Consider the following 144,179-nt stretch of genomic DNA (forward strand, 5'->3'; position numbering starts at 1 on the left):
CTCCAACAGAGTTTCCATTTTGTTGACAAGGTTAATAATATCTGTGGAGAAAGACGATCCCTCTAGACCAATGAGTGGGTCCATGAACTAAAGTGACAATTAACTAGACATCTTCCTAGGTTGTAATTGAAAAGAAGAATGAAGGAGATGGCCTACCTCATTCTGATGCTATTATGATCTCCTTTGTTGAGGTCCTTGAACCGCCCGTGTCATGAATTTATTCCTACTTCTCTTAGTGTTTGTGTACGTTCTCAAGTGATCAAGAGACAACAAAGCATGTCAAAACCAATAGAAAATCAAATAACAACCTACTTAACTTATCAAGGAATGTCAAGCTAAATAATACATGAACATGGATATTTTGGGAAGATGAACTGACAGTTGTATATTATTAGAAAATAAAGGGAAGCTTACAACCAAAGACTTGATGTTGAAAGGCTCTCCTTGAGTGGTAATCCAAGTCCAAGCCAAGAAATCTCCAAGGACTCCTTCTCCAAGTCTAATGATTATCCTCTAGGCACAAGCTTAGCATAAGGGTGCAAATAGACATAGACCAACCATTTGGGAATGGGAGAGGATGAATTTATATGCTGGGAAACGAAATTAGGAATTCTCCAAAGATAGGATTAGGCACTCATATCATGGATTGTTTTGGAGAATTTGCTATCTATAGATAATACCAATTCCCTAGATAAGTAACCATATCTAGAAAAACAGTTTAAAGAACTTTAGCCTTTTCCTATAAGAAATATATAGGACAAAGAAGATGAGAAGACCTACTTGTAGTTACGCTTTCCTCTTGTCTCCTTTGTATCGATCCTGTTGCTTCTTCCCATACTTAACATGCTTGAGAAGTACCTGCAAAAATAAACAAAAGACAAAGAACTGATCAAAGCAAAAGATCTATTGAATACAAGTGAATGGAATCAGATACATTTCACACATATAAGCCTCATATAATAATACAAACATATGGGAAAAATGTTCAAATACTTTACTGAATAGAAGAAGGAATTACAACCATTGTGTCTGATTCAAAGTCATTCCTCCATCTTGGATCCCATCCACATCACATAAAAATCATGACAAACTTGTAGCATAACAATACTTACTTCAAAGCCAATTCTCATAGCAACATTATCTCCTTACAATTCAACATAGTCCAACCCCTGATCACTTAGATGAGTTTTCAATTTATAGGAGGATGAAGGAGGGTATGTCACAAATGGGGGTATTGAATGACATTCCATACTTAGAATTAGTTTCATCGAGGAAGGGATGAGAGGATAGGATTCATCTTAACTCATTCCTCATCCATTTTCGAGATCATAGTAGTTGATAAGTGAGGGAAACTTCTAGATGACTCTAAAAGATAAGAATATTCCCCAAACCCTATGTGAATTTCATTCAATCTCACTCAGTGTAGGTGAAAGAGAGCCTAAGTGCTCTATAGAGCACCCTAGTATGGACTCAACTGCTCTGCAGTGCACCCTTACATGGGCCTACCTGCACTGGTCCCTCTAGAGGTCATTTTAGGATGTCTTCAAGTCATGAAACTATCTAGGAAGGAGGCATTCAAAAGGGTGACCTGTTTAGTGCATGTAGCAACTAATATTAGGGGTTGATGAGCCCTAAAACACTGATCTGGATGATGGGACTGATGTTCCCAAATGGATCTTGATGAGCCCCAAAAATGGACAATTATTTGGGCTCATTCAACCTCCTAATTTGACTTAATCCACCATTCTCATTAGTTTATTGCATGTTTTTTATTATATTTATGTTAATAGAGTGAATTTGGTTAGTCATTATGCCAACAAGTCTAATGGGTGCTTTGTGTAGCCTTTTTGGTCAACTTGGAGACAAAATTGAAGGTCTTAATGAGCACTTGGCAGCCAAATTCGTGGGAGAACAAGCTAGAGGATTTGTAGGAAGGTGTCCCCTTCATTTATGGGCCCTTACCTCGAATTCTCCACCATCAGCTCGGAGTTCAAGGGCCACCGAATCAATCAACACAAAGGCAACCAAGCAAGTCAAGTAGGACTGCTGTTAACTCCAAGTTTTGGGCAGCTGAGTCCCTAAAGTTTAGGAGCACTGTTGGGTCCTCAATTTGTATAATTAAGAAGGCTTAGGGCCTCATTTTGGTTAGCCAGGGTAGCCAGTGGATGTTAGCTAGTTAGCCAGTAGATAGTAGCTAGTAGTTAGTCATTTCATAGTCTTGTTGTAGTCATTTTGTAATTCGATTTGTATGCAATAGATTAGCTTTGCTTTCAGCTCATTCTCAAGCTCTCCTTGTGGACAGTTTTGATGTAACTCTTCATTCTTGATTAATAAAGATGAATTCATCTTTGCACCAGCTCTAAATCTCTCTTGGGAGGCTGTAGCTCTTGGGGTTGGGCCCATCACAAGCACCCAGTACCTCCCCTGTTTATCTTTATGTGTGTTTGCTGCGTTCTTAAAATAAAACCTGCTCTTTAGATCTTGCTTTGTTATTTTGGTTGTTTTTGTTGGTTAAAGTAGATTTTTATGTTTGGAATCGATTGGTAGGAGTTTGTCATACATTTAGATCTTCCAGAATGTTCTTACTCACGTGATGTACATGGTTCTCTTTCCAAACGAGGCTGCTGTTTATTCATTTCATTGACAGTTAGATTAAGTTAGCTAGGACTTAGTTTGTTTGCAAGAATTCATTGATTCGGTTGAATGTGCATTGTGCAGGGCATCTCTATCACTCACTCACATGGTCAAGCTTCATCAGAGCCATCTGATTCATCCCATATCTAGGCTTCTCGCTTCACACCCATCCTCTTGCCCATATAACCCTACCTTCTTCTCCATTGTTGTCTCAACTACCTTAAAGCCAAATCATCCTTCCACATATCATCTCACCACTCCATCCATCAGTTCCTGGGTCACTTCAGACCCCCATCCTACCTCCATAACCATCCATGCATCTTCCATCAATCACCCATCCTCAAAAGCCCCATTTCGAAACATCCTGTAGAAGAACTTCAGAACTTCCTGTAGAAACCCCTGCAGACTTCTTGTAGAAGTTCATAAGCACGGTTGCATGGCATCCAGACTTTGTGAAACTCTCAGAAAGAATGTTAGGGATCCCTTAGACCCTCTCCAAGTCTTCCCATCCTTTTTCAAGCATTTCTCCTCCTTGATCCACCCCTACGCAGTGAAAATCCAATTAAAAGCACATGCATGATAATCCTAATAACTTAAACAAAAATACAAAAATATGTTTTCTTCAGATAGTGATAACTTAGACACATTCATTTTACCTTCTTAGAAGTAATGGCATCTCTTTCGGTAGTTTGCATGCTCTCCTTTGCATCGGTAGGACTAGCTAGTAGAATTAGGGTTTGCTAGGGTTTGTGTTTCTTTATGGCTTTCAGTTTCTTTCCGCAACTAGATTAGCTTCCTTTGAGTTAGATTTCATCCATCAGTTAAAAATCTTCTTCTAAGAGCTCATAGAAGTTGGCTTGAGCCCCTAGCGGACTTGTGCTAGCTGACCAAGTGACAGCTGCGGCAAGAGCTAGTACTTGTGCATACAGCACCGTCGCTTCCAAGTTTGTTACGAACTACCGGGTTGATAAAAATAGAGAAGGAAGCTCCAGGAGTTGTAGCATTATTGCTACAATACTGGAGCCCACCATCTTTTTTGCGCCGTTGCCGGGGAAGCGTAAGAGTATTGGTGATTACTGCTTTTCTTCTATTTTCCACTACAATCTTCTGCTAAGTAGTTTATTTCATTTCCATTATGCAACTTCGTTTATGCAAAAGTAGATTAGCATTTCCCTTTTTCATAGATTAGCATTTCAATTCCGCAATTTCATTTCTGCAAGTCTAGATTAGCATTTCAATTCTGCAAGCGTAGACTAGCATTTCATTCCTGCAATTTCATTTGAGCAAAATAGATTAGTCCTTTCCTACTTTCATTTCAATTCCGCATTTTCATTTTAGCAAGATAGTTAGTTGCAGTTCAATCTATTTCAGTTTTGCAGGTAGAAGTAGAAAAAATAAAAAAATCAACCAAAAAGATTTCATTTCATGCCTTGTAGGAGTAGAGATAAGTTAGAAAAAATGATTGCACAATACCCCCACTGCTTCACACAGCCAACATTCTCTCTTCTTCGATGGCTGTGATTAAAGAACCCTTAGGTGGATAACAAGACATATTTGAAGAACCTCGAGGGAAGAAGAAGAAGAAACCATTCCTCTGGAGCAAATGGCTACAAGCAAAAATGTTGGGAGAAACACCTTGTCCCAACACGAATTTCCAAATCAGCTGGAAGATTTCAAGAGTGATATGAGGCAGTTTCTTGCCATGCAACTGGATAATTTGCGGATCCAAAAGAAGCAAGAAGAAGCCAAGAGGGATTTGGCCATTTTTTGTCCTAGGTGCACTAGAAAGCATCCTAGGAACGAATGTCCAATGCACTCTCTAGAAGTGTGTTTCATCTGTGAAGAATACCATCCTACGAATCAGTGCCCTTCCTTGCCTGGACTTAAAGTTGCATATCAAAGAGTTAAAGGAGCCACTGAATCACTCTATTATATGAACCAAAGGAGGCCACATGAACCTAGATCTTACCAGCAGGAACTGCAAGGGACACCTGAGACCTATTATGACCCCTACCAAGCCACTTTCATGCCTTCTTGGGGTCCCCCTACTCATCCTTCCTGGTTCACACCTCCTACTTGTTCCTTCACAGATCCATATTATGCCCAACCAGTTGCTCATTCATTTCACTCTTATGCTCAGCCACAGCCTCAGTGGAATGCACCTTATCAGGAGTGGAGGCCCCAGTACAACTCTCATCCTGCTCATTTTCCTCCACCACCTTCTCATCCACAACCATCGCCTCCTCCTCCACCAAGGCAACCCCAAATGCCTACCCAACCACAATTCCATCCATCTCCATATCAATTTCACACCTCCACTCAACTACCCGTACCATTTCCAAAGCCATACAATGGAGTAGCTCAACCCAATTGCAAATCTGAGGCACAACATGTGCAAATGACTCCTCTTGAGCTCAATGATGTTCACCAAAGCTCAGGAAGAGAGTTGCAAAACAGAGATTATATTAACAACGTTGAAGGACCAAAGGAAAAAGAAGATTCAAAAGAGGAGATCAAAGAACCATGGGCTGCACTTGATGAAGAGAAGACATCAGAAGCAGAGATAAAGAGAGATCCCTCATTGTTACGATCAAATATTCCATGGATTCAAGAGAAAGATCAGCAAAAAGAGGAAGATGAGAAAGTCATGTTAGAGGGTGACATGAAACATGATCCAGATCAGCAAAAGAACCAAGGATATCAAAGCTATATTGAGATATGGTTTCAGAAGGTGACTAAGTTGTAGCGGTACTCTCTTCCTCAGCTATGTTTGATCCCTTCAAAGTCAAATCGTTTTGTCTCTAAAATATGGATACCTGTCAAAGCATGCATTTCGAGCCTTCACATCATCTTGTCTCTAATCTCGATGTGCACATGGCTCCATTGGAAGTATTCTTATACTTGAGAATGAGTTTGTTTTTCAAGTAGGGTAGGGTAGGAAAAAAAAAAAAGAAAAAAGAGAAAAAGAAAAAGAAAAAATGAAAAAAGAGGAAAATAGAAATCTAAGGTGAAAACCTCCTTGGAGGCGCCTTAGATTGGCTCATTGATTGGAAACCTCCATGAGGCGGTCAATGGGTTGGAAAAAAAGAGAAAAGAGAATAAGATCTCTGGGTGAAAACCTCCCTTGGAGGCGCCCAGGGCAGGCAATTAGGGTGAAAACCTCCATGAGGCGCCCTAGTTGTTTTTCAAAAAAAAAACAAAAGAGAAAAAGGAAAAGAAAAATAAAGCTAATCTCCATTGAATAATTTCATGTTGCAGCAATGACATTGCAGGTTGCAAGAAGGACGTTTCATGACAAGAGGAGAACTCAAATCAAGGTTAAAGGAATCTTTCTTGTGCCTTCTACAGGAAGCTCTGTATTTCTACAGGAAACATCCTATAGAACCTTTGGACGAACCAAATTCAAGTCTAAAATGGAATCTGATGGTGGCAATCTGTTGATTAGGCTTGCAAGCACTTATGTGGCCATCCCTTGCCTTTCTCCATCATTTTTTCCACCTCATTGTGCTTCTCATTGTGCTTCTACAAGAGCTTCCTGTAGAAATTGTGGGAAACTAGACATGGATTTCGAAAAGTGGTTTGGCGAACATGGTAGCTTCCTCAAGGGTTCAGAAGTCCTCATGCAATCTTCCAACTCCTCCTCCATCATCTCCATACCTGCATCACAGCCCAAGCTCAATTTTCCCTTCCATGCAAACACTTGCAAAATGCCTTGAAGAAAAAAACACATGGAACAAAATTTGTTTTTGCCATAACTTGAAAACCATGCATCCATTTGACAAACCGTTTTATGGGGAATTGTAGAAGGGTGATGGCAACATGCTTGAGTAGTTTCAGCCAATTCCGGTGCATGGTTTCCAAGAAATCAGCCTCCATCACCATCAGCCATTTTTGCATTTTCTCCATAACCATGCATCAGTTTCAAAACCTGTTTCATGGGGATATGCATATGAGTGATGGTAACCTACCCAAGCAGTTTCAGCCGATTCCGATGCACTGTTTCCGAGAAATCGATCTCTGAAATCTTCAGCCATTTTCCATTTTTCTCGAAATCCATGCATCCATTTATCACGATTTTGCTATGGGAGATGCACCATCATGATAGAAACATGCTCAACAAGTTTCAGATCAATCTGCTTTACCGTTTGGGAGAAATGGTGAAAACAAGTTCTGGTTCTGTGACATTGCAGCAGCAGCAGCTTGAAGGTGCAGATTTGAACGTGGAAACAAATGAATGTAGCTTAGATCTGGTTAGAGGACACATGCACAAGGAAAAGCAATCAAAAATCATCAGCCAAGCCCTCATGCAACCAACGGATCCAAGCATGCAACAACAGAACATGAGCATGCAGCAGCAAAAAGCTTCACAAGCAGCCGTTCGACTTCCAGGTACGTGACTGAAACTAATTCCTCTGATTGCATGAATGTAATTTAGAAACTGCATGAGCAATGAGATGGTCAGGATTAAGAAAAAATTGGTGGCCAGCTAACTGGCCACCCGCATCTAGTTCAACAGCGCTCGGTGGGTGAGTAAGACACGTGCGCTCAGCCATCTCAGGAGGAAATTGGGAAACAAGTAATGGTGACTGTTTGACCTACAACGTGATTGATGGAGTGATCATAGGTAGGAAACGTGATGATTCGTGACAACACTTCTGTCTGCATGGCCAACACATGTTCTTGCTAGCTCACCACAAATCACGCAACAACTAAAGAAGGCTCGGCTGAAATTCACGAACTGCTGTTCATCTGCACTTGCCACATCGTCAACTAAAGTTTGCACAAAATGATTAACTAGTCATCCTCCACCAGTTTCTCTACCTGTCTTCTAGATTCTGATGTGTATTAGGCTCGCTCAGAAGTGCAGGGCGCTCTACAGGCATTTCTACAGGAAGTCGTCTACAGGAAAGGCAGAAAACAGCCCTGCAGAAAGAAAACACGGGATTTTTAGAAAATTTCAAGCTCAAAACGAGGTATGCTCGAGAAAACTCCTCTATGCATGGTATGTTTTGAAAAGGTGGTGAATTGGACAGCATCAGATTGTGGAATCAGAGAAAAATTTGCCAGTGAATTGGAAGAAAAACATTTGCCTATGTATTGCACTGGGTTTCCCAGTCATTTCTGCATCAAGATTCTCATCCATGTTTCCTGTTTTTAAAATTCTCTTGTAGGGAAGATGTATGCAACTGTGGGGGCCAGCCTGTGTATGAAAAATTTTAAATTTTCATATCTGTATGTGTGCTGAGAAGAAAACTTGATCTCTGTACTCTGTCTATGAAAACAAAATTCTTCTTTTCAAAAGCAGAGAGTCAAATTCAGTACAAAAGCAGTTTAAAACAAATGGAAATATTGCAATTTGATGTTGTAAGGAGAAGCCCATGGAAAATTCCTTGTTTGGTTTCAGAAAAAGGTGAAAATTCAGCTATCCCTCTGTTTTCAGTTCTACCTACTTTCTCACCTGAGCATTTTTTTTTTTAGAAAAAAAAAAAAACACTCAACACCACATGGAGGACAAGCAAAAGGAATTTAGAGAAACAATAGCCAAGGGAAGAGACACAGCCTGATGTTGAAATGAGGATAAAGCAGCACCAAGAGAGGAAGTCTCAGGCAGCAGCTGAAATATTAATACTCAAACAACAGTTGTAGGAGAGAGAAGCCCAGATGGCCTGCACAGCCAGCTAGGCAATAGAAGCCCTGCAATGGAGACAACCAACTAGATCCTATGCATTGTATCTTAAAGACCAACAAGCCCTCACCTATGATATCAGTCCTTCTAATAGCGAGGAAGAAGAGCAGAAAGGGGAAGAAGAGAAAGCTGCCGCAATCGGAAAGTATTGTCATGTTAGGAACAAAAATTTGAATTAAAGTTAACAAATGGAAAAACAGTGATTTTGCATGAAGTGAATCTACCATGAAACAAACTGGAAAGTTCTGGTGTTGTTCTGGTTAGATTTGTTTATTTCAATACTTTCCAAGGGGTTCACAAGGTCTTTTGCAATAGCCAGATTATTCCATGTGAAATAATTCTTAAAGGTGTGATTCGGTATGAAGTTTTGCTCTACTCCTGGTTATACAGCAGCTTGAAACAAAACTTGGGAATTCTCATTTTTGGCCTGTTTTGAAGCAATTTCAGATTGAAGGGAAATGCTGATTCATGCAGTGATATGTGAGCAAGTCATATTTTCTCTGCCCTTGATCTATCTTATGTTCTGTTCTGCTTCTGTTATCAATTCTTAGCAGAGTTCAAGTCCAAGATTAAGAATGCCATTTGATTCAGTTAAAGGCCTGGAAACACGTTTTCCCATCCAGCTTTGGCATGCAATATCTATTCTCGGGCAGTTCATTGTACTTGTGTGCTTTTATAATACATTAGACTTGCCATTTGTGTTGGATTCGTCAGCTTTCAGGCAGCAACACAGTTCAAGGAGAAGGCACCCCCAGCCAAGCAAGAAAAATCAGAGAAAATTGGTTCTACAGGAAGTTAGCAGACTGTTTCTACAGGAAGACAGAGGATTGTTTCTACAGGAAGCCAGCAAACTGTTTCTACAGGAAGTTTGAAAAGAGGGAAGCCAAAGGAGAAATCGGCCGAGATTTTAGCCAAGGAGGCCACCAGGGCCATCAAAGATGAGGAGAGAGATTGGTTGCTCAGAGGATGAGCAACACTTTCAGTAGGGGGGTGATGATGAGCCCCAAAAATGGACAATTATTTGGGCTCATTCAACCTCCTAATTTGACTTAATCCACCATTCTCATTAGTTTATTGCATGTTTTTGATTATATTTATGTTAATAGAGTGAATTTGGTTAGTCATTATGCCAACAAGTCTAATCGGTGCTTTGTGTAGCCTTTTTGGTCAACTTGGAGACAAAATTGCAGGTCTTAATGAGCACTTGGCAGCCAAATTCGTGGGAGAACAAGCTAGAGGATTTGTAGGAAGGTGTCCCCTTCATTTATGGGACCTTACCTCGAATTCTCCACCATTAGCTCGGAGTTCAAGGGCCACCGAATCAATCAGCACAAGGGCAGCCAAGCAAGTCAAGTAGGACTGCTGTTAACTCCAAGTTTTGGGCAGCCGAGTCCCTAAAGTTTAGGAGGACTGTTGGGTCCTCAATTTGTATAAATAAGAAGGCTTAGGGCCTCATTTTGGTTAGCCAGGGTAGCCAGTGGATGTTAGCTAGTTAGGCAGTAGATAGTAGCTAGTAGTTAGTCATTTCATAGTCTTGTTGTAGTCATTTTGTAATTCGATTTGTATGCAATAGATTAGCTTTGCTTTCAGCTCATTCTCAAGCTCTCCTTGTGGACAGTTTTGATGTAACTCTTCATTCTTGATTAATAAAGATGAATTCAGCTTTGCACCAGCTCTAAATCTCTCTTGGGAGGCTGTAGCTCTTGGGGTTGGGCCCATCTCAAGCGCCCAGTACCTCCCCTGTTTATCTTTATGTGTGTTTGCTGCGTTCTTAAAATAAAATCTTCTTTTTAGATCTTGCTTTGTTATTTTGGTTGTTTTTGTTGGTTAAAGTAGCTTTTTATGTTTGGGAATCAATTGGTAGGATTTTTTCACACATTTAGATCTTTCAGAATGTTCTTGCTCACGTGATGTACATGGTTCTCTTTCCAAACGAGGCTGTTGTTTATTCATTTCATTGACAATTAGATTAAGTTAGCTAGGACCTAGTTTGTTTGCAAGAATTCATTGATTCGGTTGAATGTGAATTGTGTAGGGCATCTCTGTCACTCACACACATGGTCAAGCTTCATCAGAGCCATCTGATTCATCCCATATCTAGGCTTCTCGCTTCACACCCATCCTCTTGCCCACGTAACCCTACCTTCTTCTCCATTGTTGTCTCAACTACCTTAAAGCCAAATCAGCCTTCCACATATCATCTCACCACTCCATCCATCAGTTCCTGGGTCACTTCAGACCCCCATCCTACCTCCACAACCATCCATGCATCTTCCATCAATCACCCATCCTCAAAAGTCCCATTTCGAAACATCTTGTAGAAGAACTTCAGAACTTCCTGTAGAAACCCCTGCAGACTTCCTGTAGAAGTTCATAAACACGGTTGCATGGCATCCAGACTTTGTGAAACTCTCAGAAAGAATGTTAGGGATCCCTTAGACCCTCTCCGAGTCTTCCCAACCTTTTCCAAGCATTTCTCCTCCTTGATCCACCCCTGCACAGTTAAAATCCAGTTAAAATCACATGCATGATAATCCTAATAACTTAAACAAAAATACAAAAAGATGTTTTCTTCAGATAGTGATAACTTAGACACATGCATTTTACCTTCTTAGAAGTAATGGCATCTCTTTCGGTAGTTTGCATGCTCTCCTTTGCATCGGTAGGACTAGCTGGTAGAATTAGGGTTTGCTAGGGTTTGTGTTTCTTTATGGCTTTCAGTTTCTTTCCGCAAGTAGATTAGCTTCCTTTGAGTTAGCTTTCGTCCATCAGTTAAAAAGCTTCTTCTAAGAGCTCATAGAAGTTGGCTTGAGCCCCTAGCGGACTTGTGCCAGCTGACCAAGTGACAGCTGCGGCAAGAGCTAGTACTTGTGCATACAACACCGTCGCTTCCAAGTTTGTTACGAACTATCGGGTTGATAAAATTAGAGAAGGAAGCTCCAGGAGTTGTAGCATTATTGCTACAATACTGGAGCCCACCAGATCTGCAATAGTTTCCCCCTAAATCATGAAGTCAAAAAATGTAAATGTCGAATGAAATGATTTACGACGTGAAGAGGAGGTTTTGAAGTGGAAGGTGACCTGCATCAATTACAATACATATATCATGATATTTTGATTTTTACATGAATTTTTGAGGGAAGGCATACCCATTCTCAGCACATAAACATTCGTTACACGTACGTAGATAGTCGTCTACAAATATAGACCCACGATCAGAATGACCATCAATGTAAAGCCATTGTACATATGATTTAGTACTCCAGAAATCGCAGCCCGGATGAATCGTTCACTCAAGTACGAGTCTAACCATGTGAATATATGATCTGAAGTAGAACATGGGAAGGCACCATCTGATTACCAACCAATGATGTAAATTGTTAACAGACACAGGAGAAATCACCCATAACGATAATGATCTTCAAGGTACTATAGCACATTATGCATGGTGTGAATGGATTATTTGATGTCGAACACCACACAAATTCTTTTTGTCGAAGGCCATTGATGTAAACCTATTGTCGGAAGCGAGAAACCTGCCATTGATGTATGCAAGCCTCAAGGTACTTTCTAAGTCAACTTATTAGATAATGTGCTAATATCGCAAAGAAGCGACTCATCGCAAGGAGGTCTTGATGTATCTCACATTAACGACACGAAATGAGTGTAGTGATTTTGGAGACGGAATTTGACTAACGACATAAGGTTCAGGAATGGCGGTCATGAAAATGAAGGTTTATGAGTATTGCAAAGGTTGAATTTTAATTGAATGACTTCTATTAAACATATTGGCGATAGTGAATGAAGTATCGGCATTGACCTAAAACCAAAGTAATAGATGGTGTGATAGACCATAGGTATGATAACCATCAAGCATATAACCCAACCCAAATAGTCTGAATGAATTGGCAACATTGACCCAAAATCAAAAGTGATGGATGGTGTGATAGACCATAGGTATGATAACTGTCAAGCAGATAACCCAACTCAAATAGTAACATAGATGAAGTGAAAGTGTCATGTTCAAGAGTGACCTGCTACCATAAAGTGGTTTACCCCTTTTTCCCATTTTCCCAGTCATTTGTGACTAGTACCTCTTTATTTTTTATCAAGCTTAAGGAGGATAACATTTTCTTGTTGTATAATTCCACGCTTTGGGTGAATCCATCGCTATGTGATGTTTTAATGAGTCTAGCGAGGGTGAAACTCGGTCTTGTATAGATGGACAAGTTTGTCGCTATTTTATGTTTTAACGAGTTTAATGACAAAGATAACTTGGTCCTTTTCATGTTTAGAGAACTTGAAAAGGGACAAAAAGAAAACTCCACAAGTTCTTTTTTGTTGATTTGTCTCTTAAGCTCGAAAAAGGATAAAAGAATACGATAGAGAACCTATTGACCATGTTCGGTCAACGTATTCCTTTTTCGTAGTTAATCTATCTTAGCCCGAAAAAAGGTTAAACTTATACTGAGTAGATGTCATTTCCAATCCATTAACGAGCTAAAAAGGACAAGTGCTCGACAATCTTTTCATATTTCGAGAGTCTGAAAAGATCTTAAAGAGGACTCCACTTTGAGGAATGAGTGGTATCTAGGGTAGGAACTAGTTCTAGTGATGTTGGAGCTTCTCAAAACATGGTGATTTATGTGAAGAGTCTGGCTAATAAGACCACTCATTGCAACTGTTCCTCAAAAAGATTAAAACAACCAAGTGAAAGCCTATGATCGGGCAAGAAAATAGTGATGATGGAAGGAGAAAAACCAACGCTCATCTGATGGAACAGGTTGGTAGAATGGCAATCACGACGGTTAAAATGGAGATGCTTTCATTTTTACACAAGCTTGAACCATAGGGAACTATGCTTGGATTCAGTTTCATGTTTACACAAGCTTGAAATGACAAACTATGCTTGGATTCAGTTTCATTTTTACACAAGCTTGAAACAAAGAACTATGCTCCAGATCGGTTTACATGCCCCTGGTATGATGAAAGGTAGAGTCTCCTATAACTAGATGGAAGTCGCTACGGTGAAGAAATATGGTTATCCAACACCTTTTTAGCTTCGTCCAGATAGGGACAAAGGTGAATGGGGTGATTCCATTCACGTAGCCTACACGAAAAATTAATCTTACCATTAGGTGCATGCCCCCCAAGCTTCATTGCATTCACCTAAGAAAACTACTTGTGGTTATTAGGTGGATGGAATGAATGTTCATTTACGATATCAAGTGAAATACTCAATTGGTATTTTACGAGATCTAATCAAAGACTCAAATTGGAACTTTGCTCTAGGGGACCTTGTTTCAGTTTTTAGTGAGCTTGACACAAGACAAGGTACTCTCCTAAGATTCCTTGTTTCATTTTTTAACGAGCTTGACACAAGACAAGGAACTATGCTCATGGAGGTAATTAGGTTCACATAGTAAAAGAACTATCCTCATACCCTTTGTTTCATTTTCTAACAAGGTTGACACAAGACCAGGAACTAACCTCATATCCTTGGTTTCATTTTTTAACGAGGTTGACACAAGACCAGGAACTATCCTCATATCCTTGGTTTCATTTTTTAACGAGGTTGACACAAGACCAGGACCTATCCTCATATTCCTTATTTCATGACCCATAAGAGGTCATTACTTCCAAGAGATTATCATTAGATGGGAGAACAATGCTCTAGAAGAAACTTGTAGAAAGGAGTCCATTACAGAGATCTAGTTCCAATGCCCCCAGTACATAATGTATAACATCACTGAATTGATCATTAGTTGATGTAGGCATGGAAAGGGTTGCGACATAATTAACCCATGGTGGGGATGATACCACTGGTACAAAAGGACCATTTAAGGAATATGGTTGACTGGAAGCCATATTTGGACCAGGAAATGAAAGTTGGTCAGTAGTGACAATTTTTCCTTCATGTAGGAAACAAATCACTCGAAAGAGTGTTGAAACAATATCTCCCATGTCATAAACATAGTCACACCCAAGAAGTAAATTGTAATCTAAAGGGCCTGGGAATACCATCACATTCAGATAAATGATTTGTCCTCCCAAAGAAATAGGCAACTGAGGAAGGATCCTTAATGGTTGACTAGTTCCTCTATTAAAATCCAACAAATTCTAGGTAACTGGCACAAGTGGCGGTGAACCGAGTGCTTTCCAAGCAGTGGAGGAAAGGATACTCACAGATGAACCTTCATCTATAATAGTGCCTGATACAATCATATTACAAACCTGTACTATGATCTGGAAAGGCACATAAGAAGGAAGATGGAATCCTGCGAGTCGATTCCAATCAAAGGAAGCGACCAGACTACTTGGAGGGGGTACCCTAAGAATGGGAGAATTATCCCCTTGAGTTACGAGAGCAAGAGGATTTTCCACCTATCTTGATGGAACAGGAGGGTTTCCTCCAAACTCATTGGAATTTGAAGAAACGAAAAGAACTTGGGTGGTATCATATTCACTCTCTACGAGAAAGGTTCGATTAACTGAAGGTGAAATTGGGTCAACTGTTTCCTTGACCTGTTGATGTGGGTCAGGTATAGACTCATAGGATTCACTTTCAGAGAGAGTGGGTTTGATCGATGGTTGACTTTGGTCAGTCAATTCATCAATTAATGAATGATTAAGGGAGAGTCTCCTATAACCATATGGAAGTCATTGGGGAGAATTAGGACAGTTATCCAACACTTTTTTGGCTTCATCTAGATAGGGACAAAGGTGAATGGGGTAATTCCCTTCACATAACCTACAAGGAAACTTAATTGTACCCTTCTTTCCATGAAATTTACTACCACTAGTTGATGGTGTGTCACCAGCATGATCTCCAGAAGTTGATAACATAGGACGATGTGAACGAGAAGACAATTCTTCTAAGATTTGAGGAATATCAGGACAATTTCGAAGAATATCGTCTCCCACACAAAGTTTGCATGGATATCGAAATTTGTGAGGCTTGACGAATGATTTCTCCTCAGATATTGCACTCGAAGCAATGGTTGCTTGGTTTCCCCTCTAGTGAATTTGCTTCTTCTTCTTCTTCTTCTTCTCCCATTTCTTCTTCTTCTTAGCCACCTGGTTACTAGTAGCAATACTTTCACTAGGCGAAGAGGAAGAAGGGGAGGAAGAAACAACCGAGGAAAAAGGGAAAGGGTTAACTTTAGGATCAACTAGAGGTTGATTTTTTTCAGTTGGAGGTGTACTCGATTACGAAGAAATCACAACATTTTGAACCAAGGAGGTTGAAAACAACCATACTAGCAATCCAATGGTAAATCCCGAAAGGGACAATGTAGCCATACATGGAGTGCCAATATTTCTGAAAGGAGGAAAAGGACTAGGATTTCCATCAAAAGGAATTCCTTGATTAGTGGACTTCGGATTTGTCGCCATATGTTTCAACCTAAGATCAAGTAAGGAGTCAGCATGGAGGGTGTTATCCGCAGCCAATTAACTTTATTTAATCAAAGTAACATAACAAAACAAAATAAGAATAATCTAGGCAAAAGGCTTAACAAGCAACAATGAACTGCAGAATATCTCCCAACGAACTGAGAAGTATGGGCAGGCCGACTTGGTTCCCATATACTTTACCTACTGTAACACCCCCCTATATACCCAAAGGTACGCAGATGAGCTATGACATACTCACGTACGTGGAATGAGATATCACACTCGGGATGTATTGTAGACAAGTTAGCGACAACTGTTATGTTTTATGACACCGGAACATGTCTTTAGCCTAGAGCTCTAAATGTTTTTTCGTTAAGTTACAATACTCCTTTGGGTTAATTCAGATAAATTTTAAGTTGATCTGCTTTAGAATTTTCCTTTCAAGGTTCACCACATGATGTATGTTTGAAATTCCTTGTTAAACTTACATGGATAGGAAAACAATAAGAAAGATAAATCAGTGAGTACAATTTTTATTAACAAAAGATGTACATTTATAGTACAATAGGTGACTCTTGGGATTCAGATCCCAAGGTCTCTTGGACTGCTTTGTCCATTCAACTTCCACGCTAACCCTTTAGGATTAGGTGTCCAACATTCCCCCCCTTAATCCGAAGGGTTATGTATGAGTCCAAGAAGAGAGCTGTAATACAAAATGTGCAAAAAATGCATGGCAGCACTAGGCTGAATGTGCTCTATGAAATGTTGGTAAAAAAGGGCGGTGGTTTAAGGATGACCACCAACACTGGAACGCTTAGTGCAGTTCCCGGAACTCTTCCAAAACTGGCAAGAAACTGAAGTTTTCTGCTAGAGGAAGTGATCCTATTGTTTTAAAGAGGGAAACCTTCAACCATAAAAGGGAGGTCTCACCCCGCATAAAAGGTAAAACTTCAACCTGAAAAGGGAAGTCTCAACCTGTGATGGTTTAAGGATAACCAACAACTCTGAAGGCATGTTCAGGCATCTTGTCTCTGGCTACAACTCTGAAACTGGTGTGGCAGGTTGTGGCTCAGGCTCGCTTGATGTGGCTTTGAAGCTTGTAGATGACCATCATTTCCCCCCTGTCAGATACAAGGTGAGAAGATGGAGAAAACTCAACTGCAAGATTGTTCAATACTCTGGAACAAGTTCTAACATGTGTTTGGAATATCTTCTTGGCTGTTGATGCCCATTGCCAAGAAGCGATCCATCCAAGATGAATCTTTGTTCTTGCAGGACGTTTGTTTCTGAAGCATCTGTGTGAAGAATGGCTGGTTTTATGACAGTGCTTACATGGATGAAGATCAAAACAGTGATCTTTCAAATGGCCAACTCGATCACAGTGTTGGCATTTCACGATCTGTTGTTGTTGCTGTTGTTGCTGCTGTGGAAGAGAGGCAGAGTCTGGAACAGCTGAAGCTGAACTGTCATGAGGAGCAGTTGAACTGTCATAAATGAATCCAGCACTCTGAAACTGAATGGGTTTCGCATAGTCTGGAATATGAAAGGACAAGTCCTTGTCATATCCAAGACCAGTTCTGTGCTTGTTGTGGACAAGCTGTTCCCAAGGTCTGATGATGGGCTTGGGAAGTGCAGACTGAACCTCTGCATCTGCATGTAACTTTGCTGCTTTATTGGGTACTGAATCTGAATGAACTTGAACAATATTGACTTGCTGTTTATGGGAGTCTGCTTCATTGTTCTGAACAGAAACAGGTTCAGAATGATGACTCCACTGCTGTAATTCTTCCTGCTGCAGTTGTGATTCAAGCTGCAAAAACTCTATCTTTTCTTGTGCATTTTGTAAACATGTCTGAATTTCTGAGAGAGATTCTTTGCTGATTTGTAATGTGTCATCAACAGTAGATAATATCAAAGTTTTAATGAACTGTAATACTTCACTGGTTCTGACCATTTTTCCTTTAATGTCTGATTTACACCTTTTAAAAACTGATCATAACTATGAACAAATGTATAAGCAGTATCCACTCACAATACTATGTCAAGAATCTTTTCGTTATCGCTGAAAATGCATTGCTAGAGTAATCCTGTTTGAGGCAGCCGCTGAAATTCCATTTTGCAGTAGAATACTTTGAAAACAATGCTACGGTACACGAGATTTTGTCTAATAGTGCCCTACAGTGACCATCATTTAAAAAACAGCGCTCATTCAAAATTAAAACAGTGCATTCAATATATATATCACTGTATGCTACCAATATATATATCACCGTATATATCACTTTAAAACAGTTCAAATTCGATATCAGGTAGCTTGTCTAGTTTTATGGCGCCCACTTACATCCATCCATTAAATTCAACCTCAAATCAAAGAGGCTTCTTTATCAATAATAACTGAATCGGGTAAATAGTGTAGGGTGCATAGACTATTCCTTACTGACACAATTCCCTAGGAGGAGACGCATCAAACTCCTCAAACAATTATCAACAACTACCCACGACAGTAGCTGCCAAAGTTTTTACAAAATTTTCTTCTTCGGCCAAAAAAGGCGAACGATAAACCAGACCATCACTATAAGTCTCAAACACTTGAGAGCTGGCCTATTCACTTCTTTATCTCAATATGTGTGTAGAGTAATCCTGTTTTATAGAATACAGAGAAGAATACAGAGATAATAAATAGCATCATACTGAGAAGCAAAATTCAAAACTTCCCATGTTAACAAATGGTGATCTCACCCAAGAGCACAGAAATTCGAGGCCCCATCAAGGCGGTCCTCAAATCTTAGACCCAGGTATGCCATGCTCTAACTCAAACTGCTCATAAACATTGTTGTGCAAGCCTGCTACGGAAAACACCTATACGTTTGATTTCATGGGAAAAGACTGCACTCTTGTGGAAACTGCACACCATGCGCTGTAACTGTCACTCGTTTCTAAGGAAAATATATTGCTTGTTGGTCTTCAATCAATCTGGGTGTGTTCCAGCAAGATGATATTAATGGCCTCCTTTGATAGCAGTAGCAGCAAACTTCAATCTTCAGCCCAAATATCTGTGCACAGCAATCCTACCAACGGCAAGGGAACTCAGCCTCTTATAAATGATGGCTGTAGTAGCTTACACAGCCCACAATACCCCAACTTGGCTCATATGTAACAGCAGTTTGGTTCTTTTCTTTTCGCAGATATACTTAGCCACGAATGAGGAGATTTTTAGCGTTTGTTTGTAGGTAAAACTCAGTCCTAAAGTGACTGCAGTCGGTCCTATATGGAAAATGGATACTCAGCCACCCTAACAGAGAAAACTCAGCCCCTTGTAAGATATTAGCTCTCAGCTCTGAAATAAGATAAACTCGACCCCTTTAAGCAGTTAACTCGACTAGCAACTCACAGGAACTCAGCCTCTTCCTTGACAGTGAAACTCAGTCAACAATGTAAGCAAACTCAGCCAACAAAGCAATAGATGAGTCGGCCCTCTTCTTTGATGGTGAACTTGGTCCCCTTTGTGGCTCTGATTGTGAACTTCAACCAGCAACAAATGAGGAACTTCGACGTCCACAGAAATGTCTCAGATTTGGCTCTTCTCCATAAAGATATTCAGCTGATGAATTTTTCACACTCCACAATTTAAAGATCTTACGGTCCAGCCTCTGCGCCGTGGGGTCTCTCCGCGACAAAATTGAAGTGCTCGAAGAAAGAAGCGCTTCAAGGCTGCTTTGAAATACCAGAAGGGCAAACTATAATGCAAGGCAACAGGCAAACCTCCATGGAGCCAGTAATTTCAAGAGGTGGCTGCATTATTTCATATTGGAACAACAAAGTCACACCCACCAATTGCGTTCAAACGTATGAAACGTATGACTGTCACTTGAATGTCAGAGAATGCAGATGCGTTATGCGTTATGGACAGAGGTGGTGCATAAACGTATGAAACGTATGACTCACTTGAATGTCAGAGAATGCAGATGCGTTATGCGTTATGGACAGACGTGGTGCATAAACGTATGAAACGTATGACTCACTTGAATGTCAGAGAATGCAGATGCGTTATGTCTCGCCCCCAGGTTTCATTCAATGTCAGTACCTTATTGAAAACTGTCGTTTTTCCTCTTAGTCTCTCAAGATTTTCGAAATTCTAGGCCTAGTTGAAGGAATGCCAATCGCTGTTTTCGAGGCCATCTGCGTCATTATTCTGCCTGCAAGACACATGCTCAACCCTACATCTTTGAAATATTCCTTGGAGTTGAAATATGGCGTTATAATACCTTTCAAGCCTCTGATCCCTCCTTAAAACTACACAGAGAATCAATGCTTCTTCATCGCATGATATTTACACATTATTCACAGCGTTTCTCTTCATATTTTTCCTCTCATGCTCCGACACCAATTGCCCAATTCATTAATGGCGACGGCAACGACTGTTTCACCGCCAAGAAGTACTACTTCCCCTATGCTTGACCCATCTCCCGATCCAAATCCCAATTCGCCGTCTTCAACAGAGACTGCCAGTGAAAAATCCTCATTGCTCTACGTATCATTCAACCAGGACTTCGATTGCTTTGCCTGTGGCACTGAGCAAGGTTTCCAGGTCTATAACTGCGATTCGTTCAGAGAAACCTTTAGAAGAGACTTCAACAATGGTGGTATTGGGGTTGTGGAGATGTTATTCCGATGTAATATTTTGGCCCTCGTGGGCGGGGGTTCGAATCCCCAGTACCCTCCCAATAAGGCCATGATCTGGGATGATCATCAGAGCCGCTGTATTGGGGAATTATCGTTCAGGTCTGAGGTTCGAGCCGTGAAGCTGAGACGGGATCGGATTGTGGTGGTGTCAGAGCAATATAGGTGGTATCCGAGTAGAGTAGGGCATTACAACACGGAAGCACAGAAGTGTTTTGAAATGCTTATGACAGGGAGCAAGTCAAGTGGATACCAAATTTGCAGAAGTTTCAGAGGACGGTGGGCTGAGAGAGGACCATGGTATATCCTTCAGACTTGATTACCCAAGGGGACTGGACAGTCCAACATGCACCATCGATTTGGCCGATTCCAAGGGATTTAAAATAGTGATTCAACAACAACCACAAAACATATGAAATTCACTGGCAGAATTTTGACTACCGTAAATTTAAACTCATTGGATTCACCAGCACAACATTCAATTCAAGATTTGTAACATGTTTTCTAGGCATACCACGACCATCAAGGTTTTAGGGCAGAGATGCATTCAAACGTTTTGTATTCCCATAAAGTACTCTCATAATTCAAGCTCAACCAACAATATGATTGCACCCAGAATTCACAATCCACATAACATTAATGGTCAAAGGATAGGTTTGGTGACTAAAACACAACAAAAAAGGCCACAAGAAAACAGTGACTCAAATATGAGCAGCCCAGGAGATCGCCTGCTCTGATACCATGTTAAACTTACATGGATAGGAAAACAATAAGAAAGATAAATCAGTGAGTACAATTTTTATTAACAAAAGATGTACATTTATAGTACAATAGGTGACTCTTGGGATTCAGATCCCAAGGTCTCTTGGACTGCTTTGTCCATTCAACTTCCACGCTAACCCTTTAGGATTAGGTGTCCAACATTCCTAAAATTAAACTAATATGATAAGAATTCTTCTCATTCAATTGAACAATGAAAACCTTAGCTAGTAGCGATAGAGGAATCAGATCTTCGACAAAGAGAAAAGAGCACATATAATGCAATTTACCTAGATATTCCTTTCAAGCATCCAAAAACTACAATATGAATGATGCAAGTCTTTCTTTTCGATTCCCTTAATGTTATGATCAACAAAAAAGGAAACTAATGCACATACGATCAATCAATCTTTTTGCAAGAACAAAGAATTTATGACACTTTATTTCAAACAAGGATTAATCAACTATATTCTAAATTTGACTATGGATGATAATGACAAAGAAAACATTTTAAGAAACATTAATCAATCAAGTCAAAGTAGGGCTAGCAAAGGAGATAGAAACTTATTTTCTCAGACATGACATTCATTGATCAATCAGCAAGAAAACAGACAGAGAAAATTTGGCAAAAATTCATTTCAAAGGTAGGAAACTAACCCTAGGAGGATCAACACAACCCTAAATAGGAGACAGTGGACTTTAGAGCATTCTCCCTAAGCTAAGGGTACTCTACAGCGCACTATGTACCTCACAAGCCTGCATTGGTGATAGTGAGACATTTCAAAAGGAAAGTTGACACATTGTTGACCAAACTTTCATTGGAAAAGAGTTGAAATACAATCAATGAACACAATTAGGGTCTACAATAGTGTCCTAGGACGTGGATAAGCTACTAGGAAGGATGATATTCCCTAATATGGTCACCAATTTGTTTTGGAGAATTTGTTATCTACGGATAAATACTAATTCGCTAGATAATTAGCCATATCTAGAACAACAATTTAAATCACTTTAGCCTTTTCCTATAAGTAATAGATAAGACAAAGAAGATGATAAGACCTACTTGTAGTTCCGATTTCCTCTTGTCTCCTTTGTATCGATCCTATTTCTCCTTCCCATACTTAACACGCTTGAGAAGTACCTGCAAACATCAACATAAGACATAGAACCGATCAAAGCAAAAGATCTATTGAATACAAGTGAATGGAATCATATACATTTCACACATATAAGAATCATATAATAATACAAACATATGGGAAAAAGGTTCAAATACTTTATTGAATAGAAGAAGGAATTAAAATCATTGTGTCTAATTCAAAGTCATTCCTTCAGCTTGGATCCCATCCACATCACATTAAAAGCATGAAAAACTTGTAGCATAACAATACTTGCTTCAAAGCCAACTCTCATAGCAACATTATCTCCTTAGAATTCAACATAGTCCAACCCTTGATCACTTAGATGAGTTTTCAATTTATAGGAGGATTAAGGAGGTTATGTCATAAATGGGCGTATTGAATGGCCTTCCATACTTAGAATCAGTTCCATGGAGGAAGGAATGAGAGGATAGGATGCATCTTAACTCATTCCTCATCCATTTTAGAGCTGATAGGAGTTGATAAGTGTGGGTAACTTCTAGATGACTCCAAAATATGAGAATATTCCGCAAACCCTATGTGAATTTCGCTAAAACTCACCTAGCATAGGTCAAAGAGGGCCTAAGTGCTCTACAAAGAACCTTGGTATTGACTCAACTGCTTTGCAACGCACCCTTACATGGGCCTACCTGCACTAGTCCCTCTAGAGGTCATTTCAGGATGTCTTCAAGTCATGAAACTGTTTGGGAAGGAGGCATTCAAAAGGGTGACTTGTTTAGCGCATATAGCAACTGAAATTAATGTTTTATGAGCCCTAAAACACTGATCTGGATGATGGGAGTGATGTGCCCAAATGAATCTATAACTGTTGCCCCCTAAAGCATGAAGTTGAAAAATTTAAATGTCGAATGAAATGCTTTACGATGTGATGAGGAGGTTTCGAAGTGGAAGGTGACTTGGATCAATTACAATACATATATCATGATATTTTTATTTTTACATGAATTGCAAAGGGAAGTGATACCCATGCTCAACATATAAACTTTCATTACATGTACATAGATAGTCATCTGTAGATATAGACCCATGATTAGAATAACCATCAATGTAAAGCCATTGTACATGTGATTTTGTACTCCTGAAATCGCAGCCCAAATGGATGAAACTAGATTCGAGGTCTTCTATCCCATTCAATCGTTCGCTCAAGTACGAGTTTAACCATGTGAATATATGATCTGAAGTCGAACATGGGATGACACCGTCTGATTACCAGCCAATGATGTAAACTATTAACATATGCGAGAGAAATGATCGATAATGATAATGGTCCACAAGGTACTGTAGTACATTTTGCATGGTGTGAATGGATGATTTGATGTCAAAAACCACACAAAGTCTTTCGGTTGAAGGCCATTGATGTAAACCTATCGCCGGAAGCGAGAAACCTGCCATTGATGTATGCAAGCCTCAAGGTAGTAGAAGGGTGTTTCTAAGTCAACTTCTTGGATAATGTGATGATGTCGACAAGAAGCGAATCATCACAAGGGGGCCTTGATGTATCCCACATCAACGACACGAAATAAGTGTAGTGATTTTGGAGATGGAATTTGACTAACGACACAAGGTTTAGGAATGGCAGTCATGAAAATGAAAGTTTATGAGCATTGCAAAGGATGAATTTTAACTGAATGACTTCTCTTGAACATATCAACGACACTAAATGAATTGGCAGCATTGACCCAAAACCAATGTAATGGATGGTGTGATAGACCATAGGTATGATAACCATCAAGCAAATAACCCAACCCAAAGAGTCTAAATGAATTGGTAGCATTGACCCAAAATCAAAAATGATGGATGGTGTGATAGACCATAGGTATGATAAACATAAAGCAGATAACGCAAGCCAAATAGTCACACAGATGAAGTGAAAGTGTCATGTTCAAGAGTGACCTGCTATCATAAAGTGGTTTATCCATTTTTCCCATTTTCCCCAGTCATTTTTTACCACTACCTCTTTCTTTTTTATCAAGATTGTGGAGGATAACATATTCTTGTTTTATAATTCCACCTTTTTGGTGAATCCATCACTATGTGATGTTTTAACGAGTCTAGTGAAGGTGAAACTCGGTCTTGTCTAGATGGACAAGTTTGTCACTATTTGATGTTTTAACGGGTTTAACGACAAATATAACTTGGTCTTTTTCATGTTTAGAGAGTTTGAAAAGGGACAAAAAGAAAACTCCACAAGTTCTTTTTCATTGATTTTTCTCTCAAGCTCGAAAAAGGGTTAAAATTATACTGAGTAGATGCCATTTCCAATCTATTAACGAGCTGAAAAGGAAAGCACTCGAAAATCTTTGGATATTTTGGGAGTCTGAAAAGAGCTTAAAGAGGACTCCACTTTGAGGAAAGAGTGGTGTCTAGTGTAGCATCTAGTTCCGTTGATGTTGGAACTTCTCAAAACATGTTGATTTATGTGAAGAAGCTAGCTAATAAGACCACTCGTTGCAACTGTTCCTCAAAAAGGGTAAAACAACCAAGTGAAAGTGTATGATCAGCCAAGCAGATAGTGATGATGGAAGGAGAAAAATGAAGGATCATCTGATGGAAGAGGCTAATAGAATGGGAATCACGAGGGTTAAAATGGATATGGGTTCATTTTTACACAAGCTTGAACCATAGGGAACTATGCTTGGATTTAGTTTCATGTTTACACAAGCTTTAAACAACAAACTATGCTTGGATTCAGTTTCATTTTTACACAAGATTGAAATGAATAACTATTCTTGAGATTTGTTTACATGCCCCCAGCATGATGAAAGGGAGAGTCTCCTGTATGCAGATGGAAGTCGCTGTGGTGGAGCAGGATGGTTATCCAACACCTTTTTGGCTTTGTCCAAATAGGGACAAAGGTGAATGGGATGATTCCATTCACATAACCTACAAGGAATCTCAATCTCATCCAGTGCAGGAGAAAGAGGGCCTAAGTGCTCCACAGAGCACCCTGGTATGGACTCAACTGCTCTACAACGCACCCTTACATGGGCCTACCTGCGCTAGTCCCTCTAGAGGTCATTTTAGGATGCCTTCAGGTCATAAAAGTGTCTGGGAAGGAGGCATTCAAAAGGGTGACTTGTTTACGGCATGTAGTAACTAAAATTACAGTTTAATGAGCCCTAAAACACTGATCTGGATGATGGGAGTGATGTGCCCAAATAAATATGTAACAAGGAGGTAGCTCATAGGGATAAGACAAGAGGCCAAGTTTGGAGAATTCGACCTCATCTATGCAGAACAACCTCCAGCTCACCACTCTGGAAACTTCTAGATCACGAAGTGTCTCATCTTCTTTCAGAAAATTACCTTTTTGGGGTCATTGCGGGTATGCAAGCGAACAAAGAAATGCCATTGCTGTACAAGTATAGTGCAATAAGTGACCATCGTTGTTTTAAGAGTTGTAAGAGCGATGATACTCATTTTAGGGTTTTAAGAGCTATTTCTTCACAGAAATCTCAAGGAATTTTCCAATCAAAGTCTTAGGATAGATCTGAGCTATATACATGGATGAGTATATTGTATAATGGTCATGTTTTGGGTACTTCAAGGTATGTCACAGGGAAGTGCAGGAGGTGTGAGAAAATACTGTGTAACAACGATCCATAACCCAACGGACTGTGTTAACCTAGGGATGAATGATTTGGATTTCCTAAAAGGCTTCATTGCTAGACTTTCATGATCTTTCAAAGGCTAAAACACGAGTTAATTCATTGACACTCAGTCATTCACTTGATGTTGACTCTAAAAAGCTGGAAAGATTCACCTCCAACTAGACTTTGGGAAATTTCCTATCCTAACAGAAGCAAACAAAGAAGGAAAGAGGAATAAAGTAGAGGCAACATCTAGCTCTTTCCCAAAGGGAACGTTTTGAGAAATTAGCAATAGCTTAGCCTCGCATCGCTTATATATTGGAGGATATACCATACTAATATGGATCATATTTTGTGTATTTTTATGTGGTCGAGACGTTGTTGAGAGAGAGAGAGGAGATAGGATCCAAGGGAAGACTTGTTACAACAATCATGGTTTTAATCATTCTTCTCAACACTGATAATACAAATCTGTTACTATTCCTTCTATGCCATGATATTGATACCTTCTTTCTATACATGTTGATCCAATGGTGAGACTAATGGTTTATGACTGATGTATGTTATCTAAATGTGTTGTTATATGTTGATATATTTAATTTTTGAAGTTATATATGTTGTGAATATCACTTTGTGTCCTTCTTATGTGTAGGTCCTGATCTCAACGCTGACCGAGGATCCTTTCTCCATCTCAATAGAAACTTCAACAGATTTGTGCTAAGGATAAGTAGGTAACTCCTCACCATTGCTTTTTAAATTCTTAGTTAACATTGTTATGTTTACATGTATCTTGCTTGAATTGTTGTAGGTCCCTTGATTTCCTCTGTCTTAGGTTCCGGGAAACGTGACAAAGTTTTCTAGCTACTACGCATGCACTAATCCTTACAAGAACAACAAGAAGAAGTTTTCCTTTATGTAAATAGTTGAAGATAATTTTGAAGAATATATGTGTGATATTTTGTGCTTCTTGTGTTGATTCTTGTGATAATGATGTAAATTTTTTTTGAAGTATGTATTGGTGTCCTAGTATTCTTTACTAATGAAGGAAAATTTTAAAATTACTACAATATTGATTCACCCCCTCTCAATATTTTCCTAGTTTCTAAAATCAAGCAATAAGATTCTCGATATTTCAACTAATTTTCCAATATTTTATTTACACTTCTTACTTCCTATTGTTGTCCATTTATGTCAATGATTGATACATTATTGCTATCATGAATTATTTCACTTTTTTCTTGTGAAGAAACTTGATTTGTTATAACTAAGAATGTAGAGACTTCTGCATTTTTCTCATTTTCATCATGAGTGTATCAGGATCCGCCAACCCTCTTTGGAACTTGAAAGTCTTCTCCTCCATACATGCTTTGTATCATGTGTAACATTTCCTTTACTATCTTGAAGTGCCTTACATTATTAGATTTAGGTTATGAAATCCCTTTTAAAATGACCCTCCTTGCTTTATCATAAAAATCATCCTCCCCTCCATACTCTAACGAAATAAAAATATTGACATCAAGATTCATTAATTACACTTCTAATCTCACCTTCCGTAGTGCATAATCAACTCCATGAACAAAAGGAACTCCATCTATTGTAAGCCTCTCTTGGTTGGCCATGATCTACCTTTCAATGGTCAAGCTACACTAGAATGAGTCAGGCTCTGATACCAATTATTGGTAATAAAATCACTATTGAGAGGGGATGGAGTGAATTAGTAGTGAGGATTTTTACACGATTACTACTCTTTTCGCTAATTCATTAAAAAATTAACTGTATCATCAATTAACCAACATCACATCATATAAAAAACAAATCTGAACATGTAAACAACATCAAATGACAACATAAGAATAAACACATGTTGATACTAAATATTTAGGTGGAAACCCTTCAGGGAGAAAACCCACCAAATTTCTTTCTTCCTTTTATTATGCTGTGAATCAATAACAACAACTCCAATTACTTCACATTCCTAAGAAACCATTCACAGGAAGCACCGACTACCCATCTTGTTTTGTTGGAACACACTAGAAGGAAGCACCAACTCCCTTAAGTTTTTTTGCTAGAACCAACCAATAGGAAGCCCCAATTCCCTGATTTAGTAAGCCACCACTTGTTGAAGGCACCGACCTCCATGAACACTATTAACCACCCCTTTCATTCATTTTCATACTAGGTCCAATCTACAACATAAAATCTAAGATACACCAACCTCTATGTTTCACAAACGCACTCAACAACACATGCTCACTAAAAAACCCTTGCAACATTATGCATAGAAAAATAAAAATACAAACATTATCCTCTTAGTTATACATGGCATAATAGTAACAAACATAATTTTCCAACAATGATAGATACTAAGACTCATGACAAAACATCATAGCTAGAAATGTGATTTATAATCAACAAAACAAAAATTAGAACTTGACAATAGCATAAGTAACTCTTTCAATTGTCCATAAATTAGTAGTCCTTTACTATGTTATCTACATCCCATAACATACTCAAACCTCTGAAACAATATAATACTACAAATCCAAAATAGTATCCGTTGTAAATATAACATCGTTAATAATATCTAAGCCATGTAACACACCCCTAAAAAGGTCGTGATCCTTTCAATCACAAACAACTCAATCATAGGCTCCATTACACAATGATGACCCATTCCACCACTAAAATGCACTAGTTGCAGGCTGATATCACACGTTCAATACTAGCTATATTAACACCCAATGCATTGTTCTAACCATACTCATCACACATTGGACTCACAAATAATTTCCAACTCCCACGATATGAGATTAAACAGACTATTGGATGGTTCAATGCACATCCATTTACTTTGTGAATCACTCAAGTAAACTCAACCCCTCAATACAAAACCAAAAAACCACATACATATGTGCATTTGATCACTAATATAACACCGTTGAACACTCTGCATGAAGCCACATGAACTAATAAATGTTAATGATGGGTGAATGCATGAATATGGGTTCCACTTTTGGGCCAAATGTGGTGATAAGATTTCAAAATTTTACTCTTTTATCGAATTCAAGCCCTCAAAATTCATATAAGAATTGTGAATTTTCATTTGGATTAAAAATACAATTTATGTAGAATTATTTTTTTGTCCTAATGATATTTTTTGCAAAAAAGCATAGTGTCATCTAATATGCCATTTATCCTTTAAATGCAATGCTTTCCCTTGAAAAAAATTCACATCTTAAGAGGTATGAAAAAATTCACATCTTAAGAGGTATGTGTTTGTGTAGCATAACTTACTCTAATCGTGTAATTAAAAAAAAAAATCTACATGAGCACGATCTACAAAGAGAGAACTGAATTTTTCATATTTAAAAAAAAAATATGCAAAATTATATTTTTTATTATTTTTTGAAACAGGGGAAGTAATATTTGAATTGCATTTTATAGACGCATGTGTTCACATAAGTTTTTTTTCAATTATTTAAATAAACTTAAAAACTAAGAGGACTTGTAAATAAAGATAGTGGTATTTTTTTAAATTTTTTGGTTCGGTGTATTTAGTGATATTGATTTTTTATTGATCCTCTTTAGAATTGTCCAAAAATATTTGAAGCATTATTCTTAAAAGAAATTAGATGAAAACTATGATATGAATTGGAAAATGTCAAACTCATATGCCATTGGATAGAGCATATGGCATTGGATAGAGCATTCCTTCATGAATCCAACAAGATCACCTCCACCAGGTAAGGAAATTTTTTCCCCTATGTCTGGTAGGGTACAAAATGGTGTTGTAGAGAAATCTATAGAAAGGGTGCTAAAACTGTGGTTTTTAGGTTCTGAGAAGGTTTATCTAGTCCTTAAATCTCTCCATTGAGCACTAAAATTATAAATTCAAATAGATTGATCAAAACGGTAGATTGAGCCATTTACGTTGTTAAACAAGGGCTCAGTAGAATCGTTATGTGAATTCCATAGATTTAGAATCAAGAAAGATCTAAAATTTAATCCATTCATAATTTAACCAAGTTGATATGATATTGTTTTACTAAAAATGAAAAGTGAGTCGGATCTAGGTTATGAATAACATTAGAAAATTTCCATAGATTGAGAATCAAGAAAGATCTAAAATTTAATCCATTAATAATTTTACCAAGTTGATATGATATTGTTTTACTAAAAATGAAAAGTGAGTAGGATCTACGTTATGAACAACATTAGAAACTTTTTATGTTATTGCACCGGGAGGCCCATTCTACATCCAATAAGGGGGCAATGTATAAGTATGTATGTCCATGCTCAAAATATACCTTATCCTAGACCTTGAATTTGAATGAATCATAAATTTATCTTCCATAATAAAATTTACCACATTAAAATTTCAAAATATGTAAAATGTTAAACATCTTTACTCTTTACTAAAGTCATATCATTCCTTAGATCAAAAGAAAAAAGTTAATTTAACACAAAGAATAAAAAATCCTTTAAGTTTTATATAAAATAACTCCAAAATCATTTACTATTTCTTTTAATTACATCTTTATATGATGAAGGAAAAACGATTTTATAGATATATTAAAGATTTTAAAAGCATAAAATATTTCTAGGTCAAAGTTGTAATAAAAATGTCATAATTGAAAACATTAATTTCATATAATTTTATTATAATTTAAAAAATACATATTATTTTTATTATGAAATCTAATATTAATATTAAAAATTTTAATATTTGTGGATTAATATAATATTAACTTTAATATAATATAAAATTTGTTATTATAATATATATTAGTATATTAGGATGTATATTAGCTGCAAGTATATATGGGAGGGAAGAACAAAGACATAGAGTGATATGGGTGGAGACATAGAGGGAGTGACAAAGGAGAGATAGAGATAAAGTGAGGGAGAGAGAAGAAGAATAAAGAAAGAGACAAGTGGAGAGAGAGAGGGAGAGAAGGGTAAGGGTGAGAGAGAGGGAGACAAAGATGGAGATAGGGAGAGGAGGAGTGTTGAAAGAGAGGGAGCCAGAGATCAAGTTGGAGGATAATAATATTTAGACAAATAATTTTTATTTATGTAAAAATTATTATTAATTACTAAGAATATTAAATTTCATTATTGTAATAATAATTATTAATACATAGCCCACGGGGCTTTCGACGGTGAATTGGTGCACTGTTAAGGCACTTCTTCTGATAGGTCACTCGTTCAAATCCACCTTGGGTACTTACCTACCCAAAAACAAAAAAAATTTATTAATACATTATTATTAATTGATATGAATATAGTAATATTAACATTGTTAAGTTTATTATAATAAATTTAAAATTATTATAATAAAAAATTGTTATCCATATTTAATATAAAGTAATTATTATTATTTTTAAGAAAATTGGTTGGTGTTTTCTAATTACATAGTGTATGTGATTGATATACCTTGGTATATTAATAACATTTATTAATGCAGTTATTTTAATTATATATATAGAGAAAAAAAATAACATTTCTACTTATCACATAAAATTATTAAAAATATTTATACAAATAAAAATGTAAAATTAATTGTCTGGGCTTCATAAAATTATTAAAAATAATTTTAAAAAATAATAATATCATATTGTTATTATTAGATAAATAAAAACTTTTAAAAAATTATTAAAAATAATAAAAAAAAAAAATATTGTTATTGCTGAGAATACTGCACAAATAAATTGTTAAAAAATATCTGCGGTGCATATCCAACAAAAAAAAATACTATAACAATTTACTAATTAGGTTCTCTAAAATCTTATACAAAATAATGCTATTTAAAATTCATTGTAAGAAAACGGATGTACACTCTCAGAGTACTTCTCATTACTTTCTATTATTTTTATTAATATTCTCAAGTTTATACTTTACTTTTTATTTTTTTTATACATATTTTTAAGTTTATAATTTAAGAAAAAAAAGTAGTGAGTAAAAAATGGAAATTTTCAGGTGCTTCTCATTACCTTTTATTCTGTTTATTCGTGTTTTAGGTTGATAGTTTTGAAAAAACAGTGAGTAAAAGTTTGTAAAATTTTTAAAAGAAATTGATAAATATAATTAATAAAAAATAAAGTAATGATTTCATATATGTGATAAAGATGATATAGATAATGATAATTTTAAACCAAGAATAAAATTATGTTACTAAAGTAGAACGAAAAATACTAATATCTATAGACACAGAACATATGCACAGCAGACAAAATTGCTAAAATTATTTACACAAATGAAAACATAAAAATAATTTTGTTGTGCCATTTTAGTATTACTCACACTCAGCTGATTTCTGCAGTACTCTGAAAATGTTGGAACAAAATTGTTCTCACATAAACCCCCACTCCGAGATACTTCTATGCTCTACCTATTATATAAAATTTTATCAATTTTTTATAAACATTTTTACAAAGATAACAATATTGTTACTCTTTTTCTGGATGCAAACATAGTTAAACCTCCACTCTCAGATAATTCTATGCTCTACCTTTTATATAAAATTTGCTCAAATTTCTATAAACATTTTTACAAAAGATACCAATATTGTTACTCTCTTTCTGGATGCAAAAACGGTTAATACTTTCATCACCTTCATCTACTTCCATCTTAAATGATTACAGAATTTACAATGATACTTGAATTGAGTATCTGGTAAACCAATAAGCTGCAGCAAACAATTGCATGTACCTTTCTCAATAAAATCATTTCCCATGATACCTTTCCCAATAAAATCACTTCTCCCGTCTTCTGACTCCTGACAAATCTGCGACGGTCGGAATTAGGATACTTCTGATCGCCTCTTTACACAGTTGCAGCTTTCACAGCGTTTGTTGGGTTGGCGATATACCTTGGCTTCTCATCGCCGGCCATAATCACAAAATATTTCTCCTTCATCTCATCTGAACAATGCGAATCCTTGCTCATCATTACATTTCTCCCACCGGATTCAGTATTTGAATGATCAGTATGCCCTGATCCGTTACTTCCTTCCGGATCGTAGTGGCTAGGTTTTCTCCAGTAGGAACACGCTAGAAGTATGAGAGCACACGCTACCAGAAGCACCATGGCACCCACTCCTCCCAACAGATATGGGGTTGGAGATTTCGGTGCCAAAACGGCGCCGGTTGGGCTGTAAGGCGCTGTGCAATTTATCATAATGAGGAACTTTCCTTTACCACCAGAACCAAACCAAAGGATGAATTCGTGAATTGTAATGGGGTTATAGCTAATACCATGAGAATATAACAGAACGACTGCAGGGAAAAAGATAAAGGGAATATAACGAAGTAACACATCGATATACTCTACTGCCGAGTGGTGGAGACTCGTCTATTTCTATATCTTTCTTCTGCCCCATGACCACCGGCAATCCCTATCAGATGAAAGGCATTATTCATCATTCAAAGTAGTCGAGGTAAGGACAACATATCATAGGACAATTTTACACGGCGTTGTGTAATTAATATTTGAATTTTGGAAAATTAAGTAATTATTGTTTGGAGTTTGGAAAACTAATAAATTTTATATATAAATTTAATATTTATTATATATATATATATATATATATAAATTTAATATTTAATTTTTTTATATAGTAACTGATTTTAATTTTTTTTTGGAATGTTAGGATTAAAATATATGAATAAAAGTGGTGGTGTATAAAGACACTATTGCTGGGATTTTGCTGATCACAATGATAATCAAGATGGAGTTTTTCTGACTTTAAATATGTTAAATTAGAAATGAATACCTTAGACCAAACCATAGGTTCTCATAAACTTGGAGTTGAAAACCACTTGTAACTTGACCTAGTCAAGTTTACCCAAGCCACCCTAGCAATTCCCTCTTAGACTTGACTCTGGGTGATTGACCTAGTCCCAATCATCCATCAACCATCTCACGTGATCTCATATTCCCCCTCAAGTTAGGATGCTAGTACTGCCCACTACATGTTTGTTTGATCAAATTCTTAAGGCCTTACAAGAATTTGTGTTGTTGCACAACATGTGTTCCTAAACAACATGTATTGCAACTTGTTGGGGAAATACACTCACCTTGAACCAAGTCTTCAAACTTCATTGCCACTCTCATCACATCATGGCTCTTTCACTAAAATTCAAATGCCATTATACCCATCTACTTTCCTTCACTAAACTTCAAAGGCCGTTGACTACATCTCCTTTCCATCACTAAACTTCAAACACCATTGACTCCATCTCCTTTTTCTCATCCATACTACCACTCTCTAGCTACTTCTCTAACTTGCTCATGGATATCTTGATGTGGCCGTTCAACACCATTTGCACTCCCCAAGTCCACATAGCCCAACCGACATCCATTTAGTAAAATTCATTCTCCTTTATCACAACCATCACAACCTTTAGCTGCACATACATACTCCCTTATGGTTGAATTCTTAATGGTCTTTTCAAACCCTTTGTCATGCTACTAGATCCATTTGGTAAAGTTCATTCTCCTTTATCACAACCATCACAACCTTTAACTGCACATACATACTCCCTTATGATTGAATTCTGTTCATTCTCCTTTATCACAACCATCACAACCTTTAACTACACATACATACTCCCTTATGGTTGAATTCTTAGTGGTCTCTTCAAACCCTTTGTCATGCTACGAGATTGTGCATCAAATTGCCACCATTTTCAATGATTTTCCATGCTCCAAAGCTGGTTGTGTATCAAATTGGTCACCATTTTCATTAGCAAGAGAGTCATTGAACTGCTCATTGAACAAGTCACTTTCCTCCACTTAACTTTTTAAGTTAATTGACCTACTCTAAGTGTGCCTTCACTCCATTATTGAGCACTCACCACATCTATAATAATTGTTAAAGTCACTAACCTATTAATATAAATTCTTTTTGCTTTTAACTAAGCTACATTAAAGAAGAATATCATAAACAAACCTATAAATTATCATAAAACTATGAAGAAACGCACTCATAACCTGAACGCAAACAAATTTACCCAACATGAAGATAAAAAAGCTCCAAAGCTCATAACAGGTAGAATACGGCATTTTACAGCCTTGGAGTGCGCAATCTTATCCCCGCGTCCTGTCAAAAACTGATTATGTCCCAAAAATAAATATTTATCCAGTTAAGAGTGGTTAAGAGTTGCCTAGGGCAGAGCCAGTCGCATACGATTATAGTGGATTTCATGATTACATTGCAACTATTTGAAATTCCGGGTCAGAGAGGCACGCTTGAAATGACGTTGTGGCTTCAACGAATGTGCCATTTGTGTTGAGTCCAGCAAATTTGTGCGCATCGACGCAAAGCGCAGCAACTCAGAACGACAAAAACGTATGATAAAAAAGGTGCCGCAAGTACCGGCCGATGAGTCATGACTATGAGAGCACTGGACCGTTTTTGTCCGTTTTTGGCCGATGAGTCATGACTATGACTATAAGATGGAGTTTTCTACTTGGTCTTCACACAAAGTCATTTTCTCTGAGTAGAATTTGGGCAACTAGCCAGAGATTATCATTAAGAATCTTAATCTGGGCTCCCATAACATGTGGTATGATTGAGGGTCCTAATCTGGGATCTGCTCTAAAATCATTTTATAAATAGGCAAGAAGAGAAATTATTTTAAAATATTGCTTAAATACATAATGATTTTGAATAATTTAAAATATAATAAAAGAAATATGAGGTTTCACTTTAGTGTTTTAATGAGTTGATAGAAGGTATAAATATATTCAGAATTTTATAAATTTGATTTAACATTCGCATTATATATATAGATAGATATAGAGTATATTATATTAAATACAAATGGACATCAGTTGATGGTCGACCGTAAGAAACTTGTATCATAATTTATTTCACATCATTATGAAAAGCAAAAAAAAATTATAAATTTGATTTAACATTTGCATTATACGTATTCAATATACGTATTTAATTGAATATTTAAAATAGTATATATTAAATATATATCAGGTTAATAAATATAAATGGGCATCAGTTTATAGTAGATATCAAAAAATTGACATCATAATATATATTTCACATCATCTCAAAATGCAAAATACTATGAAATTAATTTTTTTATTATTATTATAAAAAGAAATAAGATAAGACTTAAAATATATACATTTAAAAAAGAATTTTTAATAATAAAAATATTGTAAAGTAATATTAATAAAAGTTTAATGCTGTGTATATATTTCTTCTATTAAATTAAAAAACAAAAAACTTATAATTATTTTTCAGATATATATCAATTCTTTATTTTGATTAATAATAAAAATATTCTATAGAAATTAGATTCCTATCATTTACCTAATAATTATCCATAATAAATCTTATTCAAAATAGACATACCTATTACCATAATTATTTTTTCCAAATTTTTAATCAAATTACTTTAACTCTAAATTTATAATAATCCCCCATAAAACTATTATCCAATCCCCACATCGAACTATTTTCCAATCCATCATCCAATCCAATCCCTTTCCATCGTCCCACCAAGAAATGATAGCATATTTCACTTTATGGGGAGGTGGAATATTACACCAAAATTTATATTACATATCACATAATCGTTCATATTAAGTATAACGTGCAGTGAACTTGTAACTTTGAGTGATAATGTTGTAATTTTGTGGGATAATGCCGTGGTTGAAATTTTATATAAATTGTGAAACCAATGATTATGACGGAGTAAACCATCATCTCACTCAAAAGTGAAGTGGATGCCTCGCTTAACTTTATAATGTGTACTAATTTGGTATCCACATGTCATTTCTGAAGAGGAATCAATTTTTGGTGGAAAAAATATCGCCAAAATGCTTGGTAGGTCAAGAAAATTCCTTTAAATAATGAGGTCTTCATAACCTAATTCTTTTTAATAAGGATGTCTTCATAATCTTTCACTATCAAATAGATCAGTTCCAATTACGTATCTATGTGTTTCCAGATAGACATGGGTATTCACATTATAGTAAATAGGGTAGCATTTCACATGTTAATCCATTTGTTATTCATGGAAAGTCAAAGTGGGCTGAATTGGCTTATCACTAAATAAACCATACATTACACATTATGGTCTAGAAAATCATATTTATTAAGTCAAACCAAATAGATATATGTAGAATCAATCACCTTCCATACACTTGTATGGAATGCATTGTCTCTATGTCATGAGAAATGTCGCTATTGTACACTTGTCATTGAGTACACCTTAATTAACAATTCTTATTATGAAAGATCATTCCTTCAAGTATTATCTAGCTTCCTCACCTCATACTTTTAATATGAGGAATTCCAAAAATTTAAGCAATGGTTAAGTGCTTTGGTTTAGCATTCCATTAAGGTTTAAGTCAAAGTGACATTAATTCATAAGAGGTTTAAGTCAAGTGGCATTAATTCATAAGTAATTAATTCGATGACTTATGTCTTTTGGTGCTTTTTGATGTTGGTTGTTTTATTTTATCACTTATTGATCCGAATTGGATACTAAAAACACTCTTTAAGTTTCCATAACTCTGTAAAATTCATGCCAAACTTTCTAAGACTTACAATGGTCAAGCTTATCACAAATACCCTCGTAACAGTTGTAATTTGTGACTAGTGCGGAGCAACGAGGACCCTCAGTCAAGCACGGACACCATTGGCCCATGGTAACGTGCGCTACCACGAAACAATGAAATGGGAGGTCTTCTGAAGAAACAGGGGAGGTTTTTGATATGCGATTAGGGAAAACCCCTCAGAGAAGGAAAATCCCTGAGCGGTCAAAACCGAAAAGTAAAAAACCGTACGGATTTTGTCGATTCCATCACAGATGGGTCCCACACGAAAACCGACAAGATATCGGAAGGGCTTCGAGGAGTAAGCGGTTTCAACTGAGTCTCGCTCGATGCCACACACTAGGTGCCACGCGTCCAGTGGAAGAGAGAGAAAACCGCTCACATCGGATGGGTAAACATCATGAAACTTACCTGCCTCATATGGACGAAGACCGTAGGATCTGGAGGCTCCAGATCAACGGCGGACAAACAATTTGACGGATGACCGGATTCAACAGGGTAAATAGACCGAGTTGTATAAAGTTTGAAGTCCGACATGAACGATGAGTTGGCAGGGGAATCATGTTCGAATGCAAGCTGGGAGTTAAATGGAAATAACGACCATTCAAACATTTCCAAGAGAACTCACAGTCAGTTCATTATGAAACAGGTGGCCATCTCCCTGTGAAGCGTTACACACTGATGATGACGCAGAATAGGGGAATTCAAATGGACAAAGGCAGAAGAACCAGAATGTTGGGAAGCGAAAACAAACCATCAGAAAGAAGATTGGCTTTAAAGCCACAAACTAATAGAAGCAAGAGGAAGCAGCTAGAGAGCAGTAAGAAAAATGAGTAACAAAGTTAAGAGCAGAGAAAAGAGAAGGTAAGTCGATCTGACCTGTAGAAAAAAGGGAGCATCAAAACAGAGTCAGAGAGAGTCAGAGAGTCTGTGCACTTTAGAGAAGGCTTGAGAGGTTCAAATGAAATCCTCTATATATTCCTGTCATGTATGAGTCTTAGATTGGGCTCATACTACTATGACCAGTAGAGGTCAAGTTTTAGTAAGGAGAGTATGTGTAGTCCAGTCCTACTGATTCATATCTATTGAGCAAGACTCAAATTGAGCTCACTATTGTAAAAACTCTGCTTTGGAAACATAATAGAGAGACCCCCACTGAAGGCTGGACTAGGAGACATAGCCCAGGAGCATTGGGTGAACTCTTTATTAAACTTGTTGTATTACATGTTTTCCTATTGTGTTTTCCCTAATTGTTTCAATGTTTATGTATTTTGCAATCTTATCGATCTGTTGCATAAACTAACATAGGCACATCCATGCACATGAGTTTATAATACCTTTAATTATTTATCCTGGATAAATGCCATATCAAGTGGTATCAGAGCTCTAGGTTACTAAGGTAGACAAGCTTGTGCTGGATTTTATTGTTGAATGCTAACTAGATCAAAGCATAAATTAGGAGAAGAAGAATTGGTTGAAGTTAACCCTGAAATTGGAAGAGTCCATCCGAAGAGGAAAATGTCAGAAGAAATTTTCTTGGAATCAGACTCCGAGTTCATAGATGGTTTCATAAGCATGAAATCCATGATAGAGGAAATGTATAGAGAAATTAAAAAAGGTAGAGAAGGAGATCCATCAAACTCCAAACAAGATAAAGGAGCAGAAGAATATCTCCTCCATGACCACTCTAAAGGCAAAGGGATAGAAGAAAACCTTCCCACACCTCCTAGTAGCCCTGAAAACAAAAAGAAAACATCCTTGATTAAATTAGATGTTAAATTTGATTTGTCGATATATGATGGAGAGTTGAATGCAGTAAAGCTGGATAATTGGGTTAGACAGATTAATGCTTATTGCAGAGTGCAGAGCATCAATTCAGACAATAGTAAGATTCAGCTAGCCAGCCTACGCCGTGGAGGAACTGCGTTGGTATGGTGGGAAGGCCAGACACAAGCTGACATGAAGAAGCATGGTAAAATTCTTTCTGTCTGGAGTGAATTTGTTTCTGCAATTAAAAGGCAATTCTATCCACTAGCCTATATGCAACAAGCCATGATGAGCTAGCAAACTCTTCGCTAATTAAAAGGGCAAAGTGTACAAGGCTACACTCAAGAATTTAGGAAAAGAGCTTTGATTCTAGGAATTTCCTTAGACTCACCTGAAACTCTTCTGAAGTATATATGTGGTATACACAGCTACTTAAGGCACATTATTCTCACGTTTAATCCCACTAGCATAGATGAGGTATCTGTTCAGGCTACACATCTAGAGGATAGAGGCCAGAATGTGAACCCAGAAGTTGGGGGATCATCAAGACCCACTGCAAGCAAAAGCAAGGAAAAGAGAAAACAAAAATGGAAAGAGAGGAATGCAAATACTGTACAAAAGACCAAGTCTTCATGCACTCACTGTAAGAAGGATAGACATGATGATGAACACTATTGGATCCTGCATCCTTAGCTGAGACCCAAGAAGTTCGAGGGCAAAAAGAAGAAGACTATTGCAGCTATTCAAAAGGATTTGGGGTCAAACTCAGGAGATGAAACAACAATCGCAACCATAGGTATAAAAGGTAAAAATTCTGAAGCATCTACTATTAATTCTCCACAATCTACTGATAATGAAGAAAATGAGAGGAAAAGACATGAGCTTTTTCATATTCGAGTTATTTCCAAGCATCAAAAGATTGATACTTTGTTTGATAGTGGCTCACAAGTAAATTTAATTTCTGAAGCAATTGTAAAGAAGTTGGGATCACTAACCACGCCTCACAAAAATCCATATCCATTAGGTTGGTTATGTGATAAAGCACAACTACAAGGGACTAGACAGTGTAAACTTAGGTTTTCGTTTGGGTCAGCATTGTAGATGAGGTTGAGTTAGATATAGTTCCTTTGGATATATGTGGAATTGTCTTAGGAAGTCCTTACTTGTATGATAGGAAAGCTATTTTATATAGAGCTAAGAACAAGTATCAACTCGTTAAAGATGGAATATAATACATTGTAAGAGCTCATAAACTCAAGAATAATTATACTCTCATAAACTCAGGGCAGATGAAAATAATTGTAAATTCATGCAAACAATTTTTACTGATGGTTGTAAAGGAAAAGAAACTTGATAAAACCAATGTATTTGAGGGTTGTGATGCTAAACAACAAGCTGATTTAGAAAAGGTTGTTTCAGAATATGATATACTATTTCAAGAACCTAAAGGTCTACCACCCAGAAAAGAAATAGTACATGATATTAATTTGTAGCAAGATGCTCCATTTCCTAACATTGGAATGTATAGGTTGTCTGCTTTAGAGAATGTAGAAATCAAGAAGCAGGTACAGGAGCTACTCAAGAAGGGGTTCATCAGACCTAGCACATCACCATGTGGGTCTCCAATCGTCTTGGTGAGAAAGGAAGATGGCTCATGGAGAATGTGCATTGATTACCGAGCATTGAATAATATAACGATAAAAAATCGTTATCCCCTTCCTCGCATAGATGATCTATTAGATCAGTTAAAAGAAGATGTTTATTTTTCCAAATTGGACTTGCATAGTGGCTATCATTAGGTCAGAGTTGCAGAGCAAGATGCATGGAAGACTGCTTTCAAAACAAAGTAGGGATTATATGAGTTGTTGGTTATGCATTTTGGCTTAACTAATGCTCTTGCCACTTTCATGAGAGTAATGAATGATGTATTCAGACCTTTTCCTGGTGATTTTGTCATTGTATATTTGGATGACATTCTTATATTTAGTAAAATATGGGAAGAACATTTAAAGCATGTCAAGTAGACTCTAGATGTTTTCAAAAGAGAAAATCTTTATGTTAAGCTCTCAAAATGTGAATTTGGCAAAACATCATTGAATTATTTAGGTCATATTGTAGGGGGTGGTGAATTGAAGATAGATCCCTCTAAGTTTGCAGTCATTGTAAACTGGCCTAAACCCAAATTTTCTACAGAAGTTAGAAGCTTCTTAAGAGTACCACAGTATTGGAGAAAGTTTATTTCTAACTTTTCCTTAATTGCAGCTCCCTTACATGCTTTAACAGGATTGAACAAGGTGTTTTAGTGGGGAGGCAAACAACATAAAGCCTTTGACACCTTAAAAGGAAAGATTGTTACAACACCAGTACTAGCACTGCCCAATTTTCAAAGACCACTTGAGATTGAAACGGATGCCAGTGACTATGCCATGGGAGCAGTGTTGATGTAGCATGGTAAACACATATGTTATCATTCTGAGACATTTAATTCTGCAGTAGTTAACTATCCCGCATATGATAAAGAATTGTATGCATTAGTACAAAGTGTGAAAAAGTGGAAAGATTATTTAATGGGAAAAGAGACAGTTATACATATTGATCATCAACCACTTCAATATTTACACTCCCAAACTATGTTGCAGCAATCAAGACACTATAGATGGATGGGTTTTCTATGACAGTTTCATCTAGTCATCAAATATAAAAAGGGCATACATAATAAAGTTGAAAATATGTTGTCTAGACCAATCATAAATGCATCTACTATACTTAAGCATAATTCATTATTGCATGAAATCTACATTGAACAGTATACTCAAGATATAGATTTTAAAGATGTATATGCAACTTTAAGTCATGGAAAACAAGTAGAGGAATTGGATTATCATGTTAAGGACCAAATCTTGTATCATTTTGGGAAGTTACGCATTCCATAAACTGAAAGAGTAAAGGTAATTCGAGAAGCAGACACTTCTCTAATATCAGGTCACTTTGGTGTAAGTAAAACAGTTACACAACTGCAAAGATTTTGTTATTGACCAAAAATGAATGAGACAATTTCTAGATATGTAAGAGGGTGTACCATGTGTGCTAAAAGCAAGTCCATCAATAGAAAACTAGGCTTGTACACTCCACTACCAGTTCCTTCTCGTCCTTGGGAAAGGGTTTCCATGGACTTCATCGAGGGACTGCCTAAATCTAGGAAAGGTCATGACTATTTATATGTTGTTGTGGATAGGTTCAGCAAAATGTGTATTTCAATACCTTGTAACAAACAGATTATAGCTGAACAAATTACAAAGTTATTCTTTCAGCATGTATGGATTCATTCTGGGTTAACCACTTCCATTATATCTGATCGAGATACCCGATTTGTTGGGAAATTTTGGTCAAGTTTATGGGAACTGATGGACACCAGACTGAAAAAGAGCACAACCTTTCATCCGCAAATAGATGGCCAAACAGAAGGGGTCAATAGGACAATGATCTAGTTGCTTAGAGGCTATTGCAACAAGTATCCCAAGCTTTGGGATGAACATTTATGTTATGTGCAGCATGCTTACAACTGAGATAAACATTCTTCTACACAAAGATCTCCTTTTGAGACCTGTTTTGGTTTCACACCAATGTCTCCCTTGGATTTTGTCTTTGGTAAAGACATAGTCGTTGATGGACACAGTGATGTGGACAAGGCAACTAAGTTCATCGAACAAATCCAAGAGATTCACCAAGCAGTACAGGAACAGTTGGAAAATAGCCAAGCCAAGTACAAGGCAAGGCATGATAAGCATCGGATGGAGCATAGTTTCCATGTTGGTGATCAAGTCTGGCTGTATATCAGCAAAGACAAAATGCAAGGTGAAGGTAAGATGCTGAAGCCAATAAGGTATGGACCTTTCAAGATACTTGAGAAAATTGGTGAGAATGCTTTTCGCCTTGATTTACCAGCTTCCATGCACATCTACTCAGTTGTTAATGCAGACAGCGTGAGACTATTTGAACCTTCATTGATTGAAGATCCCGAAGAGTAGAGTCAATTGCCTTATATTGATGATCTATTGCCTGAATATCTTAACGAATTGCAGGAAGATACAGTTCTGGACCAGAAGTTGAAAGCTACGCGCAGAGGCGATGTTGAGTACCTCAGGATTGGACTCAAAGTTTCGAAACAAAGTAGTGCAAAATGGATAGAAATTGGGTAAGCGAGGAATCAGTACCCTCACTTTATGGATGCTTAAAAACCAACTTTTGGTGGTCCAAAAGCTTTTTTAATGGGAAGTCCATGATCCGAATTGGATCCTAAAAACACTCTCTAAGTTTTCATACCTCTGTAAAATTCATTCCAAAGTTTCAAAGACTTACAAAGGTCGAGCTTATCAGGAATACCCTTGGAATAGTTGGAATTTGTGAGAAGCATGGAGCAATGAGGACCCTCAGTCAGGCGTGTAGACCGTTGGCCCATGGTAATGCGCACTACCACAAAACAGTGAAACGGGAGGTCTTTTGAAGAAACGAGGGAGGTTTTCTAATATGCGATTAGTGACAACTGGGAAAACCCCTTAGAGAAGGAAAATCCCCAAGCGGCTGAAACTGGAAAGCAAAAAACCGTACAGAATTTTCCGATTCTGTCAGAGGCGGGACCCACACGAAAACCGGTAGGATATCGGATGGGCTTCAAGCGATAAGCGGTTTCAACCAAGTCCTGCTCGATGCCACACACTGGGTGCCATGTGACTGGTGGAAGAGAGAGAAAACCGCTCACATTGGACGGGTAAACGTCATGCAACTTACCCGCCCAATATGAACGAAGACCGTAGGATCTAGAGGCTCCAGATTGACATCGGACAAGAAATCCAATGGATGACCGGATTCAATGGGGTAAACAGGCCGAGTTGTATAAAGTTTGAATTTCGGCATGAATAATGAGTTGGCAGGGTAATCATGTTCGCGGGCAATCTAGGAGTTAAACGGAAATAACGACCGTTCAAACATTTCCAAGAGAACTGACACTCAATTTGTTATGAAATAGGTGGCCACCTCCCTGTGAAGCATTACATAGTGATGATGATGCAAAATAGGGGAATTCAAACAGATAGAGGTAGAAGAACCAGAATGCCGAGAAGCGGAAATAAACCGTCAAAAAGAAGATTGGCTTTAAAGCCACAAACTAACAGAAGCAAGAGGAAGCAACTAGAGAGAAGTAACAAAAGTGAGTAAGAAAGCTAAGAGCAGATAACAGAGAAACTAAGTTGAGCTGACCTGTAGAGAAAAGGCAGCATCGAGATAGAGCTAGAGAGAGTCAGAGAGTCTGTGCACTCTAAAGAAGGTTTGAGAGGCTCAAATGAACTCCTTTGTATATGCCTATCATGTATGAGTCTCAGATTGGGCTCCTACTACTGTGACCAGTAGAGGTCAAGTTTCAATAAGGAGAGTCTGTGTAATCTAGTCCTACTGATTCATATCTATTTAGTGAGACTCAAATTGAGCTCACTGTTGTAAAAAATTTGCTTTGGAAACATAATAGAGAGGCCCCCACTGAAGGCTGGACCAGAAGATGTAGCCCAGGAGCATTGGGTGAACTCCTTATTAAACTTGTTGTACTACATCTTTTCCTGTTGTGTTTTCCCTAACTGCTTCAATTTCTATGTATTTCACAATATTATCGATCCGTTGCATAAACTAACATAGGCACATCCATGCACATGAGTCTGTAATAGCTTTAATTCTTTGTCCTGGATAAATTCCAGATCACTTATTGTTGAAGCGAAAATAATTTTCTTAGTCATTGGAGTTGTTATATCCTTAATTTCCACTCCATTATAGTGAGAGGAATCTTTTCTCAACTTACCTTAGTTAATGGATTGAATTCATCCCTTATTCGTGCTTAGCTAAAGAACTCATCACTCTGAGACTTCTATCATCTTATATGCCATCACCCATTGCTAGTATACATCATGTCACTCATCCCTAAAACTACACAGGATGTCTTCTTTCAGGGAACCATGGAGCCCAAAGTTTCTAGAATTTGACCTCCACAATATTATTAGTTTGACCTAGGATGTTATGAGTTAGCTTAGATTCAATAATGGATGAATTTTCCTAATTTCTATCTTCCTAATTTTCTAGGTGCTTCCTCCTAGATCTAGGAATTACCTATTGTTAGATAGTTGGCATTGTTAAGATGCCTAGTGGTTGTGAGTGTGTTGGAATTGATGTCAACTGGATTAGCATGGTGATTAGGAGTCTAGGGTCAAGAGGAATCATATGGTAGCTGCGGGCTTCTGGTAGAGAATCATCACAGTAGTAGACTTACTATCATGATTGGGAGTCAAGGAGGAATGCCATGGTTGCTACAGTGCTCTATAGAGAATCATCATAGTAGCGAGCTTACTGGAGAAGCCATAAAATGATGACTATGGTGGTTGGGAGTTCATGATTCCTAGGGAAAGAAGAAGAATCAAGCAGAAAAGAATGGAAGAGAGTTTACATCCATTTTATAGGTAGTAGATGGGCTGAAATCTTACATCAGACCCTGTTTAGTGTAGAGTGCTCTGAAAGAGCTTTCCAATAGTGTCTGGAAGTATGAAGATGGCCTCTTAGATCAATAGTGATGGTCAGTTGAAGTCATGTTCTTCAATTCCTAAGCAAGTCAAAATATTGGAGGTCACTAGATCAAAGCAGATTATATCAGAGGTTCGAGAATATCAGAACCTAGGAGGAGATTGAAACATCAGAGCAGGCTATATTGGAGATCTGAACAATGGAGCATAGGGCCATCAGAAAATCGCAGGTCGAAGCACATCGGGACCCAATATCGGAACCTGGGAGTAGAGGGATATCCAAATATTGCAAGGTTGAAGCCCTTAGATCCTTAGAGTAGAGGGATATCAGAATATTGGAAGCTTGAAACCATCAGAATGCTGAAACTTCTTAACAATTGAATTTTGAGAAGTTACGATATATGGAGTTTTCTATATTGTTAAAAGTGTCAAGGGATGCATAACAAGATTAAAAAATGTTTTCATTGCAAAACCAAGGCTTAACAAGACCCCTTCTCTCTCCTAAGAGAGGACACATGGGAGCAGGTGATTGGTACTTAACAGATGAAGTGGCAACTGAGGTTAGCATGACATGGAAGTACAATGGACGAGGCACAGTTTCGTTTGGCATTTTCCGTGGGCTAGGGAAAATCAGAGTGACACATGTCACCACTTAGGAGGGCACCATGTGGAGATATGAGGAAAGCATGACATCACCTCTAAGCTCAGCATATCAGAGGATGAGGACCTCATAACACCTATGCAAATGGCACTGGAAAATGTTATGATAAAAAGGGCTCTGATATTATCTAGAATATGGTCGTGTGGAGACCAAAGGATTTAAGGGCTAAGAAGAGGGAGATAAAATGAAATTGGGACATTGCAAAAGTTACGATATACAGGGGCTCTGATATAACACTATAGTGGTATGTTAAACCAACAGTCACAGGCACGGTCTTATGAGAAAGAAAACACTCAGGGAGCTATGCACCAAGTGGCTAAAGGTATCTAAACTATGTGATATCGTATCATTTATTTTGTATGAGTTACAATATGTTGTGGCTCCAATATAACAATACATGGAATTAAAAGAATGGACGGGTTGGTAGCTAGAGATTAAATGAAAATCAACGGAGTTGGTTTACAGAATCAGTGGGATATACACAAAGCACTGAGACAAGGAAATGAGGACAATGGTCCATAAAGAAGAACTCAAGAAATGAAGATGGAAATCATCTGCTTCTCGTGCAAATCTTGTAGATTTAAATAAGGAACAAAGTTTCCATTCCTAAGAAATTTAAAGCTCCATGGAGCAATGAATAAGCATGGTAAGTCACGGTAGAGTGTGTAGGTTAACTGAAGACAAAATTCTTAGTATGTAGGTTTACACAGTGATTCAATGAAGAACTTGGAAAACCATTCTTATGTTTAATGTGATAACAAAGTTCATCCATTAGAGGAAAGAAAAATAGGAAGAGACATACAAAGTTACACTCGTGAAGTGTGGAGACAGTCAGCAAAGACAATGATGTGGAGTGTGCATCAAATGGTCAAAACCATAGATTTCCATCGAAAAAAGTGGGTAAAGTGTGTATAGTTGAAGTTTTGAGTAGTGAGAGCAGCGTGTGCTACGAAATAAGAGCAAGAGCATAACTGAGAGGCTTGTATCAGATAGCTTGTGTGAGAGAAGGGAAAGTGTTGAGGATATATGGTTGTTCTGAGCAAAGGATAGAGTGTTTTGTATGATACCAAGGGATTCTATGGAATAGTAGTGGACCGAGAGAATAAGTTGTTTTTGCAACCAACCAGATCGGTATTTTTCCATAACTGTATATGCCTTTGTTTTTAGTTTGAAATTTTAAATAGTAGAATAGTGGCAAGAGAAGGTTATAGCCTGCATTTAGAAGAGGATGGTGCCTATTGGAAATTCGGTTCTTGCTAATCTAAGGGGGTCAGTGACTCTTGTGAGTGGGTGCTCACAAACAAACTGATGTAATTATGTAGGTTCTTAGTTTACATCATAAACAAACAACAATTTGGTGTTTTTTTCCTTCTATATTTCCACATGAAAACACCAGTGTCAAAATGTGTGCGTTTCTCATGTCATTGGTTGTATGAACATATGAATTCTTAAACTTTCTTTTCACTTTCTTTATGAATGAATGATCTCATAAGTAGAAGAAAATAAAAAGGAAAAAATCAGATTAGGAAAAAGATTTAGGAATCTCACCATTATTGATTCACCCCCCTAGTAATTCCTTATTCCAACAACTTGGTATCAGAATGAGGTTCCTTTAGGAACATTCTAACCACTGGAAGGTAGATCTATAAGGAATTATGTCTAGGAAAGAGATTCAAGAGGCTTACTCAAGCATAATACTTTTCTTTTATGGGACAAACTATGCCTTTTGGAATGTAAGGATGGAAGTGTATCTTATGTCCCTAGGAGTAGATGTTTGGACTTTAGTTCGAGTAGACTATAATGTCTCTGATATTCCTGCCACTGATGTAGATCGTATAAAATTGTATGGAAATAATGCTAAAGCCAAGAATGTCATTCTCTTTGGTATTGGTCAATTAGAACTTGTAAAGGCTTTGCACAATAAGTCTACCCAGGATGTGCGGGTAAAGATAAATTAGAGTCATGGAGGAGATGACAAAGTCATGCAGGTGAAACTTCAAACCTTTAGAATGATGTTTGAGAGATTGAGAATGAGTGAAGATGAAAGCATAGAAAAATACTTTCTTAGAGTTGATGAAGTAACCAATATGATTAAAGGACTTGGTGAAGAGGTCAAGGAAGAGATCATTGTTCATAAAATCTTAATATATTTGACCATAACATTTAATTCCAAAGTTTCAGCTATTGAAGAAATAACTAATTTAAAGCATCTCAAGATGGACCAGCTTGATGGTACTCTCATAGCCTATGAGAAGAGATTAGGAAGAGATAATTATGAACCTAAAGAAGTGGCATTCAAAGTATCCAAAAATGCCAAGGAGCACAAAGATCATCAAGACTATTCCAGCTATGAATTTGATTAGGAGTTGGCTCAATTAGCTAGGAAACTAAAGCGTGCCTTAGAAAAATATAAATGGAAGTTTCCCTTTAAATGTTTTGACTATGCAAGATTTTGGACATTTTTCATCCAAATGCTCTTACAAAGAAAAGGATGAAAAGGAAGATGATAGAAAATTTGGAAACAAATCTCAAAAACATCAAATGAAAAAATTCTATAAGAAAAAGGGATTCTACTCCAAAGAGGATAGTTGGACACCAGATTTGGATAATGAAAACTCTTTGGAGGATGATCCATATAAATATTTACTTATTTCTTTTGAAACATGTTAGGGTCCCATAATAGGAATCAGTGGTTTTGGACTCTTACTATTCATTTTGGTCAGTTTATCCTATGAATGACTAGGTGCCATCGCCTAAAAGGTTTTCATGTTAAAAGGTCATTGACCAAACCAATCTAAAGTTGGGAAGGCTATTTTCTTGTCAAGTGTTTGTAAAATGAATTTGCAGGTCAAATCAATAAGAATATTTCTAAATCATCTTTCCAATGAGCTAAAGATCTCTTCAAATGGATTCAGGCATCAAAAGTTATGGAAAAATGAAAATTCTTCTTCAAAGGCTCGAGAAAAAGGAGAAAAGGGCTAAGTGTAAAATCTCGGATCTCTCATATCAGAGATTTGGAGAGAGCAGTAGTAGAGGTTAGAGCGGGTTTGCAATCAGCAATCGCCGATATCACATATCGACAATTAGAGGTTCCAAAGCACTTCACAACAATGATGCCATATTGGCGAATTGTGATCCCCGATCAGACACATTAACAAATAGATATATCGGTCAACTATTGAAGCGGAGTAGGGTGACAACTTTAAAAAGGTTCCATCGGTGAACATCGATCGTGTTAAAGATGGGATTGTGCCTTCAGTGTTAAAGCATCGGGAAAGGCCGAAGATGGATTCAAAAAGAATTTTAGTGAAAAATAGAGTAGGTTCGGTCCTTTTCTCTCTCTCTCTAGAGGGAAAAGTGGTGAAAAAAAATTTGTTCTGATATGCCACATGGCGGCTGACATCATCATGACGTGGTTGTACTGTGGACATGTGACTGGAAGATTTGACATTTTCAGGGGTCATAAGAGGCAAACAAGGGTGACATGTGTCGCCACTCATGAGGTGACACAAGGAAAAGGATGACATCGGATCAGAGATTGACATTCATAGGTTGAGGCATGTTGTTGCATCAAAGTAAAACTTTAGATTTAAAATCTTCGATTGAGGAGCTCTGATGTGGGGTTTGGCCCACAGTTACAAAGAAGCAAAGGGGTGGGGATGAGAACTAAGGGTGATCACAATAGTATGATATAGGTATTATGTAAAGGATCATATCAGGGAAACACCCTATATCATGAGCCCAAAGCAATGTGGACAAGTGGTGCAAGGTAGGCGGAAGACATGAGTTTATGTTTATTGTGTTTAAAATCAAAGGTTTGGGAAAAAAGTTAATAAAGATTTTTATAATGAGGAAAAGGGTTAATAAAGGATCATATGGTCCAAAACCTTGGCGTGGGCCCTCCCTATGCCCTCTCCACGTGGACCAGGGTGCATTACTCATGGTAGATCACAATTTTTGAGAGGTGCAACTAATTGAAATGTTATGAAATCATCGATCTCCAAGTCCTGATAACTCAAAGGGCCCAGGCGCATATGTGTTGTGGTCCCATGTATTACACATGAGGACTATTTATAATGTAGAAATATTTCAAATAATCGGTCCCCGTCCCAGCCAAATGGTTTAGCCCCTAAAAAGGCTTTGGCCTCGAGTCCCCGGGCCTTGATCATGTGTTCCCAAATAATCCCCAGGGGATAGGTATATCGGAAATTTTATATCTCGCGCAGTTCATATATGGCATTCAGTAGAAGATTTCGATATAACAGAGAGCTTCGATATAGCAAGCCTATAGTGTCGCTTGTAATAGATCTGACCTGCAAATATATGATAAAGAAAATATACCCAGAAATAATGAGATCGATCCAATAATATAGTATGAAAGTGCTTCTCTTTATTGATCAAAACTGTTAAGGTAAGGTAACACCATATATTAACTCCTTAAGGAAGGAGAACACTCCACAAGCCATATGCTTGTTAATATAATAATCCTTGACATCTCTCCATGGTGAGTCTCTAGCCTCTATATAGGTCTCATACATACAGTACCATGGGTCATTACCATGGTTCCCTCAATACCATACATCTAATACCATGGGCTTATCACATTATTGCTAACTACTTGTGGTCCCTTAAATGATGTGAGTTAACCACTTTATTTATTAACTATGACCCATCCCATTATTACATTATTCCCTTGGGTACATCCCTCTGTACCCCATACTATCCCCCTTAGGTATACTACATCGCCCCTAGTATCAGAGTTAAGAAATGCATGAATATATCAAATCATGCCAAAAAGGAGTGTCACACAATTGCATCGCAGTATAAAGGGGCCATTGATTCTTCTCTTTTCATACCAAAGGTGGAGGACCTGATAAGCTCAAGGACAGAAACTCGATAAGTGTGAAGGTAGCCAATAAAGAAGAAGATGAATGAACCAAAGCATCCAAAGGATTTTTGGTGATTTTTAGCAAGATTTTGGGCACGATGGCAAAGAGTTTGAGATTATCCTAAAGCTCTATTTTTATTGTTGTATCTGTTTTTGATGAAACAAATTAAGTTTCTATTTTTTTGGGTTTCCGTCTATTCTAAATTGATAGCTCATACATTGAATATGTTCATAGGATATTTATGATGTAAGTCTACTTAAGATCATGAAAGGCAATGTAGAAGGGGTTGGTTGGTCTGTCTGTGAATCAAAAAGACTTGTATTCTATATTTTTCAAGTATTCTCAGTGAATAAAAGAAGGCCAAAGGGACTTTTTGTAGGAATTCTTTTGTTAGATATTATGATAATGTGTTTCTGTATGCTATAAGTTTTCTTTATGAAACTATTATACCATGATTACATATCTTCTTATTTAGACAAAAAAAGTATCACCTCAAAATTCACTGTTACAACACTCTGTTTTAGTTTTCTAAACAATAAATGTTTTTCCTCTTAAGTGACATGAAAAATTAATCCTTTAGTTAGATGCTTTGAGTGTCATTTCTCCATTACTTTATTGCTCACCCTCAAACAATGAATATGTTAGAAAACATCAGAAGGGCTACCTATCTTGCTCCTGTTACAAGAACCTTTCATCATTTTACCTATTCACTGAAAAATTTACCCAAAGTGATGCCAATGTATAATGGAATTTCCTCACACTAGCCACCAAATCATCAAAATACATCCTTTTCTTTATGTTCTTAAAAACTAGACTAAAATCTTAAATACTCAGCCAATTAATTGGCTAAAAATCCTATAGAGAGAGCCCTCTCTAAAGCTATAAGGGCTAGATTCTAGCTTACAATTGGTTTTTTGTTACCTCTAGAATCCTTTACCTTGGCCTAAATGGATTTATGGAGTGCTAACAGAGTGGCGTCGTTGTTGGGAAACGAAAGCGAAATTTTCCCTGGGAAGATACCTTGTTTTGAGAGTTTCATCCTAGTCCTATAGGTTACATGTTATTAGGTATCCATAGGATGAAACCTTGAAGATCACCAAAATTTGTGTTGAAATTGGCTACCTGCAAACCTGTGCAAACAAATATGGCTTCTAAGAGGTATACTAGGAAAAAATCATGATCCAAATCGTCCTATGATTGTGAATGATCCTGAAGACTGCTCAGGAAGAAAAGAACATTTGTGGAGAGTCGAAGAAATAATATCCCTTTTGAGAGATCTATTTATTTGCTAGAAATTTCGAGCATAGTGATAAATCACATATTTATTTCGAACCTCCTCTGTCCAGAACTAGATCTGAGTCTTGTATTTTTGAAACTGTGGTGGATCAATCAATTATTAGTCCTCACATCCCACTTCTGGAATCAAAGTTTAACAAAAATATATTGCAGTAGTTCAATAAAGTCAAAGGTCTAGCCAGTAGAGTACAACAAACTATTGAGAAAGCAGTTCCTCTTCAAAAAATAGTCCATTGACAAGTTGCAGCTCCTGTTACATTTGCAATTCCTACCAGCATAAGTTTCAGATAATTTTTTACATTTTTTTTGTTCCTACATCACCTACCTCAACATCCATCCACCAAACTATTTCATCATCTTATGTTTCATTTACATCATTAGCAAGCTTCTCAAATAGCCAAGTAGTAGCTATGACAGTAAGATATGCCCCTCTAGTTCTACCTGCTCAGTTTCATGATCTACCTCAGAACTATGGCCAAAGACTTCCCCAATATGATGGTATAGAGGAGATTACTGCTTAACAACATGTGGATAAGGTGAATGATTTTGTGGACCTAGAGGAAGTAGATGATGAAGATGTTAAAATAAGATTGTTTTCTCCAATTTTATCTAGTGCGGTTACAAAGTGGTTCTGAACTATCTGTGTTGGAAATTTTTCTAGTTATTAAGAAATGGAGGATGCCTTCGTTGCTAGATGTGGTGAGAAGAAGAATCTATTACAAATCCTTGTTGAGTATGATAAATTGAAAAGGCATTGTGTTGAAACAGTTTAGGATTTCCCAGCACATTTCAACAAGGTGTACAATTCCATACCTGCAAACATAAATCCTCCTCTTGGATTGCCTTTCCTCCATCCTAATGGTTTTGATCTTGACATGGCATACCAACTCAGGGAGAGAAATCCAACGGCACTAGAGACATGCAAAATAATGCAGTCAATGTAGAGGCCAATTTATTTGTGAGGAAGCCCAAAATGAAGTTAGAAAGAAAGGTAAATATAAAAGAAGAGCCTTCCACTTCCTCTGATGTAAAACATGAAACCTTGGTCAAAACAATGGAGAAGATTATGGAGAAGATAACATTAACTAATCAAGCTACCATTAGAGAGCCTCAAGCTAGTCCTCAAATCCAGAATCCTAATTTTTGAAGACAACCACAAATGCAAATCAAGGGAGTAGAAAGGTCCATAGAAATCACAACAGCAAGTAAGACCACCTTTTCAGCAGAACTATGCCCAAGAACAAGATGAAGAAGATGAAAAATCACTAGAGGAGTAAGATATTTTCTTTGTTTATTAGAAGAAAACCATGTATTTGACCAAGGAGGATGAAGAACAAGAGGAGTTTGCAATTTTTATGACAGAAGAGGAAGGATTGTTGCTTTCGCAGTCCAAAAATGACATGATGATAGGTGAAACTAAAGAATACAGAAAAGGGTATCAAAATGCCATCATGCAGGTCCAAAGATAGTACAATCCGAGGAGCAGAAATGTATGAAACATTGCAGCAAAGAAAGATGTGGCAGCCAATGGTGTAAAGAAAGATGTTCCAAGTAGCAGTTGCCAAAAGAAAGAGCCTTTGATCACAATTTCATAGAGGAAAGAGGATCTTTCAAAGTATATTGTAGATAAGAGGGATTATTTCCCTAAGGAGGTAGAGAGAACACCAAATCAGTTTAATTTTGAGACTGAATCTGCAAAGTTGAAAATCTCCATTCCCCTTGGTGAATTACTGAGAAATGATCAATACAAAACTCAAATTTTAAAGGAACTGAGAATTGATAAAGCTTTTGATACTATCAACATAGATGATGACCATCCAACTATCATTTTTGGGCCAAAGATTGATGACAAAGGGCAGGATGGGGATTTGCCTCCTTTTTATATTAGTATGAATGTGCATGATCAAATATTGCACAATGTTATGATAGATTTTGGGGCTTCACACAATTTGATGCCAAAGGTGATTATGGAGAGGTTGGGGCTTGAAATCACTAGACCTTACAAGGACTTGTACTCATTTGATTCTAACAAAGTGAAGTTACTAGGATTGATCAAGGATTTAGCAGTCTCATTAACTTACATTACTTCCAAAAGTATGGTGATGGACATCCTTGTAGAAAACACACCTCCTAAATTTTGCATGCCTCTTTGAAGATCATGGATGGAAAATCTACACGGTGCAATGCAAACTGATATGTCTTACACCACCATCTCAGTCTTTGGTGGTCATACAAGGTGATTGTACAAAGAACCACTCATGCAATATATGATCAACAGTAAGGAGAAGACTACAAATCATCTAGTATATGTTGTTCATTCTGATTTATATTCGTTTGTGTTATAAAATTCTAATTGTTTCGATGAAGAGGAGAAAAATACTTTTTTTTAATAGAAATGAAGGAGGAAGAAAATGTAGAATAGACTAGCAAGCAAACGGAAGAACAGAGCAGCGAAATAGTTCATGAAGAAGCTGAAAATTTAGAGGTTAAAATATGAGAAGAAGAAGAACCAAAACAACACCTTTGGACCATGAATTTTGACGAGGAAGTGAGTAGAGAAGCTGTTGGTTCAAGTGTATGGGTAGTCAACTTGATAGTCGGAAATACCAACCTCTATTTGTACAAGATGGTTTTTTATTGTAGCAAGAATGTGGTGAAGTATGAAGCACTTTTTTTGGGTTTGCGATTTTTGAAGAAATCAAGAGCCAAAAGGATAGCTTTCTATGGAGATTCAGAGTTGGCCATTAGGAAGCTTAGAGGTGAGTACCATACAAAACATCCTCGGATTTTTGCTTACCACAATGTTGTTATAGATTGAATGTAAAATTTTTTCTGAGTATAGTTTTTCAGTTGTTGCTAGAAAATAAAATGTTGTTGCAGACATCTTAGCCCCATCAGCCTCTGATTTTGAGATTTCGAGCAGTGTTAGAGGTAAGTATAAGGTTGAAGCGAAACATAGGCCTATTGTCCCAGATAATTTGAAGTACTGACAGGTTTTTGAGAATGATAAATCGTTGGAAAATTTCCTACTGATGAAAGAGAAATTTTCCAAATTAAGGATTGGAGTAGGTTTTAACCCCGTACAGAAATTACTTGCACATGAATTTTAAAACACAAAAAATAAATAATGCGAGAGCATAACACATAAAACGCATATACACAAAGATTTTCCCCTGGATCCCAAAACCAGGACTACCAGCTTGATTTTTCATTATGTTCCTTTCAAAGTTATAATACATATTTATACATGCCGAAGCATCCAATACCATGGACTGAAAACCATCGTGTCCGAAACCATGGACCGAAAACCATTGTGTCCAAAACCATGTGTGAAAACATGCACAAAACCATAGGTAGGTCTGCCCAACTTAAAATAGTGTCGAAAACCAAAATTTTCTTGGGAATTGCCCCGAACCCCATAGAGTGCGGTTAGCTGCACCCCTCAAACCCCCTGTGACTCTCCTCGCTATGCAATTGGCACAACGAATGGTGGGCTCCGCCCCCCTTCTAACACCCTAGTTAACTACGCGGGCTAGTCGTGGAAAGAATATAGCACATCCCAACATTCTCCCATTTGTTGTTTTCTTTCCATAGGGGCCCACAAGAGAGCTTAGTCATTTATCCAGCCCTGCAATGCCCATTGTTTATCTACACCAAGAGAACTTATCAAAGCTCACAAATTTTGTCAATGCAATTGCAATATTCTTCAAAGTGTCCACCTTTACCATCAACACCTTTTTGTCTTCTATCATATCCCTCACAAAGTGATACTGAACATCAATGTCCTTTGTCTTTGAATGATATGCAGGGTTCTTTGCCAAGAAAATTGCACTTTGGCTGTCATAGTATATCCTTATAGCTCCCTGTACTAACCCCATACTTGAATAAAATCTTTGCAACCAAACTGCTTCCTTGATTGCATGACTGGATGCCATGTATCTTGCCTCTATAGTTGATAGTGCCACTACAGATTGTTTCTTACGCATCCAACTGACTGCACCTCCAAAAAGGTTAAACACATACCCACTTGTAGATCTTCTCTGATCCAGATCTCAAGCCCAGTCTACGTCAACAATGCCATGAATATCCAACACTGTCTAATCTTGGTCTTCCTTGCACAAACCATTATCACTAGTGCCACGTAAATACCTAAAAACTCGCTTCGCTGTTGTCCAGTGCTCCTTCCCTAGTTTTGACATAAACCTTCTTAATACTCCCACTCCATGTGCAATGTCTGGTCTAGTACAAACCATCACATACATCAGGCTACCAACTTCACTTGCATATGGAACACAGGACATGTCCTCTTCCTCTTCCTGTGTCTTGGGACACTGTTCAGCAAATAAATTTACACCTACAGGAATAAGAACCTTCATTGGTTTACTATCCTGCATATTAAACCTCTACAATATTGTCTCAATATACTTCCTTTGGTTTAACCAAAACTTCCTCTTTGTCCGATCTCTTTTAATTTCCATGCCCAAAATACAGTTTGCAGCACCAATATCTTTCATGTCGAATTTGGAGGACAAATGGGTCTTCAAATCCTAGATAATTTCTATGTCATTTCCAACCAGCATCCAGATACAAGACCAGATAAATAACATTGTCGCCAATTAATTTAAAATATACAGAGAGATCTGCTTTGCTTTTGGTGAAGCCAAGTCCCTGTATAAATGTATCAAATTTCTAATACCACATCCTTGGTGACTATTTTAACCCATACAGGGACTTCTTTAACTTGCATACCAGTTCTTTCTTACCCTTCACCACAAAGCCTTCAGGTTGCTTCATGTAGATCTCCTCTTCTAGATCCCTGTGAAGAAATGTTGTATTCACATCCATATATTCTACCTCAAAATAAAAAAGCAACAGAAATAGATAAAAGTAATCTAATAGAAGTTACCTTGGCAACAGGAGAAAAAATATCACCAAAATCAATTCCCGACACCTAGGAATAACCTTTTGCTACCAATCGAGCTTTCTATTTATTCACCTTTCCTTCTAAATTTGTCTTCTTCATGAACACCCATTTGCTGCCAATGGGTTTCCTTCTAGCTGGAAACTCCACCAGATCCCAAGCCTCATTTTTGTGCAAATATGCCATTTCATCAACCATGGTTTCTGTCCAGAGTTTTCCATCCTCTGAATCTACTACTTCCTTCACAGTTCTAGGATCATCATCAGTAATAAATAAAGAAAAATTTGAACTGAAAGCAAAGGGACTATACCATTCTGGCCACCTTCTTTCTCGAATTGATCTTCTCACACCCGGAGTTTGTGGCTCTTCATCTTTTGATTCCTCCTCTGCTGTAGAGTCTGATTCTTCCTCCTTTTGCTCAAACTCTATCTTCTCAGGTTCCTTTGGTTGGACTTTATGTTTAATAATATCTTTCACCTCTCTAAACACCACATCTTGGTTGTACACAACCTTCCTTGTTACTGGGTTCCAAAGCTTATAACCCTTTAAACCATACTTATACCCAATAAATATGCACTTTTTAGATTTACTATCCAACTTGGTTCATTTATCCTTTGGAACATGTACATATGCATCAAATCCAAATACCTTCAGATGTGAAAGAGAGGGTTTCTTACCGGTCCATACCTCTTGTGGAGTTGTATCCTCCAATGTTGATAAAGGTGATCTGTTGACCAGGTAACATGCTGTCTATATCGCCTCTGCCCAGAATTCTTGTCCTAACCTGGCACCACTGAACATGCTTCTTGCCCTTTCCATCAACATCTTGTTCATTCTTTCTGTAACTCCATTTTGCTGAGGTGTATATGGAGTAGTCTTATGTCGTGCTATACCACACTTCTTACAAAATTCTTCAAATTCCTTACTACAAAACTCTCCACCATTATATGTCCTCAACACCTTTATCTTCTTCTTTGTCCGGTTTTCCACCAAAGCCTTAAATTCTTTAAACCTGTCAAAGACTTCATATTTCTTCTTAAGTAAATATATCCATGTATTCTTTGAGAATTCATCTATAAATGATACATAGTACACAGAATTACCCAATGATGGAACCTTCATAGGTCCAAACACATCAATATGTACAAGCTCTAATATTTGTTTCGTCGTCTTACCACCAGAGGGGAAACTCACCCGATTTTGCTTCCCATATACACAATTTTCATAGAAATCAAAATCCAGAGAGCTATTACTCATACCTTCTACCATACCTTTACCATGAAGTATTCGAAGGCCCTTCTCTCCAATATGTCCAAGCCTTTGATGCCTCAACATGGTCTTCTCTCCAGACACCACTCGATTTTCTGCTCCACTTTCAGGAACCACAGAACTGTTGCACCCATCAACAATAGTGCTACCTTGCAGCTTGTACAAAGTTCCAAGCCAAACTCCCCGCATCAATACTAGTGCTCCCCGAGCCATCTTGCAGGTATCCTTCTCGAACACTGTTTTTACACCTGCATCATCCAGCCTGCTTACAGAAATCAGATTTCTGGCTAATGCACGAATATGTAGAACACTTGGAAGTTTTCTAAACCTTCCACCTTGAAACATCAACTTTAATTTTCTGTGACCAATGATTCTAGCCTTCCTATCATCCCCTAAGAAGACATCACCACCATCGTATTTCTCATACTGGTAGAACCACTCTCTATGGGGAGTGAACTGAAAGGATGCACCTAAGTCAATCAACCATGCCTCATGATCTACATGTGTACTTGAAGAAGCCAAGTACACATCCCCACCTTCATCTGAGGTGGTTTTTACCTCTGCAGAAGGAGCATCATCAGATCCATTTCCTTTATCAGGAGTTTTAGATTTACAGTCCCTTTTGTAGTGCCCTTCCTTTCTGCATTTCTAGCACACCACCTTTATAGGTTTTCTTGGAGATTTAGATCTCCCTCTAGATTTAGATCTCCCACTCGATGACTTATTTTTGTTTCTATTCTAGGACCATCCTCGTATAGACAAGGCATCACCACTCTGGCTCTCCATATTTTTCCATCTCATCTCCTGCGTCAGCAAGGAAGAGACTATTTCATCAAACTGCAAGGCAGTTGCATTGCTACCTATTATAATAACCAGACTATCCCACGAATCTGGTAGAGAACACAACAAAATAATGCACATATCTTCATCTGAAATTTTGATATCAACAGACCATAACTGACTTACCACAGTATTAAACGCATTTAGATGCTCTGTCATCGAGTCTCCATATTTCATCCTCAAGTTATACAGCTTTTTCTGTACGAACAGTTTATTCACCAGAGACTTAGATTGTTACAAAGTCCCTAACTTGTCCCACAAAGTCTTCATCGTAGCTTCCCATAATACATTCAACAATACTGAATTTGAGACACACAATCGTATTGTTCTCTTTGCCTTCTGATCCAACTTCTTCCATTGTTCGATCTACTGCGATCCACTGATCTTTATCCACCAATAAAGCCTCCATCTTGAGTTTCCACAACTCAAAACTCTGACCATTAAATTTCTCGATCTCTATCTTTCCACTGCTTGCCATCTTCTTTCACCACCAGAATCAATCCTGTAGATCTCCCACTGAACAGGGTCTACCACAGGATCGAGCGAAATCCCTCAGTAGTAAAGGCATCCCCTTTGATATAAAATGTAGGTTTTAACCCCGTACATAAATTTCCTGCATACTAATTCTAAAACACAGAAAATAAACAATGCGAGAGCATAACACATAAAACACATATACACAGAGATTTTCCCCTGGATCCCAAACCTGGGACTACCAACTTGATTTTTCATTATGTTCCTTTCAATGTTACAATACATATTTATACATGCTGAAGCATCCAATACCATGGACTAAAAACCATCGCGTGAAAAACCATGGACCGAAAACCATCCCATCCAAAACCATGTGTGAAAAACATGCACAAAACCATAGGTAGGTCTGCCCAGCCTCACATAGGGTCCAAAACCGAAATTTTCTGAGGCACTACCCTGGGCCCCATAGAGTGGGGTTACTTGCACCCCTTAAACTCCCTGTTACTCCCCCCGCTATGCAATGAGCGCAATGAAGGGGGGGATTTGCCTCCGTTCTAACCCTCCAGTTAACTACATAGGCTAGTCGTGGAAAGATTATAACACAACCGAACATGGAGATGACTTCAAGATAGAGGAAGATGAAAAGAAGAGTTTCATAACTCAAATTAAGGAAGAGTTGGATAGACAAGGGACATAATTGAAGGTGGTGCATCTAAAATACAATGTTATACCAAGAGGGTTGGTACTGTTCGATGATCTTTTTGACTAGAATGATGTAAGTAAGAGACAAAAATTAATGCATATTGAAGTTGGAGTGGAGGAATGTAACATAGGCACAGCGGACCAGCCAAAGATGATCACTCTATCTAAGAATTTAAGTCCATAAATGCAACATAAGTATTTGGACTTGTTGAAATATTTTTCTGATGTCTTTGTGTGGGGATATTAGGATTTGAAGGTATATGACAAAGACATCATCCAACACACAATACCGATTAAGGAAGACCAGAGGCCATTTAAACATAAGTTGTAGAGGACAAATCCTATGTTGTTGCCTTTGATTGAAAAAGAGGTGAGGAAATCATTTGATGGTGGTATCATTGCACCTCTTAGATTTTCTAAATGGTTATGTAACTTAGTGTCAGTCAAGAAAAAGGTAGGGGAAATAAAATTGTGTGTATATTTTAGGAATTTGAACAAGGTGTCTCTCAAGTACAACTACCTGTTTCCTAAGATGGATCATATCCTTCAGAAAGTGGTGGGTGCAAGATGGATGTCACTGTTGGATGGTCTTCCATAGTTTAACCAGATTTTGTCTCACCCCAATGATCAAGATAAGAGTGCATTAACTACACCTTGGGGAACCTTCAAATATGCTAAACTAACTTTTGGTTTGATGAATGTGGGAGTGACTTCTCAGTGAAATATGGACTTAGATTTTGTATATGATAAGGACAAGTTCCTAGTGATATATTTGGATGATATCACTATTTATTCCTAGCCATATGAGGAGCATTTGCAGCACCTAGGAGCAGTTTTTATAAAATGCAGAAAATATGGCATATCACTCAACCCCAAGAAATATATGTTTGGGCTGGAAGAAGGGAAATTTTTAGGTCATATTATTTCCAAAGACGGTATTAGAATTGATCCAAACACAATTTCAGCCATTCAAAAGATGGATATTCCTAGAAGCAAGAAAGAGATTCAATGTTTTATGGCAAGAATAAATTTCCTAAGAAGGTTTATTCCTAATCTATCTAAACTATTGAGGAAAATCACAAACATGTTGGAAAAGGACGAAAAAGTAAAATGGGATGATGAAAGCAGGAAATCCTTCGATGAAGTTAAATATGCATTGTCTTGTGCCACTATGCTTGTTAGTACAGACTACACCTGTGATTTTCTTATCTTTCTTTCGCCTCAGAGCATAGTATTGCAGTTGTTTTGATGAAAAAGAATCAATAGGGTGGGGAGAAGCCCATATAATTTTTTAGTATAACACTCAGGGATGTTTCTCTCAAATACAATATAATGGAAAAACATGAATTTTCTCTAGTGAAGCTTCTAAACAACTTTCAGGTGTATATTTTACATTCACATGTTGTTTCTTATGTGCCAAGTGCTACTGTGAAAGACATTCTTATACAAAATGATCTGGAAGGTTGGAGTGGAAAGTGGATTGCTTCCATACTTGTGTATGATATTGAAATCAAGCCCAAAAATTTGATCAAGGGACAAGGGTTGGTAAAAATGATGGAAGAATCAAATCTACATGCTCTCGAGATAAATTTATTGGCTTCCCTGTCAAAAGAATATTAGTTGAGGCCAATTCAGCAAGTTCCAGAAACGTTTTTGTCTCTCCATGGTATGCAGACATATTGTATGTACTACTACACTTACAAGCACCCCCCAGGTTTGACCAAAGCCAAAGCTAGATTTTTGAAGTTAAAAGCAGCCAAGTTTTGTATTATGGATCAGTTTTTATATTGGAGGGATCCTGGTGGCATGTTTTTAAATTGTTTGTTGGAAGATGAATCTTAAAAGACTATGGAGGAATTTCATAAAGTGGACTATGGTGGACATTTTTTCTGGAAAACCTCTGCAAACAAGATCCTGATAGTCAGGCTTTATTTGCCAACATTTTTTTTTATTTGTATAAAAGAGTTGCTACTTATCGGGAATGCCAAATATTTGAACAAAGGAAGAAATTACTCCCGCTTCCTTTAAAACCCATAGAAGTTGAGTCACCATTTGAGCAATGGGGACTTGATTTTATCGAATAAATCCATCTTGCTTTTCAGGACAACATAAGTGGATATTGATAGCCACTTACTACTTCACTAAAGGGATCGAGGCAATTCCAACTAGACAAGCTACAAACGGAGTGATTATTCAATTTTTGGAAGCTAATATTTTTTCCATGTTTGGTTTCCCACAAAAAATCATTACAGGCAATGTAATTTCTTTTAGATCAAAGAAGATGGTGAATTTTTGTCATAAGTATAATATTTTTCTTGGCCACTCAACAAATTATTATCCTCGGGGTAATGGCTTGGTTTAATCTTCCAATAAGAGCCTGGTTAATATTATAAAAAAATAGTTGCAAGAGAACAAAAGGAATTGGCACAAGAAACTAGTAAATGCATTGTGGGTTGATCTAGAGAGCACCAAAAATTCAATATGCATGTCTCCTTTTGTTTTGGGTGGGAACACCCTAGGGTTTTGGGTTGAAAACCCCAACAGAGTGGAGGGCATAGAGTAGAAAGAAATGTGCAGAAAAATAATCTAAATGCTTCTTTTGGTACCTTTAAAAGTGGGAAGAAGTGGTGTTACCTAGAGGTCCTACGTTTGGGGTCGATCCTGTAGGGTCCAAACCCTCTGCTTCTTCTGATACCTTTAAAAACTATAACTTATTGAAGAAAAACATATACAACAGTAGTACTAGAAATCATGTTCATGATATATATGTTAGATCATATAAGAAAATGAGAAATTACGCATTAATATAAGCTTTATAAGCAAATCACAACATGGATCAATACATAAACATGATAAATATCAGAAACAAAACAACATTTTTTTATTGATGTAAGCTAAATGAAAGGTGGAAAACTACAACTTGAGTCTTCCTCCAATTCCAAGTGGAAACGTCCCCCAAATACATCTTGTCCCTGCCTCAGTAATTTTCCTCCATCGATACACACAAGGATGTCATAAGAGGGATGAAGGACATCTCAAAATAGGAAACAAAGGTTTCCTATAAGTTGGGAGTGGAGGAGGCACAAGGATTTATTCATACTTGATTAGGGATCAATTAACTATAATATCAGTATCTCATCTCTTCTCCCTTTAGGCCTTCACATGGAGGTTTCTTTATACTTCTCTAAATTAGTTTTTTCAGTCGGGAAACAGTTGGGCCATGGGCTATAGTAGGTGAGTAACAGGTAAAACTCATAAACGCTACTCGAATTTTAGGATATTATTTATTTTTCTGTGTTTTAACACATATATGCGGGTTGGCTATACTGACCCGCATGTACACATTTTAACACAGGGAAAAGTAGCATATGGGAAATAAAACACATTTTTTTATAATTTGGACCAAGTATAGAAAGGAAGGGTTTCCCTAAGCCATAACCAGAGCATCAGATCTACTAAGGGTGGTAAATGGAACTATAACAGATGACCCCTCATATATGATGTCAGAAGGGGTACATGATGGCCGAAATGTATTATGTGTATAGAAGTAATTAGGCCAAGACCAGAGAGGAATTCAACAGAAATTCAGCCTGCCAAGCTAGTGAAAGAGATCAGAAAGAAACTGTTGCCTGAGGTGAGCATACCCATGCTCAGAGATAATAAAGCATGTTTGCATGTCAACTACAAAAGAGGATCTAATATTCATACAAGTATAAAGGAACTAAAAATACATTGTGGATCATCTAATCATATCCAGATAAGTACATGTCTCAATATCACATATAAAGAACTGATCAATGACGCGGAAGTAGGAAGTTGATGATTGAAGTAATAAAGTTGATCCAAAAAAGTAGCAAGTCAAATGGTTGAACAAATGGTACTACACTACAGCTCCAGTGCCAACATATAAGATGTCATTGTAAGGAACTGCAACATATAAGGTGGATGGTGTCAACTAGCAGAAATAGGAACAACTAACAAGTGAACCAAGAAATGGTAATACAAACTTGAGGTCTTCGCCGACCACCGTGGTACATTTCTACACAATGAGAATAAATGATCTCAAGTCGACCATGTGAGAAATAAATCAGCCATTAATGTATACCATTAACAAATGCGAGCCTACTCACCAATAATGATGATGAGAGTCAAGGTACCCAATACAATCTAATAAGTTCAAATAAATTAGCTGTAGTCGAACACTTGGAAGAATTTATCAATTACGATACAATAATGTTTTCCTACTGTCAATAGCGAAGGAGTCTACCATAGATGATTGCAAACCCTAAGGTACTCCCAAATGGACTCTAGATCTTGTTCTGAGAGCAATGAGTTGAATTTGATGGGAAAAAATCTTCTAGAAGGAAGGAATTAGGGCATCCTTCATCCATCCAGCACGAGTGTAACCCATAGGCCAATAATGTGGAAGGATTTAGATGAAAAAATATGTAGTAATCCAACCGAAGCATGTTTCCTGCATACACAAGATGTAGCTAGTGCATGACAGAAACCCTCAAAACCAACCAATAATGAAAGTTGACACAGAGGTGAGGAAACCACCAATAGGGTCAAATGGAAACCAAGGTACTACACGAATCCCAATGTGTGATAATGAAAGTTGACAAAGAACATAAGGGAAACCACTCAATCAAAGACCCATGATATCGATTGATGTTAAGCACAAGCTAACCTACAAATAATGAAAATAGGGCTAGGGTGTGGCTCTAGATCTTCTCTCAGAGAAATTTGTCGTATTAGATAAGATCAAGACCTGCCAATAATAAGTCAATGGAGACCTTCTCAAACCAGCACGAGCAGAGGACCAAATAGTTGACGTGATAACGAACATGACTCTAACAACCAGGGATGGCCAACTGAAAAATAAGTCAAGAGACACTGCAGAAAGGTAGACTAGGGTTTACTTCCCTTGAACAAAAGCACAGCTCAAATGTGACTACGTGGTAGCATATGATAACTTTGTATAATTTTGTCATGCAGAAGGCATAAGAAAACTCTACATATGATTGGAAGAGATAACCAATCGGAGGAGTACTGACTCAATAACAAGGTTAAGGCTCTTCTAAGTCAAACTAAAGCCCATCCAAATGGAGGAAAGACTTATTTTTTGACTGATTTGATCAAGAACACAACGGACTTTAGCTGCCATCAATTATGGAAACAATGTCCCATTCTTGCTCTTTTTTGGGATATATAATTCTTTTTTTTTATTCATGAAGCCTGAAAAATAATAAAATAATGATATAGAACAGTGGAAAGAACGAGTGTCAAAATACAAATGCGCTATTTCCTTGAAGGGGAACACTCATATGCTGAATGCAAGGTGACAATACTAGTCAATGGCACTCAAAGGAATGTTCTTTCAACGGGTAAAAAGGTGTGTGAAGTTGTAGAGGCTAAGTGATTGAAAGGTTTATTTTGCAGAAGACATGGTCAAAATGTGGCTTAAACATGAGTCCAAGTGAATCCAACTCAAGGCCAAAAGGTACAAATGGTCAGCATGAAATGTAGTAGGACAACTCAACACAAAGTAGACTCTAGGGTATAAAGCCAGAAAAATAGAGAAGAAGAAAGAGAATGAGTCTTCATCGCATAGGTCATGGCTAGACTAAAGAGGGCTCCTAAGCCTACTCAATATAGCAGCATGGGCAACATATGCTAGTGAGGATCTAACTAAGATGCCAATGTAAAGGTTGGCTCTACCATCATATCATGATTTTATAATTCAGCGAGTGGAAATGGTTTTAGAATCAAGACATGATGGTGTTGACCCTATTGTAGAAAAAATATCGCAATATGGAGGTTGGTATGCAAAATGCAGTGAAAGTGATATTCCCTAACCTATATTCCAGTAATAAAGTGATACTTGCCATGATGGGTCTGCAGTCATGGAACCAAAGTAATTTCTCAAAAAAATTTCAAAGTATCCTGTAAAAACAACCCATCTCAACACTCCAAGCCAAAAGATAAAAAAATCCACAAAAGGAAAATAATCTTTAGAAAAAAGAATTTTTCATTTGTCAACCTATATAAGGACTTTTTGACTCATAATTTTATCATTTATGAGTCAAAAACCAAGCAAGTTTCCTCCATCAAATTCAACTGTTCAAACTGCTTCAAATCTTCTAGGTAGCCTTCTAATTCAATTTTTGATCATCTTTAATGCTTTTTAGATGTTTTATCACAAATTTGACCGTAAGGAATTACTTTAAAAAAAATTCTTTGCATACACGCGGGTTGGATACATGTGATCCGCGTATAGGAAATCCCTATACACGCTTCTGTTAATAACAAACTTGTGTGTGCGTGAATTCAAAATTAAAAACATTGTTTTAATGTTTCAAAACATCATTTTTTTGTAGGATGTCAATTACTTGGGTTGAAAGAGAGAATAGTGAAATTGATAATCAAGTAATGGGGGATCAAAATGCATTAGATGCCTTATGAGGATGCGAATTGTTAAAAAATTTTAAAATGTCGTATATGAAGGCAAATATCAGATTGCTTGAGATGTTAATCTAGTACTGGAGTGTAGAAGAAGATGCTTTTGTGATTGATCAGATGGCCCTTAGGATTGAAATAGAGGATATCTATTTTATTACAGGTCTTTCCGAGAGGGCAGAGAGAGTCAACTCAATCAGAAGGACAAGAGGTAGTCTTAGTGTAGAAGACTACGTCCACATATATTGTCCTAGAAACACTGAAAAGATTGGATGTTAGATTCCAATCAAGCATGTAGAGAGTTTATCATTGAGAATCTTGCTTTTTACCATAGCCAAGGTAAATGGTTCTTCTACTCCACATCAGGCTTTGCATGTTTCAATGAGTCTTGTAGTGGATTGTCTCACTACAGTCTTTGATTGGTGCACACCTCTACTAGCCAATATGAAAAAACAACTTACTTCTATCTAGAAGGGTCAGACAAAGAATTTTGGATATGGAACTGTCTTGTGTTCCTTCTTCTTTGAGAGAGTAGCTAGGCTTCATCCCAAGGTATTATGCACCATCAACAACCCAATAGTTCCATATATGGGCAAAGGGGCTAACCTTATGAAATGAATAGGGGGCGGTGAGGTCCATATAACTACATTTGATGATGAGTTTTTCATTTGTTGGGAACAATAGGTCATTGTATTCAAAGACTACCATTATGTTGGAATGGCTTTCAAAGGAGATCCGGATCTAGTGGTTCCACTAGAAGCAACATGGGGTGGCATAGGTATTTTTAATTTTTGAATTTTAATATTTTTCTTCGATTTTAAGTAAAATGAACTAAAACAAAATGTTTTGATTAGACAAAAAAACATACAAAATTATTGATCATGGAATAGTTGTTGGACCAATGAGACCTGATGGTCTTCCTCAACACAAGCATCGTAGAAGAGGTGCTGAAGGGTTCACATCAAAGACTGAGAAGACCCTCCATGTAGTCCACAGAAAATTAGTGAGGTTAACTCACTAAGTACCCATGGTGGCCATAGAGGACCTACCAGAGGAGATGCAACGACGTGTGGTGGGAGTACCACGGATTGGGTGCAACTATTTCGGTGGGTGGCTAATGCCATCATTTTCATTCTTTCCGCTCATCCTGAGCAGGATTATTAGATAGATGATGAAATCTTTTTTTGTTAGACATGAGGATGGGCATACGCCCTAGTTTTGTAGGACATTTTGTCCTGATTTCGTATATTATTTTTGACAGAAAACTCTATCTATATATAGACGGTTTTATGATGATGATCATATATATATACATGATACTTCGATTATTTCTGATGTTTTAATGTGATGAGTGATTTATATGCCAATCCAATGCTTGATTAGTGATAGAATATGCTAAGTAATTTTCTAATCGTGGAATATGAACAAATGTGATATAAACAAATGATCTTCGTAATAAACACAGTCGTAGAATTTGGAAATATAAATAAGGATCTCTCACCCAATAGATGTTATTAAGTTGAGATACCACTAGTTGTTAATCCAAATAAACTGCTAACAAAACAATATAAAGAGATATTGCCTTAGATAGTAAATTAATAACAACAGTATATTTGGTGATATTATTTGAAGTGGGACCAATACATAGTCCTCTTGAAACCAACAACTGGGTAGATGGATAATAAATCACCCAAGCCACGGAAGCAAGATTCTGTGTGTGTCTACTGGCACCATCAGCGAACCCTAGATATATCAAATTGTCCATAAATACCTGCTAAAGAAGATAAAAAATATCGACATAACTAAGCCGATAGGTAGATATGTACAATGATACAATATATACAATCAAGCAAATGCTAGGTCGAAGCATAAGCAAAGTACTTCTTAAGGTAGAGCCCATTTCTGGGCTGTGCCAACTTGTTTCCTTCAAAATCAATTAATTCATAAGCTCCCATTTTCAAAACGTTTTTGACAATAAAGGGACTGTACCACAAATATTTAAACTTGCCTGCCCCCAAGGCATCTTTTTCTTGATCATAGACCAGGACAAAGTCACCTTCAGAAAAATTTCTATGATGGACAACTTTATCGTATTGAGATTTTACCCTCTTCTTATGAGCTTCATTGATTATGGTGGAATCTTGATGCTACTCATCAAGATGTTCCAAATGAATGAGGCATTCTTCAAGACTAGAAGTATCAGGAAGAAGTTCAAAAACCAGTCTAAGGGAAGGAATTTCACATTCAAGAGGAAAAATGGATTCCAACCCATAAACTAGTTAAAAGAGAGTAAAATCAGTGGCGGTCTTAACTAACATTCGGTATGCCCAAAGTGCCGAATAACATGATGCGCCATTTGGATCTAGCTTTTTTCATCATCCTTTGGAGGATGATTTTAAGGTATTTGTTCATGGCTTTGACCTACCCATTGGATTGAGGATAATACGGAGATGAATGCTCCTGTGGGGAACCCAATTTGGGAGCCAATTCAGGCATCATTTGATTTTGGAAATGGATGCCATGGTCAGTGACAATCTCTTTAGGAATACTGAATCAGGAAATAACTTGCTTGAAGAGAAACAAGGCCATTGTTTCACCATAATTCTTGAAAGTAGCCATAGCCTCAACCCACTTAGTAAAATAATCTACGCCTACGATGATATACTTGTGATTTCCTGCCGAATGCAGATTACCGTTAGTAAAATCAATACCCCACCTTTTGAAGGGGCCGATGGTGATCACAGGGAAAAGCAGAGCTAGATGTGCATGCATTTTCTGAGTATAAACATAACAGGGATGGAATCTCTTGACCACTTCAATACAATCTTTGAAGATCGAAGGCCAAAAGTTGCCTTCTCACAAAAAAAAATTGGGTTGTTGCAAGACTAGATAGATGACCACCACAATCTCCACTGTGGTAACCATTAAACACAAACTCAGCTTCTTCCAAGGTTAAATAAAATCTAAGGATTGAATCAACCCTGTGATGAAATAAATTCTCACCTATAATAATATAACTTTTAACGAGGTGATGCACTTTTCTCTGTTCAACCTTGGAAAAAGAGAGAGGAAATTTTGAAGTCTGGAGATATATAATAATATCCCCATACCAAGAGTCTTGCGAGGAAATGAGAAACACATGTTCATCAGGAAAAGTTTCCTCATAAATTATTTATTCCTCACAAGGAAACTATGAGATCAAATCTGCAAATACTAAAGATTTCTTAGACTTAGCCGACATGAATTCGAGGTCAAATTCTTGTAAAATGAAAATCCATCTATTATATTTTCCCCCAATCACTCACCTACTGAGAACAAATAGAAATGGGTTGATGGCTACTAAGACAAAAGTTTTTCAAAGAAGAATATAATTTCTAAGCTATTCGACAGCATGGAAAATTGCCAAAGGTAATTTCTCAATGGGAGAAATGCATAGTTCAGGACCTACCAAGCCTTGACTGAGATAGTAGATTATGTCCTCAGATAAGGCATCATCTTCCTGAACCAGAACCATACCAATAGTTGATTATGTTGTTGCGATATACAAAAGGAAGTGTCTCCTATATTCATGTGGACTCAACAAAGGAGTACAGGTCAATTCTTTTTTCAAAGCATCGAAAGAGTGTTGCGCAAAATCATCACATAGAAATGAGACCCCTTTCTTAAGCAATGTCATAAACCCTTTTGTGATCTTCGTAGAATTGGCTATAAATATCCTCACGAAATTTAATTTTCCTTGGAGACTCTAAAGTTGACGTATAGAGGATGGTGGAGGTAAATGAAGTATTGCCTCATCCTTGAAGGGATCTACACGAATCCCCTCAGTTGACACGATGAATCTCAACAACCAACTGGATGTGACGACGAAAACACATTTATTCAGATTCAACCAGATTTTATAAAAATGACATCATTCAAAAATAAATCAAAGATGTTTCGGATGATCTATTCTCTTTTGAGAACAAGCAAATAAATCATCCAAATACACTTCGATAGTGTGCTTGATATCATGAAAAGCATATGACATGGCCCGCTAAAAAGTAGCTCCAACATTTTTGACGCCAAAATGCATATTTTTATATGAAAATGTACCATAGGGAAAAATAAAAGATGTCTTATGCTGATCTTGTGGATGGATAGTAATTTGATTGTAACCAGAAAATCTGTCCATAAATGAGAAAATTTCATTACCCACACATTCATCAATATTCTAATCAATAAAGGGTGTGGGGGTAGTTGCCCTTAGGACAAGCCTTATTTAGTCCCTGAAGTCAATGCATACATAGATCATTCGTTGCTTTTTTTCTACGGGGACTGGATTAGAGACCCACTCAGTTAAAGGAATGGGGTATATGAAACCCGCCTTAAGCAACTTCTCAACTTCAGCTTTAATTGAAGTTTCTGATGAATAGGTTTTTCATTTTCATACGTCTTGATCTCATGCTAGAATATAGATGGATCCATTCTAGGAATTTTCTCATAAGACCAAACAAACACATCATGAAACTCTTTGAAGAGATCGGTATAAGTTTGAACTTATTTAGGGGAATAGTCGGCTCCAATGAACACATTTTTTGGCATTATGATACAAGTGTTGTCCTCGATGGCAACTCACATAGATGACACATCATAGTGCAGCAGGTTAGTAGCAAAGAGTTGATGATCAAACTACAAAGAATGAAGAAAGAAGAGTATATACGTAGGTTCACTATATACCAAGTCGCGTACATATGCAGGTTATACGCAGGTTCACTATGCACCAAGTCGCCTATATATGTAGGTTCGCTATATAACAAGTAGGGTATACACGTAGGTTCACTATATACAAAGGTGCGTATACATGCGGGATTGTTGATCAAAAGTCGCGTATGCGTATGCATGCACTTTCATGCACGGACACATTCATACATGTGGGAAAGCTTATTTTTGGGTCTGTGGTATTTAGACATATGGTTTTGGTCCTGGGTATTGCGTCTGAAGTGTTGAACCGAAGTATTGGGTCCCTAGTATTGGTTCTCAATGGTTTTGGACCATGGTATTGAGTAAAGCCTAAGAATATAAAAGGAGAAGAAGATCATTAGGCAAAGGCATTAAGAATGTCTTCAATATCTGATGAAGTATGAGATCTAGTATGCAGGTTATGGGTTCATGATGCATTGCTTGATCTAAGCTAAGGAGGAATCTCAACGGTTGATGGAGAACAAGATCTAAGGATAGATCGGGATCTAATGGCTTGCAATGAATCATCTCTATATGGTTTGATCTTGTTTAGTCTAGATCTATATACTGATGCATGTAATGTTCTGTAAATGTTTTGATCTGGGTATAACTCAAGTTTGGAATAGCTGCAAATCATGAATGAATAGTTACAGATGTATACACTCGTTGACTATGATAAAAGGGCGTAGATACACAAGTTAGATACATCTATGTAGCGTATACAATATGAGCTATGATGTTTGAAGTTACATGTGTTTCTAGTTGTTGATGAGTTCTGATGACTATTTACTGGTGTCAGTATTTTGTATATTTAGATTGGTCGATTATGTTTAGCTTTAGTATTGATGGATGAGATCTATAATGGATGAGGATCAGAATGACTTATCTTTATGTGATCTGATGAACTAGATCTAGTTGCTAACATACATATTATCTTTGTATATGTAATGATCAGAGTATGTCTGAAGTCAGGAAGTGGAGCGAAGTTATAAGTAAGTAATTAATGACATATACGTTGGTTCACCTTGGTGAAGTTGCATATACACACTGGTTCGGCACTTCCAAGTAGCATATGCACTTTGATCCATGATTTTTGATGATACGGTTGGTTCTAAATATTGTTGCAGAGTTCAGTGTTCTGCTCTGTGTTCTGGTGACTGCATTTTGTTGATAGGGTTTCAATGATTTAGTATTGGGTGATTCAGAGATTGATGATTCTAGTGTTGATTGATTGTGTGCTTCAATGATATTGATGGGTCTAGTATGAAAATTAGATGAAAAGTGGCCTTCAAATTATGATGTTGTGGTCCGTGAGTATCCAATCTGAAAATTTATGAAATGTGGTACTTGTAGGAAGAAAGAGAAGGTTGTAGCCTTATGTAGGTAATCACCTATGTACTATTACATCAGCTAGTACAAGAGCTAAGGGGGTGATAGCTCCCTTCCAGTAGCAGTTGGAAAACGAATAAAGGTTGGAGCATTTCAGTAGGTCGGCACCTACGTACTAGTAAATGGATCGGCTAGTACAAGAGCTAAGGGGGTTGTAGCTCCCTTCCAGGAGATTCTGGAGAATGAGAGAAGGTTGTAGCCTTCTACAGGTAGAAGCCTGTGTACTGGTATAAGACTGCACCAGTATAGAACCATTGTAAAAGAAGTTTCTTATTAAAAGAAGAAAGAGATGACTAGCAGCAGGTGGTTTTCACCCACATTGGGTTTCCACCTTATATCATGGTGTTCATATGTGCTTCATGTGTGTGATGATCTGTTTTGTTTTATTGCTCCTATTTATGTTTCATATGGTTAATAATGTTATGATGCACTCATTAAGGATCAACTAATTGAATCATAATGTTACTAGATATACGCATGTTGCTTTAAACACAGTTGTGTATATATGCATTTTGCCTTAACTGAAGTAGTGTATATGAATCTGGATACGGAAATCAAAAAGTTATATTGATTTGATAATATTGATTCACCCCCCCCAAGTATTATTTCCAACAATTGGAATTAGAGCAGGTCCATTGGTAGAAGCTTGATCGCTTGAAGGAGATCCGTAGATCAATGGGAAATAAGCTTAAGAAGAAGGCGCATAAGAAGAAGAATACATCTCAGAAGAGCTATGAAAGTGGGAGAATCGATTGGGGAATATCTGGAAGAAGCACCTCAGATTCAAAATCACTTCAGAATGAGGATGAACAAGCAAAAGAACTAGCAGATATGAATTTGTTATACTCTGGTGATACATTTATCCATCCATTTGAAGATGATGAAAGTGATAGCGAAACAGCTGAATTTGCTCTTATGGGTGAGCAAGAAAGATATCAAATAGAGGCAGAATTTAAAAGGCTTACAGAGAAAATTAGAGATCAATAAGATCTATTGAACAAAAGGGAATGTGCCTTCAAAGAAGAAGCTACCAAACTAAAAGCTCAACTAGAAGAAGGAAACAAGGTAAGGAATTTATTCAAGGACAAGGAAGATCAATGTCAAAAGTTGCAGGATGAAGTGACATCATTAAGAAATGAAGTCAATGAAAGAAGCACAACAATCAAGAAAGTCAGAGATAGATCCAGTTACTATGGAAGTCTTGAAGCTACAATCCTCTCACTAAAAGAAGACCTTGAAGAATCAAATAAACAGATAAAGAACTACTCCAAACTCTTGAAAACCAAGAAAATGAATTTCATGAATTAAAACGCCAGTTGGAAGAAGAAAGGAAAGTGGAAGAAAACATGAAGAAGCAGTATCGTGAAAAGCAAGAGAAAGTTCAGGTTGAGGTAAATATTCTAAAAGATAACATAGAAGAGAAGGAAAAACTCTTATGATTTCAAGATAGTACTAAGATCTTGGATAATATCCTTAGTAGTCAAAGGTATCCTGCTATAAAAATTAGTCTTGGATTTCATGAATCTATTGAAGGTGAATCTAGTTCACAAAATAAGACAAGGAACTCTAATGCACAATCTGAAATACTCAACAAGGAGATTAGAGGTCAATCCCATCAACAACCAAGGAAAGAAATTCTTCAAAGAAAATCGTTTACCCCTCCAATCAATAATGTTGAATGTTATGTATGTCATAATCTTGGACATGTTGCAGCCAGATGCAGAAGTAGAATGGTTCAAGACCATCACACACAAAGATCATCACATTCCAAGTACTTTAAGGGATATTGTTTTTCTTGCAATATGTTTGGTCACAAATCTGTTGATTACTACAAAAGGAATATGAAACATGTAAGATGTTATGCATGTACCAAGCTGGGACATATAGCAAAATAATGCAGGAGTAGAGTACGGGCACCATACCAAAAGGAGAAAACATCATCACACTTGAAGATATTGAAGAAGAAGGAAGTACAGTCAGAAAGATGTGGCACAACACAATGTAAAGACATAATCCACTCAGAGGAAGCTAAAAGTGTAAAAATTTAGTGCTCTCATTCTCATACACAAATCTCATAAAGAGAATTCGTGTAGCTACATGAGTTAGACAGTGCATAGTCGCATATATGTCAGTTTGAGGAAAAGCAGTGGGACGAGCTCAGAAAAAAGGGTCTGATATGATTCAGTCCATTATTTGCTCTGTTTGATAATGGTTACAATCTACTGATGATGTGTGGAAATGTGTTGACACTTGTAAGAATGTTTTAATGTGTTTTTATCTTAAATTAATGACGATGATGCCTTGAGACTTCTTTCTGATATATGCATGATCAGATTTGATAGGGAACAGATGGCACAGGTTCAGGGGGAGCATATTATTTTAATAATGCATTGTTGGAATTATGGTTAGTAGTCCTTGGTAATGATGCTTGTATGGCTAAATGATATATCTTGCTATGATATGAGTGTCCATGAAAAAATCTCATATGATTCTTGGGGTTACATAGTTGATGTTGAGATTAGATTTGTGGTTGATTCTCTAATGATGCATATATGGTGTTACATGGTGATCTTCATAAGGATAAGGAGAAGTACAAAGCTTGAATTCACATCTTCATTACTTGATGATGAGTCACTAATATGTTGCTATCATCATATGCATAAAGATCATATAATATAGTTATGATGCAGGATTCCTATAGTTCTTGGCACTCATGTGGATGAGGATTGTTGCTGTTGATGATATCAAGAAGTCTTTGAAAAATGACCTTGAGCTCAAGATACATAGTGCTAGATACATGAATGATTACTCAAAGTTGCATTGTTGGAGACATGATGATGATGAGTTCTTACCTATATGATGATAGGTTGATACTTACATATGTTGATTGATGCAGTTGTTCCCAAAGTTATGATACTTGGATCATGCATATATTAATGAGATGACTATGGTGTTTTTCACATATGATATAATGTGAACGATTTTGTATGTCATATGCAGAATTCTATTCAAAATGATGAGTTGATATCTATATGAAGACATACCTTGTTATAGGTTGATGACTTATACACTAATGGACATACAGGTTGCTGGTCTAGATGCTTTTGACAGATTCTTATGGAGTAGATCATACATTGTGTATGATAGTTGTTGATGACTATCATGGTCTTATTTAGATGTTTTGCCTATGTTATAAATGTCATGTAAAGGTCATATCAAGACTCATGATGTAATAGTTTATCTCTATCTATTGTAGTCATTTGATGAATCCCTTTTGGTCTTATGATGTAATTTGTACCCCCACTATGAATGGGAAAGATGATGTAATATTTCAGTCATGTATAAGCAATTGATATCTGGTGTATCCCCACTTGGTTGGGTGGATGAGTCAATGTTGGTATATCCCCAATTGGTTGGGAGATTGATGTATGTATTAGTCTTTGGTGATAGCAAGTCATTTCTGATAAAGTCATCTTCTTCTTGTAGAACATCTTTTTGCAGACCTTGCTTACAGTTAGGGGGAGCATGAACAACACTCTTCAGCAGAGCAGAGATTGTAGCATGTACTCAGAGGGAGCATGGAAAGATTCGTACAACTTGGCATATACAAAGGGGGAGCTCAATCATAGATTTCAGCAGATACTCAGGGGGAGTATGGACAGTGGAATGTATATCAAGGAAGAGAATATCTTGGTCCGCCCTTTGCCCTTGATGTCAAAGGGGGAGAGTGACTTGGTATGGTTGTTTCCATCAAGTCTAAAGGGGGAGATTGTTGGCATTATGATGCATGTGTTGTACTTGATGGCAACCCACTTGTAGCAGAACATCTCACTTATATATAACTAGATGAATCTACAGAAGAGATATCAGATGCGACAGAACACATGGGATGCACGATAGCTCAAAGGAATCAGATCACAGTTCTCAGTATGAGAAGTTAGCTTTTCCATCAATTCCAAAGGGGTAGATTGTTAGAATTATGATACAAGTGTTGTCCTTGATGGAAACTCACACAGATGACAAATCATAGTGTAGCAGGTCAGTAACAAAGAGTTGATGATCAGACTACAAGGAATGAAGAAAGAAGAGTATATACACAGGTTCACTATATACCAAGTCCTGTACATATGCTTGTTATACACAGGTTCACTATGTACCAAGTCACGTATATATGCAGGCTCGCTATATACCAAGTAAGGTATACACGCAGGTTATACACGCAGGTTCACTATATAAAAAGGTGCGTATACACACGAGATTGTTGATCAAAACTCGTGTATGCGTATGCACGCACTTTCATGCACAGAAAAGTGCATACATGTGGGAAAGCTTAGTTTTGGGTCCGTGGTATTTAGACCTATGGTTTTGGTCCTTGGCATTGCGGCCGAAGTGTTGAACCCAAGTATTGGGTCCCTAGTATTGGTTCTCAATGGTTTTGGACCACGGTATTGAGTAAGGCCTAAGACTATAAAAGGAGAAGAAGATCATTAGGCAAAGGCATTGAGAAAGCCTTGAATATCTGATGAAGTATGAGATCCAGTAAGCAGGTTATGGGTTCATGATGCACTGGTTGATGGAGAACAAGATCTAAGGATAGATCGGGATCTAATGGCTTGGAATGAATCATCTCTATATGGTTTGATCTTTTTTAGTCTAGATCTATATGCTGACACATGTAATGTTTTGTAAATGTTATGATCTCGGTATAACTCAAGTTTTGAATAGCTGCAAATCATGAATGAATAGTTACAGATGTATACACTAGTTGACTATGATAACAGAACATACATACGCAGGTTAGATACATCTAAGTAGCGTATACAATATGAGCTATGATGTTTGATGTTACAGGTGTTTCTGGTTGTTGATGAGTTTTGATGATTGTTTACTGGTGTCAGTATTCTGCATATTTAGACTGGTTGATTATGTTTAGCTCTAGTATCGATCGATGAGATCTATAATCGATTAGGATCAGAATGACTTATTTTTATGTGATCTGATGAACTAGATCGGGTTGCTAACATACATATTATCTTTGTATATGTAATGATCTTGGTATGTCTGAAGTCAGGAAGTGGAGCGAAGTTATAAGTAAGTAATTAATGACATATACGCTGGTTCGCCTTGGAGAAGTTGTGTATGCATGAAGGTTCGGCACTTCCAAGTAGCGTATGCACTCTGATGCATGATTTTTAATGATACAGTTGGTTCTGAACATTGTTGTAGAGTTCAGTGTTCTGTTCTGTGTTTTGGTGACTGCATTTTGTTGACAGGGTTTCAATGATTCATTATTGGGTGATTCAAAGATTGATGATGCTAGTGTTGATTGATTGTGTGCTTCAATGATATTGATGGGTCCATTAAGAAAATTAAATGAAAAGTGGTCTTCAGATTATGATGTTGTGGTCCATGAGTATCCACTCTGAAAATTTATGAAACGTGGTACCTGGAGGAAGAAAGAGACGGTTGTAGCCTTCTGTAGGTTAGCACCTATGCACTAGTACATAAACTAGTACAAGATCTAAGGGGGTGATAGCTCCCTTCCAATAGCAGCTGGAAAACGAGTAAAGGTTGGAGCATTTCAGTAGGCCGACACCTACTTGCTAGTAAATGGATCAGCTAGTACAAGAGCTAAGGGGGTTGTAGCTCCCTTCTAGGAGACTCTGGAGAACGAGAGAAGGTTGTAGCCTTCTGCAGGTAGAAGCTTGCGTACTGGTATAAGACTGCACCAGTACAGGACCATTGTAAAAGAAGTGTCTTATTAGAAGAAGATAGAGACGACTTGCAGCAGGTGGTTTTCACCCACATTGGGTTTCCACCTTATATCATGGTGTTCATATGCGCTTCTTGTGTGTGATGATCTATTCTGTTTTACTGCTCCTGTTTCTGGTTCATATGGTTAATAATGTTCTGATGCACTCACTAAGGATCAACTAATTGAATCATAAGTTTATTGGATATACGCTTGTTGCTTTAAACACAGTTGCATATACACGCAATTTTCCTTAACTGAAGTAGCGTATATGAATCTGAATATTGAAATGAAAAAGTTATATTGATTTGATAATACTGATTCACCCCCCCCCCCGCCCTCTCAGTATTATTTCCAAAAATTGGAATCAGAGCAGGTCCTTTGGTAGAAGCTTGATCGCTTGAAGGAGATCTGTAGATCAATGGGAAAGAAGCTTAAGAAGAAAGCATCTAAGAAGAAGAAGACATCTCATAAGAGCTATGATAGTGGGAGAATCGATTGGGGAATATGTGGAAGAAGCACCTCAGATTTAGAATCACTTCAGAATGAAGATGAACTAGCAAGTATGAATTTGTTATACTCTGGTGATACAAAGATGATGAAAGTGATAGCGAAACAACTGAATTTGTTGTTATGGGTGAGCAAGAAAGATATCAAATAGAGGCAGAATTTGACAGGCTTACGAAAAAAATTAGTGATCAACAATATCTATTGAACAAAAGGGAATGTGCCTTCAAAGAAGAAGCTACCAAACTAAAAGGTCAACTAGAAGAAGGAAACAAGGTAAGGAATTTATTCAAGGACAAGGAAGATCAGTGTCAAAAGTTGCAAGATTAAGTGACATCATTAAAAAATGAAGTCAATGAAAGGATCACAACAATCAAGAAATTCAGAGATAGATCCAGTTACTATGGAAGTCTTGAAGCTACAATCCTCTCACTAAAAGAATATCTTGATGAATAAAATAAACAGAATAAAGAACTACTCCAAGCTCTTGAAAAACAAGAAAACAAAGTTCACGAATTAAAACATCAGTTGGAAGAAGGAAGGAAAGTTGAAGAAAACATGAAGAAGCAGTATCGTGAAAAGCAAGAGCAACTTTAGGTTGAGGTAAATATTCTAAAATATAACTTAGAAGAAAAGGACAAACTCTTACGATTTCAAGATAGTACTAAGATCTTGGATGATATCCTTAGTAGTCAAAGGTCTCCTACTATCAAAAATGGTCTTGGTTTTCATGAATCTATTGAATGTGAATCTATTTCACAAAATAAGACAAGGAACTCTAATGCATAATCTGTAATACTCAACAAGCAGATGAGAGCTCAATCCCATCAACAACCAAGGAAAGAAATTATTCAAAGAAAATCTTTTACCCCTCCAATGAATAATGTTGAATGATATGCATGTCATAATCTTGGACATGTTGCAGCCAGATGGAGAAGTAGAATGGTTCAAGACCTTCACACAGAAAGATCATCACATTCCATGTAATTTAAGGGATATTGTTTTTCTTGCAATATGTTTGGTCACAAAGCTATTGATTGCTACAGAAGGAATATGAAACATGTAAGATATTATGCATGTAACAAGTTGGGACATATAGCTAAATAATGCAGGAGCATATTATTGGAACCATACAAAAAGGAGAAAACATCATCACACTTGAAGATATGGAAGAAGAAGGAAGTACAGTCAAAAAGATGTGGCACAACACAATGTACAAACATAATCAACTTAGAGGAAGTTGAAAGTGTAAAACTTCAGTGTTCTCAATCTCATACACAAGTCTCATAGAGATAAGCCGCGTTTATATGAGAGTTAGACAGTGCACAGTCGCGTATATGTCAGTTTGAGGAAAAGCAATCAGACAGGCACAGAAAAAGGTTCTGATATGATTCAGTCCATTATTTGCTCTGTTTAATAATGGTCACAATCTACTGATGATGTGTGGAAATGTCTTGACACTTGTAAGAATGTTTTAATGTGTTTTTATCTTAAATTAATGACGATGATGCCTTGAGACTTCTTGCTGATATATGCATGATCAAATCTAAGAGTGAACAGATGGCACAGGTTCAAGGGGAGCATATGATTTTAATAATGCATTGTTGGAATTATGGTTAGTAGTCCTTGGTAATGATGCTTATATGGCTAAATGATATATCTTGCTATGATATGAGTGTCCATGAAAAAATCTCATATGATTCTTGGGGTTACATAGTTGATGTTGAGATCAGATTTGTGGTTGATTCTCTAATGATGCATATATGGTGTTTACATGGTGATCTTCATAAGGATAAGGAGAAGTACAAAGCTTGAATCCACATCTTCATTACTTGATGATGAGTCACTAATATGTTGCTATCATCATATGCATAAAGATCATATAATACAGTTATGATGCAGGATTCCTATAGTTCTTGGCACTCATGTGGATGAGGATTGTTGCTGTTGATGATATCAAGAAGTCTTGAAAAATGACCTTGAGCTCAAGATACATAGTGCTGGATACATGAATGATTACTCAAAGTTGCGTTGTTGGAGACATGATGATGATGAGTTCTTACCTATATGATGATAGCTTGATACTTACATATGTTGATTGATGCAAATGTTCCCAAAGTGATGATACTTGGATCATGCAGATCTTGATGAGATGACTATGGTGTTTTTCACATATGATATAATGTGAATGATTTTGTATGTCACATGCAAAATTCTGTTCAAAAGGATGAGTTGATATCTATATGTAGACATACCTTGTTATAGGTTGATGACTTATGCACTAATGAACATACAGGTTGTTAGTCTAGATGTTGTTGACAGATGCTTACAGAGCAGATCATATATTACGTATGGTAGTTGCTGATGACTATCATGGTCTTATTTAGATGTTTGGTGTATGTTATAAATGTCATGTAAAGGTCATATCAAGACTCATGATGTAATAGTTTGTCTCTATCTATTGTAGTCATATGATGAATCCCTTTTGGTCATATGATGTAATTTGTACCCCCACTATGCATGGGAAAGATGATGTAATATTTCAGTCATGTATAAACAATTGGTATCTGGTGTATCCCCAATTGCTTAGGTGGATGAGTCAATATTTGTGTATCCCCACTTGGTTGGGAGATGGATGTATGTATGAGTCTTTGGTGATAAGAAGATCATTTTTGATAAAGTCATGTTCTTCTTGTAGAACATCTTTTTGCAGACCTTGCTTACAGTTAGGGGGAGCATGAACAACACTCTTCAACAGAGTAGAGATTGCAGCATGTACTCAGACGGAGCATGGATAGATTGGTACAACTTCGCATATACAAAGGAGGAGCTCAATCAGAGATTTCAGCAGGGGGAGTATGGATAGTGGAATGTCTATCAAGGAAGAGAATATCTTGGTCCGCCCTTTGCCCTTGATGTCAAAGGGAGAGAGTGACCTGGTATGGTTGTTGCCATCAAGTCCAAAGGGGGAGATTGTTGGAATTATGATGCATGTGTTGTACTTGATGGCAACCCACTTGTAGCAGAACATCTCACATATATATAACTAGATGAATCTACAGAAGAGATATCAGATGTGACAGAATACATGGGATGCAGGACAGCTCAAAGGAATCAGATGAAAGTTCTCAGTACGACAAGTTAGCTTTGCGTTCAAGTCCAAAGGGGGAGATTGTTGGCATTATGATACAAGTGTTGTCCTTGATGGCAATTCACACAGATTGTAAATCATAGTGCAGAAGGTCAGTAGCAAAGATTTGATGATCAGACTACAAAGAATGAGGAAAGAAGAGTATATATGCAGGTTCACTATATACCAAGTCACGTACTTATGCAGGTTATACACAGGTTCACTATGTACCAAGTCACGTATATACGTAGGTTCGCTATATACCAAGAAAGGTATACAAACAGGTTATACACGCAGGTTCACTATATACAAAGGCGCGTATACATGTGAGATTGCTGATTAAAAGTCGCGTATGCGTATTCATGCACTTTCATGCACGGAAAAGTGTGAACATGTGGGAAAGCTTATTTTTGGGTCTGTGGTATTTAGACCTATGTTTTTTCTCCTCAGTATTGCGTCCAAAGTGTTGAACCCAAGTATTGGGTCCCTAGTATTGCTTCTCAATGGTTTTGGACCATGTTATTGAGTAAGGCCTAAGACTATAAAAGGAGAAGAACATCATTAGGCAAAGTAATTGAGAAAGTCTTCAATATCTGATGAAGTATGAGATCCAGTATGCAGGTTATGGGTTCATGATGCATTTCTTGATCTAAGCTAAAGAGGAATCTCAACGGTTGATGGAGAACAAGATCTAAGGATAGATAGGGATGTAATGGCTTGGAATTATCATCTCTATATGGTTTGATCTTGTTTAGTCTAGATCTGTATACTAACGCATGTAATGTTCTGTAAATGTTATGATCTGGGTATAACTGAAGTTTGGAGTAGCTGCAAATCATGAATGAATAGTTATAGATGTATATGCTGGTTGACTATGATAAAAGGGCGTACATACGCAAGTTAGATACATCTAAGTAGCGTATAAAATATGAGCTATGATGTTTGAAGTTACATGTGTTTTTGGTTGTTGATGAGTTCTGATGACTGTTTACTAGTGTTAGTATTCTGCATATTCAGATTGGCTGATTATGTTTAGCTTCAGTATTGATGGATAAGATCTATAATGGATCAGGATCAGAATGACTTATCTTTATGCAATCTGATGAAATAGATCTGGTTGCTAACATACGTATTATCTTTGTATATGTAACGATCTAGGTATGTCTGAAGTCAGGAAGTGGAGTGAAGTTATAAGTAAGTAATTAATGACATATACGCTGGTTCGCCAGGGTGAAGTTGCGTATACATGCTGGTTTGGCACTTCTAGGTAGCTTATGCACTCTGATGCATGATTTTTGATGATACAGTTGGCTCTGAATATCGTTTCAGAGTTCAGTGTTCTGCTTTGTGTTCTGGTGACTGAATTTTGTTGACAGGGTTTCAGTGATTCAGTGTTGGGTGATTCAGAGATTGATGATGCTAGTGTTGATTGATTGTGTGCTTCAATGATATTGATGGGTCCAGTATGAAAATTAGATGAAAAGTGACCTTCAGATTATGATGTTGCGGTCCATGAGTATCTAGTCTGAAAATTTATGAAACGTGGTACCTGGAGGAAGAAGGAGAAGGTTGTAGCCTTCTGTAGGTCATCATCTACGTACTAGTACATCAACTAGTACAAGAGCTAAGGGGGTGATAGCTCCCTTCCAGTAGCAACTGGAAAATGAGTAAAGGTCGGAGCATTTCAGTAGGCCGGCACCTACGTACTAGTAAATGGATCAGCTAGTACAAGAGCTAAGGGGGTTGTAGCTCCCTTCCAGGTGAGTCTGGAGAATAAGAGAAGGTTGTATCCTTCTACAGGTAGAAGCCTGCATACTGGTATAAGAATGCACCAGTGCAGAACCATTGTAAAAGAAGTTTCTTATTAAAAGAAGATAGAGATGACTTGCAGCAGGTGGTTTTCACCCACATTGGGTTTCCACCTTATATCATGGTGTTCATATGTGATTGTTATGTGTGATGATCTGTTCTATTTTACTGCTCCTGTTTACGGTTCGTATGGTTAATAATGTTCTGATGCACTCACTAAGGGTCAACTAACTGAATCACAAGTTTACTGGATATACGCTTGTTTCTTTAAACACAGTTGTGTATACACGTGGTTTGTCTTAACTGAAGTAGCGTATATGAATCTGAATATGGAAATGAAAAGGTTATATTGATTTGATAATACTGATTCACTCCCCCCTCTCAGTATTATTTCCAACAATTGGAATCACAGCAGGTCCTTTGGTAGAAGCTTGATCGCTTGAAGGAGATCCATAGATCAATGTGGAAGAAGCTTAAGAAGAAAGCGCCTAAGAAGAAGAAGACATCTCAGAAGAGCTATGATAGTGGGATAATCGATTGGGGAATATGTGTAAGAAGCACCTCAGATTCAGAATCACTTTAGAATGAAGATGAACAAGCAAAAGAACTAGAAGGTATGAATTTGTTATACTCTAGTGATAAATTTATCCATCCATTTGAAGATGATGAAAGTGATAGCGAAAAAAATGAATGTGCTCTTATCTGTGAGCAAGAAAGATATCAAATAGAGGCGGAATTTAAAATGCTTACAGACAAAATTAGAGATCAACAATATCTATTGAACAAAAGGGAATGTGCCTTCAAAGAAGAAGCTACCAAACTAAAAGCTCAACTAGAAGAAGGAAACAAGGTAAGGAATTTATTCAAGGACAAGGAAGACAAAAGTTGTAGGATGAAGTGACATCATAAGAAATGAAGTCAATGAAAGGAGCACAACAATCAAGAAACTCAGAGATAGATCTAGTTACTATGGAAGTCTTGAAGCTACAATCCTCTCGCTAAAATAATATCTTGAAGAATAAAATAAACAGAATAGAGAACTACTCCAAGCTCTTCAAAAACAAGAAAAAAAAGTTCATGAATTAAAACATCAGTTGGAAGAAGGAAGGAAAGCTGAAGAAAACATGAAGAAGTAGTATCATGAAAAGGAAGAGCAACTTCAGGTTGAGGTAAATATTCTAAAAGATAACTTAGAAGAATAGGACAAACTCTTACGATTTCAAGATAGTACTAAGATCTTGGATCATATCCTAAGTAGTCAAAGGTCTCTTGCTATCAAAAATGGTCTTGGTTTTCATGAATCTATTGAAGGTGAATCTAGTTCACAAAATAATACAAGGAACTCTAATGCATAATCTGAAATACTCAACAAGGAGATGAGAGGTCAATCCCATAAACAACCAAGGAAATAAATTCTTCAAAGAAAATCTTTTACCACTCTGATCAATAATGTTTAATGTTATGTGTGTAATAATCTTGGACATGTTGTAGCCAGATGCAGAAGTAGAATGGTTCAAGACCATCACACAAAAAGATCATCACGTTCCAAGTACTTTAAGGGATATTGTTTTTCTTGCAATATGTTTGGTCACAAAGCTATTGATTGCTACAGAAGTAATATGAAACACGTAAGATGTTATGCATGTAACAAGCTGGGACATATAGCAAAAGAATCTAGGAGCAGAGTATAGGAACCATACCGAAAGGAGAAAACATCATCACACTTGAAGATATGGAAGAAGAAGGAAGTACAATCAGAAATATGTGGCACAACACAATGTACAAACATAATCAACTCAGAGGAAGCTAAAAGTGTAAAACTTCAGTGTTCTGAATCTCATACAAAAGTCTCATAAAGAGAAGTCATGTATATATGCGAGTTAGATAGTGCATAGTCGCGTATATGTTAGTTTGAGGAAAAGCAGTGGGAAAGGCTCAGAAAAAGGGTGTGATATGATTCAATCCATTATTTGCTCTGTTTGATAATGGTTACAATCTACTGATGATGTGTGGAAATGTCTTGACACTTGTAAGAATGTTTTAAAGTGTTTTTATCTTAAATTAATGATGATGATGCCTTGATACTTCTGGATGATATATGCATGATCAGATCTGACAGTGAACAGATGGCACAAGTTTAGGGGGAGCATATGATTTTAATAATGCATTGTTTTCATTATGGTTAGTAGTCCTTGGTAATGATGCCTATATGGCTAAGTGATATATCTTGCTATGATATGAGTGTCCATGACAAAATATCATATGATTCTTGGGGTTACATATTTGATGTTTAGATCAGATTTGTGGTTAATTCTCTGATGATTCATATATGGTGTTTACATGGTGATCTTCATAAGGATAAGGAGAAGTACAAAGCTTGAATACACATCTTCATTACCTAATGATGAGTCACTCATATGTTGTTGTCATCATATGCATAAAGATCATATAATACAGTTATGATGTAGGATTCCTATAGTTCTTGGCGCTCATGTGGATGAGGATTGTTGTTGTTGATGATATCAAGAAGTCTTGACAAATGACCTTGAGCTCAAGATACATAGTTCTGGATACATGAATGATTACTCAAAGTTGCATTTTTGGAGACATGATGATGATGAGTTCTTACCTATATGATTATAGGTTGATACTTACATATGTTGATTGATGCAAATATTGATGAGACAGCTATGGTGTTTTTCACATATGATATAATGTGAATGATTTTGTATGTCATATGCAAAATTCCGTTCAAAAGGATGAGTTGATATCTATATGCAGACATACCTTATTATAGGTAGATGACTTATACACTAATGGACATATACGTTGCTAGTCTAGATGCTGTTGACAAATGCTTATGGAGCAGATCATACATTGTGTATGATAGTTGCTGATGATTATCATGGTCTTATTTAGATGTTTGGTCTCTGTTATAAATGTCATGTAAAGGTCATATCAAGACTCATGATGTAATAGTTTTTCTCTATCTATTGTAGTCATTTGATGAATCCCTTTTCGTCATATGATGTAATTTGTACCCCCACTATGCATGGGAAGGATGATGTAATATTTCAGTCATGTATAAAAAATTGGTATCTGGTGTATCCCCACTTGCTTGGGTGGATGAGTCAATATTGGTATATCCCCATTTGTTAAAATTGGCAACCAGGGAAAACCTTCATGTGGGTCATCTTATTCATGGCTGATAATATTTTTATTAGATTCCTCTCGTCGAGAGGTGTAGGATTGATATAAAGATCATCCAATTCCGATAAGTATTCATGGAGATATGAATTTATTTTGACTATGGAATTATTATCAAGCCGACCTATAACTCATGTAGGCTCATAAGCCCAATAGTCGCATCTATTCACCCACCAACGTTGTGTATAAATATAAAAGGACTTTTCCTCATTTGGACTCACTCATCTCATCACATCTCTCTCTCTCTACTGCGCAGATATGAGTCTCTTCTCTACTGCGCTGAAATGGGTCTCTCTCTCTCACACATGTGAAGTCGGAGGCTGTTGAATTTGAAGCTGCAACTGCAGAAGTAAAGATTGACTTGCGTGGCCTAGAAGATCTCCTCTTTGGAACTGCACTATAGGTTCATCTGAACCTCCTTTGAAAGCCGCAATGTTTGGTGGTGGAATGAAGTCAATCCGACGAACGGTTTGCAAGATATCGACTGCCCTAGTTTGAAGCCAGAAACTGCTGAAACTGAAGCTGCAACTGCAGAAGTAAAGATTGACTTGCGTGGCCTAGAAGATCTCCTCATCTGAACTGTGATGTAGGTTCATCTGAACCTCCTCTGGAAGCCGAAACGTTTGGTGGTGGAATGAAGTCGATCCGACTGTCGGTTTGTGAGATATGGTCTGCCCTAGTTTGATAATGAAGCCGCTAATGTTGATGCTACTGATCTAGGGTTTTGCTACTGCTGATATGAATCAGATTTATTGTACTATTTCTCTCTGCTGAATTATTGAAGATAAAAGAAGATTTGATCAAAGGGTTTCCCCACACATTGTGGGGTTTGTCCCTGGCTAGCCGCCACATCTTGTGTCTCTTGTCTTGGCTTGTTTTCTGTTGATCGTTTAATGTTCTATATGCACTTTACTTTATGTACATGTGATTGATAATCGGTGGAATATAATAAGAAAAAGAAGTAAACTATTATAAGCATAGAACATACCATAACTTAACATGGTATCAGAGCTGAGGTGAAGACAAAGCCCGAGCGAGAGCAAGAGCAATCATTGAAGAGAGGATTGGCAAGGCTATCCTAAAAGAACTATGGGGTCCTCAACACTCTTTCCTACCAAAGACAAGCTCCATGAGAAAGTTGACTATCATGGATGGAAGATGTCTATCGATCTAACCCTTGAAGATCAAGGAGTGCTAGACCATGTAAGAGGCAATATTGTTGAGCCTTCATCAAATGCATCTGCTGCTGCCTGGAACAAATGGAAAAATGGAGAAGTCAAAACAAAGAAGATCATCCGAGACTCTATCGACAAGTGCTTGGTGGCCTACATCTCTGATCTAGACACCTCCAAGGAAATCTATGACAGACTGGTGAGTTTATTTAAAGTTAATGATGCAAATCAAGTTTTGTTTCTTAGAAATAAGTTGAGGGAAATCAAGAAGGGTAAAGATGAAAGTATGCAAGCATACTTCTTAAGAATCACCGAGATCAAGAACGATCTCCTATCTATTAGGGAAACCATTACTGACAGAGAAATGGCACTCACAACTCTCGGAGGATTACCATCTGAATGGTATGTGTTCAGGACTACTCTTCTGAACAATAATGTAATTCCTAGTTTCGAGGAATTAATGGCTAGATGCATTCAAGAACAAACAAGGGTAGAAGAACAGGAAATTCCCTTGCCTAAAGGTCCTCTTGCTGCTTTTTCTTCTCATGCTAAGAAAAGAAATAATTCTGGGTCTAAATCGAAAAGAAAGGTTGGATTTAAGGGTGGAAGAAAAGGACGATGTTTCATTTGCAATAAAGCAGGTCACTATGCAAGGGAATGCCCTGATAGAAAGGACTCTCACCGTGACGATGATCAAAATCTCTCTCATGGTAATTGAAGGAATGGAAAATATAACAATAAAGGAAAAAGGAATGCGGGAAATCAAGGAAGAGGGCAACCATTCAAGAAGGCTAGAAATTCCAGGTATGAATCTAACACTATTGACGATAAGCAGGCTGAATATTATCTACCAGCTGCTCTATCTACCTCCGCTCCTTCAGACTCAATGGGAATTTGGCTCATTGATAGTGGTGCCTCAAGACACTTCACTGGTTACAAAGAAGTACTCTATAAGCTCGTAGAGAAAGAAACTAACCTGGAAATTGTCCTTGGAGATGACATGAAATACCCAGTGAAAGGTGTAGGCAATGTTTCTCTTAAACTGAATCAAGGTAATACGATTCACTTACAAGATGTATTATATGTACCTGATCTCAAAAGAACCTGGTATCCATCTCGGCAATGGAAGACAAAGGCTATAAGGTAACCTTCAGCGATGGTAAGGTACACATATGGAAAAATAATGTTAAAGATGCTTTCACTCTTGGGTTTCGAGTTGATTCTTTATATCAAGTCGGTGGAAGTCCGCTAGGTGTCATGTCTTGTGACACAACGCTTCAGTCCAAACTTTGGCATCGAAGGTTTTCCCACCGTCATTACAAAGCTCTACCCGATGTAAGACAGATGGTAACAGGGATGCCTGAATTCCAAGTAGAGAAAGAAGGTGTATGTCCGGGATGTGCCGAAGGAAAGCTCAAAAGGGGACCATTCCCTTCAAGTCAAAGCAAGATCTGTGATATATTACAACTAGTTCACTCAAACATATCAGGTATGATGCCTGTGAACTCCTTGAGAGGATACTCATATTATCTCACTTTTACAGATGACCATTCTCGAAAGACCTGGATATACTTCTTGAAAAAGAAGGATGAAGTGTTCCCTTGGTTCCGACACTTCAAAGACCTAATCGAGAATCAAACCGAAAAGAAGATCAAGATCTTAAGAACTGAGAATGGGACTGAATATGAATCTAATGAGTTCCATGATTTTTGTAAAGAGGCTGGCATCAAGAGGGAGACTACTACACCATATACTCCTAAACAAAATGGTGTGGCAGAAAGGAAGAACCGCACAATTATGGAAGCTGTTTGGGCCATGCTACATGATCAAAATCTTCCTAAGTTTCTATGGGCTGAAGCTACAAACACTACCGTATATGTACAAAATCGATGCCCTCATCAAGCATTGGGCTCCAAGACTCCTGAAGAAAAATTCACCGGTAAGAAACCTGATTTTTCTCATTTTAAAATTTTTGGAAGCCCTGTATACTTTCATGTGTCGAAAGAGAAAAGAAATAAATTTGGAGCATCTGGAAAGAAGGGAATTTTCGTGGGCTATGGTGAAAATACTAAAGGCTATAGAATCTATGTAGCCGGTCAAAGGGAAGTCATAATTAGTCATGATGTCACCTTTGACGAAGATATGGCTCTCAGCAAGGTGATCAATCTTCCAACTTTGAGGAGCTCTCAAGAAGCTCACACCAGGGAACTGAAAGAAAAGGATGATGAATCAATGCCTGATGTAGAAGAACCCATGGATCCGATTGATCCTCCTCCATATGAGCCTTCCTCTTCTAGGAAGAGGCCTTCATGGCTTAAGGGGTTACTTGATGATGCTGAAGGACATGCTGCACCCTGAGGAACCTTTCGTGAAAGTAAGAAACCTAATAGGTATCAAGGATATCTGACCATCATGAGCACGATCATACAAAATGAGCCTTTGTCATTCTCGGATGTCGTCAAGCATCAAGTATGGAAGGATTCTATGACCGAAGAATATGACTCTATCATAAAGAATGATGTTTGGGAAGTAGTTCCCAAACCCCAGGACAAGACTGTTGTTACTTCCAAATGGCTTTACAAGATAAAGCATGCAGCAGATGGAAGCACGGAAAAGTATAAGGCTCGTTTTGTTGCTCGAGGTTTCTCCCAAAAGGAAGGTATAGACTATGATGAGATATTTGCACCTGTTGCCAGATATACGACCATCCGCTCGATCATAGCCCTTACCGCTTCACAAGGATGGAACCTACATCAGATGGATGTCAAGACTGTGTTCTTGCATGGCTCGATCAAATAAGAGGTCTACGTGGAGCAACCCGAAGGATTTGAGATTCATGATCGAAAATATCATGTATGTAGGTTGAAGAAAGCTCTCTATGGGCTGAAGAAAGCACCCCGAGCATGGTATGAGAGGATCGATAGCTACTTGATGAAGCTGGGATTCACTAGGAGTGAAGTCGATCCTAACTTTTACTTTAAGGTTGAAGATGACAAGCCTCTCATACTGGTGTTGTATGTGGATGACCTCTTTCTAACAGGTGCAGACCCTCTCATTCACAAATGTAAGAGGGAGCTGGCCTCTGAATTTTAAATGAAAGACCTAGGACTGATGCACTACTTCCTAGGACTTGAAGTGTGGCAAAAGCCAGGAGAAATTTTCCTATCTCAAGGAAAATATGTGGTGAAGATATTGGAAAGATTCGGAATGGTGGACTGCAAGCCTGTAACTACTCCGATGGAGCTTGACTTCAAGAAGTTAAGTGGTAGTGCTGCTGGACCTGTTTTACGAAATGCTACCGAGTATCGGCAACTCGTCGAAGCATTAATATTCTTAGTGAACTCCCGTCCAGATATATGCTTTGTAGTCAACACGTTGAGCCAGCATATGGTTGAACCCCACCACATACACTGGATTGGTGCCAAGAATCTGCTGAGATATCTTCGTGGCACTATCACTTATGGGTTAAGATACATTGCCAGAGATGTGAGACTATTTGGATACACAGATGCTGACTAGGCAGGCAATGTGGAGGACCGTAAGAGCACTTCTGGGTGTTGTTTCTCCTTGGGATCTGCTTCTATATCCTGGATGAGAACGAAACAAAAGTCGGTGGCTTTGAGCACTGCCGAAGCAGAGTATATTGCTGCTAGCATGGCTTCTTGTGAGGCAGTTTGGTTGTGAAAGCTCTTCAGTGAGTTGTTTGGATTCACATTGGATACCACTGTGATCCTTTGTGACAACCAAAGTGGGATTCGTTTGTCAGAGAATCTCGTATTCCATGATCGCTCCAAGCATATTGATATCAGATACCATTATATTCGAGATATGGTGCAACGGGGAGCTATAAGGCTCCATCATATCGATACAGATGAACAGGTCACCGACATTCTGACAAAACCCCCCGGGAAAGTAAAATTTCTGACTTTCCGTGAACAACTTGGAGTTGTTCAAAGACCCTCCAATGAGGGTCATGTATGATGCATTGAGCTCTGAGAGCTCCAGGGGGGTGCGAGGTGCTTCTTGGAGCAGCATATGACCACAGGATTATTCACTATCCCCTGGTGGTATACATGTACACCCCGTGGCGACATTGTAGTAGGATTGATGTGTTCTCCTGTGAGGCCTGGATTGATGTGTTCTCCATGGCAGCCTGGATTGATGTGTTCTCCATGGCAATTGTAGCAGGATTGATGTGTTCTCCTGTGAGTCCTGGATTGATGTGTTCTCCATGGCAATTGTAGCAGGATTGATGTGTTCTCCTGTGAGGCCTGGATTGATGTGTTCTCCTGTGAGGATAGGATTGATTATTTCTCCTGTCGAGGCATCCTACCATGCAGTCTGGGACTCATGGGAAGTACCTCTCATCTGATCAATGAGCAGGGAAATGAAGTTAGGGACCATAGTAGTACCGATGGATGCATCGTTGTAACTACCGTACTCCCTACGCTAGGATGACCTCCATTGATCTAGAATCAATGATACTGGTCTGGGACCAGTGGTAGGAGTTGTACCATACTATGACACTGACTTCGGGTCGGTTGAGACTGGTCTGGGATCAGTGGTATATACTCTGAGACTGACTTTGAGTCAGTGGAGGATGATATTGGTCTAGGACCAGTAGAGTTGTACTCACTATGAAGCTGACTTCGGGTTGGTTGAGACTGGTCTGGGACCAGTGGTACATACTCTGAGACTGACTTTGAGTCAGTATGACACATCCTCGACCATTTCTTCTTCTTCATAATTCGGACAAAAGCAGAGAAGAACAGAACAATGCAAGAGCAGAGCAGAACAGAGAAAAACAGTACAGATCAGTGTAGGGTAGAACAAGACAAAGAAGAACAGGTAGAATAGAGCAGAGCAGGGCAAGGGTTAGGCTGTACAGGGTAGTGCATTTGATGGATGAATAGTAACGATCGATAGACAGATTTCAGATGAAGTTCTCCATGGTTGAGAGGGAGTGTTAAAATTGGCAACCAGGGAAAACCTTCGTGTGGGTCATCTTATTCATGGCTGATAATATTTTTATTAGATTCCTCTCATCAAGAGGTGTAGGATTGATATAAATATCATCCAATTCCGATAAGTATTCATGGAGATATGAATTTATTTTGATTATGGAATTATTATCAAGCTGACCTACAACTCATGTAGGCTCAGAAGCCCAACAGTCGCATCTATTCACCCACCAATGTTGTGTATAAATATAAGAGGACTTTTCCTCATTTGGACTCACTCATCTCATCACATCTCTCTCTCTCTCTACTGCGCAGATATGAGCCTCTTCTCTACTGCGCTGAAATGGGTCTCTCTCTCACACATGTGAAGCCGGAAGCTGTTGAATTTGAAGCTGCAACTGCAGAATTAAAGATTGACATGCGTGGCCTAGAATATCTCCTCCTTGGAACTATGTTGTAGGTTCATCTGAACCTCCTTTGAAAGCCGCAACTTTTTGTGGTGGAATGAAGTCAATCCGACGAACGGTTTGCAAGATATCGACTGCCCTAGTTTGAAGCCGGAAACTGCTGAAACTGAAGCTGCAACTGCAGAAGTAAAGATTGACTTGCGTGGCCTAGAATATCTCCTCATCCGAATTGCGCTGTAGGTTCATCTGAAACTCCTCTGGAAGCCGAAAATTTTAGTGGTGGAATGAAGTCAATCCGACTGTCGGTTTGTGAGATATGGTCTGCCCTAGTTTGATAATGAAGCCGCTAATGTTGATGCTACTGATCTAGGGTTTTGCTACTGCTGATATGAATCAGATTTATTGTACTATTTCTCTCTGCTGAATTATTGAAGATAAAAGAAGATTTGATCAAAGGGTTTCCCCACACATTGTGGGGTTTGTCCCTGGCTAGCCGCCACATCTTGTGTCTCTTGTCTTGGCTTGTTTTCTATCGATCGTTTAATGTTCTATCTGCACTTTACTTTATGTACATGTGATTGCTAATCAGTGGAATATAATAAGAAAAAGAAGTAAACTATTATAAGCATAGAACATACCAGAACTTAACACCATTCGATTGGGAGATTGATGTATGTATGAGTCTTTGGTGATAGGAAGGTCATTTATGATAAAGTCATGTTCTTTTTGTAGAACATATTTTCGCAGACCTTGCTTACAGTTAGGGGGAGCATGAACAACACTCTTCAGTAGAGCAGAGATTGCAGCATGTACTCAGAGGGAGCATGGACAGGTTGGTACAACTTGGCATATACAAAGGGGGAGCTCAATGAGAGATTTCATCAGGTACTCAGGGGGAGTATGGAAGAGAATATCTTGGTCCGCCCTTTGCCCTGGATTTCAAAGGGGGAGAGTGACTTGGTATGGTTGTTGCCATCAAGTCCAGAGGGGGAGATTTTTGGCATTATGATGCATGTGTTGTAGTTGATGGAAACCCACTTGTAGTAGAACATCTCACTTATATATAAGTAGATGAATCTACAGAAAAGATATCAGATGTGACAGAATACATGGGATGCAGGACAGCTCAAAGGAATCAAATGAAAGTTCTTAGTACGACAAGTTAGCTTTGCCATCAAGTCCAAAGGGGGAGAGTGTTGGAATTATGATACAAGTGTTGTCCTTGATGGCAACTCACACAGTTGAAAAATCATAGTGGAGCAGATCAGTAGCAAAGAGTTGATGATTAGACTACAAAGAATGAACAAAGAAGAGTATATAAAAAGATTCACTATATACCAAGTCACGTACATATGCAGGTTATACACAGGTTCACTATTTACCAAATCGCATATATACGCAGGTTTGCTATATACCAAGTAAGGTATACACATAGGTTATACATGCAGGTTCACTATATACAAAGGCACGTATATACGTGGGATTGCTGATCAAAGGTCGCGTATGCATATGTACGCGCTTTCATGCACAGAAAAGTTCGTACATGTGGGAAAGCTTATTTTTGTGTCTGTGGTATTTAGACCTATGGTTTTGGTCCTTGGCATTGTGTCCGAAGTGTTGAAACCAGGTATTAGGTCACTAGTATTGGTTCTTAATGGTTTTGGACCATGGTATTGAGTAAGGCCTAAGACTATAAAACGAGAAGAAGATCATTAGGCAAAGACATTGAGAAAGTCTTGAATATCTGATGAAGTATGAGATCTAGTATGTAGGTTATGGGTTCATGATGCATTGCTTGATCTAAGCTAAGGAGGAATCTCAACGGTTGATGGAGAACAAGATATAAGGATAGGTCGGGATCTAATGGCTTGGAATGAATCATCTCTATATGGTTTGATCTTGTTTAGTCTAGATCTGTATACTGATGCATGTAATGATCTGTAAATGTTATGATCTGGGTATAACTCAAGTTTGGAATAGCTGCAAATCATGAATGAATAGTTACAGATGTATACGTTGGTTGACTATGATAAAAGAGCATACATACATAGGTTAGATATATTTAAGTAGCGTATACAATATGAGCTATGATGTTTGAAGTTACAGGTGTTTTTGGTTGTTGATGAGTTCTGATGACTGTTTAGTGGTGTCAGTATTCTGCATATTCAGATTGGTTGATTATTTTTAGCTTCAGTATTGATGGATGACATCTATAATGGATGAGGATCAGAATGACTTATATTTATGTGATCTGATGAACTAGATCTGGTTGCTAACATACATATTATCTTTGTATATGTAATTATCTGGGTATGTCTGATGTCAGGAAGTGGAGCGAAGTTATAAGTAAGTAATTAATGACATATACACTGGTTCGCCTTGGTGAAGTTGCATAGACACGCTAGTTCGACACTTCCAAGTAGCGTATGCACTCTGATGCATGATTTTTGATGATATAGTTGGTTCTGAATATTGTTGTAGAGTTCAGTGTTCTGCTCTATGTTCTGGTGACTGCATTTTGTTCATAGGGTTTCAATGATTCAGTATTGGGTGATTCAGAGATTGATGATGCTAGTGTTGATTGATTGTGTGCTTCAATGATATTGATGGGTCTAGTATGAAAATTAGATGAAAAGTGGCCTTTAGATTATGATATTGTGGTCCATGAGTATCTAGTCTGAAAATTAATGAAACATGGTACCTGGAGGAAGAAAGAGAAGGTTGTAGCCTTTTGTAGGTCAGCACCTATGTACTAGAACATTAGCTAGTACAAGAGCTAAGGGGATGATAGCTCCCTTCCAGTAGCAGCTGGAAAATGAGTAAAGGTTGGAGCATTTCAGTAGGCCGGAACCTGCGTACTAGTAAATGGATCGGCTAGTACAAGAGCTAAGGGGCTTGTAGCTCCCTTCCAGGAGAGTCTCGAGAATGAGAGAAGGTTGTAGCCTTCTGCAGGTAGAAGCCTGCGTACTGTTATAAGACTGCACCAGTACAGAACCATTGTAAAAGAAGTTTCTTATTAAAAGAAGAGAGAGACGACTTGCAGCAGGTGGTTTTCACCCACATTGGGTTTCCACCTTATATCATAGTGTTCATATGTGCTTCTTGTGTGTGATAATTTGTTCTATTTTACTGCTCCTGTTTACGGTTCATATGGTTAATAAGTTTCTGATGCACTCATTAAGGATCAACTAACTGAATCATAAGTTTACTGGATATACGCTTGTTGCTTTAAACACAGTTGCGTATACACGTGGTTTGCCTTAAGTGAAGTAGCATATATGAATCTAAATATGGAAATGAAAAAGTTATATTTATTTGATAATACTTTTAACCCCCCCCCGCTCTCAGTATTATTTCCAACACATTTTCAATAATTTTGGGATTCCTAAAATTGTTCACTAGAACAGTTTGTGAGACAACAGACATATTATCTTCGGGAGAAAACTATGCTCGAGCCAAAGGGTTTAAAACTGCATGAACATCACTAGTAGTTGAAGAACTTGAAAAAAATGATCCCACTTCCCGCAAATGAGGGAGGAAATATGAACGATGATGTAAATCATTCCATAGTTTTTCAACACCTATCATTTCTGCTAGAATTTCTTCTTCGGATGGCAACACAGTATCTAAGCAATCCTGAGCAGAAGTCAAATCTAGAGTCCACGCTGGAGCCACATCCCCATCCAGCTCCTCTAGTGAAAACGGAGTAGGATCAGAGTCTACAGTGTTAACAATAGACTGATAAGAAATTTTCCCTACAGACATAGTACATGCCATTCCACCTACTGCCCCCTCTTCTAATGTGGTGGTAGATGAAGGTAAGGGCCAAGGATATGAAAAATAATGAGTTCTAAAGAAGTCTCTTCAAGAAGGTGCCTTGGAGGATGAAATAACATTAATTCTAGCTATAGGAGAAGGAAAATCAAAGGTACCCATTGAGGAAGAGTACATTATGACTACTAAATTCTCTATAGATTGCTTGGGATTATCCACTAACGAAAAAATAGATTCATAAGATGGATGGGAGTCACCTGAGGAATAATCCATATGATCAACCTTTACAATTCTCCCTTCATGAGGAAAAAAAAGGATGTGAAATAATGACGAGACAATAACATCCATCTCATAAATACAATTCCTACCTAAAAGGAGATTGTAATCTAGATTTTCATCGACTATCTCTACTTCAATATTTACCACTTTACCCCTAACACAGACGGGAAAGGTTGGAATAATCCCATGCAGTCTATGAGAATGACCATCAAATGTTATCAATAGAGTAGGTGAAGGAACAACGTGAGGTGATCCAATAGCCTTCCAACATGATATGGGAATTACACATGTGGAAGATCCCTCATCAACTACAGTTCGAAAGATATTGGTCTTTCGATATGTAGAATTAATCTGAAAATCCATATGATGTGGGAGTCTCTTCTTGATGTTTAACATATCGAATGTAAGCACAAGAGAATTTTTTGGATCAACTGTTCTGATTGCAGTGAGTAATGGACTCCTTTGTGTGGGGCATGAATGGAGCACCTCTAACACCAACATAGCACAATTATCATGAACCATATCTTCTACAATCAAATAGTTCTAGGCTGCCATAGCATTAGGGTTAACGGTCGAGCATTTTGCGGAGCCTTTCAGGATCCAAGGTATAGACACAACTACGGGCCTCTCGATATGGAGTGGATCTGAAACATCAGGAGCAAATTTAGCCTTTGACGATTATGATCACCATAATCATGTGACCATGTAGCAACATGAATGTGTGAACTCATCATGTAAACATTTGATTTATTTTCCCCTTCCTGGTTTCCCCTTGCGGGGGTACCGGTACTAGAGTTCGCACCAGCAAATAACTGTTGTCCTTGGGGAAATGGGTTAGTTAGTACAACTTGGGAGCTAAAAGATCCCTACTGAACTAATAAGCACTGAGAATCTTGGATCTTAGGGCAAAGATGAGTCAAATGATCTCCAATGCATAACTTGCATGGAAATTTTACTTTCCTCTTAGGCTCTTTTCTACCCCCTGCAGCATCACTGTCGGGTGTGTTTGCATTACCCTTCCCCTCCTGATTCTTTTTCCTACCTCATCCTTTCTTCTTCCCATCAGATTTTTGGTTTCCTTTGGGGTTAGAAGTTTGGATAGAATTTATAGATGAAGGTTGAGAAGGCATAGGCATTGATGGTGATGGTTGTATAAAAGAAGTAGTTTGTAAAGACAATTGCTGAAATTGATTTAGCAGATTGGCCATGCTAGCATCAATCGATTCGACAAGCCCATAGGCATGGGGACCTATCTTAGACTTGTATAAATCAACCTTAGACCTAGGAGCATCGGGAAAATTTTTCTAAATAACCCCAACTTCAGAATATATAAGTTCTAACTGTTGGGCTCTAAAAATAACCTGTTCTTCGGTGAACACATCAGAGAGAGATACATCCTTAGAGATATCGGGTTGTAAAGATTTAAGAAACCATTCAAGAAGGAATTCTTGTGGAATATTAGCTTTAATGAGCCTCTTCCTTCTCCTCCATTTTTGGATATGATCTGAAATGTGGGCTGCCTGGTCCTAGTGAAAATGAGCTAATAGCTCAGTTCCAGCATCATAATGGATAGGCAAGTGAAAATGGTTCAAAAATATTGTAGCCAAATCACCAAAAGAAGTGAAGGTGCCCCCTGGGAGTTCAATGTACCAATTAGCCACATTTATAGTTAGGGCTACATTGGAATAATCCCAACCTAATTGAATCATCTATTAAGAAGTTTAACGAACACTATAAATCGAAAGTGGTTATATGGTCACCCAGATCTTCACCAGTCTTCCCCTCGAATTTGGGTATATCTGACAGATGTTTGGTTGGAACCAGAGGCCAGGCCGGGTTATATCTGATCGGATCATTAGTTAATTTAGAAAGATCTGACAAGTTTAAAGTTGCCAGAAAACGTAATCGTGGAGGACCTTGAGGATTCCATCCAGTAGGGGAAGAATTCCCAATGTTTTGAAAAGAATACCCTAGATTTGTGAAAGCACCAGGTTGCCTGAGGTAATTCGCAGAAGAACCTGAACCATAAGGAGATCCTTGTGGCCTAGAACAAATCAAAGTTTGACCAACTCCTGCCGAAAAATTTCCATATCCAGTGAAATTTCCCCCTAGAGAGGTGGTTAAAGGACAAGAGAGCCCTTGGTAAGGATTACATGCACGATGATAGGGAGAAAAGCTCTAGAATGAAATAATAGAAGAATATGGCATATTCCTCTATTGGCCGAAAGAGAATTGATTCCCGGCTGCAAGTCCACTAACTGTAGGTTTTGTCCATCCTTAGAAAGGATTATAACTTTGGCCAGTGGAGGGAAAAGGTATTGATGCTAAAGATGGGTTAGAATGTGGTATATGACCACTCCTAGAGGGGAAACACTGAAAAGAAGTTGACCCACTTGCCATGGCCATCATAGACATGGAGAAAATTGATGGAAAACTTAACAAAACCACAGGAATTCCACTGGTCAGCATTCCAAAGGGGATAAAACCAGTGCTAGAGGTAAAAGCTTGGGTACCCCCACTCAAGGATGGAGTGGAGGTAGAGCCAAATATTGCAATGCTAGGAGTAATGAAAGGTATGCAAATCATTCCTCCTATTGTACAGATACAAGAATTTGCATACTAGTAGGACTTGTGGTGTAGGCCATGCTCCCAGCAGTGGTAATCGAAGGAAAATATCGAAATAGACCTGGGCTCGAAGGCATGTTGGTCGGAGTCCCGACGTATAATAAAATGTCTGGATGATCAGGAGGAAGAGGATAATCAGGAGTCAAAGCAGACTCAGGAAGCTCTTCAACCTCAATAACGTCTTCCAACTAGAATAGGACTCTACAAAGGACTGGAGTGTTCCTCTCCAACTCTCTAGTTATACCAGGTCTATTCTGTGAATCAATAACTCCAACTCGAGGATCAATCTCCATTGCGTCTGCTGCCACTTATTGGGAATAGCTAGCATAATTACTCCTACGCCTTCTAGGAGAAGGCTCAACACTCATAGGTGAAAGACCATGAAGGCACCTAGAGCAATGAACTAGTCAATCAACTACTTTTAATTATTTTTATGAGAACTAATTAAAGACTCAAAAAATTTGTAAAGCTAGGAAAACTAGAATCAAAGAGCACTCTCTAAAAAGTCCCTAAAGATACATTCAATCAAACTACTTCCAAGTATTTCCAATATAGGTGATGTGGACTGGACACCAAAATACAAGAAAGCGAAAATCAAGGACCTTCTAAAAATAGTCTGGGGTAATGAAGGCCCAGGCCTACTAGCGAAGGTAATGGAAATAGTTACGCTGCTCTCCAGACAATAGCCTTTGCTGGTGCAGGCAACCAACCTTTGCAAGGGCACCCTCTAGAAGTATTGATGAATGTGATGCAATGACTACCTAAGGTGCCACAGGATTCCCCTCCGCAACCACCTATGTGAGCCCTAGGAATGGCAACTATGGGCACCAGTTCGTATCAAAATTTGGGTGGAACAGTCTTGAGGCGGGATCCAACAAGTAGTAGAGGGGGTATCTCTCTTACTTGTCTTCACTCTCCCTCATGCTTGACTACTAGTCACAAAGCTCTCCCGGTCTTTCTAACGACACTGGATTTCACTCATTATTCAACTTCTATGTTTGATAGTTTGAGTGGTCTTGGAGAGTAAAATCTCCACTCACCTATTCCAAGGCCCTAAATAACTTAAACGTGTTGGTATTGTTAATGACACATTAAAAAGTTCTATTTCTTTTTATTAAATTGATTGATTTTAGAGGGTTGTTCTTTAAGTCAAAGGTATAACGAGAGTGAAACTTTTGATGTTTTCGATGCAGAAGAAACCAATAGAAACTTAACTATATGCATGCAGTTATTTCTTTCGATGAAAAGGGATTTCTACTTGGTTCTATGAAAAACTTATATAAGCAAAACACTCTTTTTCTTTTCTTTTTCAGAAACATCCACACACACTCAAAATCTAAAAAAAACTAAGAATGCTTATGATGCAAGCTAACCTAATGCAAATTTAAATGATGATGCAATATCTTAAGACTACTCATACGATAAGAAAATGGGCTTCTTTATAAGGTCAATAAGCCAACTTGACACTAAAGAGGGAAAAAATTTAATAACAAATTTCCCTCAAAACCAAGCAAAACAAGTTGAAAACGTTCACAATTGCTCAAAAATTAACAAAAGAAACCAGACAAAACCAAAAGCTTGGAAAGAAAAAGAAAGGAAAAAGCTATGTTTTTGTATTTTCCTTTTAAAAACCAAAGAAATTTTCGAGGTCACAAAAAGAACTAATAAATTTCAAAGATTAAGAAACAAGCACAAAGAGTCCTCAAAGCTTTCAAGTTATAAAACTCATTAATAAATGAAAATTGAAACAAGAAGGACTACAAACTTGTAGAAACTGATATGAATAGTAGTAAAAGACTTCAGTAAAATGACAAGAAAGACTCTCAATATTGCCAAAGAGACACTCAAAAATCACGAGAAACAAAAAGGTCAACCAAACGGGAATGCAAAGCAAAGCAATTTGAAATCCGGCTTATAAAAGAACTGAAACCAATTTCTTGTTCTAGAAAGCCAAAACATCCAAGAACTTCAATAGAAGCCCTGAACCCAAGACACAAACCAAAACCTTACTCAAAAATAAATCCTAGGCCAACTAGGCTTTTCATTGAGAAGGAGATTCAAAATTGAGAACTTGCAAGAGAACAGAGTTCTACAGACAGTAGATGACTAGAAAATAGCATAAGTCCGCAGGAAACAGACCTAACTAGGCAAAAGATTTTGAAAAAAGAATTCAAAATTATGTATACACGACTGTGTAAATACACAGAGGCGTGCACATGCATTTCGAACACAGGAAACTCGTGTATACAAGAGTCTATTTGAAGAAACAAGCATGTGTACGCAACTATATCCAAAGAAAAATGCATATAAAAAGCATAATCAAGAAAAACAAGAAATCAAGGCCTGATCCAAAAGATCAGACTTGATTCCTTGGAAGCTAATAAATCAATGACAATGTAAAAACAAGAATTCAAGAAAACAAACCCTGATCAAGAAAAAACAACCAAAACTAGGAAAAACAGGAATGTTTTCCCCAGAAAAGATGCCAATTTTGTTGCGGGAGGGAACACCCTACGGTCCTTGATTGAAAATCCCAATAGAGCGGAGGGCATTTAGTAGCAAGAAATGTGTAGAAAAACAATCTAAATGCTGAAACTCCTAAACTAGGAAAATGTGGTGTTACCTGGATGTCCTAAATGGTGCTATAACACCTTTTCAACTTGTTTATGGCACTGATGCAGTTTTTCATTCTTCATTGGGAGTTCTCGTGATGAAATTGTTGCAAGAAGCGAAAGTGGAACCGAATGACATACATAGGCGAAGGAGTCAAATGATCCAACTTCATTAGTCAAGAGAAGAGGTATTCATAAATACTCAGTTGATATAGGACTGAATCAAGAAAAATCATGACAAAGGAACCAAAGCATCTCATTTCCAGATTGGAGATTTGGTGTTGAAATGGGATACCTAAAATGAGGAGAAAGGAAAACATGGGAAGTTTGATAGCTTGTGGAAAGGTCCTTTTAAAGTTGTTTCATTTCATGGAAATAATTATTATCTACTGAAAGACCTATCAGGAGAGCTACTCGAAAGAGGGCCTATCAATGGAAGTTTGTTGAAGCATTTTCTCGTTTAAGTTATAGTTGATCCAACAAACCATTGTATATACCATTTTATTTTTCAATACTGCAAGTGTGGTCAGTTGTCACTAGGATTTGAAGCTTGAGGTGAAGGCTCCAACATCTTGATTTTCTACTACCATAAGTAATTTCAGTCATTTAGTCAGTTATATTTTATTTTAGTCAGTCAGTCCGTCATGGTTTCAATTTTTAACTTTTTGACTCCATTGCACAATGTTCTGAATAGGCTACTAGTCTAACTTTTGTTCTTGTCACCTCACTAGGTGGAAACCATCCCCGTTGGAGCTGACGTTAGGGTCCCATAATAGGAATCAGTGGTGTCGGCCTCTTACTATTCATTTTGGTCAATTTAGCCTTTGAATGGCTAGGTGTCATAGCTTAAAACGTTTTCATGTTAAAAGGTCATTGACCAAACTAGTCTAAATTTGGGAAGGATATTTACTTGTCAAGTGTTTGTAAAATGAATTTCTAGGTGAAATCAATATGAAGATCTCTGAATCATCTTTCTAACGAGTTAAAGATATCTTCAAATGGATTTAGTCATCAAAAGTTATGGTAAAATGAAAATTACTCTTCAAAGCCTCAGGAAAAAGGAGAAAAGGACCAAGTGTAAAATCTCGAATCCCGCATATCTGAGATTTGGACAGAGAAGTAGTGGAGGTTGGAATAGGTCTACTATTAGTGATATCATCAATCAAAGGTTCCAAAGCACTTCATAACAGTGATGCCATATTGGCAAACTATGATCGCCAATAGGGCACATAGGAGAATAGACATATCAGAGAATTGCCGAAGTGGAGCAGGGTGAAAAATTTAAAAATTTTAATCAACAAACATCGATCGTGTTAAATAAGGAATTTTTCCTTCAGCATTAAAGCATCGGGAAAGGCTGAAGATGGATTAACAAAGGATTTTAGTGAAAAACTAGAGAAAGTTCGGTCATTTTCTTTCTCCTCCAGAGGGACACATGGTGAACATCGGTTGGTTCCGATATGCCAAGTGGCGGTTGACATCATCATGACATGGCTGTATGGTCGACACGTGACATGAATATTCAACATTTTAGGGTCAAAAGAGGCCAAAAAGGGTGACACATGTCACCACTCATGAGTTGACACATGGAAAGGTTGATGTCAGTTTGAAGATTGGCGTTCGCAGGTTGAGGCATGTTGCTGCATCAATGTAAAAATTTTGACTTAAAAGCTCTGATTAAGGTGCTCTGATGTGGTGGTTGGCCCACAGTCACAAAGAAGTAAAGGCGTGAAGCTGAGAACCAAATGTGATCACAAAATATGATATCGACATTTTGTAAAGGAGCATATTGGGGTTACAACCCATATCATCGACCCAAAGCGATATGGACAGGTGGCGCAAGCCAGGTGGGTGGCATGATTTTATATTTATTGTGTTTAAAACTGAAGGTCTGGGAAAAAAGTTAATAAAGATTTTTATAAGGAGGAAAAGGGTTACTAAAGGATTATATGCACCAAAACATTGGTGCAGGCCCTCCCTATCCCATCTCCATGTGGACCATGCCATGTTACTCATCGTAGATCGCAAGTCTTGAGAGGTGAACTAAGTTCAATGTTATGAAATTGCCCATCTCAGTGTCCCGATATCTCAAAGGGCCCCAGCGCATATGTGTTGTGGTCCCATGTATTACACATGAGGACCGTTTATAATGTAGCAATATTTCAAAGAATCGACCCCTGTCCTAGCCAAAGGGTTTCGGCCCATAAAAAGGATTTGGTCCTGAGTGCCTAGAACCTCATCATGTTTTCTAGACTAATCCCCAAGGGCTAGGTATATCGGAAAAATGATATCCCACGCAATTCAAATATGGCATTCAACAGAATATTCTGATATCACATATAGCTCTGATATAGCAAGCCTATAGTCTCGCCCCTAGTTTCATCGTTAAGAAATATAGGAATATTTCAAAGCATGTCAAAAAGGATTGTCATGCAGTTGCAGCAAAACACAAAGGGGTTGTTGTTGCTTCTTTTTTCACCCCAAAGGAAAAGGAACCTGATAAGCTTGAAGGAGGCTGATAAAGAAGAAGATGAATGAACCAAGGCATCTTAAGGATTTTTGGTGATTTTTAGCAAGATTTTGGGCATAATGGCATACAATTTGAGATTATCCTGAAGTTCTATTTTTATTGTTTTGTCTAACTTTTGATGAAAAACATTAAGTTTCCGTTTTCGTATGTTTCCATCTATTCTAAATTGATAACTCCTAAATTGAATCTAATCATAGGATATTTGATAATGTAATTCTATTTAAGATCATGAAAGGCAATGTAGAAGGGGTTGGTTGGTCTGTGTGTGAAGCAAAAAGACTTGTATTCTATATTTTTCAAGTATTTTCAATGAATAAAAGAAATCCAAAGGGACTTGTTGTAGGAATTCTTGTGTTAGTCATTATGATGATGTGTTTCTGTATGTTGTAATTTTTCTTGATGAAAGTACTATACCATGATTACATATCTTCTTGTTTAGACAAGCAAAGTATAATCTCAGAATTCAATATTACAGCAATATGTTGTAGTTTTCTAAACAATAAATGTTTTTCCTCTTAAATGACATGAAAAATTCATCCTTTATTTGGATTCTTTGAGTGTCAGTTGTCAACTATTCTACTGCTCACACTCCTACAATGCATCTGTTAAAAATCATTAGAAGGACTACCTGTCTTGCTCCTATTACAAGAACCTTTCATTATTTTACCTATTCACTAAAACATTTACTGAAAGTGACCCCCACGTATAACCAAATTTCCTCACACCAGCCACCAAATCATCAAAATAAATCCATTTCTTTCTATTCTTAAAAATTATCCTAAAATATGAAATACTTGTTGGGTGTGGAGCCTGATTATCTTCTATATTCAAAGGTATTGCCACATAGGACCCCATTTCGAAATGGGGGCGGCAACGCTACCCGTAAAATATTCACTGCAGGGGGGTCCAGGGTGGGGCGTCTGTGACCTTTGGGAGGCCCCCCCTGGTGGGGGGTTTTAGGGGCAGTGCCCCCAAAGCTAAAAACAACTGTAAAATTGCCTTGAAAAAGTATAGTAATTTCTAGTCAATCTGGGCCGTTCATTAGGCAGATGATCTGACAGTAGAACTTATGTTTAGTTTAGGGTTTTTTGCCCTAGAAGGCAACCCCTCTCTTTGTATGAGGGTATTGTATTTGAGGCTGTGCAATAGATGTGTATTCTGTGAGCGAGAAACAGAGAGGTGAGGCTATGAGAGAAAACAGAGGATATTACAGCGGATTTGCTGTAGGTTGTGTCTCTTCATTTTACTGGATAATAGAAAGGAAGGACTGGCTGTTCGGGGTGGACGTAGCCCAAACTGGGTGAACCACATATATCTTTGTCTCTCTTGTTTTGTGCATTTTCTGTGTTTATATTTCTACAATATTTTATGTGTTCTATTGCTCTGTAATATATAATTTTCTAACAACTGGTATCAGAGCCGAAGGTCTATTTGGCTGGTAAACTCACAAGAAAGAAGGGTTCCTGGTTCGAGTGGGAGAAATGGCGGAAGATGACAAGTTTAGGGTCGAGAAATTTAACGGCCAAAACTTCTCGCTGTGGAAGATGCAGATGGAAGATTATCTGTATCAGAAAGATCTATACCTACCATTGGGCGGAAAAACAAAGATGCCGATGGGTATGAAAGACGAAGAATGGAACCTTCTCGATAGAAAGGCACTCGGAACAATACGGTTGTTCCTTGCTGCATCAGTCGCCTTCAACATTTCGAAGGAAACCATGACAGAGGGTTGGATGCAGACATTGTCGAAACTATATGAAAAACCCTCGGCCTCAAACAAGGTATTTCTTATGAAATGGTTATTTAATATGAATATGTCGGAAGGTGGATCTGTTGCAAACCATTTAAATGATTTTAATACAGTTATAAGTCAGTTAAGTTCTGTAGGGGTAAACTTCGATGATGAAGTTAGAGCTCTGTTATTCTTGTGCTCATTACCAGAAAGTTGGAATGGTTTGGTAATGGCCATTAGTAACTCTTTTTTTGGATCTAGTACTTTAAAGTTTGATGATGTTTTCGGTGCTATCCTTAGCGAGGAAATGCGACGGAAAAGCTCTGGTGAGGCATCGGGAAATGCTTTGAGTGCAGTGTCTAGAGGAAGAAAAATGGAAAGAGGAAAGAGCTCAGGATATCGCAGTAAATCAAGGAAAGGCAGATCCAAGTCCAGATCGGGGATAGTGTGCTGGAAATGTGGAAAGAAAGGACACCTAAAGAAATACTGTAGATCTCGGAACGGAAAAGAAGGAGATGCACAACAAGAAAACAATCATGATGCAAATGTGACAGGTGAGGTGTTACAAGATGCTTTGATTCTTTCTTTCGAAAATATTACTGATTCCTGGGTGGTAGATTCAGGGGCTTCATTCCATGCCACACCTAATAAGAAATACTTTCATGACTATGTTCAAGGAGATTTTGGACAAGTTCGTCTGGGTGATGATAAACCCTATAAAATCGTTGGAATGGGTAAGGTTCTTGTAAAACAGAAGAATGGAAACCAATGGCTATTAAAGGAGGTAAGGCATGTTCTAGATCTAAAGAAAAATCTGATTTCAACAGGGCAGTCAGGCGGTGAAGGTTGTGTGACAACTTTCACAGATAAAGCTTGGAAGGTCACCAAAGGAGCCCTGGTAATAGAAAAAGGCGAAAATGTTGGTACATTGTATTTATGCAATGGTATTTCTAACTCTGTTAATGCTTTAACTTCCAAAGGAGCAGATGCAACATTATGGCATCATAGGCTCGGACACATGAGTGAAAAGGGGATGAAGATTCTTCACTTAAGGAATTTTTTGCCGGGTTTGAAGAATGTTGATTTGGACTTCTGTGAGAATTGCATTTATGGAAAACAGAAGAGAGTCAGATTTCTCAGGGTTGGGAAAGAAAAGAAGAATGAAAAATTAGAGCTTATGCATACAAATGTATGGGGACCTGCTCAGGTATCATCTCTCGGTGGCTCTCGTTATTATGTTACTTTTATTGATGATGCGACTAGAAAAGCTTGGATTTATTGTATTAAGAATAAATCTGATGTATTTGATACTTTCAAGAAATGGAAAGCTTTGGTTGAGATTGAGACAGGAAAGAAATTGAAGTGTCTTAGATCAGACAATGGAGGTGAATATTGCAGCAAAGAGTTTGATAGGTACTATTCAGAGCATGGAATTCGCAGAGAGAAGACAGTTCCAAGAACACCACAAGAAAATGGTGTGTCAGAAAGGATGAACAGAACAATCATGGAGCGTGCAAGGTGCATGAGATTGCATGCAGGATTGCCTTTACAGTTTTGGGCAGATGCTGTAGATACTGTTGTTTATCAAATAAACAGAGGGCCTTCAAGTTCCTTGGATGGTGGTGTTCCAGAGGAAGCATGGACAGGTAAAAAGGTAAACTACTCTATTTTAAATCCTTTTGGTTGTGAGGCCTTTGTCCATATTGATAAAGAAAATAGAAAAAATCTTGAGGCAAAGTCAAAGAAATGTACCTTTATTGGATATGGTGTTAATGATTTTGGTTATCGCTTATATGATTACGAAAATCACAAAACAATTAGGAGCAGAGATGTAATATTCAATGAAAAGGTCTTGTATAAGAATCAGTTGCAGGAAAAGAAACAAGGAATACGCAGTTCTTGATGAAATCACTGAAAAAGGAAAGGTGCCTGAAAATAATAATAATCAACAACCACAACAATAGCAACCACCACAACAACAACAGTCACCCCAAACACCTGAAGGTGGTGTTAAAAGATCTACCAGGATAAGTAGATCCCCTAAACGATACTCTCCTTCATTATATTATTTATTGTTGACTGATTCCGGTGAACCCGAATATTATGAAGAAGCAATGCAGGTTGAAAGCAGGAAGAAGTGGGAGGTAGCCATGGAAGAAGAGATGGACTCCTTAATGCATAACCAGACTTGGGATTTAGTCAGGTTGCCTGTAGGAAAAACTACATTGAAGAATAAATGGGTTTACAGGATGAAGGAAGAAGATGGAGGAAAACAGATGTATAAAGCTAGACTTGTGGTGAAGGGGTTTGCACAGAAGAAAGGTATTGATTTTGATGAAATATTTTCTCCTGTTGTTAAAATGACTTCAATCAAAACCATTTTAATTCTTGTAGCAGCTGAAGATTTGCATCTTGAGCAGTTAGATGTAAAGACAACCTTTCTCCATGGGGATTTGGAGGAAGAGATATATATGCAGCAGCCACAAGGATATGAGGTCAAAGGGAAGGAGAAACTAGTGTGCAGGTTGAAGAAGAGCTTGTATGGCTTAAAACAAGCTCCAAGGCAGTGGTATCTAAAATTTGACAAGTTTATGTCTGAACAAGGTTATACTAGATGTCACTCTGATCATTGTGTTTATTTGAAAAAGCAAAATGATGGCAGCTATATTATATTGTTATTGTATGTAGCTGACATGCTTGTTGCAGGATCTAACATGCAGGAAATAAATGTGCTCAAAAGAAAATTGGCAAATTCATTTGCAATGAAGGATTTGGGAGCTGCAAAACAAATCCTTGGTATGAAAATAACTAGAGATAGGAAAAATCGTAAATTAACATTGTCTCAGAATGAGTACATACAAAAGGTGTTGAAAATATTTAACATGCACAATGCAAAACCAATTAGTACACCTTTTGCTAGCCATTTCAAACTTAGCAAGGAAATGTGCCCAAAGACCCAAACAGACGTGGATTATATGTGTAAAGTTCCATATGCATCAGCAGTTGGAAGCTTAATGTATGCAATGGTCTGCACAAGGCCTGATATTGCACATGCAGTGGGAGTTGTAAGTAGGTACATGAACAATCCAGGAAAGGAACATTGGATGGCAGTGAAATGGATTCTCAGATATTTGGAAGGTACCACAAATAAAGCATTATTCTTTGGTAGTCCAAACATCTCCCTACAAGGACATGTTGATGCAGATATGGAAGGTGACAGAGATAACAGGAGGAGCACTACAGGATATGTATTTACTGTTGGAGGAACAACTGTTAGTTGGGTTTCAAAAATCCAAAGTGTTGTTGCACTTTCAACAACAGAAGCAGAGTATGTTGTTGCTACAGAGGCTAGTAAAGAAATGATTTGGTTACAAAGGTTTATGGGTGAATTGGGTAAGGAGAATGATATGGGCACGTTATACAGTGATAGCCAAAGTGCCATTCATCTTGAAAAGAACTCAGCATTTCATTCCAGGACTAAACACATACAGCTCAAGTACCATTTCATATGATCAGTGTTGGAAGATGGAGAGTTGAAGCTGGAAAAGATACACACTAGCCAGAATCCTGTAGATATGCTAACAAAAGTTGTAACCAGGGAGAAACTGAGAATATGCTCAGTTTCAGTTGGTCTTCAAGGATGACGATGAAGATGAGAAACTACCAGGTCCAAAGAGGAGTCATTGTCCAGCAAATGGAGCAGCGGTGGAGTTGCTACAATCAGTCTTCAAGTGGGAGATTGTTGGGTGTAGAGCCTGATTATCTTCTATATTCAAAGGTATCGCCACATAGGACCCCAGTTCGAAATGGGGGCGGCAACGCCGCCCGTAAAATATTCGCTGCAGGGGGGGTCCAGGGGGGGCGGCTGCAACCTTTGGGAGCCCCCCCCTGGCAGGGGGTTTCAGGGGCAGCGCCCCCGAAGCTAAAAACAGCTATAAAATTGCCTTGTAAAAGTATAGTAATTTCTAGTCAATCTGGGCCGTTTATTAGGCGGATGATCTGACGGTAGAACTTATGTTTAGTTTAGGGTTTTTTTCCCTAGAAGGAAACCCCTCTCTTTGTATGAGGGTATTGTATTTGAGGCTGTGCGATAGATGTGTATTCTGTGAGCGAGAAATAGAGAGGTGAGACTGTGAGAGAAAACAGAGGATATTATAGTGGATTTGCTGTAGGTTGTGTCTCTTCATTTTGCTGGATAATAGAAAGGAAGGACTGGCTGTTCGGGGTGGACGTAGCCCAAACTGTGTGAACCACGTATATATGTGTCTCTCTTGTTTTGTGTGTTTTCTGTGTTTATATTTCTGCAACATTTTATGTGTTCCATTGCTCCGTAATATATAATTTTCTAACAATACTCAACCAATTAATTGACTGAGAAATCCTATAGAGAAAGCCCTCTCTAAAGCTACAAGGGCTAGATTCTAGCTTACAAGTGGTTTGTGGTTACCTCTAGGATCCTTTCACTCATCCTAAAGGGATTTACAGAGTGGTAACATAAATTAATCCAAGAAGAAAACTATTATGGATTCCGAAGAGGAAGAAGAAGAAGGAGTTGTGGACCTTGAAGGGGAACTCATCAGTGTTCTTGATGAGTTAAAGAAAGCAAGGAAAAAAAATAATTAACTGAAGGAACAACTACAACGTGTTGAAGTAGATATGTATAACTCTAATAATGAGGAGTTTTTTTATCAAAAACAAAAACTTGAAGAATCTATTAAGATAAAATATAGTTCAGTCCTTCTACTAGAAGGAAAACAAGGAACGTGTGAGAAACTAGAAGAAGAGAACAAGCAATGAAAATGGGAACTACTTAAGATAAGGAAGGAAACGATCTCAAAACATGAAAAGATGATATTATGTCCTTGAAATTTAAACTAGAAGAAGCTAAATGAAAGGAAGAAGTTATTCAAGATTTGATCCATGAATGGGAAGAGAACTGTTCGAGTCTTGAGGAAGAGGTTGTCTCTCTAAGAACATATCTTAAGGGAATGAAGACTGAGAAAGGTTTAAATGAAAAAATTGTAGAAGGCACAAGGAAATTATATCATATTATAAATAGCCAAAGGCCCTTAAGAATCAAAATAGGTTTGGGATACTCAATGTCAGGAATCCTCTATGTAGATGATAAACTTCATGTCTAGAGGATTTCAAGAACCGCCAATCTATGCAATGAAGCATCAAGAAAGAATCAATGAAGACAAAAGAGCAGGAGGGAAAAGAGGATATCCTCAATGGAGAATGAATCAACCAACCAAACAACAAATATACCTTCATGCACAAAATCATAAATTTGCCAACAATAGGCATGCTTATTTATTTTATGATCATTGTTATAAGTGTCATATCTTTGGACATAAAAATGTTGATCGTAGAAGGACCAAAGTTGAAAGAGATGAAAATCCTAGATATAATAAGTATTACAATTTTAGATCTCAAAACTCTCCACTTAGAGATCGAAAATGTATTCTCTCCCATGTTAAGCGAACTCGAATGCTTCCATTGTAATAATTTTGGGCACAAACCAAGTGAGTGTAGAAGTAGGTTTGAATACGTATCTAAGTTCCAAATTAGGCAGTCAGTTATCCAAAAGGATAATGGGAATTGGAAATGAAAGACTGAAAAGAGCATGCAGTGTGGACTCGCCCTATCAGTCCACAATCAAGAGAACAGATTGTATGTGGATAGTGGTTGTTCCAAGAATATGACTGGGGATAAAAGAAAAATTGTTGCTAAAAGAAAAGTATAGAGGAAACAATGTCACCTTCAAAAATAATGCTCCAACAAGAATTAAGGGTAAAGGCATAGTCAGTCTTGATCAAAACAGAAAGGAAAAAAATGTGTTGTATGTGGAAGGTCTCAAGCACAACATGCTTAGTGTGAGCCAGATGTGTGATAATGGCTATGATGTGACCTTTTGATCCAAGGATTGTGAGTTTCGAAAAATGAAGGATGGAAAGAGAGTATGAAAAGCAACCATAATACACAATAATGTATATGTTTTGGACGACTCCAGAGTAACATGTTATCTAACCAAGATAAATGAAGCATGATTATCGAACAAGAGGCTTGGCCATATGAATTTTGACAGTTTGATAAAAGTTAGCAAGTTGGGAGTTGTGAGAGGATTACCTAGGTTGTCAAGTCACGATAACTCAATCTGCAAGTCATTTCAATTTGGCAAGCAGACTAAAACTCATCTCAAGGAAAAAGAGTTATCGTCATCTAGACTACTCGAGCTCATTCAAATAGATATTTGTGGCCCAGTTAGAGAAAAAACCCCAAAGGGAGAAAGGCATTTCATGTTGCTCATTGATGATTTTACCAGGGTCACTTGGATTGTGCTCTTAAAAGAAAAGTCAGAAGCATTTAAGAATTTTAAAAAATTTAAAGCTCAAGTACAAAATGAGAAATGCTTAAAGATAAAATTCTTAAGATCTAACAGAGGAGGAGAGTATGATTAAGAGAGTTCGAAGATTTTTTTTAAGAACATGGCATTAAAAGGAAATATTTAGTGGCTAGAACTTGACAACAAAATGGAGTAGTGGAGAGAAAGAACAAAACAATCCAATAAATCACTAGACCAATGTTGGATGAAGTAGATGTCTCTCAAATATTCTGGGGAAAGCAACATAAATAGAAATATATCTGTCAAGAAAGACTCAGCTCAGGCCTCATAGTAATAAAAATCCCTTTGAGTTGTGGAAGGGAAGACCTGCATCAGTTAAACACCTCAAGGTGTTTGGGAGCAAGTGCTTTATCAGAAGGAATGATAAGAATCGTGGAAAGTTTGACTCTTGCACTGACGAGGGAATATTACTTAGGTACTCTGCTCGAAGTAGAGTATATAAGTGTTACAACAAGAAGACAAAGAAGATTTAGGATTTTGTTGATCTGATAGTAGATGAAATAGCTTGACATCGTGAGTCCTCGAGAATAAATATGAACTCATATGGTGAAGAAAATATAGATATCAAGTCTAGAAGAAACAAATTCAGATAGTGAGGGTGAGGAAGTAAGCACAACTCGAAGGCCAACGACACATTCCATGTATGTATAGAAAGAACATCCTCATAGTCGGATACTTGGAGATCAAAGACATGGTTTTTAGACCAGGAGGAAAATTATTGGCAACACAAGTTATGCATGTTTAGCTTTGTTGTCATAGATCAAACCCAAGAATCTCAACGAAAAAAGTAAGGACAAGTTTTGGGTGAAAGTTATGAATGAAGAATTTCACCAGATTGAAAAGAATGAAATTTGGGAGCTTGTTCCAAGGCCTAAATAGAAAAATTTCATTGGAACCAAATGGGTTTTCAAAAACAAGTTCAATGAGTAGGGTAAAGTAATCAGGAATAAGGTGTGATTGGTCTGCAAAGGGTATTCCCAAATAGAATAGGTAGATTTCAAGGAAGCCTTTGCACTAGTAGAAAGAATGGAAGCTATAAGAATTTTTCTTGCTCTTTACATCAAGGTATATGAGATGGATATGAAGTTTACATTTCTCAATGGAGATATGGAAGAAGAAGTTTACATTGAGTAGCCAGAAGGATTTATACTCACCACAGATAAAGGGTTTGTCAAAATTGGAAATGGCTGTATATGGACTGAAACAGGCTTCCAGAGCTTGGTACAAATGGATGGATAAATATCTTCAACGACAAGGCTTTAAAAGGGGTATTATTGGCAACAATTTATACATAAAATTTGAAGGCAAACAGCTAGTAATTGTAGTAGTGTATGTGGATGATATAATTTTTGGGAGTGACATGGAAAAATTTGGGCATCAATTCACAAAATGTATGTAGATAGAGTTAGAAATGTCCATGATTGGAGAATTTTCCTTCTTCTTGGGATTGGAAATCTCTGAGTCTCCAAGTGGAATGTTTATTTCTCAATCCAAATACCTTCAAAAAACTATGAATAAGTTTGGAATGGAAGATGGCAAGAAAGCGACCACGTCTATTGTTACAAGATGAAAATTGTGCAAAGAAGATGAGAAACAATTGGTAAATCAAATTGAATACAGATCCATGATAGGAACATTTTTGTATCTTAGAGCATTGAGGCTAGAGATCATGCAAGTTTTGGGTCTTGTGGCTATATTTCATGCTTTCCCTCATGAAAGTCATGTTTTTGTTGGCAAAAGGATTTCCAAATATGTTTAACGAACAATAGAATATGATCTATCGTATGCGAAGAGAAAAGAATTTAAGTTGAAGGCATACACTTATGCTGACATGGATGGAAATATTGATGGCAAGAAGAGCACCTCAGGTGCAAAATTCCTCTTGGGAAATGCTTGGTTTCATCGGTCAGCAAAAAACAAGCCCCCATTTCTTTATCGACTGCTGAAGTAAAGTATATTGTTGCTGCTACTTGTTGCACACAAATTCTATGGATGAAGTAGAATTTAAAGTATATTCAAATAGAGTTTACTGATCCTATTCCAATTATGTGTGATAATACAAGTGCCATCAACATCTCTAAAAATCCAGTCATGCATTCAAAGACTAAACATATTCCTATCAAGTTCCATTTCTTAAGGGAACAAGTTGCAACCAGTGTTGTTAGACTTGAATATGTGGCAACTAAATACCAAATTACAGATATCTTTACTAAGCCACTGGCAAGAGAACCCTTTGAATATCTCAGGCAACAGATAGGAGTTGTGACTCTTCCTTCAGAATGACTCCATTTTGGTAGAAGTTGGAAGCCACTCAACATATGGGATCAGTCAAAGGGTGAGTAGTAGTGGTTTAGGGGGATTATTCAAGATTTATTATTTTTCATTGATTCGAAAGGGTAAGAAGATTATTGGGGCATCGTAGAATACCATGCCTAGCTTTAGGGGGCGCTGATGGTGTTGCCATCAATGCCAAAGGGGGGTATTTTTGGATAGTTGGATTTATTTGGATGGCTGGTGGTTGTGCGTGTGTTGGAAATGATGTCAACCCGATCACCATGGTGATTCAGAGTCCAAGCTCAAGACAAATCATATGGTAGATATAGGCTTCTGGTAGAGAATCATCAGAATAGCAAGCTTACTCGAGAAGCCATAAAATAATGAATATGGTAATTTAGAGTCAAGGAGGAATTCCATGGTTATTACAGTGCTCTGTAGAGAGTCATCATAATAGCAGGCTTACTGGAGAAGCCATAAAATGATGACTATGGTGGTTATGAGTTCAGGATTTCTGGGGAAATAAGAAAAGCCAAGGAGAAAAGAATTGTAGAGAGTTTGTAGCCATTTTATAGGTATAATATGGGCTCAAACCCTATGTTAGACCCTCTACAGTGGAGAGTTCTCTGAAATATATTTCGAACAGTTTGTGGATGTTTGGATATGGCCTCCTTGGTCAAAAGTTATGGTCAGTCGAAATCAGGGTCTTGAAGTCCGAAGCAGGTCAAAATATCGGAGGTCAGCATATCGAAGTAGGCTATATTGGAGGTTTGAAAATATCAGAAATCATAACATCAGAGAAATATATATTGATGATTGGAATATCATAACCCAGAACATAGGGCTATCAGAACATAGGTAGTTGGAGCACATCGGGACCTGCTATTGATACCTCAGAGCAAATGGATATCATAATATTGGAAGGTTAAAGCCATCAAAACCTCAAAGCAGAGAGATATCAAAATAGTGGAAGGTTGAAGTCCTACAAACCTCAGAACTTCTTAGCATTTGAATTCTAAGAAGCTATGATATATGGAGTTGTTGATATTGCTAAAAGTGCTGAGGGATGTCTATCAGGATTAAGAAAGGTTTTCATTGCAAAAGCAAGGCTTGACAAGACCCATTCTCTCTACTCAAACAGGTCACATTGTAGCAACTGATTGGTACTTAATAGCTTAAGTGGTAACTAAAATCAGAATGACATGGAACTACAGTGGACAAGTAGCAGTTTCTTTTGGTATTTTGGTAGCCTAATGGGGAAAATCGAAGTCACACATGTCACCACTCAGGAGGCACCATGTGGAGAGATCATGAAATCGTGACATCACCTCAAAGGTTAGCATATTGGAGGTTGACGACCTCATAACTCCTATGCAAATGGCACTTGAAAATGCTACGATAAAAGGCGCTCTGACATTGTCTGGCACATGGTTGTGTGGAGACCAAAGGACTTAAGGGCTAAGTAAAGGGAGCTAAAACACAATAAGGACTTTGCAAAAGTTATGATATGTAGGGGATCTGATATAACGCTACAGTGGTATGCTAAGCTAATGGTCACATGCCCGGTCTTATGAGAAATAAAACACTTAGGGAGCTAAGTGCTAAGGGAATAGGGGTATTGGAACTATGTGATATCATAACATTTCTTTTGTATGAGCTACGAGATGTCGTAGCTCTGATATAACAATAGAGGGAATTAGAAAAATGGATGGGTCATCAACTAGAGATTAATTGTAAATCAACTAAGTTGGTTTATATAGTTAGTGGGATCTACAGAAAGCACTAAGACAAGGCAACGAGGGAAATAATCAATAGAGAAGAACTGATGAAATGAAGAAAGAATTCATCTACTTATTGTGCACTTTTTGTAGATTTAAATAAGGAATAGAGTGGTCAAGCTCCATGTAGCAATGAATAAGCATGGGAAGTCATAGTAGAGTGTGTAGGTTGACTGAATATTTTTTCTCAATATGGAGGTTTAAACAGCAACTCAGTGAAGAAATCAGAAGTCCATTCTTATGTTTAATGCAATAACAGAGTTAATCCATAAGACACAAAAACAATAGGAAGAGACATATAGAGGTACACTCATGGAGTGTGGAAACACTTTTTAGATAAATAATTGTAAAGTGTGCATTAGATGATCAAAACCATCGATTTCCATTCAGAAAAGTGGAGAAAATGTGTATAGTTGATGTTTTGAGCAGTGAGAGAAGAGATTGTGTTGGGAAATGAGAGTAAGAGTAGAATCGAGTGGTGTGCAGTAGAGAGACTGTGCAAGAGAAGGTAGAGTGTTGAGGATATGCTTTTGTTATGAGCAGAGGATAGAAATGATCAAGTCCTTCGATGATTATAGAATGAAGGTGAATTACATTAAGGGAACTATATGAAAAATGAATGGTTAAACAAATAAAATGTACATAGTCCCCTATGTGCATGATTTCCCCATCGAAAATGTACCTGAAGTGGATGTATTTATGAATGGTAAATGCATTAGGGCTAGTATAATTATCTAAATGATGACACATGCAAGCCTTGGGACAAATGTTAATCTTACTTATATATTACTACCCACTCTAACAAGTATTAACATAAGGAAAATTATGTTGTGCTTCGCTAAAAAGAAACATTCCCATTACAATGTTTTTGAGAGATTAATATGGAACAAAGCACAATATTGTACACAAATCCTTGCTCATGGACTTGGATTTCCTCACTTAAGCTACAATACAGAATTATAACATGGGCACCATTATTGCAATATGTGGTCTTAAAATATATGGTGCATATTAAGTTACATATATAACTATAGTGAAATACACGTCATTTCTCAAAGGTGGGTTGTGCATGAAAATAACATGTGACACTTGCAATAAAAGTTTCAAGTTTGCAAAAGGTTTTAAATCTTCAAAATCATTGAATAATCTTCACTTAATATGGACTATTATATGATATGGAACACCAATTCATTAATTAAAACATGTTTAACACTCAAAATTTTATTTTATTCTACTTTAAATTATGAATATATAAGTGCATATCGTTATTAAATATGAAAAAAATGCATTAGGGATTTGACCTTCCATACTTGATAGAACTAGTCAAACCTAACTAAGTGGTAGGGAATATGATAGTAAGGTTTAATCAAGAGAATTACCTTAAGTAGCCAAAAACAATTGACAAAAGGGCTTAGAATGGTCCCTACTTTTACTTAAATTTGTAAAACCTAAGCATCTCTTCTCTAGGAAAATTTATAGGCTAAGTTTCATCCATGGGATAATTTTCCATGTTTTGTCTGCAAAAAAATCAAGGATTTTGATTTTTTTTTAAATGATTAACCCAAATGATACAGAATAAAAGTGATTTACTTTAAATATCACCCAAAATTCTCTAGAAATGATCTAAATCCTTAGAATTTTGAATATTTTTACAAAGATATTACTAAACATTTTATGATTTCCATTCTAAGAATTAGTAATACTCACCATGTTTTCTATACTTTAAGATAACTATATACCTTTGAGACATTCACTACCTTTTGTCCAAGGCTAGCAGAGAGGCCAAGGAAAAATATCTCTTAGTCAACTTTTGTTTCAGGGCTTTCTTCTAAGCTAACATGGTACAATTTGTGATAATAATATTAGGTGAATAGTTGCAATAAACTAATGTTTTTAACATTATCCATTGCAAACTCAAATAGTTCATTCCTTTTCCCTACTATAACATCTTCCTCTTACCTAGCAAAACATCTGTATTTTTAGTCAACTAGAAATGCGTTGAAATAAGCTATGTCTTATATGATGATAGAATCAGTAGAATATGAGTGTGATTACCTTTTCTGTGCTTATAGTGGTGATTCAATAAGTGAACCCTTACCTACACTCAAGCATGAGGGATTCAATGGGGGGGCCAATACCATACCACGTCGGTTCATACTGGGGGGATATATATTAAGGAAAAAATGACATAATATATTAGGGGATATACAGGGGGTAAAGGGTTTTTATATTGGCATGTATAAAATGGAGCTAAAAATTAATGAAAAATAATAAGGAGGTATAAATAATGTTAATGAAAAAACGGATACCTACAATATCTAGTGAAAGTAGGGGTTTTTTTAATTGGGAAGGAATATTCGTTTCATATTGGTAGGGGGTTAAATAATGTGATTTTTAGAGGTATTTTTGAGTATGTAGTCCAATTAGGGGTATTTTTTAGTATGCCACGAATGCACATGATATGTTAGAGGTTCATTGAGTGAATCCCCCATGCACTCAAGTGAAGGTGAATATCTACCTAACCTTACGTGTTCTCCAAGAAAGTCATTATATTATTAGAATAAGTGAACAAGAGGAACCCACCTCTACTTCATAGGTAAAATCCTGGCATTGATCTTATCTTAGTTGAAATCTAAGAACATAAGAATGAACTTGTGTCACAGGTGTTGTCTCCACTTGCATCAAAAGAATAAGAAAAGAGGACTACACTCAATATTCTAATATTTTGAAATGAAGCTTTTCTCAAAGTTGAGCAAGTTGATGGCTTAAGAGTGGAGATCAATATGTTACCTACAACTCCTTATAATGTTGGAAATCGATGTCCATATGGGATATTAATCTAGTTCTTGGGGGCTAAAATCTAGAAGTCTTGAGTGCCAAGAGAGGGGGATATAAAATAGACAAATCTTCAGTGAAACTAATCACAAGAAAATTGATAAAAATATAACTAAATAAATCACAAAAATATGAAGAGAGAGAGAGAGAGAGAGAGAGAGAGAGAGATAATTGGAGAAGAATGATTCCATTAAGGAGAATATTTAAGTGCAATAAGGACAATTTTGGATCCTTTCCTTCTCAACCTTCACTCTCTTCATATTGCCTTCTTATAAGGTGTCTTATTGATAGATTTAGCTTTAATTAGGATTTAATTTGTTAGTTACATATATATGAAGTTTAGTTTTACATAAAAACATGGCTTTATGACTTATACGTTTTAATTTAGATTATAATTCCCCAAAGGTTCGAATGAATCACCCGCCCTTTGAAAATGATGGTCCCAATCATTCACCAGTGCCATAAAAAGAGGGACCACATTATGTTTAATGTACCCTCGTGATTATAGTATTCTATCAGCAAATAGAGAGAAGGGTTTTGTGTGGTTAACCCATTAATTCTGGCATTATGGATGATTGATAACCATCATGATTATGTTGTGACCCATAGACATGGCTTTACGCATGACCCCTATCTAAGTTGGAAATGGAAAGATTTGATTTACCCATAACTACGGGTTTGTGGATGACTCATAACCTTGAATTTTTTTGGCAATGGACCTCACTACAACTTTATTGATAACTTTTTTTTTATATGTGATGAAATAAAATTTCATCAAAGACCCATTTAAGCTATTGAAGAATTATTTCCATTGATATAATATAATTTCTTTGAAATGATTTGTATATTGAAAAATTGTTCCTAAAACTCAAGGTATGTGCGGTAGCACTACTTTATGTAAACGCGTGAATTCAATCATTGATATCTCTCAAACTAAGAAATGAAATAAAATTCCATAAGAAACCATTTCATGTAATGAGGAAACCTTCAAAATTTTATATTGTGTACACTTTGAAATACTCTACAGAGGTCATTACACTTGCATGAAGTTCACTAAATATTGTTGCCATGTGTTCCATCCATTATTGTGCTTCTATGGTGGCCATACCACTATGGGAAAGATAAAAAAGGATGGAATGAGATTTCCCACGCTTCTATATTTTGCATACATATTCTTTTAAGCTCTAGAATGGATATAAAAAACTACAATAATAGTGAATTTTGGAACACCAAGTGCAGAGGGAGATAAAGGATGCCAAGGGTTTGTAGAGAAACATGGGTTATTGTATAGGTCATGGAACTTTTGTGTTGCAAACCAATGGATTTAGCAAATCCATGTGAAGATTCTTTTGTAGTGGTGAATGTTAAAATAACTACTTTGAGAGAAATATTAACACAACAACATAATACATAACATGCAAACATTAACACAATGTTTACCTTAGGAATACCCCAAATCTAGGAAGAAACCTAGCTAACATAATTCCATTAGATCCCTTTGCAAAAACCCAAAACAACCCGAAAAAGTGAACAAACCCACTCAAATCCCCTAACCTACTGAAAATACAGTCCTCAAATAATCTTTTAAAGGATTTATCACATGAATTTCATGGGAAGAAAACCATAGGTACTCAAAAGTATGTGCCCATAACCACTACTGTTATAGGTCAATTTGTCACATCCATGAACATCCTAATTCTTTAAAATTTCCAAGAATTATGTGTTAAAAGACCCTAAAAACCCTATTTTTTATCCCCACCACACTTAGCCTTCATGCAAATTGCACTGTTGCAGGTTATACATAGAGAAACTACATTGACCAGCACATTTTTCCTTCATTGGAAGTGTGATGTGCCCAAGAATTTGGTAAAAGAAAAAAAGAACAAATAGAAACTTCTCTTTCTAGAAGCCTCCTAAGTTTTTTTAGCTATTTAGTGTTGGATTAGATTTTGATCTCCTATTCTTGAGGTCTTATCTCTCAACCATAGATCTTATACTCCCTCTAATGTGGATCTAAGTGCTAGAATTGTAAATCCTAAACCACCTCTTTTACCCTACAAATTCACTACCTCCCATAGAGTCTGGGTTGGATTTTGGAGACTCTTTGTGGCCTCATGTTGTTGCTTTGTGCTTAGGGATATGTTATCCATCCTTGCACTTGAGTTGTGATTGAAGGCTTGATTTGTGGAAAAGGAAAGAAAATATAGCTTCAATACATCTACAAGGTAAATATTTGTGATGGTTGTATCTTCTCCTACATTCATTAAAATATGAAATGGTTGTATCTTCTCCTATATTCATTAATATAAAAAGTTCTTTGTTTTCCTATACTTATGTCTCATTTATTCATATGTAGAACAGTGCCTTCTCGACTCATTGTTTAGAGATTCTAGTATATGTTATTTGTATAGTTTGGTTCTCTTCCTTGGTTTAGTTGTTTTGCAGGTTCCACTTTTAGCATTCAGAGTTGGAGCTAGAGCTTACAAGAAAGAAGAAGAAGAGAGATTTCTTTGGATTACATGTAAGTTTTTCTGCCATATTCTAAACTTCTCTAAGGAAAGAATATTTTTTTTTATCACTGTTTCTTTTAGATCAAGCCACTAGATCTGGGGAGTTTTCTTCTATCCATAGAAGGAAATTCTTTGTCAAAAAACATGGTGACTCCACCAAGGAGAATGACGTTTCTTTAGTGCTTTCCTTTGCCTATTATTTTAGGAGCCTTGGAAACTACTCGATTTGAATTTTGAAGATAATTATGAGTCTTAGAAAAGTATAAATATGAGCTTTGGTGTAGTGTTTTCTATTCAAAGATGTATGAAAAGAACCCACTTAAGATTGTGGATGAAAAACAATCTCAACAATATAAATGGCTGCTAAACATTGTAGATTTGCAGTAATTGATAGAAACAAAACCTGCCAAAGTCCGGATCTATGCCATGATGATTGTTAGACAGCAAAAAGAAAGAGTAATAACTCATATCATCTAATGGAAACCATGTATGTAAAGAATAATTTTCTTATAACAGCTGTGAAGAGAACAAATAAATGTTACTAGTCTCCCTCTATGGGATGGGTTCTTGGCTATCCTCAAATGTCTTTAGATTTTGTAGAGTATCTCTCCTATATAATGCATAAACCCAACAAAAATATCATGTGCGACAATGAAAATAATTACAGTTACAACAATGAGTGCAACAATGAAAATAATCAAAAGTGAATAATGAATGGAAAACCCTTCTATTTATAACAAAATATTGAGTTATCCTCGAATAATGAGAAATAATAAAATATTATTGATCCCATTCCTAGAATAACCACCTAATATTTTATTATATTTGTTTAGGAGGGAAAAGGTACTTAAACGTTTATTTAGAAATAATAAATAAATAAATGATTTATTTATCATCTGAAGGAAGTATTTAAGGAATAATAAACAAATAAGGATTTATTTAATTATTCTTCATGGTTTTAACTATAAATTACTTAACGAAGGTGGTTTATTAAGTAATTTCTCACAGTGAAAGTAATTTTACTATGGTAAAATTGGCTTTACATGGTGTACTTTGATCCATATAGTAAATTAGGATAGATGACCATTTTCAATGATAATAGATTTCCCCCCAATGTACGAGTGTTAGGAGAAAAACATATGACCGAACTACGTTGTAAAGGCATAATCACTAGACAACACAAGGGAGTCAGAGAGAGAGAGAGAGAGAGAGAGAGAGAGAGAGAGAGAGAGAGAGAGAGAGAGAGAGAGAGAGAAATGAAGCTAAATTGAAAGAGGATAAGGACAGAGGGGACGAGACTAATGCAAGTCTCCTTTTATGTTGTGGTACTGGACCTCAATGAGGCAGGGGAGGCATATCGATACCCGCCGAGATAACTTAACAAAAAAATAATGGTTCTCCTAGAAATATAAAATTGAGCAATGAAGTACATGTTGAATGGTATATGACATGCTAGCATAACCGAGCTATAAAATAATACAACGTGTCTCATATACATAATGAACCTGGAAAAAATTGAGCCAGGACATAATATAATAATATTTGAGTACATGATATACAAAGACCCTTCCTTCAAAAATGGGTGGGAGGGAGGGTAGAACAACTACAGAAACCTTGATGAACAAGGAAGGGCTCTTCAAAATTGAATGGATCATCTGGAGGAGACGTGCATGCTATGAACATTGTGACCGGTAGGAACTGAACCCATCAACTCTACAGAACTGAATCTGAGGTTGTATCATAATAGGTATGCATCTAGACATGTGCGGGGCTACCTAAAAGGTCACCCCCTCATGAGGTCTGAAACATTTCAAACACACCCGAGAATCACTGGTAAAATCTGATGCATCGCTTGACCATCAAGTGTATGGATCACAAACATGAAATGATCAAGTCAAAGGGAAATAATGAAACCCTCTACTCTGTCCAAGGCACCGAACAAGAATGGAAACTAGAACCAAGATACACTACCCTCAACTAAAGCATGGCGGAAAATAGTAATGTGAATGATGGAATGACAATAGGGATAATGGGGAAAAATGGAACTGAGGGACAAATAGACGATTACCCTTGTCGAAGCATAAAGTGCATGGTTGTCCTGGTAGCAACTGGCTCAACTCTGGAGGGGATGGGGACAATATGACTAGAGGCCAAAATGGGAAACACGGGATGAACGGTATGAAAATATGGATGGAATATTGTAACATGATATAATGGGACATAAAGTATACTCGATGAATGAAAGGGTGACTCATCACGGATGCTCTAAACAAGGGTGACTCAATGACACTGCTATACAAACTAGGCCTAGTGGGGATCATGAAAGCATATGGTCCTCATTAAAAAATTGACATATGGTATGACAAAGTACTAGGAGGAGGTGGAACTCAAAGTACAAGTGTCTCTTTATGATAAAATTCAATTTTGAAAGGCGACGAAGTGACCTTTCTTAGAAAAATGGTTTCCTAGGGAAGTGTCAAATCATCAAAAATTGAGGAAGACCCATAATTGAGCTCGGTGAGAGATTTCCAATGGTGCTGATGGTTTGTCAAATTGAGTTATGGTCTAGTCACAATAGGCGATAGAAAAATTGAGGATTTTTCTATTATAAGATGTTTTCCCTCCAATTTGGATTCATTTGCTAAGTGAGTTGTGGTGAATTTGGAGAGGAGGAAAAGGCCCTAAATCTTGTGAAGATTGTAGTAGAAAAACCTACCATCAGAATAGGGATCTAAAAATTTTAGGCAAGTGGCCTTACTTGTCTAAAGATGGCCTTAATGCTTCTTGCAACGATGGTTCCTGGTTAAGAATTAAGGGAAGATGAAAAGGAGAATGGACTACTAGAGGAGGTCTAGAATCATCCTCGCCCACTAAGAGAGGCATGGGGATTAGGTGATAAAGGAGTAGAAAATTTGAAGATATGGTATCAAACATCTATGATATGCAATGTGCATATGACTCACCAGAGAGGCCGGTAGGACAAACTATCCAAGTAATGGGAGAATAATCGACCATAAATAGATTCGGTGGGGTCTAGGCAGAGACTTAATTGAGAAGATGAAAAGGGGAAAACCATCATGCCCCCAAGCATGGGATACTACTCGCAAGCATATGTGATGGACGGGGATGATCTAGTATGCAAAGGTGGGAATGATGATCCCTAGTAGGAGGAGTTTGTGGAGCACCACTATGTTCTGAGTACTCAAAAAAGGGATTCAAGCATCTCGGCCCAACTTGGCATGAGATCCTCCAAAGGATTATGTAGGGGCATATGTGCCCCCCCAGTATGCTATGGGCATACCAGATATATTTAGATATATGGGCTTCAAACACTTATATGATACATAATACGATTATGCATTTTTATATGATGATGATCGTTCGCCGTGTGTTTTGTTTATGGTTATCTTCTGTGGTATACATGTGATAAATGCCAATCTAAAATGTTGTTTGCAATGGAATCTACATAGTTATTTTGGGCTCTAGGAACATGGCTGAACATAATGGTTTCAAATTCACATACCAACAACTTAACTCATAGATATTTTCTAAATAGGACTTCGTTATGTGCATGATACACACCATTCAATTGCATGACAAGTAGTAAGGAATCTAAATGAACATGAATATGAAGGATGCAAAGAGAAAGAAAATAGACTAAAAAACCTATCAATGCATCATATTTGGCCTGATTATTGGTGGCAGATCCAATGCACCTGACATTTGAAAGGACTAACGTATGAAAGGGGGTAAAAATTCCCCAGGCTGCTGAGGCTAGATTCTGGGAGAAGTAACTTTCACCATCGGCATGACCGATATATGGTGTGGATGATGGATCCATCTGAAAGGTGCAAAAGACAACTGATGAGACGATGAAAGCTACCTAACTTGATGGTAGAAATAAAGACACACAAATAAAAGGTATGCCATGTGAGCGGAATTTATTGAGGTAGAGCACATTGGGAGAATTAAGAAGGAAATGGCCTTCAAAATCCTCTAGAGAAATTACCCCTTACTTACAGGTAGGGGTAATCAGGGGTAGACATTTCTTCCATGGTTTCCCCATCAGGTTGAGAGATAGGAAGATAGGAGGAAGACTAACTAGGCAACATTAACTAGTGCATCAACCTGAGAGAGAAGGTTCACATAAGCATCATCTGGAACGGTAGACAACAAGCTAGTAGATGGAGAATCTATAGATGTTGAGACCTAGGATTCCATCGAAAGAGATTTGATAGAAGCATGCACAGAAACCTCTGAAAGGTTTTCTTGCAAGGAACTCAAGTATGATGATAGGTAAACGATGTGGACCATGGTGTCCATCATCTCGAAATTGGGGGGAGGGATCAGAATAGTGGGGCTAGAGTCTCCATGTTCTGGTTGACTAGTGGTACCAAAATCCACGGGTAGAGAACTAGATGATCCACTACGAGTGGCCTCATATTCGTAAATCACCAAAAGGAAATCACAAAATTCATCGAGACGAGGGAAACAATGGGAATAGTGACCATGATTATCACACAAGGCACAAGGGTGGTTTGTGCACAGTGCTTTGAGTTTCTTAGGTGGAACTAGTAAGTTAACATGGACTTCTGGGATATTTGTCTCAGGGAATGCTTCATGAACCAAAGGTTTAAGTTGAGGAAGCTCGGGACAATTATTGGTTGCGTGCCCAACAACTTTGCACAAAGCGCACAAAGGTGATGGCTTTGGGGCCTTAGAGGGTGGAGGGGCTTGGGGATCCTTGTCTTTCAAGTCTTTCCTTTTAGCTTTTCCCCCCTAGCCAGATGCTTTCACAATAGGAGTTGGTTCCTGTTGAGGTTGTGATGGAAATGAAGCAGTGGCAAGGGTCATGGGGCTGGTTGTACCATGGTCAAATCATGATAAGGTCTTGGCTCACTAGGAGGAATGTTCGTAGGGGGATCCATGTACCATAATGGGATCCCCAAAGCCACATTAGGAAGGACCGAAGAAGCCATGACAGGGAAAAAAAATAATCCTGGAGTGGGGAATAAGAAAGGTATCTGGCCTACAAGGTAATGTCCTAGCGGAATAACTCATGGATGGTTGAGACCTAGAATAATAGTTCCTGGTGGAAACATAGGAGAGGCACCCACAAATGGAGGACGTCCTAGGTGGGTGGATCTGGATGACTTTAGATGGTAATAACATAGTGCTAACGAGTTGGTTGTTGATCAAAGGTATTGACCTCATAAGAATCCATCATGAGGATCTGATAGTCATCAGGATCAGAAGGTTGGAGGAGATGGGCTACTTGACCTAGCTGAGGTTGAGAAGCAACAAATCATTGTTGAGGGAAAGGATTTGTGAGCACTATCGGTTGGGTTGGCGTAGGATTCTGAGGCAATTACTGACCTCTAGAAGCTACTTGAGCTTCCCACATTTGGCGCATCTGGGGTAAACGAGGATACTCGTGTATGACGACCATGTACACCACAACATGCACAAGTCTTGTTCATATGAATAGGCTTGTTCTGCTTGGGTTGGTTGCCCTATTTTTGGTTGTTGGTGTTAGATTTGTTCCTCTTGGGTTCACTAGGCTAGTTACATGGATTACCCTGGTTACCCTTGTTACCCTTCCCCTTATTCCTTTTCTTCGAATCTGGGTGACTGGTAACACTCTACTGTGCAAACACTTGACCCTGAGGGGGCGGTGGTTGATGGGGCTGAGGTTGCATGGGATGCTGCAATGCTAATGCTTGAGGGGCTGGAGCACTAGGATCTGCATAAGGACGAGCAACAATTTGATAAACGGGTTAGGTTCCTCGAAATATGTTGCTGGCAGGAGGGGCATAAGTGTTGGCGGAACTGGTGCCCCCCTGCAGGTAGCCATAACCTTATTGAGTATATGGTGAAGAATGTGAAAGGGATCCAATGATATTGTTATCACTCAGGTTGTCCCTTAGCTCCTTGAGGGATACGACCGAGGTAACCACAAACCAATCTTTGGACTGCAGGTGCTAGCCCACCAGCAGTAAGAGAGGGCTCTCCCTTTAGGATTTAGCATTGTTGATGATGATTTTAGGCTATTTATTGAGTACAAGGGGTTTTGTTTTAGTTTTGGTGGGATGGATGATGCTTTCAAGTAAAGAGGCAGGGATAGCATGAAAGTTTTAGAACCATTGGGTGTGGAGTCAAGGCGTAGGACTGCTGGTGCGTTTTCTTGGTCACAAGAGTGACTATGGAGCAAGCTAGCTACACATGAAACAATGATTCAAGCTAAAGGATGGAATGAAGGCTAGGAATGAGAGGCAGTTAAGAATCTCTCATTCAGCTTAGTAGAGGGAAGACGAATGAACTCTATCTAGGAGCAGTGAAGAATCCCTAGATAACTGTCGAACATGAGTGAATTAGGGGAAATATGAGCTACAGGGAATTCATATTCATTACTAATTTAGATGAAAGCATATAGAAACAATGGAAATTGGGCATAGAGGGCAATTAAACCAATTCTAAAATATTCATTATTTCTGCTATTTTGGATGGTACATCAATGGAAAACAAAGGTAAGAAACACTTATTGAGCCATGTTGCAGCACAAGAATTCCAAATTCAATTCTTCATAACATTGATACACAACATACAATCATTCCTCCAAGCTTTTCAGTAGTCTTTGATTAAGTAAAACATCAGGTATACAGAGCGAGTCTCTCTTGGAGCTATACAACCAACCAACCGCTTAAATAGTGAATTAGGGTGGTTTTTATAAGTAAAATATCTATAAAGATAAGATCTAAGACATATCTACTGTAATAAGTGTCTCTAACCTAACACATGTCTGAAATAAATGCGGGAAAATATCCTCGAGCTGTGTTGGGTGCAGCTGTATCAAAAAGGAATTAATGTGTTGCCTTTATGGCTCTTTGCTGATCACTTAGCCATAACTGTGCTTTGGGTTTTGATCCATGCTCTTGAGTGGTGCTGAAGTGCATTAACTGTCATGGGAGAGCCTTGATTAAAGCTCCACCGTTTTCTTTGACTTTGTTAGAGGTCATTCAATGTTAACCTGCATTGGGAATAAAGTTTTTCTTTAAAAAACATTCGACTGATACTCTTTGCCGCTTCCTTGATATGCTTTGGCACTGAATGTGCGCCTTTCTCACTTCTGATACTCTTTAAATTGCTGCATTGACCTTCCATGGCTGCTGTTCAGCCCTTTGTTTGCTTTTAAAACTATGTCTGCCCCTTTCTGAATGCTGGGTGAAGAAATTCATGTTATTCTGCGCCTCTCAGGCCTGCTGGAGGCCGAGTCACAAAAGGGCTTTCCATTTTGGCGATTAGAACTAAGCGCTAATAGCGCATCAAAAACTGCCTCAGATTTTGATTCCAGGCTTCCTGTGCTACGATTTGTGCCTTTCGCACTTTTTGACGGTGATGTCAGCATGACATCATGCTATGGGTCCTAGTACGACGGTGACGTGGCAGGGTGACGTTAGCAAGGTGACATCAGCAGTACGACCGAGTGAAGTGGCAGTACGGTGGAGGAGGTGACGCGGCAGTGACATGGCAAGAACACGGCGACAAGAGGCCGATGCTGGATGATGACTTCAGCATGATGCGGCACTGATGCAGGAGGGGGCAAAGCGGTATCCGGTTTCAGGTGCACTGCTTTTGTGCGTGGGCGGTATTGGAGGAGGGGGCTCCGCCATAGCCGAGAGGGTGACGCGTGGTGGGAGTACAACGGGAAAGCCACCAATCTCTCGAGCACTAACCCTCAGCATATCGGGGCACGAAAAGGCCAGCCCATTGTAGATCTTGGGCGTGCCAGATCCGACGGTCAATGCCATGAGTAAGGCGGCGGATGGTTAAGGGCCCGCGCATATTTTATTATGTGTTGTTTAATCCGGCGAGGGGGAAACCTTAATAAAAATGGGTTTTATGGGTTATATACAAGTGGGGAAAATATATTTATATGCATGACGTTAGGATAAGGGCGAGAAGTGAGTATTGTGGGGTTAGGGCTTAGGGGAAATGGTTGTTAGGGTGACCAGATGTCAGACTAACTCCAGGGAAGGACACGGAAAGGTTAGTAGGAGCCCCAGATGGACTACTATTTCCTGAACTTAGGGAATATCGCTATAGTGCCAAAGGGAGGGGCTATTTAATATTTTTTGGGGATTTCATATAATTTTTAGTAGTAAATGGGGATGGGGAAATGATATAGGGAGCTAGATAATAGAGTTAGGGGTTAATATGAAAATGAGATGAAGTGTAGGGGGGAGGCTAAGTTTGTGAGCCTAAAATTTGGACATTGAAAGTGAATGGACTATGGAGACATGATTTTACACAAGAAATGTGGCTTCTTTTCACAGAAGAAAGTCAAAGCTTGACTTGGTGCTGGTACAAAAATAAAGTTATAATAGGACTGGTTGGGCAGATCCCAAGGTCCTCAAGGGGATGTTAGTGAGTGATTTGGGGAATGAGAAGAAGGGGGAGTTAGACATGCCTCACTTGAGCTCCTCCAAAGGGGAATTGCCTTACCTTATGATCTGAATAGATATAACACTTGAAAAGATGAAATGTATCACACAACATGATTCTGCAACCAAAAAACTACTTACCCAACCTACTTACCTAGAATTTTTTCTTCTTTTTCCATGGGTGCACTTGGACTTGCAAACCCTGATTATCCTTTTTCTTTCTTCTGTCCTCCTATCTAAGTCTACACTTATTTCTTCCAAGGGCCTAGATTAAGCAGTTGGGCTCCTTTGTTTCTCTACCTATCTACAAATCTGCCAAGATTAAACTGTTTGGACAGATAATGATTCTCTATATTCTAAAAAAAGAAATTGAAAGCTAGGGAAGCCAAGATTAGGCTGTTTGGACTTCCCTTAACAAAAACTTCTTCAAAAATGGTTAATTTATCAAAATTGGGATATAGTAGTGGTATTTAGACTGGCACACTTTCATGGCCTCTTCTTTGGCCTCTTTTAGGAAATATGGAGCATTGCAGCATGCAAAGTATGACATATTTGGCATGTAAAAATGTCAATCGTGAAAGATGAACACCTGTTGCAACAGGAGGCTAATAGTGGCTCCACTTGGGGATAGCTTTTCCTTGTGAAAAGCTAAGAACAGTAGGTCAGACTGCCTTGATCTTCTATTGTTGTTATGGACTTGAAAAAATTCCTTGTGCTGGCTGCTGAAAGTGGGAAACTTTGAGATAAGAGTAGCCCTCTCCTCAATTGAAATATTGTGAAATACATAGCACTGCCTGCTTTCTTCTGCGTGCTTGATATTATATATCATGTTGCTTGAGCATTGCCTTTGAAATAGAACCAAAACATGGATCAAAACTGATGTATTTCCCTTAGCTTCTGGTCTAGAAACAGTTGCTGATGTGAAACTAAACAATGCTCCTCTCTTATTAATACTGTTGGACTGAAGACTGCAAAATTGGTTGCGTCTTAGCAAACTTTGCTACTGCTCCTCTAACACTCATACTGCTAAAAAAAATAAAACAAACTGCTAATATATACAAATATCAATGTACAAAGAGATATGTATTGAGCTGCATTGTACCCCTTAATAGGGATCATGGTAATGTTTTAGCATTCGACCATTAACAAGGCCTTCTTCAACAGTGCTACCTGTTATAGACATTTCTGTGCCTTACAACTCCAAGCATGAAATGTCCATAAACCAAGGGCTCCTAAGTCCCTAAAAGTGTTGTTCTAACCCCTAAAGGAACAAGGTCAACATATTACAGCTTCTCCCAGAAGTTCTCCACCAGAAACTGCTCAGAATAAGTCAAAACATGATCATTTCAGTTGCTCCACTGGCTAGGTGCGTTGCATTGCACCTAAATACACTGGCTAGGTGTGTTGCAATGCACCTAAATACACTGTGAGGGTGCATTGGGCGAGAAATAAAAAATGGTAGTGTCATTCCGTGAGGTGGAGAGACAATGGAAGCTTCCAGAATCTTCTCCTGTGACACTTGCCTCACCGAATTCGACCAAGGATGAGTAAGAGGCCTTCAGTCTCCAAGTGGAAGCAAGAACTGACAGAGAGAAGACACTAATCAAATCACAAGCTGACTCATCCTCCTTACACATATCTATATATGGATCCCTCATCCCAGAGATCCAGAGGCTGGAATTTTGCACATTGTAAGGAAGTGCTGTTGGTTTTGAGAGATACATCAGAGTATTGGGTGATCTATGCTTTGTTGGAGGTGAAGAGGGGCTTCTTTGCTGGGAGGTTGATGCTGGGTCAGGAACCATCGGTTGTAACTCCTCCTGGATATTTTTTTGTTTATCAATAGAAATTATTTGAGTTTTTCCTCCATGCTTTTGTATCATTGATGCTTGTTACATTTGTATGGTTAACTTAAATCTGATCCTAAGTTTTTTATGAATATAGATCCATGTCTTTGTATAGTGTTCTTCTTCTGCGATCTTACAGGTACTTGGTGAAGCTGGGCAAGTAAGGGAGCAGGTAGCTGGAGGCTGTCTAAGAAGAGAGGGATTGGATCAAAGGATTAGCGCAAGACACAGGTTGGTTCTTTCTATTCCTCTCTATCTATAGTTCATAAAGGAAATACAAAAGTAGTTTTTCTCTGTTTGTTTCTAAGGCAGCTATCACACCTTAGTGGGATAGAGCAGTTCTAAATAGACACTTTTCCCGGTAACAAAATGGCAACTCCACTGGGGAAGTCTAATTAGTTTGTTTGTGTATCTCTTTGTTGTTTGTTTCATAAACTTATAAGTAGCATTCGAACTGCATTTGCCATGACAAATGAAAAGTAGACATCTGCTGCTTCAATCCATTCACTGGATCTGTTTATGATTTGAACAACTGATTCAAAAACTATCTGATTTCCCTTGTGATAGTTATTAGACCCTCCTTAGATCTACCCCTGATTGTGCATTACTGATTGCTTTTACTCGGCCAAAAACCAAAGACTAAACTGCAAACTGTGACCCAGAACCCAGACAGATTCTCGTTTCTGGCCCAGTGCAGGTACTGTTAAGAGATCCTGAATTTCAGCGCACTTCCCGAAAGGGAAACCTGCGCTGCATTGCAGTTTCTCTGTGTTACAGGTGCGCTGATCCGATTAGCCCTGTGCAGCTATGGTTCTTGTGCATCATTCTTTCCAGTTCTGTCTCTGAATTTTGCTGCCTGTGATCAGTATATGTCTGTTTAAAACCCCTTTTCCTTGTTGTTATTCCACCTCCTTTGTACAAAAGAACTGTAGATGTTTTTGTGTGTTTGAAGTCATTTACAGTTTTCCATTGCAAAAATAGAATAGTCGTACTGTCGTCCTTTGATTTGGATCTGTCACAAGTGTCGATTTCGATCATAGGAGAAAGTTTGATTGTTGTTGATGGTCGATTATACTGTTACTATTGCCTTTGGTCTGAATTTTTGATTTTCTAGTGTCAAGTACAAGTGTTCATTTCAAAATCGCAAGGTGTCGTAATCATCTATGTTTTTGATTTCGAAAAAGAACTTGTTTATATTTGTCGCTTGAAAAGAAATTTAGATTTGTACATCAACTTTCTTTTTAGCATCAATACTAAGAAAGTCGAAAACAAATACATGCATGTGCATTTGCATATAGACAGTCTATTTGGCTTGATTTAGGAAAGTGCATTTACAGTGTGCTCTTTGCTCTTTGTGAAAAGATTGTGTCTTTCTTTTCCTCTAGTAGCTAGGATTTTCATTGCACAAAAGAGATAAAAGTTTGTTTATCATCTTAAGATTGCATTTTAGGAATTACATCTACATCTCGTGGTGAACCCAAAAGGAAAACTTCATAAGCAAGATCAACTTAAAATAAATTCAATGAATCTAACAACGCTTTGGAACTTAACGCACAACATTTAGAGGTCTAGGCTAGAGACGTATTCCGGCGTCGTAAAGCCTAGTAGCTGTTGTCCTCACTGATGGTTGGGTGATTCCTCCACTTTGAGACGATAAGTGCCAGTACGGACTTGTGCTCCCATGTACCATCAAGTATATTTTGGAAGACCCCTATAGGCTTAAATCCTTTATCCATAGGAAGCCGTGTCTACCGCCCTATCGATCGCAATGCACTGAACACAACATTCGCGAAGATTGACTGCCGTACCATAAAAAGTATTCTGTAGCTTTGCGATTGGTTTGGTACTCCCTCTACCTAGACGTCCAGGGCAGTCCCTTTCATTCCTTTTCAGACTCCTTAACGGAAAAGTTTCATCTGGGCACTTGTCACTTCAGGCTCATTAAAAATCGAAGGAGACTAGAGTCATCTTTTGTTTTTTCTTGACTCTTAAAAACTGAAAAAACAAGTTGTGTCAAAGCGTATAAAAATTTATTTTAAACGGAATATTCATTACCCTTTCCTATGTTGATCTTGGGTTGAGAAAATGGAGTCTACCAACCAAGGAATTCCCCTTGGAGGAAATCCTAGTCCCTTCTCCTCTTGGGGAGATGTTGGTGCGCCCCATATGGCTACATTGTCACTTCCAGGGTTGACAATTGGTTTGCCTTTATGGCTCTTCTCAACCTCTGTCGTTCAGAACACCACTATTCCTGAACAATCGAATCAGCAATTAGACAAGTCCAGAGTTTCCCACCAACCTTCTACTTCCTCTAATTCTTCCTCTCCTCCTTCCTCTTCGCTTGATGGGGCTGGTAAAGCCAAAAGTCAAGTTCCTAAGGAGAAGAAGGAAAAGAAGAAGAAAGAGAAGAAGAAGAAGGAGCCAAAGGCGAATGGGGGAAAACGAGTGTCTTCTAACGAAAATGCACACACTGCACCGACCAGGACTAAATCACCCTGTGTCATTTGCAAAGGAGACCACTTTCACAGAGATTGTCCTTGCATCCCTCGGATCTTAAGGGACTGGTCTCCTCGTTTGCACAACCCGGTGTCGTCAACCTCTGATGATCATGTTGAAAGCACACCATCAACTAGTGAAAGTGAAGCCCCAGGACAAAAAGGGAAATATAGATTTCCTTGTAAACTATTCGAAGGCGATCATGCCGTCCACCATTGTCCCTTCTTAGATGAAGCTAAAGGAGTTTTGGATGATCGTCTGGTTTCACCGTTACGACTTCCTCCTGGATATAGAAACCTCTTGCCGAGTCCGTCACTAGTTGAAAATCCGGCTGGCCCACTCAGGTGGTCGCCTGAAGCACCTATCATTGAAGATAAACCATCTGGATCCATACCAGACGGAAGTCAAAAGGTCAAGGCGGCAGTTGACCCGGTCTTGCCTTCAGAGGTTTCATCTTCAGATGATACAATCACTGAAGAGAACAAGGATGACACCATCCAAATTCTCTTCATAAACACATACTCCGACGAACAAGGGGGCAATTTACCCATTCCTTTACCGCAGGAAGGAAGTTCGTTAGAGCCGTACCCGGCCGTCTATTCGGTCCCACCTCTAAGCAACCTAGTTGTCTCCTTCGACTGGAGTCAACTAGGCAGACCCCGTTTACCAGCAAGCGTACCATTCTGAATTATCGTTCAAATATATAGAATGGTTATGGTTGGTACCATCATAGATGAGGGGGCTTCTATGAGTATCATTTCCTCAACTGCTTGTAAAGCGCTTGGTTCACCATCGCTTTTGCCTGAGATGAGAAATCTGACAGGCTTTGATAAAGGAACCAGTAGACCGTTAGGGATCCTTCCCGATGTGCCCATAACATTGAGAAGGAAAACAGTTCACATGAACGTAATGGTAGTTCAAGGACCCCTGGATTATAATCTACTCCTTGGACGAGACTATATTTATTGCATGGGAGCAATTGTCTCCTCACTCTTTAGAGTAATGTGTTTTCCGCACGAAGGAAGAGTGGTCAAGCTCGTGGACCAGCTTTCATTTCCTGGATCATACAGAGAAAATAGTCATATACCATCCCTGAATGGTCTTTTCACGCAAGAAATGTCTCAATATCCAGTCCGTCCTCCCGATGAGCACGAGTAATTCAGAGGGATATCACTGAAACCCAGCGGGCATGCACCCTGGTCTGCTTCGGCAGGAAAACTTCGGGTATAGGGTAGGTTTCCACGGGAGAATATGACTAGTCTGTACCCTGCCCGTGAGTGGAAAAGAGGGTTATTCTAGAACAAGATTCTCTTGTCAAAGTTATTTGAGTGGAGTAGCCTCCTTCACTCACCTTTGTCTATTTTGGTAAACATCACCGAAGAAGTGTTTTGTTTGCTCTGTGAATAAAGCAATCTTTGGGTAACCTGTAAGAGGTAGGCCTCTCTCGGTAAAACAATGTTTTATCGGAAAGAAGTAGGGGTAACCTTGAAACTCTATTTTATACCTGGGGGCATGCAAACCTTTTGGAGTGCAAGCAAAGAGTGATCATTTATCTGTTTTTTGGATTGGTCGTTTCCTAACTTGCATAAAGAAAGGATGTGGGGCAAAACTCTAAAAGTTTCCATTTTATATGAGACATTCTTATCACACGATTGGATTAATCGAGCAGTTTTAGCACATAGTTCAAGCTCGTTAAAAAATAAACATAAGACATGAGCAAATGTTTCCACCCACGTTTAAGCTTGTTTAAAAATGAACTATTCCCCGGTAAATAACCACCGTGAATGAAGTACTTCAGCCATTAAAGCCTTGGTCGTGTTTGCACCGTCACCTCCACTTGATTGTTTACCCATTTTGAGGAACAACTGCAAAGAGTGATTTCACTAGCCATCCTTGTGACACTGCCGTGATTGGAAAATTCCAAACCTTACCTGGAATCAGCTGCTACCCGTTTTATCACTCGTTCCTCAAAAGACGAGTCTTCTTTAAGCTCTTTTAAACTGACTCGTAAAATATGAAAAGATTTCCGAGTCCTTGGCCTTCCAGATCATTAAAGGGACAGGAAGTGCTATGCCTCATCTAGATTTTAATCTTTTTGGACCTGAGGGATTATTGCACAAAAAGATCGAGCGCTTGTTTTGTTCGGCTCGTTAAAACTATCGAAAATTCATCCCTTCTGTATTGTTTTATACTTTTTCGGACTTAAGGGATTAGATGACGAAAAATGAATTTTGGATTTACCTTTACGTACCTTTTTAGACTCTCTAAAATTGAAAAGGACCGAGTTATCTTTGTTGTTAAACTCGTTAAAAAGATTAATAGCGACAAACTTGTCTTTAGACGAGAACGAGTTTCACTATTGCTAGGCTCGTTAAAACATAGCGATGGGTTTGCCCGAAGGGCAAATTATAGAACAAGCATATGTTATCCTCCTCAAGCTTGACAAAAATAAAGAGGTACTGGTCAGCAATGACTGGGGAGAAATTGGGAAGAAAACTCAAAGAATCTTTATTGGTAGCAAGTCGCTCTTGAACATGACACTTCCACTCTGTGTCCGAGTTGGGTTGGGTTGTTTCATTCACCGGTCACATCACCATGGTCACACCATACCATCCACATTTGGGGTTAATGCTACCAATCCATCACATCAGTGTCGCCGACATGTTCAAGAGAAGTCATCCAGAAAAGCCACCTGTGTCTCACCCACTACCATACATTATACTCCATTCTTTCATGACCGCCACCCTGAACCGTATATCATCAGATCGTTTTCACCTCCATCAAAATGATTTGCTCCGTTCTGTGTCATCGATGTGGGATTCATTAAGGCCCTCCTTTGATAGATCACTTCTTGTCGACATCAGCTCATTATCCAAGAAGTTGGTCTAGGAACACCCCATTCAGTACTTTGAAGCTTGCATGACTCAATGGCAAGTTTCTCACTTCTGGCGACAGGTTTACATCAATGACCTTCGACCGAAAGATTTTGCGTGGTGTTCGATGCCAAGTCCTTTATTCACACCACGTGAATTGTACTGCAGTACCTTGAGGATCATTATCATTATCGGTGATTCCTCTCGCGCTTGTTAACAGTTTACGTCATTGACTGGTAATCAAGCGATGTCTTTCCATGTTCGACTTCAGAACATTTCTCACATGGATCAACTTGTACTTCGAGTGAAGATCGGATGAGATTGAAGACACCGGATCTAGTTTCATCCATCTGGGCTGCGATATATATCTAGGGAAATAAAGACATTAAATGTACAACATTGCAGCACAGATAATCATCCTACCAAAAGGATGATGGCTCTATCAGAATCATCAGTCTACACTCAGACGATTGTCTGTCCTATGTACATAAAAATGAATTTATAAAACTGAGCATGGGAATGCCTACCTCAGCTAGATCATGAAAACAATATGAAGATAATGTGTTGTATTGTATCTTATTACAGGTTTCCTCCCAGCATTGAAAGAACTTCAGATCCTCATAATAAAGCATTTCACCCAACACCAAAAGGTTAACGACCTCATACTTTAGGGGGCAACTGTTATAGACATTTTTGTGCCTTACAACTCCAAGCATGAAATGTCCATAAACCAAGGGCTCCTAAGTCCCTAAAAGTGTTGTTCTAACCCCTAAAGGAACAACGTCAACAGATTACAGCTTCTCCCAGAAGTTCTCCACGAGAAACTGCTCAGAATAAGTCAAGACAGGATCATTTCAGCTGCTCCACTGGCTAGGTACGTTGCATTGCACCTAAATACACTAGCTAGGTGCGTTGCAATGCATCTAAATACACTGTGAGGGTGCGTTGGGCGAGAAATGACAAATGGCAGTGTCATTCCGCGAGGTGGAGAGACAATGGAAGCTTCCAGAATCTTCTCCTGTGACACTTGCCTCACTAAATTCGACCAAGGATGAGTAAAAGGCCTTCAGTCTCCAAGCAGAAGCAAGAAATGACAGAGAGAAGACACTAATCAAATCACAAGCTGACTCATCCTCCTTACACATATCTATATATGGATCCCTCATCCCAGAGATCCAGAGGCTAGAATATTGCACATTGTAAGGAAGTGCTGTTGGTTTTGAGACAAACATCAGAGTATTGGGTGATCTATGCTTTGTTGGAGGTGAAGAGGGGCTTCTTTGCTGGGAGGTTGATCTTGGGTCAAGAACCATTGGTTGTAACTCCTCCTGGATCTTTTCTTGTTTATCAATAAAAACTATTTGAGTTTTTCCTCCATGCTTTTGTATCATTGATGCTTGTTACATTTGTATGGTTAACTTAAATTTGATCCTAAGTTGTTTATGAATATAGATCCATGTATTTGTATAGTTTTCTTCTTCTGTGATCTTACAGGTACTTGGTGAAGCTGGGCAAGTAAGGGAGTAGGTAGCTCGAGGCTGTCAAAGAAGAGAGGGATTTGATCAAAGGATTAGCGCAAGAAACAGGTTGGTTCTTTCTATTCCTCTCTATCTATAGTTCATAAAGGAAATACAAAAGTAGTTTTTCTCTGTTTGTTTCTAAGGCAGCTGTCACACCTTAGTGGGATAGAGCAGTTCTAAATAGACACTTTTCCCAGTAACACTACCCTCTACAAATTTTAGGAAATATGTGTTATTTCCCTGAACAACAGAAATAACAAATGGCCCTTTCCATAAAAAATCAAATTTTGCATGTTTTCCCTTGTCTTCTCTTCGTGAGTCCCACAATAGAACTGTGTTGCCAATGTAGAAATCCTCAGCCTTAGCTCTTTTATCAAACATCTTTTTGAGTTTCTCTTGCAATATTTGAGCTCTGTTATAAACTTGCTCTCTGGTTTGCTGAAGATGAATGGTCTAATTGATTCTTCTTTGAATATCATTTGGTTCTTCTTGGATCTCTTGTAACATTTTCATGATAGGAGTGCCCAAGGAAGATGGAAATCTGGCCTCCATGCCATACACCAGCTCATAAGGGCTCATCCCAATGGATTTCTTTGTTGAAAGTCTGTCTGCCCATAGGGCATTTGTGAGCTTTTTATGCCAGTTCTTCTTGTTTTCTTCTAATACCTTCTTGATAATATTAATAAGGCTCTTGTTAGATGACTCAGCCAAGCCATTACCTTGGAGGTAATAGGCTGTGGAGTGGCCCAAGGTAATGTGAAATTTATGGCAAAAACTGATCATCTTTTTGGATTTTAAAGCAGCGGCGTTGTCAGTGATGATCTTCTCAGGGCAGCCAAATATAGAAAGGATATTGCACTCAAGGAACTGGATAACGATGGAGTCATTGGCCTGTCTGCATGGTATGGCTTCAATCCATTTATTGAAATAGTCGGTGGCTGTTAAAATCCACTTGTGCTGGCCTGAGGAAGAGAGGTGGATCTCTCCAATGAAATCAAGACCCCATTGTTGAAAAGGTTTCTTGGTTGAGATGGGCTTAAGGGGCAAGGGTAATAGCTTTCTTTTGCCCTCAAAGATTTGGCATTTATGACATGAGATAGCAAAATTCTTTATATATGCAAATAGAGAGGGCCAATAGAAACCATCCCTTTAAATTTTATCAACAGTGGACTTCCAATATAGATGTCCTCCACAGTCCCCTGCGTGGAATTCTTTCATGACATCGTTAGTTTCATTCATGGTTAAACAATTAAGCAATATACCTTCATGATTTTTCCAAAATAATGCACCATCTATGACACAAAACTTTGAAGCCTTCATTTTTAAAAATCTTTTCTTGGTTCTGGACAATCCTGGGGGAGCAAACAGGTTTAACAATACAAAGCATATATCAGCATACCATGGGGATTGCAAAAAGGTTTCACTGATCTGTGGAGTCGCCAACTCCTATTCATTATCTAGTTGGTTGATGTCTAAGGCTTGAAGGTTTGTTTCGGACATCAGTTTGGCTAAACCTTGTCCCTTTATGAGCTTCATTGGTTTAATTTCTATGTCATACTCAAGGATGTTAGCAATCCACTTGCATCTTTTGCCCTCTAACCCCTCTTGGGTTAGTATGTCTTTTACAGCAGCATTTGGGACATTGGCAATCACATGTGAATATAAAATGTAAACTTGGAAATCTTTGATTGCTTTTACAAGGGCATAGGCCTGCTTCTCCATGATTTGGTATTTCAAAGGGGCATCTCTTAAGGCTCGGCTGAAAAATGCGATTGGCTTTTCAGCTCCCTGACCATACTTTTGCAAAAGGACAACAGCTATGGTGTGCTCAGATGCAAATGAAAATATGATGAAATCTTTGTCAAATTGTGGATTGGTGAGGACAGGGGCTTGGGTTAAGGCAGTTTTGATACTCTCAAAGGCTTGCTTGGTCTCAAGATACCATTTTACCTTAGCATCCTTTTTTAACATGTTGCTTAACAGTCTTATTAGCTCGGCTAGATTTGGAATAAATCTCCTTAGGAAGTTGATTTTGCCAAGGAATGCTTGCAACTCTTTTATGCTTCTTGGATATGGGATTTGGAGGATGGCTTGGATCCTTTCTGGATCTATTCTAATACCATCTTTTGAGATGATATAACCAAGGAGCTTGCCTTCTTCAAGGCTAAAGAGGGACTTCTTGGGGTTCAAGGAAATGCCATATTTCCTACATGTCATGAATATTTGCCTTAGATGTTTGAGGTGCTCTTGATCAGATTTGGAGAAAGGGGTTAAGTCATCAAGGTAGACAACTAGGAAATCATGTATTTCCTTGGCAAATGTAATATCCATTGCCCTTTGAAAGGTAGCACCAGCGTTTTTAAGTCCGAAAGGCATCTTCACATACTTAAATGTTCCCCACGGTGTGGTAAAGGATGTCTTGTCTTGGTCATCTAGGTGAACCAATATTTGATTAAAACCTGAAAATCCATCTAGCAGAGATATTCTAGATTACCCCACTACTCTTTGTAGGATGTGGTCCATTTTTGGCAAGGGGTAGTGGTCTTTTAGGGAGACTTGGTTTAAATTTCTTAGGTCTACACATAGCCTAATCTCACCTGTCTTTTTTCTTATGGGAACAAGATTGGATACCCATTCAGAGAATCTGATGGGTGCTATGATACCTGCTTCAAACATTCTTTTCACTTCCTTTTCAATCAAAGGAAGGAGTACGGGATTGATTCTTCTAATTTTCTATTTGAAGGGCTTTTGGTTTGGTTTTAAGGGAATGGTGTGTTGGATCACTGAGGTGTCATAGGACTTCAAGTCCTCATAACTCCAAGCAAATACATCTTGGAATTCTTTGAACAAATCAACATATTTGGGTTTTTGATCGGGTGGTAAAGATTGAGATAATTTGATCATTTTGGGCTTGTCTGCTGTCCCAATGTTGTGTTCTTCTATAGCAGTGTTTAGGGGTTGTATCTTTGGCTTTTTGGGAACATCATTTGCATCAAACATATCTTCTAATGGAGTGAGGCTAGCAGGGAGAAATTTATCTTTCAGATCAACGATCTCGGCCTCTGTTTCTGCTATTTCCTCCAAATGCATCTGTTTCAACTCTTCTATGTTTACATTGTCAAAAACAGTTGGGTTTAGGATTTGCTTGTCTGTTACAACGGTTACAGCCTGCTGATTTTCATTTGTTTGTTGTTGTTCATCCGTCATAGCATCCATTTCAATGTTAATATTTGAAAACTCATGCTCAAGAGTGAGGAAATTGTTAATCT

This window comes from Pinus tabuliformis, chromosome X (assembly GCF_031772625.1).
Source record: "Pinus tabuliformis cultivar Carrire ecotype Pingquan chromosome X, CPIR1, whole genome shotgun sequence".
Taxonomy (NCBI): Eukaryota; Viridiplantae; Streptophyta; class Pinopsida; order Pinales; family Pinaceae; genus Pinus; species Pinus tabuliformis.